The sequence below is a fragment of the Corythoichthys intestinalis genome, chromosome 15, assembly GCF_030265065.1.
Source record: "Corythoichthys intestinalis isolate RoL2023-P3 chromosome 15, ASM3026506v1, whole genome shotgun sequence".
NCBI lineage: Eukaryota > Metazoa > Chordata > Actinopteri > Syngnathiformes > Syngnathidae > Corythoichthys > Corythoichthys intestinalis.
In genome coordinates, this window is record NC_080409.1 from 50,113,492 (window position 1) to 50,228,841 (window position 115,350).

At 40.7% G+C, this 115,350-nt stretch overlaps 5 protein-coding genes across 12 annotated transcripts; 2 read left to right on the forward strand and 3 right to left on the reverse strand.

Moving 5' to 3' along the window:
• Window positions 1-11,637: 11,637 nt before the first annotated feature.
• Window positions 11,638-46,438, reverse strand: pkdccb (protein kinase domain containing, cytoplasmic b). Its single transcript, XM_057859311.1, has 7 exons — window positions 45,842-46,438; window positions 40,662-40,775; window positions 32,526-32,797; window positions 30,066-30,145; window positions 28,729-28,836; window positions 20,670-20,846; window positions 11,638-17,276 (listed from the first exon to the last, which is right to left on the reverse strand). The coding sequence occupies exons 1-7, from the start codon at window positions 46,379-46,381 to the stop codon at window positions 17,185-17,187; spliced, it is 1,383 nt and encodes a 460-aa protein (XP_057715294.1). The 5' UTR covers window positions 46,382-46,438; the 3' UTR covers window positions 11,638-17,184.
• On the forward strand, window positions 46,212-86,835 carry disp2 (dispatched RND transporter family member 2). 5 transcript variants are annotated; one of them, XM_057859303.1, is made up of 11 exons: window positions 46,212-46,576; window positions 57,351-57,453; window positions 66,388-66,532; window positions 72,225-72,467; window positions 72,541-72,593; window positions 72,699-72,822; window positions 77,911-78,026; window positions 78,213-78,307; window positions 81,297-81,394; window positions 81,573-81,731; window positions 82,527-86,835. In XM_057859303.1, the coding sequence occupies exons 2-11, from the start codon at window positions 57,362-57,364 to the stop codon at window positions 85,740-85,742; spliced, it is 4,341 nt and encodes a 1,446-aa protein (XP_057715286.1). In that variant the 5' UTR covers window positions 46,212-46,576; window positions 57,351-57,361; the 3' UTR covers window positions 85,743-86,835. The 5 variants fall into 5 exon arrangements, 4 of the variants coding, with proteins under 4 accessions (XP_057715286.1, XP_057715288.1, XP_057715289.1 ...); XR_009067137.1 differs by lacking the exon at window positions 46,212-46,576 and having other exon boundaries at window positions 57,213-57,453; window positions 82,527-86,572; window positions 86,652-86,835; XM_057859305.1 differs by lacking the exon at window positions 46,212-46,576 and having other exon boundaries at window positions 57,213-57,453; window positions 72,225-72,472; window positions 72,541-72,570.
• Window positions 82,376-101,715, reverse strand: rpusd2 (RNA pseudouridine synthase domain containing 2). Of its 4 annotated transcripts, none has more exons than XR_009067138.1 (4): window positions 99,297-100,047; window positions 97,235-97,531; window positions 93,503-97,156; window positions 82,376-82,400 (listed from the first exon to the last, which is right to left on the reverse strand). XR_009067138.1 is itself a non-coding variant. In XM_057859310.1 (4 exons), exons 2-4 carry the CDS (start codon window positions 99,741-99,743, stop codon window positions 96,401-96,403), a joined length of 1,500 nt encoding a protein of 499 aa, XP_057715293.1. In that variant the 5' UTR covers window positions 99,744-99,773; window positions 101,325-101,715; the 3' UTR covers window positions 90,040-96,400. The 4 variants fall into 4 exon arrangements, 3 of the variants coding, with proteins under 3 accessions (XP_057715293.1, XP_057715292.1, XP_057715291.1); XM_057859310.1 differs by lacking the exon at window positions 82,376-82,400 and adding an exon at window positions 101,325-101,715 and having other exon boundaries at window positions 90,040-97,156; window positions 99,297-99,773; XM_057859309.1 differs by lacking the exon at window positions 82,376-82,400 and adding an exon at window positions 101,322-101,715 and having other exon boundaries at window positions 90,040-97,156; window positions 99,297-99,773.
• A 1,047-nt stretch (window positions 101,716-102,762) lies between these two features.
• pcmtl (l-isoaspartyl protein carboxyl methyltransferase, like) lies at window positions 102,763-111,744 on the reverse strand. The gene is made up of 9 exons (XM_057860422.1): window positions 111,693-111,744; window positions 111,369-111,536; window positions 111,106-111,210; window positions 110,991-111,022; window positions 108,054-108,158; window positions 107,837-107,957; window positions 107,359-107,444; window positions 105,431-105,600; window positions 102,763-103,167 (listed from the first exon to the last, which is right to left on the reverse strand). The coding sequence occupies exons 2-9, from the start codon at window positions 111,484-111,486 to the stop codon at window positions 103,155-103,157; spliced, it is 750 nt and encodes a 249-aa protein (XP_057716405.1). The 5' UTR covers window positions 111,487-111,536; window positions 111,693-111,744; the 3' UTR covers window positions 102,763-103,154.
• A 75-nt stretch (window positions 111,745-111,819) lies between these two features.
• Window positions 111,820-114,819, forward strand: ccdc32 (coiled-coil domain containing 32). Its single transcript, XM_057860423.1, has 4 exons — window positions 111,820-111,976; window positions 112,089-112,343; window positions 114,208-114,361; window positions 114,428-114,819. The coding sequence occupies exons 2-4, from the start codon at window positions 112,100-112,102 to the stop codon at window positions 114,594-114,596; spliced, it is 567 nt and encodes a 188-aa protein (XP_057716406.1). The 5' UTR covers window positions 111,820-111,976; window positions 112,089-112,099; the 3' UTR covers window positions 114,597-114,819.
• The last annotated feature ends 531 nt before the right edge of the window (window positions 114,820-115,350 follow it).

The following is a 115,350-nucleotide window of genomic DNA, read 5'->3' on the forward strand; positions in this document are numbered from 1 at the left end:
AAAACAGGGATGATACGGACGATGTCATGTCTATTCCAATGATTTCCTATGTGGAAATTGGTTCAAAACTTCCACTTCCTTGCCGTTGTCACAGGATCTCACATTGTGCCTTTTCACCTTTCAGGGAGCTCTGCGGCTTTCGCGGCAGGCATAAACCTTTGGACCGGGGTTAACTTGAGGGCTTTTAAACATGATCCAACCACCACTCGGCCCCCCTCCTCTCTCCTCCGTTAACACAGACCGAGCTCTCGTCACACAGCGCTCGCTGACTCCTCTGGGTCCTGCGAAAGCCATTACGGTTTTAAAAGAGATTATATCGGCTCCGGGCAGACTGACAAATAGTTAGTTAGGTATATAGACGATGACCCGCATGTGCGCTAAGAGGCATCCGTGCCGGGAGGGTCAGAGGGCGGCCATCGCTGGAACACGGGAGCTAAATGTTTAGCTTCTCTTCAGAGGCTCTCAGGTGTGACCGGCCTACCGCAAAACAGGCGAGGAATTGTTTCGGAAGACCCGACCGGAGCGAATATCTGCTCTATCTCTCCGCTCACACGGTCGCGAGGTCCTCCGACACAAGCCAGATCTGCTTTTCTTGCAGGGCTGCACATTTTTAACCTGAGTCGGGGTCAAAGTGTTTGCCAAAGTCCTGCCTGATGCATCATTTCTCCCCGGGGCTGAGCTAAAGAACAACATTATGCAGTTGAATGCTAAAATTGCATTGCGATGAGGTTTACAGACTGAATGTCAGAGTCACGTTTTTTTCCCTTGACTAATACCTTCGTCATTTAGATAATTGGAAAAGCTGTCATAATTGTTGAAGTGTTGAAGTACATCCATCCATTTTCTTTATTTTCGGAGCGTCTCGTAGGCGTTGGAAATGGAGGGTCTCATACTGTAAATCTAGTAGTCGTTGTCGGGGAGGGTTGCTTCAGCGTGGGAAAGCAGGATGTTATTTCGGAACTTATGTTACGGCCGTGAAGCAGCAGTTTTGCGGATACTACTTCCAAAGTTGGAAAATTTCCTTGGGCAGACTTCATGCCCCCTGAAAATAAGGTGGAAAGCAGTGTTGTTTTTGGCAGCTCTTTTAATTGTCATCTTAGTCATTTGGACGAAAATACTTATTAGTAGAGATGTCCCAATCGATCGGGATGGATCGGGTCCGATCACGTCATTTTCAAAGTATCGGAATCGGCAAAAAAATATCATTCATTCATTCATTCACAGCCATGCTTTTTTTTTAACATACCTGTATATATATATATATATATATATATATATATTTTTTTTTTTTTTATTAAATCGTTTTCTAATCGTATTTAACGTTACAGACATAATATGTTACACTCATCCAGAGTCTTTAGTTTAGGTTTAAGGTAGGGTTATCAAATTTATCCCGATAACGGCGGTAATTAATTTTTTTTTAAAAAATGTGTCAAGTTAAAATATTTAACGCAATTAATGCATACGCTGCACGACCCACTCACGTATTGTCGCGCTTAATCTGTAATGGCGCCGTTTTACCTATATAGAGAGCTAAAAGGCAGCGTAAAATGAGTAGAGTGAATTTTTGAACCCTTTGGAGCCTTTTTTTAATTGGCTAAAGCCTTACAATCCCTCTCCTTACGATTGGAAATATCATGGGAAGCAATGTGGGGAAGCAAGGTAGCAATTGATCTTTTTCTTAACACCTTATGTTATTTCCCAACGCAGAGAAGATATATCAATTGGTAGCACTACGCACAGTCATGGTTCCACTTCCCATCATGCATTTGGGCATGGCTGCAGTATCATTTGCTGAAAGCTCAACAAATACACGAGATGGCAATATTTAGTCACAATATACAAAGTCACAAGTCTTTCTATCCATGGATCCCTCTCACAGAAAGAATGATAATAATGTAAATGCCATCTTGAGGATTTATTGTCATAATAAACAAATACAGTACTTATGTATGTTGAATGTATATATCCGTCTGAGTTTTATTCATTTTTTTTAATGCATTGCCAAAATGTATATGATCGGGAAAAATTATCGGGAATGATTGGAATTGAATCAGGAACAAAAAAAAGCAATCGGATAGGGAAATATCGGGATCGGCAGGTACTCAAACTAAAATGATCGGGATCGGATCGGGAGCAAAAAAACATGATCGGAACAACCCTACTTATTAGTCTTAGTCACATTCAGTCCCCAGACCTTGTTTTGTTGGCAAAAGGGGGCTGCACAAAGTATTAACACCAGGGGTGCTAATAATTGTGACACACATTATTTGATGTTAAATCATTTTTTTCTTTGTGTGGGATTTTTTCCCCACTGAATGAATGCACTTGTAGTGAAGGTTGGGTTTTTCTCTTTTTTTTCCCATTAAGGTCCCATATTATTTGAATTAAAAAAAAATTATTAGAAGCTAAAAAACACAACTTTTTCAGGGGTGCCAATAACTATGGAGGGCACTGTAACTAGTGGTTAACATGCATTGTGAAAGGGGCTAATGTCAAACCTGCATAAGACGTCCTAATGTCCCCTCTCTACGCTCACAAACGTACACAAACGATGCACTCGCACACATGCAACTCTTCCCTAAAATTACTGATGGCTTGTTTTCACGAACACATATTATTTCCAGATGGAGGTCATGAATAAAAGTCGACGGAAACATGTCGGGTGAAACTGGAAACCTAAAAAAAACAGAAACGGGGTCCTCGGGCTGACTTTGTCCTCCTCCCCCTTCTCTTTCCCTGAACCTTAAAAAAAGAGCTTGTTGTCAATTACACGGTTAAAAAAACACAGAGGAACACTGTGCCACACGCAAACACCAGCGTGTTTTGACCGCCTCGCAAAAATGAAAACTTCCCCAGCACAAAAGCCACCTTCATATCAACACAGAGTAAAGCTTGAAGCCGTTGAAGGGTAAACCAACCGTGCACATTTCCAACTAAATAAACACTGGCAGAAGAAAAAGTAGGAATGTAAAACAAGGGCCCAAACTAGAACATGAATACACAGGATTATAAGTGTAGTTATTTAAGGAAAGAAAGGATCCTAATGTAAAAATCTTACCAAACCAAATGCGAGGGAAAAAAAAGTGAAAAGCTGCAACTGTGATGACGTATGAGAACAATATGAGAGTAAGGATAGTGCAGCATGCACAGTAAGACAGAACACCCATTAGGTCGATTCTCAAATGAAAGCCAAAACAAACCAGACGCCAGACTTTTTCTTCTCTTTGCTGATGTGGAGGAAGATGAACCGCAGCTGCACACTTCCATAAATCACCTCTTATTACTGGAAGAAATATCATAATGTGCTTTTTTTTTTTCTCTGAAGAAATACTTCAGATTTTTCCATTTGAACTGACAAAATCTGGGCTGCCATTAAGTTGGGCGAAGAACCATTTGGAACTGGGAATGGTAGTGAATGATCACACAATGAATTAATTTATCCTGATCATTCTTAAAAACATTTTACAGTAACAATTTATAATAACTATCCGATAATATATTTTTGGCACGGTGTCGGGGGATTGGGATGTGTGCGTTTGACTTGTTTCATGGTCCAAGACCACAAGACCACTGCTGACAAAGCGCAATACATGTCGGGTCTATGTTTGTTATAGTTCAGTGCTCATTGTTCAGGGGAACACATCGTCAATGATATTGACTAATTGATTGTAATTGACTCAAAATTCACATGGGCACTTTATCTGAAGTTAAAACTGTTCTTATCTTTGTCAAGAGTCAAGAATCTGCATTGGACAAAGTGATGATGCTGGAACTTTGGTTTGGTGCCGTTCCAGTGAGATTTACAAAGATGACTGCCTGAAGAAAACATCAAAATTTCCTCATTCCTTGATAATATGGGGCTGCATGTCAGGCAAAGGCACTGGGGAGATGGCTGTGGTTAAATCTTCAATAAATGCACAAGTTTACATTGAAATTTTAGACAGCTTTCTTATCCCTTCAAATGAAAATGTTTGTCATTTTCCAAGATGACAATGAGCTAAAACTGTTAAAGCATTCTTTGGAGAAAGACTCATCCAGTCAATGTCATGGCCTGCAAATAGCCCACATCCCAACCCTATTGATAACCTGTGGTGGAACTTGCACGACGGCAAGGCTCGGACCTGCAAGGACGATCTGGCAACTGCAGTCAAAGAGAGTTAGCACCCAATTGAAGAGGAATATTCATCAAGTCTAGGGCTGTCCCAAACGACTAATTTTCTCCCGATTAGTCAGCCGACTATTTTTACGATTAGTCGACTAATCTAATAATTAAAAAAAAAAAATTTTTTTTTTTACTAATTTAACAATGAAATTTTTGTTGACGCTTAACACTTAAATTATTTATTAAAGTACAAATAAACATGCAAATAACAATAATAAATCACAAATAAAAAATGAGTTCAAATGCTGAAAGAATTAACAAGTACAAAACAATGGAATGTAAACAGATTCAGAACATTGACTTCGCCGTTCCAACATGATTCAAAACAATTCATAAAAAAAACACCTAGCATTAATATTATAGTATAGTACTTTACTGTTTATAATAGTATTATAATAACTATAATAATTATTCACTGCCAATCAGGTTTTTCACAAAGGGTGTCATTTTAAAGGTATTCTTCGTGTAGAATCTGAATTCTTAAGTATGTGGGATTAACTCCAGAAATCGTTATTTATATGACGAACATGACATGCTTTTATTTTGAAATGGTCACCGGAAGTACGTTCGCTAAACAGCTAACTTCAGCTTTTCACACCCCCAAAAAAGCACTTTTTGTCATTACATGTAGTGTCAGTAATAGACTTTTTTTTTTCCTTTTTTTTCGTTTGCAAATGCCGTTAACCAGCGATTTTTCATGTTTGAAGTGTCACCTTTTAACCGCAAGTTGTCTTTCACGAGACGATTGCCAATGTAAGGCTAAAGTAGGTTGCCTTTTTTCCCCCCGTTCACCTCAGTGTAGCAGTGCTAACGTTACAGTGTTTAATATAGATGTGTTTTCTAATTTAAATGTCTTTACTTTAATTCTACAACGTGTTGATAAGAGAAAGGAACTGGAGTCTCATATGCCATCAGCACGCACGCACGCACGCGCGCAGCGAAAATATGCAGCCGTGAAAATTACCGCCCTCATTTTTTATTTACCGTGTGATAAATGGACTCATTGCATATCGCGACAGGCTTAGCAACTTCAATAAAACATGTCGTTAGTTAGTTAGATGGACTTACAAACTGGGTGACGGCGCTTTAGGTGTTTATTCACGGCCGACGTGCAGCCAAGCTTGGTTGGCATTGAAGAGACAGGACACAAGAGTGTACCCTCCTTTGTTTCTTTGAAATAAGTCAATGTTTTGGACACTCTGGTGCGCTTTTTTGGCTTTGTGCCGCTTTCCCCGCTTGAATACAGAGTGTCCGACATTTTGAACTTTCCACGCATATATTTTTTTAACCCTTCATTAACCGTCGACGGGATGTGCTCGCTCGATGACGTCGACTATGTCGACTAGTTGGGACAGCTCTAATCAAGTCCATGCCTCAGAGACTGCAAGCTGTCATAAAAGCCAGAGGTGGTGGTGATGTGTTGTGATTGTTAATTCTTTGTTTCTCATGATTCCACATTTTTTCCTCAGAATGGAGTGATTCCATATTTATTTCCCTGCACTTGCTCTCTAAAAGTAACATTTACTCAACACCACAATGTTTTTTATTCATTTCTTGAGTGTTTCTGAATGCTAACGAGTTGCACTTTTGAACCAATTCATTATTTTTTTTCAAGGTTTTTAATTGGAGGTTGCTCTACATGATAAAATGTCTGAGTGAATGCTCGTTTGAGACTGGTGATTCCATACTTTTTGCTGGGGGTTGTATTATTAGGGCATTCATTTTGGCAGGATATTCATACTGTAGTGACTGTTATTATGTGTTACGGCCGCAATGGTTCATGGTTAGTTGTGGCAACCATGAATGAGACTGGTGGTTGCCGTTGTTATTTACTTGTGTTTTCTGCTCAATAAAAGCACTGTCTCTTGGGGTCGTGCAGTGTATGGGACACATGAGCAGCAAGCAAACATAAAAACTCGTTCTTCTCCACGTCGCTGGCCAAAATACCATACACAGTGATGCAAAAGCGATTGCAAATGAACCCATTTATGGTGTCCTTTAACTATTAATACATTCCAGCTGTATCTCAAAGGAAAGTATTTTTTCGGACTATAAGCCACTTTTTTCTTGTCGTTTGTACCCTGCGGCTTTTATAAGGAAGCGGCTTGTTTTTTTGGGGGGGACAAATGAGTTTGATATTTTCTTGTTAAAAATTATAAATTGGATTAAACATATATTGAAAGAATGGCTTTCCAAATTTTGTAATGACATAGCTCTCAACCTTACCTGAAGTAATAATTACCACAGAACAATTTTGATCGCTATTTACATCTGTAGCGCTGCAATGCATGCTAGGAGGCATGTTGGACAACAACGGTGTTGACAGCAGGTGGCCGCAAAGGTTGACTGTCTTCCCCAAGAGAGCAGTGATAGCCAAATGAGGCTTCTTGAAGCAATAAAGATTACAGCCAATTGGTTCGAAGCTTCAAGAAGCTTCATTTGGAGCAAGAAGTTTTCGAAGCAATGAAGCTTTGCAGCCAATTGGTTCAAAGCAATGAAGCTTTGCAGCCAATTGGTTCAAATCTTCAAGAAGCTTCATTTGGCCACCACTGCTCTCTTGGGGGAGACAGTCAACCTCTGCTGCCTCCTGTTCTCAACACTGTTGTCGTCCAACATGCTTCCTGGAAGGCATTGCAGCACTAAAGATGTATATAACAACCAAGATTCATGTTCTGAGGCTTCTTGAAGCAATGAAGCTTTGCAGCCAATTGGTTCAAAGCTTCAAGAAGCTTCATTTGGCCACCACTGCTCTCTTGGGGGAGACAGTCAACCTTTGCGGCCACCTGTTGTCAACACCATTGCTGTCCAACATGCCTCCTAGCATGCATTGCTTATGACAGTTGTATGAAGCCGCTGTCAAATAAAGTGTTCCCAGTTAATATCTTTCGGTGTAAATATCCCAAAATAACAGTGAGGACAGTTGTGGCTTATAGTCCAGTGTGGCTAATCTATGAACAAATGCCGTTTTTGTGCCAAGTTTGGTGGGTGGTGGCTTATTGTCGGGTGCGTCATACAGTGCGAAAATTACAGTAGAGCTGAAACGAATACTCGAGCAACTCGAGTAACTCGAGTTTAAATACTGATCCGAGTAATTTTATTCACCTCGAGGAATCGTTTAATTTTGCCAGCTCTAAGCATCACGTTTTGCCCGGACGACTTTTAATGCGGAACAACCCGCTGACGTCACGTGCGTAGAGGCAGAAGCAAGAAAATAATTTTAAAAAACTTACTGCAGCCGACAGCCGCTACAAACTACGCCGACGTTGCTAAAAACTACGCCCACATGATGCTAGTGTGGTTGCAGCTAATGCCCGAGGCGTTTCATACATATAGCATGCATTTAGAACTAGATGCGAAATGACAGACTCGGCCGCATCTGGGCAGCGTTAGTAAACAGCCGCCATCTTTAAGCAGTAGACTTCTCAGCGCTAATAAATATAACGTTACTGACACTCGCTCACGTAACGTTAGCCCTTCGGAGGGCTAGGTTTCTATTGATTATGACCACTGTCGATGCGTGACTAACATGTCGTACATACAGGATTTATTTAATCTGTAAAAACACAGCGCTGTAGAGTGATGAGGGTGTAAAATTAAAACATAATAAAGCAAATTGTCAGTTTTAGCTCAGTAGTCATTGCTGAATAAAACACCAAGTAGCACTGGTCCCTAATGTGCTCCAATACAGCAGGTATCATACATTTATTTTGAACGCTGCCAAAACTCAAAATCCTATCAGTACTTACAGTTTAGACTAACTTAAAACTTAACTAGAACTTAAAAATAGCTTGACACCAGAGATTGCGCTAGACATTTTCGTTGTCTGTCATTTTGACTGACAGGGTCATAAAAATCCAGTCATAATCTATTTTTACTGGTCACGTAAATTTTTAAAATGATAATGACATATTCAATAGTATTTAGTTTTCATTCATTTTTAAATAATATTGTAACGCTTGTTTGGCGGCGAAAAATTAGACACGGAAGTCGTGGTATTTTTCTCCCTCTTTTTACTCTGCTTACCGCCAACAACACCAACAAAACAACAACTCCACCCCCAAAGAAAAAGAGGCAACTATATAGACCCCAATCACCAACGTCACACAATGATCTTAATTGTGGTTGTCAGCCCAAAATCTCCTAAATATATAGTAAATGCATCTTACCAGATATAAAATGACTACTACATAGTCTGTGGTGATCGTTTGGTGCCCAGATTTCTTGTCGAATTACATCAGTCCATCTCGCTGTCCTCTTCGGGTCTCTCAGAATACAGTAGAACTTCAAGTCTCTCCGTCTGTCTTCTCTGTTACTGCAACCAACCGCCACACACGCCTTCACCATTTTGATTATTAATGTTAACGAGCAAAAAAACACGCCGTAATAGGAGGCATGTACGTAGCGGTAATGTGTAAACATGACGAGCTGACTGACAATATGGCGGCTCCAGTCATGGGGGCGGAGTTGTGACGTCATGTGAGTGGGGTCAATACACAGGCGGCAATCTAGTCCACCAATTGGATGACGCGCTGGCACACCGGGTGCACCAATAAGAACCTCGCGTTGATGTGTCAATCACAGTGCCGCCGCCAGACCCCGGTGACGCTACAATATTCTGACAGAATAGCCAACGACGTCATGCATTAAGAGAGACAATAGCTAATTCATATGCTCACTCGCCACCCTGTGGTCTGGGGTGTGAATTGCAACTTGTCAAAATGACGGACGGACTTCAGTTTTTTCCGTCACCGTTTTAAAAAACCGGTCAACGACGGAAAATATTCGGTTAACGCGACCCCTGCTTGACACAAATGGAAATTGAATTGAAACACGTGGGAAAAACACATAGCTTTCAGGTGATGTGTGTTATCAAGCGTAATTACATTTTTAGGTAAGAAATATGTTTTTTTTAAATAAGATCTAGAAGTTTTTTGAGTGAAAGCAGTGAATTATTTTTGTAGTCACATCTGAGATGCAATTGTTGGCTGTTTTCAACAATGTACATCGAAAACAATGACATTGATTGACTGAAAATGGTTCAATATTGGATTAAATGTCTTTTTTTCTCATGTATAATTGCTCTTTACCTAAAAAAAATGTTTTATCCGATTACTCTATTAATCGATAGAATTTTCAGTCGATTACTTGATTACTAAAATATTTGATAGCTGCAGCCTTAAATTACAGTATGTGGATTTATTTCTAAAATAATGTGAAATTTGGCCAGTGTGGTTTGTAATCCGGTGCGCTTTATAGACCAGAAATTATATAAACCCAAGCAATGCGGGGCAATACTGCTATTTTTCTTTAAAATACATAATGTAATTGAAAATTGGCAATTGATCTGTAAGATGAGCTAATCGAGCCTTTGTTAGTTTTCCTAAGCTTGAGAACGATAAACCGATACGACCGGATATCCGGTTTTACAGGTGACAGATACAGTTGTATCGATAGTAAAGTTACCATTCGACAGTAATTAGCCATTAAATATTCAATGAACCGATAGTAGAGATAGAATTCGGCTATCGCGAGCACAAGAGTCGGCTTCTAATGCCGAGTTCAATGCAATGCGTAATGTGATAATAATTTAGCTTTTACTTCACATGCTGCGCTTGTGTCATTTACCACACAGCGCACTTAGATCGAGACCGCACGCATGATATAATATGGACAAGCACTACTCACAGTCGTGGTTGTCTTAACTTCCCATGCATTTCGGCAGAACAGCTACTAGTCGCCGTCATTACCCGATCGTCACGGGCGTGTCATAACAACACGAGAGCTAACAAAACCACTGCAACGCACGCTACGTAGCATTTTCTTCACAGCCCAAAACGAAACTAGTAGTGGCAACGAAGCAACATGCTAAAACAATGGACAGATTGGCACCGTCGCCAGCGACGTGCAGCGATTGATTTTCAACGCACCCAAGAAAAACAAAAATCGGACTTTGAAGTGAGGAAGGCAGTCAGATCTGTTCACATGCGACAGAGCTAGTGTGAAGCGGTACAGAGATCGTGAGTTTTTAACCCTGAGAAATAACCCACTACAATGCTGGAAAGGGCGGCATATTGTTTCCACGAAAGGCAGTCTACTTAAACATGAACATGTGGATTAATTGATCTTCCTCAAGAAAAATCTGCCCTTCAAAAAGATATGGACAGTGATGAGGAATAAAAAATGACGAAGCACAGGCATAAGTGAATGAATTTGCTGTGTATTAGGTTAAAGTAATGATTATTGACCTGTCTGTCTAAAATGCCATGTATTTATTGCCCCAATTATACCAGTCGTAAAGCACAATTTATAATTTATTTATGATAACACTAGCAGGTTTCATTCCTTTTTTTTTCTAGCGCTCCTGCATATAATTAATATTTTTTGTTTGTAAGATGTTTACGTTGAAAGTTTGCACTTTAAAAACTTACCTCTTGTGTTAAAAACACCAGGAAATACAGTTATTGAATTACTGCACTTTATTGTTGTCTGTCACTGGAGTTTTATTTTATTATCAACCCCATCCAACAAAATGACGGTCATATAGTAAGCCTTTTTTTTCCATAAAAAAATAAAACATAACATTGGTATGAAATTTTGTTGTTTTAATTTTGCTATATTAGAAATGTGGTCTTTTTATATGATTAAAATACTATACACACACACACAACAAATATTTACCATCGTATCGTTTTCACTCTATCGAACCGTATCGTTCTTACACTGTATCGAATCGCATTTGAATCGGTCGGCCTTAAAAATGTATCGTTTTTTAATCGAATCTTAACCTGCGTATCTAGATACATATCGAATCGGCTTCATGCCAGATATTCCCAACCCTAAATTTTACCCTGCTTTTCACACGTCATTTGTTCTAGCAAGGAGGGAAAACGACTCCACCCCCACTTCTGTTAATCTTCTGCTACCACTCAGTCAGTCCTTCCAGTTTGTCAAGCCGAGTTGGTCCATTAAAGAAAAAAAAATCTTAAAACAGCTTATCTTAATGATAATCTCACTAATCAACTGGCTTTGTCCAGACAACAAGGGGCCAACGTGAGGCTAAGAGAACCTTTGGGGCGTTCTTCCGACGCCACCATAAAAATGTCATTTATAAATCGCATTGGTTCTTTTTGACCTCAATGGCAAACTATGTTTTAAATTCCTTTTTTTTTTAATAGTGTGTTTCAATTTGCTGTGACGAGACCTTCCAAATCTGGCCTTATCTCAACCTCGGAACCATTCTTGTGCAAAGATTGTCCCACGTTATTGCCTTTGCCACCATGAGAAAGAGACAGTAGGTGTGCTCATTTACATTAGTATTAATTAAGGCCCATAATGAGCTCAGCATGATGCAGCATTTCAATGCATTCCTGAAGCTTTGTGCAAACTCTGCGGAGCTCCAAAGCTTGGCTTTTAAGCTGTTACTTATTGCTAAACCTCATACAATAAAGATGCAAATGAACACTGGAGCAATTGAAGTAGAAATTTATGAAATAAGACTCTGCAGTTACATTCGGTGCAGTATTACAAAAACAAAACATAAAAGTGACTCATTTTCCATTGAAAATAATGGTTTCACCCACAAGGTGCACTTATAACACTTAAAGCACAATCGTGTTACAACAATTACATTTGAACTCGTTGCTGTTGATGAACTAAGTCGTTCACAAAACTGAAATGTTTTGAGAACATTTTTGCTGTAGAATCTTGATTGGCTGTCCACAACAACTGTTTCTATCCCCGCAAAAACGTCAAAATGGAAGATTCTAAAAACTGAGAAATGCAAAATGGAGTTCGAACAGGCGAAAAATATCACGGTAATGGTGACATAATAGGCCATAAAAGGTACTTTTCGAGACCTCTGTGAAGTTAGCCTACCATCAGATTTTTTTTATATAAAAATGTTTGTGCTGCTATTGTTTCTGAGATATTTAATTCTTTGATAGGTTAATCTGAGGTCAACCAGCCCTTAAGTTTTTATCTAAACCAGCTAAAAATGGTGTCATTGTTTATCCTGGTTTGTGTTGCAATGGTTCTGTAGATATTCTGCTTTAAATCTGTAGTGATGACGTCACGCAGCGCCCCCTTTTTGCGGTGGAAGGGAACCGCAATGGTGGTGTTAGTTTGTGCTAGTTTGTGCTGTAAAAAGCCACACTAAGCAACACGGCTGCTAACAGTCATATGCTATTGTTTAGCCACAACTGAATTCATTACCTTATTACTATTCATCCTTCACACAGCCGCTGGAATCAGAAATGTTGTTTAATCCATCCGCAGGCGACCAGGAGATTGATTTTTGATTGATTGCTGATTTTACAACACTGTGCGGGTGTGCGCTGATACTCATGGGAAACGCAGTCTGCCTTAAAAGAAACCACGAATAGAAGGACATGTAGTTCTTAAAAGATAAATGTTAGTATGAGTTATAATTAGAGATGTCTCGATCGATCGGGTCCGATCAAGTCATTTTCAAAGTATCGGAATCGGCCAAAAAATATCGGCCATGCATTTTTTCTAATATACATATATTTGTAATTAAATCGTTTTCTAATTGTATTTAACGTTACAGACATAATGTATTACACTCTTCCAGAGTCTTTAGTTTAAGCTTAAGGTAGGGTTATCAAATTTATCGCGTTAACGGCGAGAATTAATATTTTTTACATTTATCACGTTACAATATTTAACGCAATTAACGCATGCGCTGCACGACCCACTCACGCATTGTCGCGTTCAATCTATAATGGTGCCGTTTTACCCATACAGTATATAGAGCTAAAAGGCAGCGTAAAATGAGTAGAATGAATTTTAGCAGCCTTTGGAGCCTTTTTTTTAAAATGGCTAAAGCCTTACAATCCCTCTCCCAACGATTAGAATAATTGTGGGAAACAATGTGGGGAATAAAGGTAGTAGGTGATCTTTTTCTTAACAACCTATGTTATTTCCCAACGCAGAGAAGATATATCAATTGGTACCACGGCGCACAGCCATGGTTGCACTTCCCATCATGCATTTGGGTAGAAGTTGAATGGCTACAGTATCATCTATTGAAAGCTCCACAAATACACTAGATGGCAATATTTAGTCACAATATACAAAGTCACATTTATCCTTTAAGGATTACAAGTCTTTCTATCTGTGGATCCCTCTCACAGAAAGAATGTTAATAATGTAAATGCCATCTTGAGGATTTATTGTCATAATAAACAAATGCAGTACTTATGTACCGTATGTTGAATGTATATATTCGTCTGAGTTTTATTCATTTTTTTCTTAGTGCATTGCCAAAATGTATATGATCGGGAAAAATTATCGGGAATGATTGGAATTGAATCGGGAGCAAAAAAAAGCAATCGGATCGGGAAATATTGGGATAGGCAGATACTCAAACTAAAACGATCGGGATCGGATCGGGAGCAAAAAAACATGATCAGAACAACTCTAGTTTTAATAATTAATTAAAACCTGTCTTAATGTTTTCGTTTTAATAATATGTGTAAAATTTAAACCAAAATAACTAGTAGCTCGCCATTGTTGTTTACGTCGCAGGGCGGTGATGTCACATGGCCACGCTGAACCTACTTCCACAGTGTCACTCTTTAACTATGTAAGGTAGTGATTTAAATACGCCACAAGGTGTCAATGGCGAGTTTTAAATTAATTAGAAATCAAGCCAATGAGTGTGTTTTGTCCCTGGACTGACGTCGTAATTTTCTTTTTATTCCCCAGTACGGGTCCATTGTGCCTTATGTTCAATTGTATGTTGTGACGGTAAGACACCTAATAATGGCTCCCAGCATCATAGTTTATATAAATTGACTAAATATTGCCATCCAGTGTATTTGTTGAGCTAAACGAGTTGCTAAAATGTTCAAATAGAGTTTGACCAAAGTCTGAGTAAGTTTAATGTGTATTTTGCATATCTATTTTGATTGTGACTTTGTGAATGTCAGTTCTCTTTGCATTGTTGTTTAACTGTGTGAGAATATGGGCTAATAAATACAGATTAAAGCACTTTTTGTGAACATTATTTTTTGAAAAATATGAACATTAATTTTTGTTGTATTTTCACGATACGATACTTATGTTTGTTGTAAAGGAGTTGCTCAAGATTATGCCAATAAACGTCGCGGTCTAAGCTACGAATCTGAACTCTTTCTCTGCCTCTTAGATCTCAATGTGCAAAATAAGTCATCATTATAATCTGTTGGCCAGAAAATTATACGAATAGTCAGCAATCAAACTAAGTTTAATACATTTTTGGTTTTCCGTGTCGCTTATTCACCGAGAAGCAAGCTTCGGGAGCAACATCTGATAAATCTGAGAACACCGGCTGGATGACGATCCATCTGGTCAACGCTTTTACGTGACAAAAATAAGGTAAGAAGTCAGTAGACGCCATCAACGTTTTCGTGTGCTGTGATGTATGGGATATCTGCAAAATTTAACAAAACTGCTGTGTTTCACTTTAAACTGAAGTCAGTACACATCTCGCCTAATGCAATCATGTCCATAAATGGAGTTGGTTTTCACAGAAAATCGCTGACAGTTTTGCCGCAGATAATCATGGACTTTTAACTGCCAACCAGTAAGGCTCATGACCTATTTTGCACGATGAGTTACTCACCAAACAGACACACCTCCTTTTAAGTACAGCATATAAGCAACGCCGAGCTCTCTGTTCGCCGTGCATTCCTCTACACAGCTTTTGTTCTGTCATTGAATGCACCCAGAAATTTCTGAAATTAAAACTCCGCATTAATGATCTCTTGCCTCCAGTCTTTGTTCTGCAATCCAGTCTAGCCGTCTCACCTGAATTGAAAACGAACACGCGCCTCCAACAATACCCTAATCACATGTAAAGCACACGACAGCTCTGGATGCTAACTATCTCCATAATAATATTGGAATAAGTTGGATCACACAATAGTTTATCGTGAAGATCGGCAAACAGTTTTTCACGTCAAACACTCTCCTGCTCTCGTCACTCGAGCAGGAGAGTCCTGTCAATAGCGAACTTGACATATGAACGCTACTCGTCTCATCCCGTCTTTCCTGTTCATTTTGCCTCTGCTGTCCTTCTCATTAATATTCCAATCGGGTTCAAATTCGAAGGGCAGAACCGATGACATGTTTCTGTAGTTAAAGAGTAAGGTTGGGCATCATTTAAAATTGAACGATTCTGGTTCCGATTACGATTCCACGTTTCAATTCTGGTTCTGAACGATTCTCGATTGCAATTCTTTTAAGAGACAGTCAAAAAACAAAAAAAACAAAAAAACAAAAAAAAAGTAAGAAAAAAATTGCATGGTTTATATTAGTGCTGCAACGATTAATCGGTTAACTCAAGTATTCGGGAAAAAAAATATTCGAATTAAATTTTGCCGCTCCGAATATTCATTTAATTAAAGTGGTGTTGTAATGGTTTATTTTGAAAGTGTTTGCATTTAGTTTTATTGATTAGGGTGGACACACTGCTCTCTGGTCTGCATCATTTCACATGTCTGAATCCAACTGCTCCCTGTCAAGACCAACCTAAGCTAAGTTTTTGTTTGAGCTAATGTTTTTTAATGTATTCATAATTTAGTTTATAGGTATATTTAGCCGTTTTTTTTGTTGGAGTATGTGTCTAAACCAATGGTTAGGAGCATTGTAAAAAAAAAAAAAAAAACATTAGCATTTTATAGCATTTAAGCTGGCAGACTTTTGCTATTTAAGTTAGCCAATTGTTCTTTTGTTGGACTTACATTGTCATCGATGTATTTTTTTCATACTGTTTGAGGCTCAGCTCAGGTAATTTAATTTTTCATGTTCCTTATCCGATTACTCGATTATTCGAACTAACTAGTTCATCGATTAATCGACTACTAAAATAATCGATAGCTGCAGCCCTAGTTTATATTAAAGTCTTCTCGATGATTTTTTTTAAATTATATGAACTTCTCACAGGGCTAATTTTAACTTTTATATAAATATCAGTCTTTGAACTTGAGCATTTTTTTTCCGCTCAGCGGTCAGGGGATCGAAACATGGAATCGAAATTTAAAAATTTGAACGATTCCGGGAGCATCTGAGTTATAGAACGGGTTCCCATCAATGCTCGGTAACCAACCCTATTAAAGAGTGACACTTTGGAAGCACGGCAGCGTACCCATGTGAGTCATCGCCTTGCGACGTCAACCACAATGGCGACCTACTAGTTAAAATAATTTTACAAATTTTATTAAAACGAAAACATTAAGAAGGGTTTTAATGTCAAATTAGTGTAACTCATACTAACATTTATCTTTTAAGAACTACATGTCTTTCTATCCGTGGTACCATTTAAGACTAAACACTACCGCTTTTGTCCACCGGCGTCTCTAAAATTGATTAAAACTGAAAAGTTACATAGTGTTGCTTTAAAAAATTTAAATATATGTAAAAAAAATAATAAAAATACTAGGTAGTTGTTGCGTCATGCTAATTCCTAGCTAAGGGAGAAAAATCCGATCAGAGCTATAAAAACGTTCCTAATCTGCATTGCAGGCTAGCAGTTAGCAAAGCTATGCCCGAGACTGGATTTTTTCCCTCCCCCTCCAAGTTAAAAGCGGCGTTGTAAAGGTCCCGTTTAGATCACAGTGCGGCTAAGCTCCAGAGCCATGAGAAAACAGTTGGCACCTCTGCGCATCAGCCTGAGCGTGTACTTAAGTAAGAGCTTGTTTTCTTTCCTGCTCCTCGGGGCTTTTTGCGCAGAGCTGCCGCGGCCGCACTTCTTACCTACCGGCCCGCCGCGGGGGAGCTGGCTTCACAACAAGCAGCAAATAAAGTCAAGGTAGCAAAATAAAGACGAAAAAAAAGCACAAGGCTCTCCTTCCTTAATTGTTCCTTAAGGGAAATCCCTTGAAGTAGCAGTTAGCGAGCGCGAGGCCTTCTCTCCCGCTAAGCTAGGAACCCGTCTAATTTAAGCGCAACGTGTTGCTTTTTGGCTTCACATCATCGGGAGTAAATGAGCTCGCTCTAATATTTCAAAGTCTTATCCTTTACACGGCTGCGCTTTTCTTCACGTACACCTCAGAGGTTTGGTCGGGCACCAAAAGACTGAAGTTGCTCCGGAAAGTGGCCAGAGGGCGACCTGCAGGCAGGGAAAACATTTATTCTTTACGTTTGTCAATAAGACAAATGAAGGGTGAGGCATAGACTTAAAAAATCTATTGACCTGACACTACGTCATTCTTTGCGTCACGCCTTATCAGAGGGGGCAGAGCTTCATTTAGTCATAGCCGAAGACGGCACACGCTCATGTCGGATTTAAGCTTGGATTTACGTACGATTGGATTTAACTACGAAAGCTGTACCGCATACAAACAGGAGGAATTGTCTCAAGAGCGATTTGTTCGAGGATTCAAGATAAATATTTTTCGTACCATGGATGTGTGAGTGAAGCATTTATTCGCAGGAATTGTCTTCTTTGTTTACACATGGAGGCGGCTAATTTTCGTAACTGACTAGCCTCATAGTTGGCAATATTTACGCAAAATAAATGCTACCTGCAAACTTTCTTTGCTTTTAACCAAGAATCGAGACAGTATTACATCCATATCTATGAAGAAGTTGGGGATTTAAGCATTTATTAACAATAATTTTTGCCAAAAAAGCTCCTTTTACGCCAGGCGGCCGCTAGCCTCATTCACTCACATAGTAGCATGGTATGTAGTCAATATACATAAAATAAACGCTAAGTGTACGGTTTCTTTGCTTGAAACCAAGAATCGAGACTGTTTTACGTCCATATCTATGAAGACTTTTTTTTTCACAAGAATTTTCGCCAGAAAAGCTGTTTACGCCAGGCGGCCGCTAGCCTCATTCGCTAACATAGTAGCATGGTACGTCATCAACGGTTTCTTTGCTTTTAACCAAGAATCGAGACTGTTTTACGTCCATATCTATTAAGAATTCGGGGATTTAAGCATTTATTCACAAGAATTTTCGCCAGAAAAGCTCCTTTTACGCCAGGTGGCCGCTAGCCTCATTCACTAACATAGTAGCATGGTACCTAATCAATATACGTAAAAAAAAAAAAAAAAAAAAAAAAAAACGCTAACTGTAGGGTTTATTTGCTTTTAACCAAGAATCGAGACTGTTTTACGTCCATATCTATGAAGAATTTGGGGATTTAAGCATTTATTCACAACAATTTTCGCCAGAAAAGCTCCTTTTACGCCAGGCAACCGCTAGCCTCATTCGCTAACATAGTAGCATGGTACCTAATCAATATACATTAAAAAAAAAAAACGCTAACTGTACAGTTTCTTTGCTTTTAAACAAGAATTGAGACTGTTTTATGTTAATATCTATGAAGAATTCGGAGATTTAAGCATTTATTCACAAGAATTTTCACCAGAAAAGCTCCTTTGATGCCAGGCGGCTGCTGGCCTCACTTGCTAACATAGTAGCATGGTACTTCGTCAATATACGTAAAATAAACGCTAACTGTAGGGTTTCTTTGCTTTTAACCAAGAATCGAGACTGTTTTACGTCCATATCTATGAAGAATTTGGGGATTTAAGCATTTATTCACAAGAATTTTCGCCAGAAAAGCTCCTTATACGCCAGGCGGCCGCTGACCTCGTTCACTAACATAGTAGCATGGTACCTAATCAATATATGTAAAAAAAAAAAAACGCTAACTGTTTTAACAAGAATTGAGACTGTTTTATGTTAATATCTATGAAGAATTCGGGGATTTAAGCATTTATTCACAAGAATTTTTGCCAGAAAAGCTCCTTTGATGCCAGGCGGCCGCTGGCCTCACTTGCTAAGATAGTAGCATGGTACTTCGTCAATATACGTAAAATAAACGCTAACTGTAGGGTTTATTTGCTTTTAACCAAGAATCGAGACTGTTTTACGTCCGTATCTATTAAGAATTCTGGGATTTAAGCATTTATTCACAAGAATGTTCGCCAGAGAAGCTCCGTTTACGCCAGGCGGCCGCTAGTCTCATTCGATGACATAGTAGCGTGGTACTTCGTCAATATACGTAAAAGAAACACTAACTGTACGGTTTCTTTGCTTTTAACCAAGATTTGAGACTGTTTTACACCCATATCTATTAAGAATTCGGGGATTTAAGCATTTATTCACAACAATTTTCGCCAGAAAAACTCCTTTTTACGCCAGACGGCTGCTAGCCTCATTCGCTAACATAGTAGCATGGTACCTAATCAATATACGTTAAAAAAAAAAAAAAAAAACGCTAACTGTAGGGTTTATTTGCTTTTAACCAAGAATCGAGACTGTTTTACGTTCATATCTACGAAGAATTTGGGGATTTAAGCATTTATTCACAGGAATTTTCGCCAGAAAAGCTCTTTTTACACCAGGCGGCTGCTAGCCTCATTCACTAACATAGTAGCTTGGTACCTAAGCAATATACGTAAAAAAAAAAACTCTAGCTGTACAGTTTCTTTGCTTTTAAACAAGAATTGAGACTGTTTTATGTTAATATCTATGAAGAATTCAGGGATTTAAGCATTTATTCACAAGAATTTTCTCCAGAAAAGCTCCTTTGATGCCAGGCGGCCGCTGGCCTCACTTGCTAACATAGTAGCATGGTACTCCGTCAATATACGTAAAATAAACGCTAACTGTAGGGTTTATTTGCTTTTAACCAAGAATCGAGACTGTTTTACGTCCATCTCTATTCAGAATTCGGGGATTTAAGCATTTATTCACAAGAACGTTCGCCAGAGAAGTTCCTTTAAAGCCAGGCGTCCGCTAGTCTCATTCGATGACATATTAGCATGGTACTTCATCAATATACGTAAAAGAAACGCTAACTGTACGGTTTCTTTGCTTTTAATCAAGATTCGAGACTGTTTTACGTCCATATCTATTAAGAATTCGGGGATTTAAGCATTTATTCACAAGAATTTTCGCCAGAAAAACTCTTTTTATGCCAGGTGGCTGCTAGCCTCATTCGCTAACAGTATATAGTGTATAATGATAATATAGGGACATTCTATTCTATAATAAGTTGTGATTGTACATAGAATTTATTAATTATCTATTTACATATTATTTATGATTGATTCTGCATGTTTTCCTCCAATATTAAGTTTCTGTTAAATTGAGTGATGTATTAGCTGTTGAAAACTTGCAGTAAATAAAAAAATAAGTTGCTATTTTGGTCAAAAACTTATATGACATATTAAATATTGCTATTGATCCTGAAAATATAGTTGATTATCTCTGGATTTGGGGATTTTTGAGCATCTAGTGTAAAATCTGAGACATCTATAGTCATTTTAAGTTGTGTTATACTTATATAGAAAATAATTAATCGGGATTTTATAAGGGAATGACTTATGGCTAAGGTATGTGCCTGTTTTGGTTTTAGGTTGGTAGCAGCTTTGGTTTTGTAAATATTTGAAGTTTTTGAAAATAGGCCCCCTACGAATCGGCCCCGTTTCCCGTGTCATGTCAATAGATTATGAAGTCTATGGGTGAGGTAAAGTTGACTGACCTGTCCATGTTTTCTGTCCGGTTAAAGTGAAGCTGGTGCACTGCGAGTGCGAGTTGCATATGTGCGCCGCCTCTTTGGCGCTGTGAACCGACAGCACGCAGCCTTGCTGGCTGTAGGAAGGCCAGCAGCGGTAGTCCTGGTTCCCCGATGTCGTCATGCCTCGCGTCACGTTGTAGTCTAAAAACATCGAGACGACACCTTGTCATGTAGGTAACGAACAGATGAACAAACAGCACCTACGATGAATGCATTACTCACACATTCCCCAAACTATTGGAATTTCTGTCCACCAATTAATTTACCATGAAATGCTCACAAATCAACAGGAAGTGACCCCAAAATGCCCCCAAATCAACAGGACGTGACCAATTATAAGCTCCTCGGTGGCAAGGCCCCTGGGGTCAATGAGATCCGTCCGGAGTTCCTAAAGGCTCTGGATGTTGTGGGGCTGTTGGGGCTGACACGCCTTTACAACATCGCATTAACATCGGGGACAGTGCCTCTGGATTGGCAGACCGGGGTGGTGGTCCCCCTTTTTATGAAGGGGGCCCGGAGGGTGTGTTGCAATTATAGAGGGATGACACACCTCAGCCTCCCGGTAAAGTCTATTCAGGGGTGCTGGAGGGGAGGGTCCGTCGGGAAGTCGAATTTCTGATTCAGGAGGAGCAGTGTGGTTTTCGTCCCCACCGTGGAACAGTGGACCAGCTCTACACCCTCGGCAGGGTACCTGAGGGTGCATGGGAGTTCGCCCAAGCGGTCTACATGTGTTTTGTGGATTTGGAGGAGGCGTTCGACCGTGTTCCTCCGGGAGCGCTGTGGGGAGTGCTCTGAGAGTACGGGGTACCGAACCCCTTGGTAAGGGCTGTTCAGTCCCTTTACAACTGGGGTCAGAGTTTGGTCAGCATTGCCGGCAGTAAGTCGAATTCGTTCCCAGTGAGGGATGAACTCCGCCAAGGCTGCCCTTTGTCACAGATTCTGTTCATAATTTTATGGAAATAATTTCTCGGCGCAGCCGAAGCGTTGAGGGGGTCCGGTTTGGTGACCAAAGCATTGCCTCTCTGCTTTTTGCAGATGATGTGGTGCTGTTGGCTTCATCAAGCCGTGACCTCCAACTCTCACTGGAGCGGTTCGGAGTCGAGTGTGAAGCGGTCGGGATGAAGATCAGCACCTCCAAATCAGAGACCACGGTCCTTAGTCGGAAAAGGGTGGAGTGCCCTCTCCGGGTCGGGGATGAGATCATGCCCCAAGTGGAGGAGTTTAGGTACCTTGGGGTCTTGTTCACGAGTGAGGGTAAGAGAGAGCGGGAAATCGACAGGCGGACCGGTGAAGTGTCTGTATTAATGCGGACTAAGCACCGGTCTGTAGTGGTAAAGATGGAGCTTCACCACTTTTGGCTCAGCTCTCGATTTACCAGTCGATCTACGTTCCTACCCTCACCTATGGTCACAAGCTGTGGATCATGACCGAAAGAACAACATCCCGGATATAAGCGGCTGAAATGAGTTTCCTCCGCAGGGTGTCTGGGCTGTCGAGCCGCTACTCCTCCGCTTTTAGAGGAGCCAGCTGAGGTGGCTCAGGCATCTGGTTTGGATGCCTCCTAGACCGCTCCCTGGAGAGGTGTTCCGGGCATGTCCCACAGGCAAGAGGCCCCCCGGGGACAATCCAGGACACACTGGAGAGACAATGTCTCTCCCCTGGCCTGGGAACGCCTTGGGATCCCACCAGAAAAGCTGGTTGAAGCTGGGAAGAGGGGAGTCTGGGATTCCCGTTAAAGCTGCTGCCCCCACGACCCGACCCCAGAGGAATCGGATGGATGGATGGATGGATGGATGGATGGATGGATGGATGGATGGATGGATGGATGGATGGATGGATGGATGGATGGATGGATGGATGGATGGATGGATGGATGGGAGACCCGGTATACCAACCATCACAGCAATGCTACAAATCACAATTTCTCCAGTTTACATAAGAAATAAATAATTCTAGTCCTTTAGTCCTTGTCCCCTCACGCCGTCATCACGTCACGTTGTAGTCTAAAAACATCGACACGACACCTTGTTACGTAGGTAACAAACAGCTGGACAAACAGCAGCTCCCTCCCGATTAAATGCTGAGCGAACTGGAGTATATAAAAATCATAGGAGAAAATTCAACCACGAAAGGGAACCGCATTGAACCCCAAGTCACACAGGCATGGGATCGCTCTCACTTTCGTGACTTTTTGGACTGTCAAATTGTCGCCACTTCCAGGAGAGCGAGACTCCTACCAGCCATGACTGGTAGGTCTCCTTTTTTTTTTCGTACAAAAAATCCCTGCACGTGACCTGTGCGTCCTGTCATATCCCTGCTATGTTGTACGATACATGTGTGTCTAATTGTAACTTGCTTTGTAATTTCTGAAAAAGAGAGAGAAGCTGGCGGTGCAGAATGTCTGCAGTGGCCTGATGCTCTCTCATTGAACGGAATTTCGTTGTCATCTGTTGTCATCTTGTAAGAGCTGGTGTCAATGACAAATCTCTGGAATCTGAAATCAGCTACAGCATGCAAAACACAACTGCTACAGTAGAACCCGATTCTGTGTATCAAATGCAACTGCTTAGCACAGCACAACAACATTTAGCCATGGCTAATCTTCTGTTATCTTACCATTGTTGATTTTGAATAGCGTACGCCCTGTACTTCCGCTTCCCAGAATGCCATGCGTGTACAGTCACAGCCTGGAGTTTCACAGCTGCACATAAAGTAGCAAAAGCGTACCCTGCTGCGGTTGCATTCACAAGCGAAGTAGGGTACGCTTAAAGCGGATGGAGACCCACAATTTTTGAGCGGACCAGAGTTCGTTTGATTGGCCCGAACTAGAATTCGGATGCGCGTTCACATTAGAAAACGAAGCGGACCATCTAAGAAAAAGAACTCTGGTCCGTCTAAACTGGACCAAACAGTGGTAGTGTGAAAGCGCCCAAAGACTAATAAGTATTTTTGTCCAAAACACAAAAATTAAAAGGCTGCCAAAAACAACACTGGACAGATTCCTTTGAATTATAGTATGATTGTACTATACTTAAATCATTGCCTTTGTAGCTCCAGCTGTTTTTGACTAGAGAGCAACTGAATTAAAAATACTCATTTCAATAGAAGTGGCTCCAGATTTGAAACAGATTGTTTGAATGCGGTTAACTTCTGACCGCCAGCAATAAAAAAAAAAAAACAACAACAATCCAAACAAATACTTGAATTCTGTCCTCTTCAGAGGGCCTTTCTTCAATCCCTTTACTCAACATGTCGTTAGCCTTCCACAACATTAGTAATTGCGCCATGCCTCTCCGGAACATCTTGAGCTCTCCTCTCCCAGTGCGCCGCGCCACATTGAACGCATCGCCTTTCTCCGACCTAAACATTTGCCTTACATTAATCATTCTAATTCTTCCAGTCAGGCAGCCCGTCTTAAATCATCTGCTCCACATTAGCCATGAGAAACACACATACACACGCATGCGTGCACAAAGCGAAGTCTGGGAGTTCACAGAGAGGAGACGCTCTGTTGCAAACTGTTAACCTTCTGAATAGTAAGTTGTGTGTGTGCGCAAAAGACACAAGGATCAGACTTCTGGGGATGAAGGGAGAAGAAGAACAAGGAGCGTTCAGAAAATCGAGGCCTGTCGTGGAGGGAAAAGGTGGCCGACCTCAGCTGTTCGTACAGATGAAAGCTCCCTTTGTGCTTCGCACGGACGGCTGGAAACGGTCTAACGTAGAGAAGCCGTCTTACAACGCTTCACTTGAAATCTCGTATTAGCCTCGGCGGTGAATCTCATCCGCGGGGAATGTCCTTTACATCTGCGAGCCATTTCAAAATAAGACTTATTACCTGTTGACACTCAAGTCTGTTGAACACATTCGTTATTACACTGACATCATCCGGGCCAGATTTGCATCATTGCCAGGAAAGTGTGTATATTAATCGATAGCACAGCTTGAAGCAAAATGGAGTGTAATATTTGTCTAGAATAAGCAGCTGTGCTGTTGATTTAGTACAACTGAATACAGACGATTCTCTGTCAAAATGAGCAGTGTTGGGCACGTTACTTTAAAAAAGTACTTACCGTATTTTTCGGACTATAAGTCGCAGTTTGTTTTTTTTTTAACCATAGTTTGGCTGGGGGTGAGACTTATACTCTGGAGCGACTAATGTGTGAAATTATTAACACATTATTATATCATTTCACATGCTATTTTGGTGTTTTGGAGCGACACTGATGGTTTGGTAAACTTGTTAGAATGTTCTTTATGCTGTAGTTGTCTGAATAACTCCTCTTTTTTTTTTCACATTGAGAGTCTGACATACTCCCTTTGTGATCATTCAACATACCTCATTTATTATGACAAAACAGCAAACAGGAAGGGGTTATGGGGGAACAGAAGAAAAGAAACACAACAGAAGAAACACAAACAACAACAAGAAATACATTGAACAGTGACGCCACCAGGGGGTGGCCACGGCCGCCCCTATAAATTGGTTGGCCACCCCACTGGCCACCCCGCTTGCCAGTATATCGTTAGATTGTTGTAGCATCAGTTATGCATTCCATCCCAAATGAATGCATTTATTTTGTTTTGTTAAATGTAGGGCTGTCAAATTTATCGCGTTAACGGGCGGTAATTAATTTTTTAAATTAATCACGTGAAAATATTTATCGCCACTAACGCATTTGCGGTACGACTCATTCACGCATTGCCGCAAACAGCCTACAATGGCACCGTTTTATTTATGGTAATACAGAGGTAGGAGGCAGAGTGGAGTAGATACAAGCGTTCATTGGGGCCGTGCTTTTAATTGGCAAAAGCTTTGTCATCTCTCCCACAGCAACTATAAATATTGTGGGAAGCGACGTGGGGAAGAATGACAGGAGTTGATCTTTTTCTTAACACCCTGTAGTGTACCCAACGCAGAGAAGATATAGCATTTGCAGCCACCACACACAGTCATGGTTGCACCACTTCCCATCATGCATTTGGGCAGAACAGTTAAGTCGCTACAGTATCATTTACTGAAAGCTCAACAAATACACTAGATGGCAATATTTAGTCACAATATACAAACTCTCATTTATCCTTTTAAGAATTACAAGTGTTTCTATCCGTGGATCCCTTTCAGAGAAAGAATGTTAATAATGTTAATGACATCTTGTGGATTTATTGTTATAATAAAGAAATACAGTACTTATGTACAGTATGTTGAATGTGTATATCCGTCTTGTCTTTCCATTCCAACAATAATTTACAGAAAAATATGGCATATTTTAGAGATGGTTTGAATTGCGATTAATTAATTTTTAAGCTGTGATTAACTCGATTAAAAAAATTTAATCGTTTGACAGCCCTAGTTAAATGTACACCTTATGCCTAAAATATACATAACGCAATAAAACAGAATTGTTGTGGAACTCAAAATGTTGACTGGACAGTTATGGACTACGCACATTAACTCATTAGTAACATCAAATATTACACAATACACCAAAGTATATCAGTAGCCGTGCCCTTAAGTCTTTCTGATAGTTTTCCCCTGACGTTTTTACTGCAATAATATAATGAAAACCTGAAATTATGGCTTTTAGTTTTGGCCACCCCAAGATTTTAAGTGGCCCCATCTGGCCACCCCTATGAAAAATTTCTGGAGGCGCCACTGACATTGAACAACTTACTACACTAACTACTAATATGTTGGCGCTATCGTCAGCTAAATGTATTTCCGGTTGACACCATGTGGGGGGCCTGTTGACCAGGGAAAGAAGGTGGGGGAGTCTATTAGCTAAGTGATAGAAAGGGGTAGAGTGTACACAAATCATCTCTGTGATTTAGAACCCAGTAATCGTGTGAATCCCTAGTGAGTGTAAGCCCGTTGGCGACCGACCCTATGCCGCCCCGTCACCAATCCCGGCACCGGGACCACCCGCCCGAGCGTGCCCAATAACATCCAGCCGCACGCGGGCCCCGCAGGGCACGCAGCAGCCACGCAGACGAGCGGAGACTCCACGCGGGCGCCGACACAGGGCCACGGCCCCCACCCAGCCAGCCCGGGGAGGGAGGGCGGACCTTGTGGGGGTCGGGGCAGCGCTAGCCTGGTACTCCAGACTCACCGCTGTTCCACCTATTGAGTCTGGCCACCATTAAGCGGATAAAATTTCCGGGGCGGAGCAAGTCACAGCAAACAGACAGCGGAGTGGACCAATCAGCGACCGGCGGACGTGACGTTAGAAACGCAACGAGGGACTTGCGCGCGGAAGTAAACATACGAGGAGAGCAGAGTTTATTCAAGATGGCTAGCGCAAGACAGACTGTTGTAATTGACTTGTGTCGATGTGTTTTTGGTAGGGCTGTCAAACGATTAAAATTTTTAATCGAGTTAATTACAGCTTAAAAATTAATTAATCATAATTAATCGCAATTAATCGCAATTCAAACTATCTATAAAATATGCCATATTTTTCTGTAAATTATTTTTGGAATGGAAAGACAATACAAGATGGATATATACATTCAACATACGGTACATAAGGACTATTTGTTTATTATAACAATAAATCAACAAGATGGCATTAACATTATTAACATTCTGTTAAAGCGATCCATGGATAGAAAGACTTGTAGTTCTTAAAAGAAAAATTTTAGTACAACTTATAGAAATTTTATATTAAAACCCCTCTTAATGTTTTTGTTTGAATGAAATTTGTAAAATTTTCAATCAAAAAATAAACTAGTAGCCCGCCATTGTTGATGTCAATAATTACTTACACAATGCTCATGGGTGGCTGAAGCCTATAAAATCAGTCGCACCGAAGCGCCAGCAGAGGGCGGCTAAACTCCATAAAACACAATTAACAAGTGGTGTTTCACTGTACCGTCATTTAAATCTGTCTGAGCGGGTAATCTGCGTTAATTGCGTCAAATATTTTAACGTGATTAATCTAAAAAATTAATTAACGCCCGTTAACGCGATAATTTTAACAGCCCTAGTTTTTGGTAATTTCAAACTGATTTTACCGTGGATTGGAACATATTCTCGTCTCTCCTGTTCGCCCTATGTGTTTTTGTGGTCTATTCATTGAGAGTTTGATTATTGTGTAAATAAATTTGTGTCCACTTGTAAACTTGTGTGGCTTGTTTTATGTTACGCCCTCGCGAGTTAAGTGAATATGGTCAACTGGGTGTCATGTGACCACTTGCAACCTTCTCACCTTACTCATGGAAACAACCAACTCACTATACTTTCTCACCGCTCGGCCTATTATTTCAAAAAAATAATGAAAAAAACTCAACTGAGCCCGCATTATAAGTTGCTCCAGACACCCCTGGTGCAAAAACTCCCACACAAAAATGTGAAATAATATACACATTTTTGAGGCCCTCTTATCGCGCTCGCAATCAGCCGAGCGGAGGCTTGACTTGTAGCACCTCCCTGCGAAGCTAAAACATTCCCCGCTGGTGTTAGCTTCGGCGCCCGTGGCCTCTTTCCCCTCAATCTGCGATTAAATTCACAAAGAACTGCTATATAAACAGTCCGGCATCTGGGTGGGGGGGAAATCTCACCACAGGAACGCGGCCAGTCATTCTGTTATTAATATTTCATAGACTACAAGAAGGGATAGCTTACAATGGACTTCAATGTTTATAGTGAGTGTATACGACACAAAAAAGACGACTTTATATGGCGAAATGTAGACTCCGGTGCTTGTTATTTATTTAAAAAGTGGCCAAACTTTCCGTGTATCCCGGCAGACTTTCTGAGCCGGAGACACGCAGGATTAATTCCACTCTGTTGGTTTTGTCCTCTCATTCCAGCCGCCTAATAACCTGTCAAAACAACCCGAGCGAGCGAGAGACCACCGGACCCCCTCCCCCTTTACACACACACCTCTCTCAGCCTCCGAAACAAAATGAAAACAGAGGTGCAGCCTATGCCGCCTTTTCAAATAAGGCCCGGCATTGTGTCGGCCGAAGGAGGGGGGGGGGGGGGGGCGGAGGGGTCAGTGTAGCGTATTAGAAGCAGGCTTACCTCGTAGTGCGGATGTAGGCAGCTTGTCCAGGTGCAGGCCAGACTGGTAGAGTTGCAGGATTTGCTCGAAAGCATCTAGCGTCTCGTTGATGTCGGCTTTTAGCTCGCCTGAAAACAGACAATGCGTTAAATATGTGCAAGTAGGAAGAAAATTGGGAGATATTTGCTATTTCGACACAGGGAGAGTGTTAATTAATGCATTCACTTAAAGCAGTGCTTCTCAATTATTTTCTGTTACGCCCCCCCCAAGGAAGACGTAAATGTTTCGCGCCCCCCCAAACTCTGCCACCACTGTAAATAGTATCATTTGTCTATAATATTACTATTATAAGTACGCCTCTGCCTCACATTGTATCCTTTTTTTTCTATTAGAGAAAATAACAGATCAACCTATAAAGTATAACTTTATTAACATTGTTTTGTTTGTAACAGAAAAGACTTAATGCGCATCAATTGCCTGAAAAAAAAAAAAAAAAAAAAGTCACATCCAAACTGTAAAAATACACTCAAGGTACATTTTTGACCATTTGATACTGAAAAATAAAATCAGTAAATAATAACAAATTCAAATTGATTAGAAGCATTACCTCATGAGGCCATTATGCCAAAAAATTTGACCGAAAAAAACAAAACTGAATAGAAGAAGAAGAAGAAAAAAAAAGTGTCTTTGGACAGAAGGACAGTTTTTATTTTCGCTGCTCCCAGTATCACCTCCAGTTTGCAATGATGTGGGGTTATTTTGCACTGAGCATGCTAACACTGCTCACTGGTTTACTGATATCACACTGACAAAGCGGGACGATTGTTGGCAATATTCATTTTTAGACACAGTAAACAGTAGTCTTTCCTCGTCTACCACTGTATTAAAAGTCAAAGCCAAACCCGAACGGCCTGAAAAAAGCGCATTCTCGCGGGCCAAGGGAGAACCGTAGGTGAGGGTGGTCGTCGTGACGATCCCAAGCCGAAAATGGCACTTCTCGGGCAGACACGTGAGAACCGGAGAAGACAGTGGGTCGCTGCGTGAGTCCAGCCCGAAAACGGCTTTCGAAAATGGCGCACAGCTCTCCAGCTCTTCATAAGTCTCTTCCGTGAATCCGTGTGCTCTTGCTTACTTCAAAAATACTGCGCGCACTTTGAAAATTCACATTATACGTGACACAATTAAAAGGAAATTCTGTGGTTTTACCATTTATGAAACACGATTATTTCCGCTGGGATGCACATGATTAAGGTGTTGTCTGTCTCTTTAAATTAGGGGCACGTTATGACAAGACCGCAAAAACACAATGAATTCACTCCCTGTGTGATCTCGTGCACGGCGGCGCTCTTTCGCTCACCTGTGGCGTTCATGATGCGCTCCACCAGGTGTGTGAGGCCGGGCGGGGCCTGGTGAGGGAGCAGGTAGGTGAAAAAGTACCTGGGAGCCATGAGAGGAAAAAGAAGAAAAGAGCACATCCATCACGGAACATGACTTGAAACCGTAAAGCTGTCAAAGATCTGAAGGGATGATCAAACGCGACAGGACTCGCTTTATGAATCACGCCTGTAAACCGCAAATCTGCAGCTCCTGTAGGCCTTGAGTAGCAATGCTGTGTCAACACAATAAGTGTCATTTTCAGGTAGCTGCACTTTGCGTGTTTATTTTTCTGACAAGTTAATAACTTTACTCCATACATTGGTGGAACAGAGATTAGTATTTAAACCCTACTTAGTGAAAAAATAGGCTATTTCAAAAAAGGGAGCGGTAAAGGCAATGAAACTGATTGATTGAGACATTTTTATAGTTTTTTTGGTGAATCTCAATTCTTATTATCGAGTAAAGGTCACTCCAGAAAATGGAGGACATTTTGTGACCAAACAATTAAATAATCCAGATTCAGAATATTAGAACATACTTTTCCTTGTAAATTTACTTGTCCTGAGATCAACAAAATAAAAAATTGGGAAAAAAAACAGCAACAAATTAGGGCTGCAGCTGTCAATTATTTTAGTAGTCCATTAATCGATGAACTACCGTAATTTTCGGACTATAAGCCGCTACTTTTTTCTTTCATTTTGAATCCTGCGGCTTATAGTCCAGTGCGGCTTATTTGTTGATTTATTTTGGGTTTATAGGTAACACTACATTTGATAGTGACATCATAATACTGTCATAAGACTAGAGCTGAAACGAGTACTCGAGCAACTCGAGTAACTCGAGTTTAAAAACTGATTCGAGTAATTTTATTCACCTCGAGTAATTGTTTATTTTGACAGTTCTAAGCATCACGTTTTGCTCGGACTACTTTCAATGCGGGACAACGCGCTGTCACGTGTGGAAAGAAAGAAGGGAAAAAAAAAATTACTGCAGCCGACAGCCCCACAAAACGACGCCGACGTTGCTAAATACTAACCCGCACGATGCTACATTGGTAACAGGTACCGTCTGATGCGTCTCATAGAGATCACATGTATGTTGAACTAGATGCGAAATGACAGACTCGGCCGCGTCTGGGCAGCGTTAGTAAACAGCCGCCATCTTAAAGCAGTAGAGCGCTAAGCGCTAATAAAGAGCACTAAACGCTAATAAATAAGATTAATGTTACTGTCGCTACTAGCTCACGTAACGTTAGGCCTGCGGAGGGCTAGGTTTCTATTAATTATGACCACTGTCGATGCCTGGCTAACGTGTCTTACATACAGGCTTTAACATAACATAGCATTGTGGAGTGATGAGGGTGTAAAATAAAAACTTAATCATGCTAACTATCAATTTTAGCTCAGTAGTCATTGCTGGATAAAACACCAAGTAGCACTGGTCCCTAATGTGCTCCAATACAGCCTGTATCATACATTTATTTTGAACACAAAATCCTATCAGGACTTACAGTTTAGACTAACTTAAAACTTAACCAGAACTTAAAAATGGCTTGACACAAAGAGAAATTCAATTGAAACACGTGGGAAAAATCCTAACTTTTAAGTGATGTGTGTTATCAAGCGTAACGGCATTTTTAGGTAATATATATATATATATATATATATATTTTTTTTTAATAAGATCTAAAAGTTTTTGGAGTGAAAGCAGTGAATTAGTCTTTTTTTTTTTAAATTCTAGTTACATCTGAGATGCAATTGTTGGCTGTTTTCAACAATATACATAAGAAATAAAGACATTGATTGACTAAAAATGGTTCAAGATTAGATGAAATGTCTTGTTTTCTCATGTATATTTATAATTGCTCTTCACCTAAAAATATATTTGTTTTATCCGATTACTCGATTAATCGATAGAATTTTCAGTCGATTACTCGATTACTAAAATATTCGATAGCTGCAGCCCTAATTAGCATAATCGCTAATTAGCCTAGCGCTCCGTCCTAAGTAGTAACATCTCATTAACAAAGAACATTTACTCAGCTCTGATGGAGGCACACTGGATCTAACAAGACAAAAGACAATCTAACTCTCGAAACTTCGTAATATTGATTCAGCAACCCAACCTGAGTGTAGCAGTGAACTCTCTCTTTCTCTAACCCAGCCAAAGTTGATCAAATTCGTTGTCAACTAATTTATTCATCGATTTTAATCGATTAGTGGTTGTAGCCTTAATTGATGAGTATGTTTGTCCTCTTTGTCAGCACTTACAGTTAACTAAACTGCTAGCTTCTATACCTGAGCTAAAGCTAACATTACCACAGATTTGCTACCCTGAAAGCATTAATCTATAAACTGATAGTTGATTACCGGTACCAATTATTGAAGATTCTGGAATGACCAACTCGTCCTTGGCACTGAACATTTGAATTTACACTTACCTGTAAGCATTGTAAATGTTCATCTTCTCATTGAGTCCCTCACAAACTCCGCGGGCCGAGCAGGCCAGGGTGAAATTTCGGTGCGGAAACTGCAGGGAACAGTCAGCATCGCGGCCGCAGGGCGTATCGGCCGCGCTGGCGTCGTCCAGGTCAGTGAGCTTGAGCTCGCCCGACACCATGACGAATTGGCGGGGCTGAAAGTCCAGCAGAGCCACTGATCCGAGCGGAGAGCGCGACAGGAAATGGAGGAGGCGAACCAGGTCCAGACACACCTGGAGGGATGCGAGACAAAAGCCTTCTTATTATCTGCTTCATTGTTTACTTAGCTGCGGTGAGATAATCCTGTTAAGATTGTCTAATGAGATTGTAATGACAGGATTAATCAACGAGTTGTTTATTGACATTAAATTGCAATTTACTGTATTTATTTTCTATCCCCCACAAATACCATCAGTCTTTTTTTTAATTTCTATTTTATTATTAGGAAACTAGTTACTTTGAAGGGGCCTACAGGAATTTGAAAACAAAGTGAGAACCTTTAAAAGACTAAGTGACTATAATCATTGGTGATGTAGTACTGCTCCATAATCTGAGCCAAAGGAAGCATATACAGTGGGGAAAATAAGAATTTAGTCAACCACCAATTGTGCAATTTCTCCTGAAATCAAATTCTTTGATTTTTAAAGAATTTATTTCCAAATTAGAGTGGAAAATAAGTATTTGGTCACCTACAAACAAGCAAGATTTCTGGCTGTCTAAGAGGTCTAACTTCTTCTAACGAGGTCTAACGAGGCGCCACTCGTTACCTGTATTAATGGCACCTGTTTTAACTCATTATCGGTATAAAAGACACCTGTCCACAACTCAGTCACACTCCAAACTCCACGATGGCCAAGACCAAAGAGCTGTCGAAGGACACCAGAGACAAAATTGTAGACCTGCACCAGGCTGGGAAGACTGAATCTGCAATGGGTAAAATGCTTGGTGGAAAGAAATCAACTGTGGGAGCAATTATTAGAAAATGGAAGACATACAAGACCACTGATAATCTCCCTCGATCTTGGGCTCCATGCAAGATCTCACCCCGTGGCGTCAAAATGATAAGAACGGTGAGCAAAAATCCCACAATCACACAGGGGGACCTAGTGAATGACCTACAGAGAGCTGGGACCACAGTAACAAAGGTTACTATCAGTAACACAATGCGCCGCCAGGGACTCAAATCCTGCACTGCCAGACGTGTCCCCCTGCTGAACAAAGTACACGTCCAGGCCCGTCTGCGGTTCGCTAGAGAGCTTTTGGATGAAGAGGACTGGGAGAATGTGGTATGGTCAGATGAAACCAAAATAGAACTTTTTGGTAGAAACACAGGTTCTCGTGTTTGGAGGAGAAAGAATACTTAATTGCATCTGAAGAACACCATACCCACTGTGAAGCATCAGGGTGGAAACAACATGCTTTGGGGCTGGGCGACTGATCTGTGTAAAGGAAGAATGAAATGGGCCATGTATCGAGAGATTTTGAGTGAAAATCGCCTTGCATCAGCAAGGGCATTGAAGATGAGACGTGGCTGGGTCTTTCAGCATGACATTGATCCATAACACACAGCCAGAGCAACAAAGGAGTGGTTTCGTAAGAAGCATTTCAAGGTCCTGGAGTGGCCAAGCCAGTCCCCAGATCTCAACCCCACAGAAATTCTGTGGAGGGAGTTGAAAGTCCGTGTTGCCCAACGACAGCCCCAAAACATCACTGCTCTAGAGGAGATCTGCATGGAGGAATGGGCCAAAATACCAGTAACAGTGTGTGAAAAGCTTGTGAAGAGTTACAGAAAACGTTTGGCCTCTGTTATTGCCAACAAAGGGTACACAACAAAGTATTGAGATGAACGTTTGGTATTGACCAAATACTTATTTTCCATCATGATTTGCAAATAATTTCTTTAAAAATCAAACAATGTGATTTTCTTTTTTTTTTTCACCACATTCTGTCTCTCATGGTTGAGGTTTACCCATGTTGACAATTATAGGCCTCTCTAATATTTTCAAGTTGGGAAAACTTGCACAATTAGTGGTTGACTAAATACTTATTTGCCCCACTGTACAGGTAGTCCCCAGGTTACAAAGTACTCGACTTACACGATTTCACTTTACGACGCCAAAATCTCGTCCTCCATTTTGTCTCCAGTCGTTTTTGTTTTTTTTTTAGTCGCAAAAACAATACCTTATTGTACCTCACAGTATCTTATTTTTCACTTTATTAATTTGACGTGTTCTGTCCTCATTAAACGTGAAATTGTTCAGCTTTACAGACAGCAAACAATTGTGCTTTTTGACATTTTTTACTACCTTCACTTTTGAAAATTTGAAAAGCTGTAACACATTCACACAAATGTTCGAAACGACGCGCATTTTAACAAAAAAAATTGGTGTTCATTTACGTCCATTTAGTCTGATCATAATGTTAAAGGCCAAATGTGAAGTCATTTCATAAAATGCCAAATAGAGTCACAATTAATGTAATTAAATATTGTCCAACAAATAAAGCATGAAAAAAATAATTTATATGTTGTATATTTGACAAAATAATCGCGTTTCCGAAGTTCGAGCCTGAAAGGGGACGAACCCGGAAGTGATACGTCACACCGAGAACAACAATGGCAGCGCTCCATATGGCCGCCATACAAAGCCCTTCAAACAATAATTCAAACTGCGATATAAGCGATAGATCAAGCACAAGTGAGGAGATCCAAGTTTTTGAAGAGTTGGAGGAAGAGGACGAGGTTGGAATTTTATGTTGGACCGTACATGTATTAGCCAGATGCTAATCGGGATAAAAACAATGTGCCCATACTACCTGACATGGAATGGAGACAAGACCCATCGAGATTACAAGATTGGTAAGATATAGGCTGTTAATATTTTTGTGATTTGAAGCATGTCAGGTAAATAAACCACCTACTATTGCCTGGGATAAAAGAAAAGTTTTGTCGACTCCCCGATCATGTTGTGGAATGAACCAGAGGTGTGCAAAATTTCCGATTCTTAGATTATTTGCGATTCGGCCGTGGAAGATTCGAGAACGATTCAGAAACATCCAAATTCCGATTATTGAAATATGCCAAGTAAAGTGGAAGTACAACACACTCAGCGCGACGCGCGGTCTTCGGGAAGCAATGAGGAACGGTGCGAGAGTAGCTAAACATCAGGCTTCTCATTACCCGGCCCCTCGGGTAATGCCAATGCTCAACTCACGGCTCTAGCTCAACTCATGCCACGAGATAAAAGAAACACAACAACATACCTGACTGCTGCCGAAAAGCTGCTACAAAGTATATCCACATAATGTTACGGTAGATATCATTTATATAGGACTAGATGCATATATAGATTCGGTAGCGTTAGCAGCACATCTACAAAAAGCTAGATGCGTGCGTTAGTAAACGGCCACCATCTTCAAGCAGTACACTTCCCTGCAAGGCTGTTGTAGCGAACCTTCCAAGCAAACCTAATTAACTTTTTATCTAAAATACCTAAATTGGTAAAATATTGACTTGAATCTATCTTTAAAATAGTTTTAAAAATTTCACATGTCGAAAGTAGACAAAAGGGAAATTATGAAATAACGGGAGCAATTTTAACAACTTTAACGGTTGATTCACAACATTAAATTAATTGAATGTAGTTTAAAGCTGCTGATACAGAATGGGGACTGGAGTTTTTTATTAACTGTTATTTTTGTATATTTGTTTACCGTTATATGTTAACTTGATACTGAAATAGTAGTTTGGTTTAGCCTGAGAGTATTTCTGAACAATTATGGAACTAATGTACAAAACATAAAAAATTTAAAAAAAATAAAATAAAATAATAAAATTTAAAAAAAGGAGGGGGGGTGCATCAATAATCGTTTTATAATCGAATCGGAGCCTCTGAATCGTAATCGTAATCGAATCGTTAGGTGCCCAAAGATTCCCAGCTCTAGAATGAACAGTAGAAGCTAGCGACGTTAGCTTTTATTTATCTGACATGTTTCGGCGAACACTTCCGCCTTCGGACTCTGACGAAGGTGGAAGTGTTCGCCGAAACATGTCAGGACAGGTCTCTGTTGTAGAGAACCTTCCTAGCAAACCTAAGTAACTTTTTATCCAAAATACTCCTAAATCGGCAAAATCTTGACTTGAATCTATCTTTAAATGATGAAAAGTTTTAAAACTTACACATGTCAAAAGTAGACAGAAGGGAAGTAATGCAATAATGGGAGCAATTTTAACAACTTTTAAAGGTTGATTCAGGGTAAAGGGTATATTAGGGTAAAGAATTGGGCTCGGGTCAATAGCCCAAAAAACCTTTTAAACTTCACGTAATGTGACTTTTTTTTTTTTTTTCTGAGGAAAAAAAAAAAAAAAACAGGAAAATTATCACCAGTTAATTTGCAAAGTAACTAATTACTCTAACATTCAGGTAACCGAGTTACTAAGGCAATTACTATTTGGGAGAAGTAATTTGTAACTCGAATTAATTACTTTTTTAAAGTAAGATTAACAACACTGGTCAGATGCGCCTTATAGTGCGAAAATAACGGTAATAGTAATCGTAGCAGTGGGATGCGTTTTAAATAAAATCAATTTGATCATATATAAGAATCTCAAAATAACACATTTTAGAGCTATACTGTAATCGCAATACCGTGATACTGTGAAACTGAGGTGTATTTACTAAAGGTGATCATACCGAAACACATGTCATCAAGTTTCACCATCTTTAGTACACTTCATCAGCTGCGCAGTGACACTCCGTGAAAAAAGCGTGTGCGCATGCATGTACGGTAACAGTACAAGTACACTGCAGCAAGTGTCGGGTACTGTAAAGCTTCGACTTTGACGTCACCCAGCACAGTAAAAACAGCAGTGGGTGAAACCAGACACGCCTGGATTACTGTAGGCCTCACACATGTAGCTGACAGTGAGCGGGGAGGTTTTTGTAGCCTCCTTAGTAGGGAAAAAAATTGACTAGTATAGTATACACGTTTTTTTTCCTCCTCTAATCATTCTTCCTGTGTAAGCAACTTTTTAGGCTACATTCAAACCACAACGACACTGTAAAATCTGACAGTATTTCCCTATACAACAATGGTGTCCTGTCATGTTTTTGCCAATCTAGTACTACATAAAGAGACAGCTTTTCTTTTAAATACATTAACAGTATTTGGGTTCAATAAATTAAAAATGCCACATAGATGAGTGGGTAAAACAGGGTACATTGATTTTATAGAGACTAAACAGCACAGTGTTCCAGGATTGTTTTTTGGTTGTTGTTGTTGGCGACTCTTGCACTAACACACTTAAGAAACTTCTTAAAAGAATTTCATAACGTGACAACTACTTGGTAATGTTCCGAAACAATTTTTTAATATGAATAATCGAGGCTGCCTCCAAAATGTTTGGAATGCAACGGAAACGCTCCGTAACTAAACATAACCAGCTTGCTGTTTAGTTCATTTAGATGTTTCACTTCAATTTACTTCCTTTACACGAATGACTACTTTACTGTTTGAGGAATAGATTAAAAAATAAAAAAAATAAAATAAAAAAAAAAGGAATGAATGAATTTGTGAATGAGCCACTCCTTTTCCTGTGTTTGGGTATGTGAATGCATTTCTCATTCTTGGTCCTCTCCAAACCACTAATGAAATTTCTCAAGGGGGTGCCGGGTTGTTTCCTGACATGATTCGAGTAGCCACTTTCTTCCACTTAACAGACATATTCGTCGAAACAATGAAAAAAATGTGTTTTTGTCATCAATGACGATAGTGAAGATATTTCGTCAACGAACAAGTTATTCATGATGATGACGTGATGATGACTAGCTAAAAAACATGGCTTGGGAGACTAGAACGCAACGATATGGATGCCAGTTTTCATCTGACGAGACAAAAAATGTAAAATTATTTCTGTCATATGTTCATAACACGTGACATTTTCATATTGTCTTCCTGGGAGGAGGGCGTAACAGAAAATAATTGAGAAGCACTGCACTAAATGTAACCCGTAGCGTTAGCATTAGGCTAATGCTAATGGCGAGTGACCTCTTAAACTCTCGGACAACATTGTTTATATACAGTTTGTGGCGTATCAGGTGGGTATAATTCAGTGTTGTTTTTAGAACTGAAACGAATACTCGAGCAACTCGAGTTTAAAAACTGATCCGAATAATTCTATTCGTCTCGAGGGATCGTTTAATTTTGTCAGCTCTAAGCATCACGTTTTGCCTGGACTACTTTTAATGCGGGACAATGCCCAGTCGTCACGTGCGTAGAGGATCAGCAATGATCCCAGGCGACAGCCGCTACAAACTATGCCAACTATACTTTCACTCGCTAACGTTATCCCTGCGGAGGGCTAGGTTTCTATTCATTATGACCGCTGTTGATGCGTGGCTAACTCTTACATACAGGCTTTATTTAATCTGTGAAAACAGCGCTGTAGAGTGATTAGGGTGTAAAATAAAAACATAATAATTAGGGTTGTTCCGATCATGTTTTTTTGCTCCCGAGCCGATCCCAAACGTTTTAGTTTGAGTATCTGCCGATCCCGATTTTCCCGATCCGATTGCTTTTTTTTGCTCCCGATTCAATTCCAATCATTCCCCATAATTTTTCCAGATCATATACATTTTGGCAATGCATTAAGAAAAAAATGAATAAAACTCGGACGAATATATACATTCAACATACATAAGTACTGTATTTGTTTATTATGACAATAAATCCTCAATCCTCATTTACATTATTAACATTCTTTCTGTGAGAGGGATCCACGTATAGAAAGACTTGTGACTTTGTATATTGTGACTAAATATTGCCATCTAGTGTATTTGTTGAGCTTTCAGTAAATGATACTGTAGCCATGCCCCAATGCATGATGGGAAGTGGAACCATGACTGTGCGTAGTGCTACCAATTGATATATCTTCTCTGCGTTGGGAATTAAAATAAGGTGTTAAAAAAAAGATCAATTGCTACCTTGCTTCCCCCACATTGCTTTCCATGATATTCCTAATCGTAGGGAGAGGGATTGTAAGGCTTTAGCCAATTAAAAAAAGGCTACAAAGGCTACCAAAATCCACTCTACTCATTTTACGCTGCCTTTTATCTCTCTATATAGGTAAAACGTCGCCATTACAGATTGAGCGGACAATGCATGAGTGGGTCGTGCAACGCATGCATTAATTGCGTTAAATATTTTAACGTGTTACATTTTTAACAAAACTTATTACCGCCGTTATCGGGATAAATTTGATAACCCTACCTTAAGCCTAAACTAAAGACTCTAGTTGAGTGTAACATATTATATCTGTAACGTTTAATACAATTAGAAAACGATTTAATTAAAACATATACATACAGTTTATTAAAAAAACGTATGGCCGATATTTTTTTTGCCGATTCCGATACTTGACGTGATTGGACCCGATCGATCGGCATCCCGATCGATGGGGACATCTCTAATAATTACCTTGAATCCTCAAACAAATCACCTTTGAGACAATCATTCCTTTGTATGCGGTACAGCTTTCCTATTTTTTTAAACTAAATCTGGCGTTGGGTCCCTGCATGTGTTTAAGAATAACTCCTTTTAATGTGGGCAGGCCCCCTACTTGAAGGTGTGGCACAGTGTATGACGGATGTTACCCGTCGATATAATTATGAAGTCTATTGGTGGCTTTTACTCCAGTATGACTTAAACATGTTTTTCTTCCTGTTTGAGCATTTTTGGCTTGTGTGACTTATGGCCCCCCAAAAAATTACAAGCAGTATTTCAGCACGCACTTCCACACTCGGATCCCTGCTGTGTAAATTCGGCCTCTGTCGACTCCCACTGCAAGCATACCTGCGATGGGGGTAGAGCTAAACATTTGAGCGTGCCGAGATGACATTCCTAGCCTGCGTTGTATTAACTCCCGGTCTCATCTCCATTCCGAGCCGGGCCTGATCAAATACAGCGAGGGGACAGATGTCGGCGCTCCTAAAGTTTCAGCCTTCATCTGGAGGGCTGCGCACGCGTTCTTGCAAATACAGGCGCTGGGCCAACTGCAGTGCGGTTAAGCAACAAAGTAGGGGAAGAGCATCAAGAGCTTACCCTGAAGCGGTCCTCCCAGGGGCTCTGGAGCAGACGGAGCATCTGGAGAGGGGTCCCTTGCTCCAAGATGACGGTCACCCGGCCTCCCGCGTCTCCGACACAGTGACCGCGCAACTGGTGAAACCACATTAAAACATCAAGGACTAATATCATGCAGCACTTGGTCAGATTTGGGGGGATTTGAGCAAACTAAAGGCGGCTTTAAGTGCGGCGGGAGTCGCGGGAACGCGTGTATCAGGACTGAGCACAGAGGCGCATTGTCTGCTGCGGAAAAACTTCACCCTAAAGGCCAGGCGAGGGTCAAGGGATTTAATTGAATGAGACGGAACCATCCTGCACAGGCAGCTGGGATATTGGGCCTGCTCAACCAATGTGAGACAAAAAGATGTGCTTGGAAACAATGGTGGAGTGTGTCTGTTGAATTTTTGAAAATTAGACAACCCCTAGCAAAAAGTATGGTATCATCAGTCTCGGATGAGCACTCAATCAGACATTCTATCATGGAGAACAAACTCAGATTTAAAAGCTTGAAAAAAATAATCGATTAGTTCAAAAGCGCAACTCTTTAGCATTCGGAAACACTAAAAGAAATTAGGGTTGTTCCGGTCATGTTTTTTTGCTCCCGATCCGATCCCGATCGTTTTAGTTTGAGTATCTGCCGATCCCGATATTTCCCGATCCGATTGCTTTTTTTTGCTCCCGATTCAATTCCAATCATTCCCGATAATTTTTCCTGATCATATACATTTTGGCAATGCATTAAGAAAAAAAATGAATAAAACTCGGACGAATATATACTTTCAACATACAGTACATAAGTACTGTATTTGTTTATTATGACAATAAATCCTCAAGATGGCATTTACATTGTTAACATTCTTTCTGTGAGAGGGATCCACGGATAGAAAGACTTGTGACTTTGTGTATTGTGACTAAATATTGCCATCTAGTGTATTTGTTGAGCTTTCAGTAAATGATACTGCAGCATGCCCCAATGCATGATGGGAAGTGGAACCATGATGGGAAGTAAAACCATGACTGTGCGTTGTGCTACCAATGGATATATCTTCTCTGCTTTGGGAAATAAGGTGTTGAACAAAGATCTATTGCCAGCTTGCTTCCCCACGTATGATATTGCTAATCATAGGGAGAAGAATTGCTAGGTTTTAGCCAATTGAACATCAGTTTCAAAAGCTCCCAAAATTCATTTGCGCTGCCTTTAATCTCTCTATTTTGATAAAATGGCGTCATCACAGATTGAACGCAACAATGAGTGAGAGGGTCGTGCAGCGTATACAGTAAGAGCTTTAAATTTTTAACGTCACACATGTTTTCATAAATTAATTGCCGCCATTAACTGGATATTTTTTGATAACCCTACATTAAGCCTAAACTAAAGACTCTGGATGAGTGTAACATATTATGTCTGTAACGTTTTATACAATTAGAAAACGATTTAATTAAAACATATGTTAAAAAAAGGCATGGCCGATATTTTTCTGCCGATTCCGATACTTTGAAAATGACGTGATCGGACCCGATCGATCGGGACACCTCTAAATTTTACATAAATATTTCAAGCTGAAGTTGGGCTATTTTTTTCATTATTTCATGGGTCTATTTTATATAATAATTACTAGAACTGGGAATCTTTGGGCACCTAACGATTCGATTACGATTCAGAGGCTCCGATTTGATTATAAAACAATTATTCATGCATCCCTCCTTTTTTTGTACATTATATACAATGTTTTGTACATTAGTTCCAAAATTGTTCAAAAATCCTCTCAGGCTAAACCAAACTACTATTTCAGTATCAAGTTAACATATAACAGTACAAAAAATATACAAAAATAACAGTAAATAAAAAACTCCAGTCTCCATTCTGCATCAGCAGCTTTAAACTACATTCAATTAACTTAATGTTGTGAATCAACTGTTACAGTTGTTAAAATTGCTCCCGTTATTCCATTATTTCCCTTCTGTCTACTTTTGTATAAGTTTAAAAACTATTTCATCATTTAAAGATAGATTCAAGACAAGATTCTGCCGATTTAGGAGTATTTTAGATAAAAACTTAATTAGGTTCGCTACAACAGAGCCTTCTAGAGAGGTCTACTGCTTAAGATGGCGGCTGTTTACTTACGCCGGAAAGTTTGTCATTTCGCATCTCTGTTCAATAATACATGTTCTAACACCGACGTCATCTGTCATTTTGCATCTAGTTCTACATATATATGATATCTACTGTAGCCGTATGTTTGTAGCGACTAGCAACTGGGCGTTGTTTGTAGCGGCTGTCAACCGCAGTCAGGTATGATTGTTTTTTTTTTTATCTAGCGGCATGAGTTGAACATGATATTTACTCTCGGTCCGTTCCTCATTGCGTCCCAAAGACCGCGCTGACTGTGTTTTACTTCCGCTTTACTTGCTATAATTCAATAATCGGAATTTGGATATTTGTGAATCGTTCTCGAATCTTCCACGGCCAAATCGCGAATAATCTAAGAATCGGAAACTTCTCTAATAATTACCTTGAATCCTCGACCAAATGCCTCTTGAGACACTCCTGCCTGCTGGTAGGCAGTAAAACCTTCGTCCTATTTCCACCTAAATCCGGCGTTAGAACGCAGCGTGTGTTTGAGTTTATCACAGTGAATAGTGAAAGCTATTTCAACTCTCTATGGGCCGGCCCCCTATGGTTAGGCGTGGCGCAAAATCTGTGGGAGTTGTCTTGTCAACTGATGGTGGAATTTATGTATAACTCCTACTAATGTTTATCTTTTAAGAACTACAAGTCTTACTGTCCGTGGTTCCCTTTAAGTTCATACTATGTGATAGAGCAGGGCGGTAAACCGAAAAAAAAACGGCACCGAAATTCTTCAAAATGACCGACATTATTTTGACCATGGCGGTAAATTCGGTAATTTAATAAAACAAGAAAATATAGTCTTTTCATCCCGCTTTGACTCTGTGTTATTCGGCAATGTTCATTCCCCTTTAAGAAAGCAGAAAGTGTGCTTACATATGGAGTCACGTGGTTATCAGGAAGCCAAACACACAAGAGCCCTGTGGCTAACGCTAGCGACTAACGCTACAAGCAAACATGATGGAGTGTGGCTTAAGGGAGGTTCGCCAAGCTTTCACCTGACATTAAATAGACTCTTGGCGGCATCCAGACAGGCTTTCACCCGCTGTCCTCCCTTGTTCTCACGATTTCCAAAGAGGATGCTTTCAATGCTTTCTACTAGTAGCCAAGCCACAGGCTAACGCTAGTGGCTAACGCTAGCGGCTAACGCTACAAATAAACGTGATTGAGTCGGATAGCGGCTCTAACCTTGGCAAAACAGCTGAACTTAATGAGTGGATTGGGCACGGACTGCATCTAGCAATTAGTATGTCACGTTATTGTGTATCTCTGTCTATGTGTGATTTCTGATGGCTGTTGGATAGTAAAGCATTAAGCGTAAAGTACAATCCAACAGTGAAAATTTTAATATGACTGTTTAATGACCCCAGCTTTTTTTCTGTATGTGCTTAATTCTGAGGCATTAGATCAATGCAGCTTTAATGTGTGTGTGTCTGTGTGGGGGTTCATGTGTGCTTCATGTATTAAAAAATGCACTGGGGAAAAAAAAAACTGAAACCTTGAAGTAAACACTTGTGTTAAGTAAATATGTCACAGCAGCCATTTACAATAAGTTGTCTTTTTGAAGTGGAGGCTGTAAGTCATTAGTATTACAATGACATGTTTGCACAGGCATATTGATTTTGACAATGTACATTGTTCAAGCCATACAAGCTGATATAAATGTTCATACTTGAATTCTTATTGTTTACATTAAATTTTTGTATACTTAATGTTTAGACTGCATGTACGATTGTTAAACATATTAAATTGAAAGCTGGTAAATAAATCAACAAGAAACGGTTAATCTGTATTTCATGCATTGATTCAGATTTTCAAATTATATAACAGTCCGCTTGGGCGAATTTATCGTCATTTATCGTTATCGAGATAAATCTGCTCAATTTACCGTGACACGTGCTTAAGGTCATATCGCCCAGCCCTACTATGTGATCATTTTGTATTTTCAAAATACAAAACACTTTGAAAGTATTTGCCTACAAGCGGCGCTACACAACTTGATTATGGAGTGGGTGGTCTATAAATATTTGTGCCACTATAAAATGTTTTATGCTTTGAGGCCTTTGAAAGTGAAGGCTACCAATTCCCTGACTCAAGTTACCGAAAACACTTTTAAATCATTGCTGTTGTCCACATTTGTCTCTTCTTGTTTTGACATTCAGTACCATTCTCCTCAAGCTTTTTGTGAAAAGGTATGAAATTTTTTGTGACCTAGTAAAAATTTGTATTTATATAGTATCGTATGTTTTTGAAGAACAGGGTTAAATTGCGTGTTGATTCCAAGGCCTCCGCTAGCCATTAAAGTTGAAAAAGAGAACATTAATTTTTATTATTTCTAACTTAAATGTGTTGTCATAAAAGTTTTTTGAGCTTTATCATTTTAAAGCATTACTATGCTGCAATTTCGAAATCCAGTCTTCCTTTCTCAAATAAATCTATTTCTTGTCTTTAAGGAACTTTTGAGTAACTTTTGCATAACTTTGAGGTTATTTCATGCTGGATTTTCATTCAAGTTGCCAAAACTGTGATACATTCCTTGCTGTTTTCTTCGCATCAGCCATTTTGCATTCTCAAGCTGTCCGGTGAATCACTTAATGAAAACTGCAATATACATTGCAAATTTAAAACATCTTAATCAGATTATTTTTCTTAAATCGAGTCAAATAATTTTGTTTTGTGTGTTTTCAGTAGTTAACAGATGAATTTGTCAGATTATTCCACACACTTTAAATGTTACTATGTGTTCTTCTAAAGCCCATACATCCAAAAAGTTGGTAATTTTTCACCTAAATCAAGATAAAATGCTTTCAAATAATGTTTTGAACAATATTTATTCTTGAATTAAGAACATTTCTCACAAACAAGCTTTTTAAAGATTAAATATACTAATTTATTGCTTAAAATTTGTCTGCAAAGCTGATTTTCAGCTAGTTATTTTTCTTCGTGAGTAAAATTTACTTAAAATACTGGCAGATAATTTCACTTATTTCTAGTAAATTAACACTGAAAACAACTTGTACTTGTATGGTACCTTGATGACGTTAGGATGCCGCAGCCTGTGCAGGAGGACAACTTCCTTGCCGATTTTGGATGAAACCAGTTGACGGCATCCGTGGGGGTCCTTAAATCCCTCCACGCACTTGCCCATGTCGATGCCGTTCTCGTTGACCATCTTGAGGGCCACCGGCTCTCCTCCGGCCAGCGTCACCTTTACCACCAGCTTGGTGTACCCGGAGCCGAGCACCTCCAGCGGCTGCATATCCCGCAGAGCCCCGCAACCCAGCGGAGCCCCCGCGCCGGGGCCACGCGTGAGTTCGTCCCGCAGAAAGGACTCCCAAGTGGAGTACGGTTCCTCGTCTCGTCCAGGGGAGAGCAGAGGAATAATTTCTTGGCGTCTTTGCGCCAGTTGGTGGCTCAACGCCGCGCGGAGCGAGGTCAACTCTTCGTCCGGGTCTTCTTGGACGCTCCCGAGGTGGTGCACGCTGCCGAGAAGCAAGCACACCAGCACGGACAGGACCGCCACGGACAGCACGGTAGCCGCGCGTAACGACTTGCCCACGGTGGCGGGCATGTTCCACGACCGGTACGAGCGGGAGCACTTCTGATGACTACTGACTCGGGTGTTAAGGGTGTTCACGTAGCTCCTTTCACCTCCTCCTCCGCGTGGAAACTCCCACTGGAGGTGTGTCCTGTCCTCGCGTAACTTTACACCCGGCCGGCTACCCAGCAGGAGCTCTCGCCAGCAATCAATCACTGTCATCCAGAGGTGGGTAGTAGCCCGTTACATTTACTTGATTAACTTTTGGAGAAAATATACTTCTAAAAGTAGTTTTATCTGCAGTGCTGGCAAAGTGTTGGCACCCTGCAATTCTGTCAGATAATGCTCAATTTCTCCCAGAAAATGATTGCAATTACAAAAGCTTTGGTAGTAATACAGTGGGGTAAAAAAGTATTTAGTCAACCACTAATTGTGCAAGTTCTCCCGATTGAAAATATTAGAGTGGCCTGTGATTGTCAACATGGATAAACCTCAACCATGAGAGACAGAATGTGAAAAAAACCCAGAAAATCACATTGTTAGATTTTTAAATAATTTATTTGCAAATCATGGTGGAAAATAAGTATTTGGTCAATACCAAAAGTTCATCTCAATACTTTGGTATGTACCCTTTGTTGGTAATGACGGAGCCCAAACGTTTTCTGTAACTTTTCACAAGCTTTTCACACACTGTTGCTGGTATTTTGGCCCGTTCCTCCATGCAGATCTCCTCTAGAGCAGTGATGTTTTGGGGCTGTCGTTGGGCAACACGGACTTAGATCTCCCTCCTCACCCCGTGGCGTCAAAATGATAACAAGAACGGTGAGCAAAAATCCCAGAACCACACGGGGGGACCTAGTGAATGACCTACAGAGAGCTGGGACCGCAGTAGCAAAGGCTACTATCAGTAACACAATGCACCGCCAGAGACTTAAATCCTGCACTGCCAGACATGTCCCCCTGCTGAAGAAAGTACACGTCCAGGCCCGTCTGCGGTATACTACAGAACATTTGGTTGATCCAGGAGAGGACTGGGAGAATGTGTTATGGTCAGATGAAACCAAAAAAGAACTTTTTGGTAGAAACACAGGTTCTCTTGTTTGGAGGAAAATGAATACTGAATTGCACCATACCCACTGTGAAGCATGGGGGTGGAAACATCATGCTTTGGGGCTGTTTTTCTGCATAGGGACCAGAATGAATGGGGCCATGTAGGTCCTGGAGTGGCCTAGCCAGTCTCCAGATCTCAACCCCATAGAAAATCTGTGGAGGGAGTTGAAAGTCCGTGTCTCTCATGGTTGAGGTTTACCCATGTTGACAATTACAGGCCTCTCTAATATTTTCAAGTGGGAGAACTTGCACAATTAGTGGTTGACTAAATACTTATTTGCCCCACTGTATCTTCATGTATTTAAAAACACAAAATAGATTGAAAAAACATCATTTTACACAAAGTATTTACAAGTATTGAAGTGTGTTTTGGGTCGTTGTCCTGCTGGAAGACCCATAACCTCTGAGGCAGAACCAGCTTTCTCACACTGGGCCACACATTATATTGCAAAATTTCTAGGTAGTCTTCAGACTTCAAATGCCATGCAAATGGTCAAGCAGTCCAGTGCCAGAGGTAGCAAAGCAACCCCAAAACATCAGGGAACCTCCGCCATGTTTGACTGTGGGGACCGTGTTCTTTTCTTTAAAGGCCTCGTTTTTCCCCCCCCTGGAAACTCTATTTAGTTGCCTTTTCCCCAAAAAGCTCTACTTTTATCTCATCTGACCAGAGAACATTCTTAACAAACATTTTTTTGGCTTTCTCAGGTAAGTTTTGGCAAACTCCAGCCTGGCTTTTTTATGTCTCTGGTCAGAAGTGGGGTCTTCCTGGGTATCCTATCATAGAGTCTGTTTTCATTCAGACGCCAAGTAACGGATCGTACAGGTTGACACTGTTGTACCCTCGGACTGCGGGACAGCTTGAACTTGTTTGGATGTTAATCGAGGTTCTTTATCCACCATCCACACAATCTTTCATTGAAATCTCTCATCACTTTTGTTTTCCGTCCACATCTAGGGAGGTTAGCCACGGCGCCATGGGCTTTACACTTATTGATGACGTTGATCACACTGTAGACACAGGAACATTCAAGTCTTTGTAGATGGACTTTGCAGCCTTGAGATTGCCGATGCTTCCTCACAATTGTGCTTCTTAAGTCCTCAGACAGTTCTTTGGTCTTCTTTTTTTCTCCATGCTCAATGTGGTACACACAAGGAGACAGGACAGAGGTTGAGTCAACTTTAATCCATTTTAACTGGCTGCTAGTGTGATTTAGTTATTGCCACCGCCTGTTATGTGCCGCAGGTAAGTAACAGGTGCTGTTAATTACACAAATTAGAGAAGCATCACATGATTTTTCAAATGGGTTCCAATACTTTTGTCCGGCCCATTTCTGGAATTTTATATAGAATGATAATAATCTAATTTTTATCCTTTCTCTTTTGTGTTTTTTCATTGCAAGCAAGATAAATGAAGATATTACTACCAAAGCATTTGTAATTGCAATCATTTTCTGGGAGAAATTGAGCATTATCTTACAGAATTGCAGGGGTGCCAATACTTTTGGCCAACACTGTAGCTATACTTTTTACTTTAACTTGAGTAGATTTGTGAAGAAGAAACACTCCTCTTACACTCCGCTACTTTAGGCTACACTAGTCGTTATAGTTTCCCTTTTTATTCGACATACAGTAATCCCTCGTTTTTCACGGTTAATGGGGACCAGAACCATACGTGGAGATTAATGGGTGGGCGGGGGCTTTAAGTGTGGCCGAAAATGTCAATGCATGTACTGTAGTTGACTTTCCTATGGACAAGTTTCCTGAGCGTTTCTTGGAAAATTTCTGCTCCGAACTTCCGGTTTAGGAAGAACAACATGAATTGCCGTTGAAGTAAGCAGTGTGTTGACAAAGTTTAAACTGCAAAATCAAGCCAGAGGAATCAAGGGAATCTCCAAAAATGGATTCAGCACGACGTAGATGAGACGTAGATGAGATTGTATGATTGTTCTTATCACTTCGTTGATCATTCGTGGATAAAATTATAACAACCTGTCAGTCTGTTTTGACGTGAGGTATAGATTGATACGCCGGCCACTTGAGTGACCAAAATGAGGCGAAATTACAAATTATATTAAATTTGTCAAATGCAAAAGAGCTCACACGGATTTTGTTGTTATAAGGAAATACTACAGGATATATAATACACAGTGGGTTTTAAACCCAAGATAAATCCAGCCGCCGAACCAGAGTCTGTTCAGCCTCACACACCTGCTCGCCACAGACTAACAACTAACATGCTCAATGTGGTACACACAAGGACACGGGACAGAGGTTGAGTCATTTTTAATCCATTTTAACTGGCTGCAAGTGTGATTTAGTTATTGCCACTGCCTGTTATGTGCCACAGGTAAGTAACAGGTACTGTTGATTTCACAAATTAGAGAAGCATCACATAATTTTTCAAAGAGCGCTAATACTTTTTTATCCCCGATTCTCTTTTGTCTTTTTTCATTGCAAGCAAAATAAATTAAGACATTACTACCAAAGCATTTGTAATTGGAATCATTTTCTGGGAGAAATTGAGCATGATCTGACGCAATTGCAGGGGTGCTAATACTTTTGACCAGCACTGTAAGTGAATACAGTTTTATTGGAAGTTTAGAAGATCTATTTGCACCCCCCAAATTTATTTTATATAACCAATTCTAGGGGAGAAGCATGTAAACTAATGTATCAGAAAATTACAGTAAAACACCGTAGACTTGATAATATACATGTCCCTTGGCCATCCTGATTTATATAAATTTTTTTCCTATTCAAAAGTTGAGGACCGATTTTTGTGTCTGTTTTCCAGTCTGATCAGTAGACGGCGACAAATCCCCCTTATTCAGACGAAACACTGAACATGTTTACAAGTGAGTATTTTCAAGAGATATAATACACGAGCTGTAAAAACAAACAAAAAAACTAGGTCATTGTAGTATGATGTTATAGCTTACTGTATACATATATATCGCTTTATGACATTGAACAAGGCTAAGGTATTCCAAAATGTTTAATTGTTTAATGCCCTATGTTCTGTAATCTCGCTACTCACTACAAAATGGCCACAATGGTGTCCTTTCACATCCTAATAGCTAATAATCTCATTTATTAACGGACACTTTGCTTCCATTTGCTCATGTTTGTTTAAGAGACCTTAGGAAATTTGTCACATGCAAATGAACACGGCTGTCACCTCACGACCAGCAACAGCAGCGTCTGTGCGTGTATGACTAAATAACTTAATCAGTGTCTGAGGTTAACAAGACATTGGCCAGCTCAGCTTCATCACAGGATGCTCAGGGGCAAAGAAAGCCACAAACTTCATTACACCGAGGGCAAGATCTCCTTCAAGAAATGGTGTGTACACTATGTGTAATCAGGGTTGGCCCAGGCCATTTGGGGGCCCTAAGCAAAATAATGCCAAGGGGCCCATATTTTTGGCCCACCATTTCAAATGCATATTATGCCAATATTTCGTTTTACTACAATCAGCAGAAGCCGTACATTTGCCATTGCCGACAGGTGACAACTTGCTCGGCTTTACTTGATTTGCTCCGGGCCTTCGCCCTGCGGCTAATAGCAATTACCAGCACGAAATATTGACAAGCTCAGCTGACAACACCTTCGAGTCGGAGTGTTTTGCACAACAACAACAACAACATCATCAACAACATGCTCTATTAGCTTGATACTGTTGTTTTTCTTCTCATATTTTCTTCTTCTTTCATTTCTCTGCTCCAGAAAGATAAATTCTCTTCGACATATTCGTGCATCTATTTTCCAAGCAAGTTTGAGCACCAATAATTGCAAAGCAGGTTCAACGTCACTCCCCAGGTTGCCAGATTGTAATGACAAGAAAATGGATGTTTGCATAGATAAACGGCAATGCGCGCCAAATTATTCACAATGCTCTATTAACAACGTAAAAAAGGAGGTTGCCAGATTGGGGGCCCCCTAGTGGTCAGGGGCCCTATGCAGCTGCATAGTCTGTGTATAGGCTGGGCCGGCCTTGTGTGTAATATATATTTTTTCCATACCAACATAAAAAAATAAAAATAAAAAAAAACAACTAAGGAAAACTCATTTTATAGTCATTTTTACTCACTCACTGTGACTTGTTGTATTGCAGTGTTTTTGAGAGGCCTTTTAATTTTTGTCTTGGTCTTTTGGACGAAATACTTATTAATCATAGTAATATTTGAGTAATTTCAATGCATATTTCTCTTTTTTAAAACCTTTCTATCTATGACACTGTTACAGTTTCGCTAGCTAGTTGCTAGCTTCAATGCCACACTTACCTCTTCAGTAATTAGCTAACTATTGACCCCTACTGATATGGAAGAGTATTGCGTGATGACCGATCATTGAACAGCATAGACCAGGGGTCCCCAAACTTTTTCCTGTGAGGGCCACATAACTTTTCCCTTCTCTGATGAGGGGCCGCGTCAGTTTGTAACAGAAAAAGTGTGACGATTGCAGGAGTGCCTTAATGTAAAAATTTATTGTTTTTCAGAAAGCCACAATCAAATAACCTTTTCTGGATTCTTCACGGAACAAAACTAAATAAAATAAAATAATAATAATATAATATAATATAATAACAACACTATTAATTAAATAGATAATAATCAAATTACCCTATCTGGGTTCTTCACAGAAAAAAAAAAGGAAATAAATAACACTATTGAGAAAAAAAAAAAAAATGTTCAGGGGGCCGGAGTAAATGTGGCCGGCCCGCGGTCCGTAGTTTGGGGACCCCTGGCATAGACACTCAGCAACGACACATTTGCAAAATCATTTTCAAAAAACATCTTTAACATCATTTACAGTGGTATGAAAAAGTATCCGAACCTTTTGGAATTTCTCACATTTCTGCATAAAATCACCATCATATGTGATCTTGTCAAAATCACACAGATGAAAATACAGTGTCTGCTTTAAGTAACACCACCCACACATGTATAGATTTTCATATTTTAATGAGGATAGTATGCAAACAATGACAGGAGAGGGAATAATAAGTAAACCCTCTGCCTAAGGAGACTTAAAGAGCAATTGAAACCAATTTTTACCAAACATTTTAAGTCAGGTGTGTGTCCAATCACTGATGAGTGGTTTAAAGCTGCCATGCCCACTATAAAACACACACCTGGTAAGAAATGTCTTGATGAGAAGCACCGACTGATGTGCATCATGGCTCGCTCAAAAGAGCTGTCTGAAAACCTGCGATCAAGGATTGTTGATTTATATAAAACTGGGAAAGGATACAAAACCACCACTAAAAGTGGTTGTTCGTCAATCGAAAGTCAAAGAAGTTGTCTACAAATGGAGAGCGCTTGGCACTGTTGCTTCTCTCCATCAAAGATGACACCAAGAGTTAAGTGCAGAATACTCAGAGAGGTAAAAAAGAACCCTAGAGTATCTGCTAAAGACTTACAGAAATCACAGGCACAGTCCAATAGCTCTGTGCACACATCAACTGTATGTGAAACTATGGCTGAGAATGGTGTTCATGGGAGGATTCCACGGAGGAAGCCACTGCTGTCTAAAAAAAAAAAATTGTTGCACGTTTAATGATCGCAAAAAGGCACTTGGACACTCCATAGAAGTTTTGGCAAAAATATTTTGTGGACTAATGAAACCAAAGTTGAATTGTTTGGAAGTAACACACAAAGTCATATGCGGAGGAAAAATGGAAAAGCACACCAACATCAACACCTCATCCTGACCCCTAAGCATGGTGGAGGGAGCATCATGATTTGGGGCTGTTTTGCTGCCAAAGGACCTGGACAACTTGCAAGCATTAATGGAAGCATGAATTAAAAAATTTATCTGGATGTTTTGCAGGAAACCTGAGGCCGTCTGTCCGACAGTTGAAGCTAAGAAGAGGATGGATGCGGCAACAAGACAATGATCCAAAACACAGAAGTAAATCAACTTCAGAATGGTTCCAGAAGAACAAAATACATGTTCTGGAGTGGCCAAGTCAAAGTACAGACTTGAACCCCGTTGAGATGCTGTGGCATGACCTAAAGACAGCGATTCATGCCAGACATCCAAGGAATCTGACTCAACTACAGCAGTTATGTAGAGAAGAATAGGCCAAGATTAGTCTCAATCGATGTGCAATGTGCTGATCTGCAGCTACAGGAAGCGTCTGGTTGAAGTTATTGCTGCCAAAGGGAGGGCCACAAAATATGAAATGTGATGGTTTACTTACTTATTTTCCCCCCTTCAGTCATTGTTTGCATACTATCCTCATTAAAATATGAAAACCTATGAATGTTTGGGTGGTTCTAGTTAAAAAAGACACTGTTTTTTTTTATCTGTGTGATTTTGACAAAGATCAGATCACATTTGATGGTGATTTTATGCAAAAATGTGAGAAATTCCAAAAGGTTCAGATACTTTTTAATACCACTGTAACAACTTTAGAGGTATACGAATATACTGTAATAATTGGCTGGACGGGGCAGAAGTGCATGCTTATACAGTATCTGCTTTGAAATTTCCTTGTGGCACATTGATAATAAATATAGAACAAAGTGGTACATTTACCCAAGATGACTGCACTCCTTCAAATCAGTCTCATTCTTATGTCAGTTCTTCTTCTTGATTCATTGATGCGCTAATAGATAGAAATTAGGTCACATTAGCGAGATGAAAAAAAAACTCTCCACCCTGCTGTGGTTCTGATTTAAAACCTCTAAACTGACTTTGATCTCTCCTTTTACTGCTCCATGTCTTTTCAAGTGGCCCCAGTGAGACCGCCAGGGTCCGGTGCCAGGATTCCTATTAGGAAGCAGAGCCAGAGCATCATTCATCTTGCCAGCCGCCTCATTAATGGACACTTGTGTGTCACATTCATGCTTTTCAAACGAAAATGACACCATGCAGTTGCAATTTCCATTACAGTAGTAAAAAATACATTAATATAATTGATAATAACTGGCTTGGTCACGTTTCATCATCCTATTTTAGCTTCCCCTTCCAAAAAAAAAGCTTTTTTCACATTTTAATAATAATATCAGCTGGATAAATGATATGTCCAACCCTAATAAAGTCAATATAAATAAATATTGAGTTTAAACATTTGTAAACCATTTTTTTCGGACCAAAGCACACTGAATTATAACATGCATCATCAATGAATGAGTATTTTCATAGATACTGTAAGACGCATGATGAATGATTATAAACCATATATAGCTTTGTTGTACGTCCTTTTTTCCCATTCTTATAACATAACTACTATATTGTTTTGTTGCACTCCAGCCAGTGTTGTTTTCATCAATGATGACGATGACGAAAATATTTCGTCAACGAACTTTTTTCATGACAATAATGAGTTAAAAAATGCCAGTTTTTGTCTGCTTGTCTTGTGTCTCATATACAGGACGACCCCAGTAGACAACGCATTTAGTGAACAGATAACACCAAAACATAACAACGGCCACTCTCAGTCATGGTTGCCACAGCCACCAATGAACCATTGCGGGCGTAACACGTGATAAATAACATACGGTGCAAATTTATAGGAAAAGAAATTAATTAATTTAAAACAATTCTTAGTCTACCTTAAAAATCCTAAATAAAGTTATGTCAATCCCGGAGTGTGGTCTCATGGGAATTGTAGGCATTTGATTTAGTAGGTGAAATGCATGCAAATGGACACTATGATTTTTAAAATTATTTTTTAAAAGACTTTTCTCAACTATTTGTTTACACTGTAGATATATTGGATCTTCATACAACTCTCTCACTCTCTCTGTACATATACAGTGTATATATATTTATATATATGTATACATACAGTGGGGCAAATAAGTATTTAGTCAACCACTAATTGTGCAAGTTCTCCCACTTGAAAATATTAGAGAGGCCTGTAATTGTCAACATGGGTAAACCTCAACCATGAGAGACAGAATGTAGAAGAAAAAAAAATGAAAATAACATTGTTTGATTTTTAAAGAATTTATTTGCAAATCAGGGTGAAAAATAAGTATTTGGTCTATACTACAAGTTCATCGCAGTACTTTGTTATGTACCCTTTGTTGGCAATAACAGAGGCCAAAGGTTTTCTGTAACTCTTCACAAGCTTTTCACACACTGTTGCAGGTACTTTGGCCCATTCCTCCATGCAGATCTCCTCTAGAGCAGTGATGTTTTGGGGCTGTCGTTGGGCAACGCAGACTTTCAACTCCCTCCACAGATTTTCTATGGGTTTGAGACCTGGAGACTGGCTAGGCCACTCCAGGACCTTGAAAGGCTTCTTACGAAGCCACTCCTTTGTTGCCCTGGCTGTGTGCAGCATAATGTAGGGCCCTGTGGAGAGATCCGAAAATGGCACCCTTCAAATCGCAGAGACCTGAAGCAGTTGGCAAAAGAAGAATGGTCTAAAATTCCAGCAGAGCATTGTAAGAAACTCACTGATGGATACCGGAAGCGGTTGTTCGCAGTTATTTGGTCTAAAGGTTGTGCAACACTCGAACCCCCGCAACACACCACACCATCCCCATCCGTCAACTTCACTGGCTTCCTGTCAAACAATGAATCAACTACAAGATTCTCATCATCACCTTCAAAATACTCCATGCCCTGGCCCCTCCCTACCTTTGCAATCTTCTCCGTCTAAACAATCCAACCCGTTCACTTCGCTCTACCACTATTCTTCCCCTCTCCGTCCCCCGTGTCCGCCTCTCCACCTTTGGTTCCAGAGCTTTTAGTCATTGCCCCCCCCAGCTCTGGAACTCCCTACCCCCTGATTCTCACAGCATATCTACCCTATCACTTTTCAAATCTAGATTGAAAACACACCTGTTCACTCTTTCTTACCCGCCATAACCCCTAGCTCTATTTTTACTTCTTTTTATTGTGCTTTTAATTTTTTATCCTTGTAATACCTTTTATCGTACTGTGATTCCATGTCTCTTGTGAAGCGTCTTTGTGTGTTTTGAAAAGCGCTCTAGAAATAAAATGTATTATAATTATTATTTTTATTACCAATTATTGAGCTGAGGGTGCCAATGCTTTTGTCAACAAATGAAGATATTACTACCAAAGCATTTATAATTGCAATAAATTTCTGGGAGAAATTCTGCATGCACAGAGTATTAATTGCACTTTGGGAAAAAAAACATTTCTTTTATGTATTTATTTTTCCCCCAATGTTAAATCTGAATAAATACATTGAACACCAAAAAAAAAAAAAAAAAAAAAAAAAAAAAAAAAATTGGCGGGTGGGGGGGTCGCTACTTCGCGGTTTTTTACTAATCGCGGCCGGTTCTGGTGCCCATTAACAGCGAGAAACGAGGGATCGCTGTATAACTGTTGGATACCATTCGAAAAACCTAACACTCTACTAAGCTTTTTATCATCGATATGCCAATCACATGAAATAAAAGTTGTATTTTTTTCTGGAATGACCCAAATACTGTACAATTCTGGTCGCATTAGACTCCTGTTTAGTAGGTATATCATTGAAATGAGTACATTCTCCTGTAGAATCTATTTATGAATCCTAATCAAAACGATGCATTATCATTCTTCACCAGAGTTTACGCTTCTGGTGTGCAAGTACTCCTAATATTATGCGCATTTCGAAATGATATACTTTCATGACGTGGCGTCAATGCAAATTGGGTTAATAGCATCACCGCTTGCGGATCCTTAACACGGAAGCAGCGGTTCGCTTCCGAACCAATTGGGAACCAGGCGGCGTCCTTAGCATCAGGACAGACCCGCCAATCGGAGCTCAGTTCGGGGCAGATTAAGCCGCAGAGCCCCGGTGGTGCTCCGTAGTAACCCCAGTAACAAGGCTCGCAAACGGAGGAAGACCTGTTTGTTGTCCGTTCAAACCTTCATCACATTGATCCGCTTTTTTGTTTGTTTTAATCGGCAAATGTAGACGAGCAGGACATGGACGCGCGCTCGAACACAGGGGACAGCACGGATGCGATAGTGATGGATGATTCTCAAGAAGAAAGGGACACCCAGGAGGCTTATCATAGGTGGGTTGATTGAATAATTGATTTTTTTTTCTTGAGTAAACGACCTTGCTGTGATGTGAACATTTGTACGTATGCTGATTGCTTCCATTATTTCACCTCACTGGACATTTAATTAAACACACCTACACATTCTAATCAGATCCAAAAGAAATTTAAATTTACACTTTTCATTTGCTTGAAGTGCACACCAGCAAGGGTATTTAATTGAAATGTGTCCATTTTTTCCTGTACTGCTACACAATGCAGTCTAATGAATTCAAAAGGGTCCAATACAACAGTTCACCAATTATGCAAGTGGACAATCCATTTATGCAGCTCCCAAATTATTTGCTTTGATAAGATCTGATATACCAGCAACAGCCAGCACTAAGCTTGTAGTTTTAGTGGGTATTCTCGCGTGCTTCAACGTGGAATCGGGTTCACTTAATGTCAGGGTGCAGTAAGAATTTACATTCATAGCACAGTGTGAAGCAGTATGACACCTCCTTAGATTATTTTTATACTCATCGGCTGAAATATTGATGAGTTGCTTCGATCGCCAGATCTTTACACAACAGCAATAATAAATCATTATTTTTGCACACTTAAGCACTGTAATTCATCATCTACACATCTGTAATTAATAATCGCAGTCTTTTTTTTTCTTTATGTGAATAGTTTCTGCATCTATAGCTTGAGGCATTTAATGTGCATACCCATCTGCAATACAGGTAGTCCCCGGTTTATGAACAAGTTCCGTTCTTGGCGATGTAACCCTGATTTCCACGTAAGTCAGAATTAACCCTTTAAATACCTCTAAATAAAAATAAAAAAAGAAAAACTATACAAAAACATGTATTGTATGCAGAGCTGTCAACAGACTTGCAGGGGCCAAGGAACAAGAGACCATTATAGGCTCCCCCCCACACCACCTCACCAGCTTGTCACGACAACATACGCAGTACTTTTAACGTTGACATTTACACAATGACAGTGTAAATTTTCAAATTGTTTAATTTGAGCTGGACAGTTAAATTTAACAGATCTTAATGTGATGTGACACAATATAAACAAACAATTTCCATCTATTGTCCCATGTAGGCTACAATACAATACAACTGAGAGTGCTACGCCTGCCTGCTAAGCAACAAAACGGTATAACTAAACATCCTGTGCCTGCCCCCTCCACATTCCTGGGGTTATCAAGCCCTCAGACAGTGAGGATTTTTTTCCTGTACTGCTACACAGTATTCCAATGCAGTCTAATGAATTCAAAAGGGTCCAATACAATAGTTCACCAATTATGCAAGTGGACAATCCATTTATGCAGCTCCCAAATTATTTGCTTTGATAAGATCTAATATACCAGCAACAGCCAGCACTAAGCTTGCAGTTTTTGTGGGTATTCTTGCATGCTTCAATGTGGAATTGAGTTCACCTAATGTCCGGGTGCAGTAAGAATTTACTTTCATAGCACAGTGTGTAGCAGTACGACACCTCCTTAGATTATTTTTGTACTCATCGGCTAAAATATTGATGAGATGCTTGCTTCGATCGCCAGATCTTTGCACAACAGCAATAATAATTCATTATTTTTGCACACTTAAGCACTGCAACTCATCATCTCCAAGTCTGTAATTTAAAATTGCTGTCCTTTTTATTTTATTTTTTTTTTGCTTTATGTGAATGGTTTCTGCACCTAAAGCTTAAAGTCCATACAACAGGATAAATGCCAGGCAAACCAAACTGTCACAAACAAAAGACTGGTTTTCAAAAAAAAAAAAAAAAAACTTACTTGGAACACGAGGGCTTGGATATACTAGAATAATGCTGTCCAGAACGAGGACATGAACATTGACATTGACATAGACAATGACGCAACAAGGAGTGAAAAGAAAATGGGAGCTTATGTACACACACGCAGACAAGGGGTAACGAGACAACGAGGAACAGCTGGGCAAAACTTGAGGATGCAGATTGGAGGAAACACTAGGAGCAGGTACAACAGGTGAAATCAATGGGCAATCACAGGGACAAGTCACACTCGGAGGAAACCAACACAAAACCTAACAGATAAAAAAAAAAGTCTTCAATAGCATTATTATGTGAATTAGAATCAAATTTTTAGACGATTCGACTATATATAACAATTTGGCAAAGCGCAGACAATGAGAAATTAGTCTTTTAATCTGCCGTTTAGCCACGCCTACCATTATATGGCTCTAGCGTCCCCAACACATTGATGACGTCGGCAGGGTCATGGTTTCATCTGATTTAGACTTCAGCCCATTGAGGGGGAGTTATTCACAACCAGGAAAATGCGACGAAGAGAGCCGCAAAATGTCATTGTTTAAGTATTTTTCCCCAATTGCTAAATAAATGATATGGTCATGGCAAATAACAGTCTTGTGCTAAATGGAATGTGAAATATTGAAAATGCATTTATTCAGTACAATGTGGCAAAATTACTTCATAATGGTCAAAACTGTCCACTTCTTGCACTTCCCAAACTATATTTTATGCCACCGGAGTTTTTTGTCATTTCCCTACCCCGGCTTGGAGAGCGTAAACAAACCAGGAGGCATGACAGCTAGCCGACATGCTAACCCGAACCGAGTGCCTTTTCAGTCTTATTCTCGGCTTTCGAAGTGAAAAATCACACAAAACTACCCGGGTCATGTCACACGGCAGCAGGGTTGTCGATTGTCCTCGCCGATCGGCAACCCACCCAGCGGCGAGCAAGTTACAGCTCGTCGGACTCGTTTCCCTGCTGCGGGCAAGAGAGCTTGTTTGCCGGGGAAGCAGCTACAGAATGACCGCCGGAAAAACCGGCCGACTTCGGAGGAGCTTGTAGCTGCCACAATGTCAACACAAATATGGCGTAAAATAATGCTTTACTACACGGCGAAGGACGTAAACAGTGCGAGAGCGACGTGCAGTTGTTGTGTAGCTAACATGGCAGGATGTGTCTGAGGAGAGCTTTTCTACATGTCCGTCCATGATCAAATATTAGTAAATGTTAGTAGTCCTTTGTTTAAAGAAAGTTTGTAGTGTTTACTTTGTAATCGCTGTATTTGCGGCCATTTTTAACACAAAGTTGCAATTTTCTCATTTTCGCATAATACAAAACACGATGTTTACTCATTTCCACGTAAGTCCAATGGTCCCACAGTTGTCACACACTTGTTTTGGCTGATCTCGGGGTGAACAGGAACTTTCTGAAACCCAAAAATGCTCACACGCCTCTCCCTGGTGCAGCTACAAAAGCCTGCAACTGTTTAGCTTGCGTAATGCGAAAAATAAATGAATTAATCAGAAAAATTAGCTGAATCCGCAGTCCATCTGCATGCTATAAAGCAATGCTGTATTGGGAGATGCTGACCCGGGTGACGTTTGAAGTCGGTATGCATCTCGCCTAATGCAATCGTCCATAAATGGAGTTGTTTTTCACAGAAAACTGCTGACAGTTAATTTTGCCTCAGATAATCATGGACTTTTAACTGCCAATCAGCAAGGCTCATGTCCTATTTTGTAAGATGAGTAGGGCTGCAGCTATCGAATATTTTAGTAAACAAGTAATCGACTGAAAATTCTATCGATTAATCGAGTAATCGGATAAAACCTTTTTTTTTTTTTTTTTTTAGGTAAAGAGCAATTATAAATATACTTGAGAAAAAAAGACATTTAATCCAAAATTGAACCATTTTCAGTCAATCAATGTCTTTATTTTCGAAGTACATTGTTGAAAACAGCCAACAATTGCATCTAAGATGTGACTAGAAAACAAAATTCACTGCTTTCACTCAAAAAACTTCTAGATCTTATTAAAAAAAAACATATTTCTTACCTAAAAATGTAATTACGCTTGATAACACACATTACTTGAAAGCTACGTTTTCCCCACGTGTTTCAATTTAATTTCCATTTGTGTCAGGCTATTTTTAAGTTCTAGTTAAGTTTTTGTCTAAACTGTAAGTACTGATAGGATTTTGAGTTTTTGCAGTGTTCAAAATAAATGTATGATACCTGCTGTATTGGAGCACATTAGGGACCAGTGCTACTTGGTGACTACTGAGCTAAAACTGACAGTTAGCTTTACTATGTTTTAATTTTACACCCTCACCACTCTACAGCACAGTTTTTTTTACAGATTAAATAAAGCCTGTATGTAAGACACGTTAGCCACGCATCGACAGGGGTCATAATCAATAGAAAACTAGCCCTCCGAAGGGCTAACGTTACGTGAGCGAGTGACAGTAACATTATATTTATTAGCGATGAGAGTCTACTTAAAGATGGCGGCTGTTTACTAATGCTGCCCATACGCGGCCGAGTCTGTCATTTCGCATGCGATATCTATGAGACACATCGGACACTACCTGCTACCACACTAGCATCCTGCGGGCGTAGTTTTTAGCAACGTCGGCGTACTTTGTAGCGGCTGTCGGCTGCGGTATGTTTTTTTTTTTAATTGCTTCTTCCTCTACGCACGTGAGGTCAGCGCATCATCCCGCATTAAAAGTAGTCCGGGCAAAACGTGATGCTTAGAGCTGGCAAAATTAAATGATTCCTCGAGGTGAATAAAATTACTCGGATCAGTTTTTAAACTCGAGTTACTCGAGTTGCTCGAGTATTCGTTTCAGCTCCAAAGATGAGTTAATCACCAAACAGACAAACCTCCTTATCTGTACAGCATATAAGCAACACCAAGCTCTCTGTTCAGTGTGCATTTCTCTACACAGCTTTTGTTCTGTCATCGAATGCACCCAGAAATTTCTGAAATTAAAACTGCGTAGTAAAATCTCTTGTCTCCAGTCTTTTATTTAGCAATCCAGTCTAGCCGTCTCACCTGAATTGAAAACAAACACGCGGAGGACCTGAAAGACTGCCTCCAACACGTCGCATTCGCATTCCTCCTAAACCAGAGACTGAAGCCGGAAGTAACTCATTTTCATGGCGTGGGAGTCATAAATTGAATATATAAAACAACCGCTTCAACACACATCCGAGCGGCCCATTTTATCCAGGAGCATAAAACACTGCATGAAATATGAAATAAACTTGCTTTTTGGTGTCATACGCATTTTAAGCCTAACGTCAAAAATTCTGAACTTCACCTTTAAGAGTAAAACGCTTCAAGAATTGAAATCTTCATTTGCCCTTTGATGTCACACAAATAACGAAGACCATTGCTCCTGTACTGGCCTCCATCACTGTACCTGATTAGAGGACACACATTAAAGAGGGTGAGGTCACTTGCCTTTGTTGATTTACTGTGTTGCCATAGTGACCACACCGGAAGTGCGGTCGTATCTTGCCCTCTGTGGAAAAACAACCATGTTACACAACCGTCACATTACCTCGATACTTCAAATTGACATGATCTATTACCCCATGTTAATGCTGTCCCTTCCCAAAAAGGAAAAAAATGTTGCAAAATTAGGAAGAAAAAGCTAAACAGATGCTCTTAATAATCTTTTTTTCAACATTGTTTTGCTCTACAGTGTGTGAGCAGTACAAAAACAAATATCACTACTTGTCTTTAAGTAGAGTAATTTGCTTACAAGGATCGATGACACAGATATAACCGAAGCAACTACTGATGCTGCTCATAAAAGCTGCTCCTTGGATACGCAAAAATGTGGACTGTGCTATAACAAGGGGTGTCAAACTCATTTTGGTTCACAAGCCACATTTAAGGCAATTACATCTCATCTCATCACTACTTTACAGTTGTATGAAAAAGTATCTGAACTTTTTGGAATTTCTCACATATCTGCATAAAATCACCATCAAATGTGAGCTGATCTTTGTCAAAATCACACAGATGAAAAAACAGTGTCCGCTTTAACTAAAACAACTCAAATATTTATAAGTTTTCATATTTTAATGAGGATAGTATGCAAACAATGACAGAAGGGGAAAAATAAGTAAGTGAACCATCACACTTAATATTTTTTGGCCCCCCCTTTGGCAGCAATAACTTCAACCAGACACTTCCTGTAGCTGCCGAGCAGTTTGGCACATTGATCAGGACTAATCTTGGCCCATTCTTCTCTACAAAACTGCTGTAGTTCAGTCAGATTCCTGGGATGTCAGAATCGCTGTCTTGCCACAGCATCTCAATGGGGTTGAAGTCTGGACTCCAGAACGTGTATTTTATTCTTCTGAAACCATTCTGTAGTTGATTTACTTCTGTGTTTTGGATCATTGTCTTGTTGCAACATCCATCCCCTTTTTAGCTTCAACTGTCTGACAGACAGCCCCAGGTTTTCCTGCAAAACTTTTGAATTCATTCTTCCATTAATGATTGCAAGTTGTCCAGGTCCCGAGGCAGCAAAACAGCCCCAAATCATGATGCTCCCTCCACCGTGCTTCACGGTGGGGATGAGGTGTTGATATTGGTGAGCTGTTCCATTTTTCCTCCACACACAACGTTATGTGTTACTCCCAAACAATTCAACTTTGGTTTCATCAGTCCACAAAATATTTTGCCAAAACTTCTGTGGAGTGTTCAAGTGCCTTTTTGCGAACATTAACGAGCAACAAAGGGTTTTTTTTTTAGACAGCAGGGGCTTCCTCTGTGGAGTCCTCCCACGAACACCATTCTTGGCCATAGTTTTACATATAGTTGATGTTTGCACAGACTGTTCCAGTGATTTCTGTAAGTCTTTAGCAGACAGTCTAGGGTTCCTTTTTACCTCTCTGAGTATTCTGCACTGAACTCTTTGCGTCATCTTTGGTGGACAACCACTCCTTGGGAGAGAAGCAACAGTGCTAAACTCTCTCTCCATTTGTAGACAACTTCTCTAACTGTCGATTGATGAACATTCAGACTTTTAGTGGTGGTTTTGTATCCTTTCCCAGTTTTATATAAATCAACAATCCTTGATCGCAGGTCTTCAGACAGCTCTTTTGACCGAGCCATGATGCACATCAAACAATGCTTCTCATCAAGACATTTCTTACCAGGTGTGTGTTTGATAGTGGGCAGGGCAGCTTTAAACCACTCATCAGCGATTGGGCACACACCTGACTTAAAAATTTTGGTCAAAATTAGTTTCAATTACTCTTTAAGTCTCCTTAGGCAGAGTATTCACTTACTTATTTTCCCCCTTCTGTCATCGTTTGCATGTAATTCTCATTAAAATATGAAAACCTATAATAATGTGTGGGTGGTTTTAGTTAAAGCAGACACTGTATTTTCATTTGTGTGCTTTTGACGAAGATCAGATCACATTTGATGGTGATTTTATGCAGAAATGTGAGAAATTCCAAAAGGCTCAGATACTTTCATACCACTGTATTTTTGGCCATATAAATTAACTCAATGGCACTCACAGATGAGCATTCACAGTCAGTCCTTCCAGTATAAGTAAATCAGATGTCTATTGTTGTCAATGGCAGGGAAAGAGTTGATATGGCATCACTTCCTTGTAATTTTAATACACTGATGGGTCACTTTCTATAAATTTAGCATTATTTCCTTTTGGTTTTTCGGGCATTTCTGGGCTGCTTCCTGTTGATTTAGGGGAATTTCCAGGTTAACTCCTGTTAATTTTGTCACTTCCTATTGGTTTTGGAGCATTTTTGGGTCACTTCCTTGTTAACTCATTGGCTGCCATTTAGTGCTAGACATCCAATCCAATTTTACTAGGAGGGGGCAAATGAACGAATGTAACTCCGAAAGTGAGTCAAGTGCAGTAGTATTTGATCACACAAATCCCAAATCGATGGTTTTACGGCACCAATGTCAAAATAAAAACATGTGATTTTGTATTTCCGGTGACAGCTACAACAACGTGCCTGTCAGGCAGAATAACTCTTCGGGCCGGATTAGACCCCCTGGCAGGCTGGTTCCAGCCCGCGGGTCATAAATTTGACACGCTGTGTGCTGTATCATTACCGTCATTTCTGGACTATAAGGCGCACCTGACTATAAGCCGCCAGCCACCAAATTTGACATGAAAACGGCATTTGTTCATAGATAAGCCGCACTGCACTATAAGCCGCAGTTGTCCTCATTGTATTATGGGATATTTACACCAAAATATATTAACTGGTAACACTTCATTTGACAATGGCATCATAAGACTGTCATGAAACCAAATGAACCACCATTAAGCTATGAACCAATTTAGTGCAAAGCTTTATTGTTTTAAAAATCTTCATTTAGCCATCACTGCTCCCTTGGGGGAGACAGTCCACCTCTGCTGCCACCTGCTGTCAACACTGTTGTCGTCCAACATTCCTCCTAGCATGCATTGCGGCACGACTGATGTAAAAACAATCAAAATTCACGTTCTGTCCTAATTATTTCTTCATTTACTGTTCCAGTTGTTTCATTAATTGCTAGTTATGGTATTTGGTAACATTTTCTTGGATGGTGGTGTCATAATACTGTCATAATTATTACATGACACTGTCATAGGCATTATTGAATGCTTATAATAGATGTCGGTTAGTGTCATCCAGCAAATTATCTCACTTTTGAATGGACGTAAAAGATCTGAGCTGGACATAAATGGAGTTAGTGACATAATATGCAACATGACACATTTTGACGTCTGTCATAATAATTCAGTAATGCCCACGATAGTGTCGTGTCATGTCATAATTATGACGTTCTTATGACAGTCTTATGATACCACTGTCAAACAAAGTGTTACGTATTAACCCAAATAAATCATCAAATAAGCCCCACTGGACTATAAACCGCAGGATTCCAAATGACGGAAAAAAGTAGCGGCTTATAGTCCGAAAATTAGGGTACATGTGACACTCCATAAATCAGACTTCCTCACATTTAGCCTCCGATATTACTGCTTTCTTTATTAACTGCTAGTTTACCATTTTTGGTTTAGCACCATGAACACCAGTCAAACCAGGAATAAAAAAGCTAACAATTCAGCATTTTTCACATTTGTTATTCTTCTTGTAACTCGTCCCCCGCAGTGGGATCCCGGTGCTGTCGCTGTGCCCCCCAGACAGCGTGTACCCGGAACCGAGCAATCTGAATGCCATCCGAGCTGAGCGGGAGTTGTGCGACAGCTGCAGCAGCCTCGACGGACCTTCTTCATCTGGCCAGCTTTATCATCAAGTATGTGTTAAAAAGGCTTGTTGAGCGATTTATAACTGTACTACTTTATTTTCTGGACTATAAGTCACACTTTTTTTTTTTCAACATAGTTTGGCTTTGTGAGTCTGTGACTTATATTATTGGCACACATGCAATTCTGTCACATAATGGTCAATTTTTCTCAGAAAATGCTTGGAATTACAAATGCTTTGATAGCAATATCTTAATTTATTTCGCTTGCAATTAGAGATGTCCCGATCGATCGGGTCCGATCACTTCATTTTCAAAGTATCGGAATCGGCAATAAAATATCGTCCATGCCTTTTTTAAATATATATATATATATATATTTTTTTTTTTAAATTAAATCGTTTTCTAATTGTATTTAATGTTACAGACATAATATGTTACACTCATCCACAATCTTTAGTTTAAGCTTAAGGTAGGGTTATCAAATTTATCCCGATAACGGCAGTAATTAAATTTTTTTTTTAATGTATCGCGTTAAAACATTTAACGCAATTAATGCATGCGTTGCACGACCCACTCACGCATTATTGCGCTGAAACTGTAATGGCGCCATTTTACCTATATAGAGAGATAAATGGCAACGTAAAATGAGTAGAGTGAATTTTGGCAGCCTTTGGAGGCTTATTTTAATTTGTTAAAGCCTTACAATCCCTCTCCCAATGATTAGAAATATAGGAAGCAATGTGGGGAAGCAAGGTAGCAATTGATCTTTTTCATATTATTATCTTATTATTTTCCCAACGCAGAGAAGATATATCAATTGGTAGCACTACACACAGTCATGGTTCCACTTCCCATCATGCATTGGGGCATGGCTACAGTATCATTTACTGAAAGCTCAACAAATACACTAGATGGCAATATTTAGTCACAATATACAAAGTCACAGAGTCTTTCTATCCGTGGATCCCTCTCACAGAAAGAATGTTAATAATGTAAATGCCATCTTGAGGATTTATTGTCATAATAAACAAATACAGTACTTATGTACTGTATGTTGAATGTATATATTCGTCCGAGTTTTATTCATTTTTTACTTAATGCATTGCCAAAATGTATATGATCGGGAAAAATGATCAGGAATGATTGGAATTGAATCGGGAGCAAAACGGGAGCAAAAAAAAAAAAAAAAGCAATCGGATCGGGAAATATCGGGATTGGCAGATACTCAAACTAAAACGATCGGGATCGGATCGGGAGCAAAAAAAACATGATCGGAACAACCCTACTTGCAATGAAAAAACACAAAAGAGAATGGGAAAAAAATACAATCATCATTTTACACAAAATTCCAAAAATGGGCCGGATAAAGTATTGGCAACCTTTGAAATATCATGTGATGCTTCTCTAATTTGTGTAATTAACAGCACTTGTTACTTACCTGTGGAACATAAACAGTGGTGGCAATAACTAAATCACACTTGCAGCCAGTTAAAATGAATTAACGTTGACTCAACCTCTGTCCTGTGTCCTTGTGAGTACCACATTGAGTGTGGAAAAAAGACCAAAGAACTGTCTGAGGACCTGAGAAGCAAAATTGTGAGGAAGCATGGGCAATCTCAAGGCTACAAGTCCATCTCCAAAGACCGGAATGTTCCTGTGTCTACCGTGCGCAGTGTCATTAATAAGTGTAAAGCCCATGGCAGTGTGGCTAACCTCCTTAGATGTGGACGGAAAACAAAATTGACGAGAGATTTCAACGAAAGATGTACAGATAGTGGATAAAGAACCTCGACTAACATCCAAACAAGTTCAAGCTATACCACAGTCCGAGGGTACAACAGTGTCAACCCGTATGTTCCGTCGGCGTCTGAATGAAAAGGGACTCTACGGTAGGATACCCAGGAAGACCCACTTCTGACCAAGAGAAATAAATAAATAAATAAATAATTTTTAAAAAACAAGGCTGGAGTTTGCCAAAACTTACTTGAGAAAGCTAAAAACGTTTTGGAAGAATGTTCTCTGGTCAGATGAGACAAAAGTAGAGCTTTTTGAGAAAAGGCATCAACATAGAGTTTACAGGAAAAAAACGAGGCCTCCAAAGAAAAGAACACGGTCCCCACAGTCAAACATGGCGGAGGTTTCCTGATGTTTTGGGGTTGCTTTGCTACCTCTGGCACTGGACTGCTTGACCGTGTGCATGGCATTATGAAGTCTGAAACTACCAACAAATTTTGTCGGGCTTACTGCAGAGCATTGTACTCATTGATGGATACTGGAAGCGGTTGTTCGCAGTTATTTTGGGTGTTCAGCTTAGCCCATCACTCCTCCCGCAGCCCAGCAAAGGAGCCATCGTCACCCCCCCCCCCCCCAGGATCCAGGGTGGTTTCCCGGTCCACCTGCACACCCATCAACCGGCCTTCAGGGAAAGCGCTTAGTTTTCGCCACTTTTATGGCCAAGATTACCGCACGTGCATGCAGCGCGCACTCCCCCCCCCCCACACACACACACACCTTTGCGTTCATTATACTGCGCGAGTATGTATGTGTGTAACGTGACTCTGAAGGGCTCCATGTTGCTTGTTGCCTGGGGCCCCCGGGGACCCGTGCTACGCCTCTGACCACGCGTCAAAGCATTCCACTCCGGAAAACAACATTAACCACATTAGTTCTTTTGGAGGTAGTCTTTCAGTTCCTCTGCGTGTTCGTTTTCAATTCAGGTGAGATGGCTAGACTGGATTGTTAAATAAAGACTGGAGGCAAGAGATCAATACTGCACAGTTTTAATTAAAAAAAAATTCTGGGTTCATTTAGTTAAGAGGACAAGCCGTGTAGTGAAATGCACACTAAAGGGGGCTCGGCCTTCTTTATATACAAAAAAGGAGGTGTGTCTGGAACGCTTGGTGATTAACTCTTCTTGCAGATCTTGCAAAAAGGTCATGAGCCTTGCTGCGTTGGCGGTTAAAAGTGCATGATTATCTGAGGCAAAACTAACTATCAGCAGTTTCTGTGAAAAACAACTATTTATGGTCAGGCTTGCAAGCATATCAAAGATTGCATTAGGCGACATACATATTGACTTCAGTTCTGTGGGGGAATTACAGTGGGGCAAATAAGTATTTAGTCAACCACCAATTGTGCAAGTTCTCCTACTTGAAAAGATTAGAGAGGCCTGTTGTTAGAGGCAGAAATTTAAGCACTACTTGTTTTGGTGTGCAAAGGGTTAATGAGTGTGTGTGCGTGGGGTGGGTGTGTCACTGTCACTCTGTCACCTGATTAATACCACCTGTGACTACCTGGGAAAGCTTGATTGAGGTAGAAAGAGAGGAGGCAGGGTGCCAATTTTCTGTTGACCGCTAACGCCAGCATTTCATTAAGTATTCCATCCGATCGTATTAGATTCGCCTTATACGCTCATATTTGATAGTTTATGTTTGGTTCACTTTAAGTTCGACACGATCACGGTGACGGTGCACACTTTTGTAATACAGCGTATATAGTAGACGAAACGTGTCACCACTTGAGCTTTAGCGGACGGGAAAGTGACAAAAATTAAAAGTAGTAATGTGATCAAAGTTTATTATACACGCGATCATATTAAGAAATTAGACAAATGAAAGCCATCGGATGACCGACCCAGCCTCACCCGAGTCGTCGTGGATGCAGCGCGTCAGACAGAGCCCCGCTCTTCCCTCTATGTGAGTAATTGGACACTCACACAATATCTGTAATTGTCAACTTGGGTAAACCTAAACCATGAGAGACAGAATGTGGGGAAAAAAACAGAAAATCACATTGTTTGATTTTTAAAGAATTTATTTGCAAATCATTGTGAAAAATAAGTATTTGGTAAATACCAAAAGTTCATCTCAATACTTTGTTATGTACCCTTTGTTGGCAATAACGGAGGCCAAACGTTTTCTGTGACTCTTCATTCTTCGCTTGGTGCAAAGAAATCAACTGTGGGAGAAATTATTAGAAAATGGAAGACGTACAAGACCACTGATAATCTCCCTCGATCTGGAGCTCCATGCAAGATCTCACCCCGTGGCGTCAAAATGATAACAAGAACGGTGAGCAAAAAAGCCCAGAACCACACAGGGGGACCTAGTGAATGACCTACAGAGAGCTGGGACCACAGTAACAAAGGCTACTATCAGGAACACAATGCGCCGCCAGGGACTCAAATCCTGCACTACCAGACGTGTCCCCCTGCTGGAGCCAGTACACGTCCAGGCCCGTCTGCAGTTCACTAGAGAGCATTTGGATGATCCAGAAGAGGACTGGGAGAATGTGTTATGGTCAGATCAAACCAAAATCGAACTTTTTGGTAGAAACACAGGTTTTCATGTTTGGAGGAGAAAGAATACTGAATTGCATCCGAAGAACACCATACAAACTGTGAAGCATGGGGGTGGAAACATCATGCTTTGGGGCTGTTTTTCTGCTCAGGGACCAGGACGGCTGATCTGTGTAAAGGAAAGAATGAATGGGGCCATGTATCGAGAGATTTTGAGTGAAAATCTCCTTCCATCAGCAAGGGCATTGAAGATGAAACGTAGCTGGGTCTTCCTTGCCTGGCACGGCCAGACTGTTCTCCCTGTGTTTTTAAAACACTGAGAGAATAGTCTGGGACCCAGCCCATTAACGGGCTCTCGAGCAGGTACAAATTCAATCGACAAATCAGTTTCGTTTATTTGCGTGACGTGTTCTTAACGAGCAACGTCACTCTTCCGCGTCGGAAGTCGTCTCCACAACAACACAGATGGTGAACAGGAGAGCCGAGAATATGTTCCAATCCACGGTAAAATCAGTTTTAAATGATCAAAAACACATCGACACAAGTCACTGACAAGTCTGTCTCGCGCTAGCCATGTTGAATAAACTCCGCTCTCCTGGTATGTTTACTTCCGCGCGTAAGTCCCTCGTCCCGCCCGTCGCTGATTGGTCCACTCCGCTGTCTGTTTGTTGTGGTTTGCTCTGCCCTGGAAATTTTGTCCGCTTAATGGTGGCCAGACACAATAGCTGGAACAGCGGTGAGTCTGGAGTACCAGGCTAGGGTCTTTCAGCATGGCAATGATCCCAAACACCCAGCATGGGCAACAAACAAGTGGCTTCGTAAGAAGAGTTTCAAGGTCTTGGAGTGGCCTAGCCAGTCTCCAGATCTCAACCCCATAGAAAATCTGTGGAGGGAGTTGAAAGTCCGTGTTGCCCAACGACAGCCCCAAAACATCACTGCTCTAGAGGAGATCTGCATGGAGGAATGGGCCAAAATACCAGCAACAGTGTGTGAAAAGCTTGTGAAGAGTTACAGAAAACGTTTGGCCTCCGTTATTGCCAACAAGGGGTACATAACAAAGTATTGAAATGAACTTTTGGTAGTGACCAAATATTTTCCATCATGATTTGCAAATAAATTCTTTAAAAATCAAATAATGTGATTTTCTGGGTTTCTTTCCACATTCTGTCTCTCATGGTTGAGGATTGACAATGTGTTGACAATTACAGGCCTCTCTAATATTTTCAAGTGGGAGAACTTGCACAATTAGTGGTTGACTAAATACTTATTTGCCCCACTGTATGTATATAGGATGTAGTGATCACTACAACTTTCAAGTTTAAGTGTCTATTCAATTTCTATGGTGTGAAGAGAGAACAATGAACTGTACTTGGGTGAAATACTTAAGGCAATCACACTCATGTAGTGATTAAAATTCATTCATCTCTCCACTCTTGAATTTAGGTTCCCACAGGTCAAACTCAGCTCCATAAATGCCCCCACTGCAGCCCCTACAATGCTCTCAAGTCAAACATGTGCTGCGAGTCAAACAGCACCAGCGGCCCTGACGCCGAGCCGGGTGCCGTGGGCCACAGCTGTAGTTTGACTCACGAGACACCTCGCCAGCACGGTCTGTCGAGGTGTCGCTGGCTGCACGGCTCCTGTGAAGGTGGCGCGCAAAAAGCCACGCAGCGGCACGTGGTGACAGTTGGGTGTGTTTTCTGACTTATTTGTGACATTTGTAAGGAGGGATGACTATAATATTGGCTCTCATTAACAGGGACGGAGGCCTCGACTGCTTTGTGAGAAAGTAAGAACACTTTTTTTAAAGAGGTATTACACGTGCCACTTACTGGGCAAGTTGTCATTCAGAATTGCACAAGTGTCTCACGTCAATAAAATATCAATCGAAGCTTTCTTTCTACTTCTGTTTGACAGTTTTTCCCAGATGCTTGTAGACTACCCTTTAGAGGTTCTACTGGGATGTGCTCTGCTGCTCCTTGCATGTTCGCTGGCTGGCCTCTTCATTGGACCGCTGCCGGATTTCTCAGAGCCTCTGCTGGTGAGTCTGTTTGAGAATTCAGTCTCAAGATTGTTTTTGTCGTACAAAAAGACGAGCGGCGAATGCATCATTTTAAACTTTTGGCTTTGTGACCCAAACGCTTGCGTCAAGTTCAAAGAGAGTCTCGAGAACATCCAAATGCTGGAATCATGGTTTCACATGAAGAATGCATAGAAATACAGGGAGTCCTCAAGTTATGAACAAGTTCCGTCCCTACGTTGCAACGTAACACGAATTTCCATATACCGTATTTTTCAGACTATGAGTCGCACTTAGAGGAAGCAGAGTCTGGGGACTCCGAGGTGGGCTCTCGGATCTCTGGGGTTGAAGTCACTGAGGTGGTTGGACAGCTCCTCGGTGGCAAGGCCCCGGGGGTCGATGAAATCCGCCCGGAATTCCTGAAGGCTCTGGATGTTGTGGGGCTGTCGTGGCTGACACGCCTTTACAATATTGTGTGGAAATCGGGGACAGTGCCTCTGGAATGGCTGACTGGAGGGTGTGTTCCAATTATAGAAGGATCACACTCCTCAGCCTCCCGGGTAGTCTATTCAGGGGTGATGGAGAGGAGGGTCCATCGGGAAGTCGAATCTCGGATTCAGGAGGAGCAGTGTGGTTTTCGTCCTGGCCGTGGAACAGTGGACCAGCTCTACACCCTCGGCAGGGTACCCGAGAGTGTATAGGAGTTTGCCCAACCAGTCTACAGTACATGTGTTTTGTGGATCTGGAGAAGGCCTTCGACCGTGTTCCTCGGGGAGTCCTGTGGGGGGGTGCTCCGGGAGTTTGGGGTACCGAGCCCCTTGGTAAGGGCTGTTCGGTCCCTGGACAACCGGTGTCAGAGTTTGGTCCGCATTGCCAGTAAGTCGAATTCGTTACCAGTGAGTTTTGGACTCTGCCAAGGCTGCCCTTTGTCACCGATTCTATTCATAATTTTTATGGACGGAATTTCTAGACACAGCCAAAGCGTAGAGGGTGTCCGGTTTGGTGACCTCAGCATTGCATCTCTGCTTTTTGCAGATGATATGGTGCTGTTGGCTTCATCAAGCCATGACTTCCTACACTCACTGGAGTGGTTCGCAGTCGAGTGTGAAGCGGTTGGGGTGAAGATTAGCACCTCCAAATCCTCAGTCGGAAAAGGGTGGAGTGCCCCAAGCGGAGGAGTTCAAGAATCTTGGATCTTGTTCACGAGTGAGGGTAGGAGGGAGCGGGAGATCGATAGGTGGATCGGTGGAGCGTCTGCAGTGATGTGGCCTCTGAACCGTCCGTGGTGGTAAAGAAGGAGCTGAGCCGAAAGAAAACCCTAACCCTTGATTTACGTTCCTAACCTCACCTATGGTCACGAGCTGCGAAAGAGCAAGACCTCGGATACAAGCGGCCGAAATGAGTTTCCTCCGCAGGGTGTCTGGGCTCCCCCTTAGAGATAGGGTGAGAAGCTCGGTCATCCGGGAGAGACTCTGCGTCGAGCCGCTACTCCTCCGTCGAGAGTAGCCAGCTTAGGTGGCTGGAAAGACTGTCTCTCGGCTGGCCTGGGAATGCCTTAGGATCCTACCGGAGGAGCTGGTTGAAGTGGCTGGGGAGAGGAAGTCTGGGCTTCCCTTTTAAAGCTGCTGCCCATGCGACCCGACCCCGGAGCAAGCGGAAGATGATGGATGGATGGATACATTTGCCTAATTTGCCTAACAAAAGTCCGCTAGCTTAAATGCTACGAATGCTAACGTATGCATAATCCTCATAGCAAATCGCTCGCATGTAACTCCACAAACTGTAGCTGTGAACTTAATTACAAATGCATACACAAGTATATATTAGCTGAAACAACTTACAGCCTTATGTGGGCCAAACCAGAGCGCAGCTATCCCTTATCCCGTCAGATGTCCGAGTGTGCTTCTCAGTCACATAAGGCGACAGTCCAGCCAGACCCAACGCTGTCACCAGAGGGCAGTGTATCCTGCCTTATTAAACAAAATACAATAGTTTTGGACTTTTTGGATAGTTATTTCGGAGTACTTAAAGGGTTTATTTTGATTCACGCGGAAATTCGGTTTACGTCGCCAGCATAGGAACGGAACCAAGGGCGGTCGCAGGGCGCCGCGACTTATTTTGTCTACAGAAACGTACAAATACTGATACAATTGTGCACACACACGCTCACACCCCCCCCCTTCCAGTCCGCCACCGCCTTTTTCTTTCTATCACTGACCCCTCCCCCCCTTTATCCAGCCATGACTGGTAGTTTTCCTTTTTTTCGTACAAAAAATCCCTGCACGTGACCTGTGCGTCATGTCTTACCCATGCTTTGTTGTATGGGGCAAATACTAATTATTTAGTCAACCACTAATTGTGCAAGTTCTCCCACTTGAAAATGTTAGAGAGGCCTGTAATTGTCAACATGGGTAAACCTCAACCATGAGACAGAATGTGGAAAAAAAAAAACAGAAAATCACATTGTTTGATTTTTAAAGAATTTATTTGCAAATCATGGTGCAAAATATGTAATTAGTCGATACCAAAAGTTCATCTCAATACTTTTTTATGTACCCTATGTTGGCAGTAACGGAGGCCAAACGTTTTCTTTAACTCCTCACAAGCTTTTCACACTCTTGCTGGTATTTTGGCCCATTCCTCCATGCAGATCTCTTCTAGAGCAGTGATGATTTGGGGCTGTTGTTGGACAACACTGACTGGGCAACTCCCTTCACAGATTTTCTATGGGGTTGAGGTCTGGAGACTGTCTCGGCAACTCCAGGACCTTGAAATGCTTCTTACGAAGCCACTCCTTTGTTGCCCTGGCTGTGTGTTTGGGATCATTGTCATGCTGAAAGACCCAGCCACATTTTCAATGCCCTTGCTGTACATGGCCCCATTCATTCTTTCTTTTACACAGATCAGTCGTCCTGGTCCCTTTGCAGAAAAACAGCCCCAAAGCATGATGTTTCCACCTCCATGCTTCACAGTGGGTATGGTGTTCTTCGGATGCAATTCAGTATTCTTTCTCCTCCAAACAAGAGAACCTGTGTTTCTCCCAAAAGATTCTATTTTGGTTTCATCTGACCATAACACATTCTCCCAGTCCTCTTCTGGATCATCCAAATGCTGTCTAGCGAACCGCACACGGACCTGGACGTGTACTTTCTTCAGCAAGGGAACACGTCGGGCAGTGCAGGATTTGAGTCCCTGGCAGTGCATTGTGTTACTGATAGTAGTCTTTGTTACGGTGGTCCCAGCTCTCTGAAGGTCATTCACTAGGTCCCCCCGCGTGGTTCTGGGATTTTTGCTCACAGTTCTTATCATTTTGACGACAAGGGGTGAGATCTTGCATGGAGCCCCAGATCGAGGGAGATTATCAGTGGTCTTGTATGTCTTCCATTTTCTAATAATTGCTCCAAAAGTTGATTTCTGTACACCAAGCATTTTACCTATTGCAGATTTAGTCTTCCGAGCCTGTTGCAGGTCTACAATTTTGTCTCTGGTGTCCTTCGACAGCTCTTTGGTCTTGGCCATAGTGGAGTTTGGAGTGTGACTGACCGATATTGTGGACAGGTGTCTTTTATACCGATGAGTTAAAACAGGTGCCATTAATGCAGGTAATGAGTGGTGCCTCGTTAGACCTTGTTAGAAGAAGTTAGACCTCTTTGACAGCCAGAAATCTTGCTTGTTTGTAGGTGACCAAATACTTATTTTCCACTGTGATTTTGAAATAAATTCTTTAAAAATCAAACATTGTGATTTTCTGTTTTTTTCTTCCACATTCTGTCTCTCATGGTTGAGGTTTACCCATGTTGACAATTACAGGCCTCTCTAATCTTTTCAAGTAAGAGAACTTGCACAATTGGTGGTTGATTAAATACTTATTTGCCCCACTGCATGTGTGTCTACTTGTAACTTGGTCTGTAATTTCTGAAGAAGAGAGAGAAGTGGCGCCGTGGAACAAAGTAAGCAGCGGCCCGATGCTCACTCAACGAACGGAATTTCGTTGCATCTGTTGTCATCTTGTGAGATCTGGTGTCAATGACAAATAAATCTCTGAATCTGAAATTGAAAACACAAAAATCCAAGCATTTTCAAGGATTTGAAGGACCCGTACAAACCCTGTGGGGACTAATGGCTGACGAGGCACGGGTGTCGTGAAGTCAAAACGTCTTAGGTCGAGGACATTGTGACTCGAGGACTTCCTGTAGCTCAATTAACGATGGCCGTCAATGGCAGCCAATGTGTTACTGTGTCCTAGAGTTGAACTGCCACAAGCATGTCTGGAAAATGAAACGCCTCTTTGTGCCCATCTCTTTGAAATTGAAATATGATCCTTCCTAACCACCTCGGGGTGATTGTTCATTACTTTTTCCTTAATGACTTTAGTCTCGTCTGAATTGTCTCCATCATCTTTCATAATGCTGCACTAAATTAGATCAAATTATAGTCTGTTAGTATCTTGATGAGTATAATTAATGAAGCACGGTATTCTCGCAGGACACTAATTATTGGCAAAATGAAATGTCCGGCGCTAAGAGTCAATTAAGGACAATCCATATACAGTGGGGCAAATAAGTATTTAGTCAACCACTAATTGTGTAAGTTCTCCCACTTGAAAATATTAGAGAGGCCTGTAATTGTCAACATGGGTAAACCTCAACCATGAGAGACAATGTGGGAAAAAAAACAGAAAATCACATTGTTTGAAGAATTTATTTGCAAATCATGGTGGAAAATAAGTATTTGGTCTATACCAAAAGTTCATCTCAATAATTTGTTATGTACCCTTTGTTGACAATAATGGAGGCCAAACGTTTTCTGTAACTCTTCACAAGCTTTTCACACACTGTTGCTGGTATTTTGGCCCATTCCTCCATGCAGATCGTACGAACCCTGTGGGGGACTAATGGCTGACGAAGACAACCCCCCCCCCCCCACACACACACACACACATTCTGTCTCTCATGGTTGAGGTTTACCCATGTTGACAATTACAGGCCTAATTTTCAAGTGGGAGAACTTGCACAATTAGTGGTTGACTAAATACCTATTTGCCCCACTATATAATTTAAGCTTCATCTTTTTGATTGGATTTTTGCTCTTGCGCATGTGTTTCTCCAGGGCTTCGAGCCACGAGGGACAAACATCGGAGTTCGCCAGTCCAGTTTGTCAAAACTGCAAGAAAACACTGGCCCGGGAAAACCATTGTCGCTTTTGCCACAGCAGCTCAGTAAAAGGTCAGGAGAGTTTGGCGGAAGCTACGCTTTCAAGACTGCAATCTCTGCCCCACACAAACATTTCCAACATGATTAAAACGAAACAAGCCACTAGCATTGTTGATTGCATAACCTCATTTCAAAGCAATTGTTTTTAGATTGTAAACTAGAAAACAAAAGGACAGATGGTCTTTTTCTGATTTTCAGCAGTGGAAGGGGACTACACAACAACTCTGGACTTCGATTTAAGAGGATGCTAGCCAGAGGCTTGACCTCGGAGTCATTCCTCTGTGACGCTCCCGGTGAGTTCCTCTTGATCAGAACATTTCTAAAAGGAAGGCCATTTGAACAACTATGTGGAAAAGTAACATTCTATAATTTTTTTTCTTAAAGATTTAAACAGAGTGATTAGGCAGCATCTCAACTGGTTGAACTTGCAATCAAGATATGAAATTAATTTGTTCCGTAATGGCTTTCATACAGTGGTATGAAAAAGTATCTGAACCTTTTGGAACATCTCACATTTCTGCATAAAATCACCATCAAATGTGATCTGATCTTTGTCAAAATCACACAGATGGAAAAACTGTCTGCTTTAACTAAAACCACCCGAACATTTATAGGTTTTCATATTTTAATGAGGTTAGTATGCAAATCATGACAGACGGGGGGAAAATAAGTGAACCATCACATTTAATATTTTGTGGCCCACCCTTTGGCAGCAATAACTTCAACCAGACGCTTCCTGTAGCTGCAGATCAGTCTAGCACATCAATCGGGACTAATCTTGGCCCATTTTTCTCTACAAAACTGCTGTAGTTCAGTCAGATTCCTGGGACGTCTTGCATGAATCGCTGTCTTTAGGTCATGCCACAGCATCACAATGGGGTTCAAGTCTGGACTTTGACTTGGCTACTTCAGAACATGTATATTGTTCTTCTGAAACCATTGTGAAGTTGATTTCCTTCTGTGTTTTGGATCATTGTCTTGTTGCAGCATCCATCCTCTTTTAGCTTCAACTGTCTGACAGACAGCCTTAGGTTTTCCTGCAAAACATCCTGATAAACTTTTGAATTCATTCCTTTAATGACTGCAGGTTGTCCAGGTCCTGAGGCAGAAAAACATCCCCAAATCATGCTACCTCCATCATGCTTCACTGTGGGGATGAGGTGTTGATGTTGGTGAACTGTTCCGTTGTTCCTCCACACATGACATTGGGTGTTATTCCTGAACAATTCAACTTTGGTTTCATCAGTCCACAAAATATTTTGCAACAACTTCTGTGGAGTGTCCAAGTGCCTTTTTGCAAACATTAAATGAACGACAATGTTTTTTTTTTTTTTTTAGTAAACAGTGGCTTCCTCGGTGGAGTCCTCCAATGAACACCATTCTCGGCCATAGTTTTATATATAGTTGATGTGTGTGTAGCCGGTGTGTCAGGGCCGCGCGTTCCGCTCCCACCTCTGACCAGGCCGGGACGCGAACACGTGCGCCACGACGCTTCCACTCGGCAGGCAAGGAAGGTGACTACTGTGCCAATAAAGCTCGAGCCGACGGCACAGCCGCCAGCGTCCTTACATGTAGGAATCGGCAGGGAGGTTTCCACGCTCCACAACGGACCTGCGTGTACCCATTACACTCATCCCCCGAAACCTTCGCTGCCGATCCGGGTCACGGCACCAATGTAACCGGTGTGTCAGCGCCACCCGCGTTCCGCTCCCACCTCTGACCAGGCCGGGACGCGAATCCGCGCGCCACGACGCGCTCCACGTCAACAGTGCAGGGACGCTAACCACTGCGCCAATAAAGCTCGAGCCAGTGACGCAGCTGCTAGCGTCCTTACATGAAGGAATCGGCAGGGAGGTTTCCACGCTCTACAACGGACCTGCGTGTACCCGTTACATGTGCACAGAGATAGTGGACTGTGCCAGTGAACTCTTGGCGTCATTTTTGGTGGACGGCCACTCTTTGGGAGAGAAGCAACAGTGCCAACCTCTCTCCATTTGTAGACAACTTCTTTGACAGTCGATTGATGAACACGTGGACTTTTAGAGATGGTTTAGTAACCTTTCCCAGCTTTATACAAATCAACAATCAATGATCGCAGATCTTCGGACAGCTCTTTTGACAGAACCATGATGCACATCAGACAATGCTTCTCAGCAAGACAGTTCTTACCAGGTGTGTTTCTATAGTGGACAGGGCAGCTTTAAACACCTCATCAGTGATTGGGCACACACCTCACTTAAATTGTTTGGTAAAAATTGGTTTCAATTGCTCTTTAAGTCTCCTTAAGCAGAGTGTTCACTTATTTTCCCCCCTTCTGTCATTGTTTGCATGCTATGCTCATTAAAATATGAAAACCTATAAATGTTTGGGTGCTTTTAGTTAAAGCAGACACTGTATTTTCATCTGTGTGATTTTGACAAAGATCAGATCACATTTGGCAGTGATTTTATAAAGGATCAGACACTTTTTCATACCACAGTATGGGACAGAAATGAAATAAATTTAAACCATCTAGTGTGCACCAGAAAAAAATCTGGTAAACATTAGCATTATAGAGTATGTTAGCTAGCGGACATTTTCTATGTGAGCTAGCAAATTGTTCTTTTGTGAGATTATTTATTTATTGTTTGATATCATTTAAAGCCAAACTCAGGTGCGCCAGTGGTTTTGGCAGGCTAAAAATGATAACAAGCCTCAAATGATATTTAAAAAAAAAAAAAAAAAAAAAAAAAAAAAAGTATCTATGTCCAACAAAACAAAAATTGGCTAACTTGCATCACAAAAGTCCAGTGGCTTAAATGCTAAGATGGTTTGAATTTATTTTATTTCTGTTGCTTTAGGGCTTCCGAATTCATGATTTTTTTCTAAGATCAAGTAAAACACCACATTAAATTTTCGGTCATGTCCTTTCTTTGTCTTTATTCATAATACTTTGTAGCCCCCTTGTGGTGCTGAAGTGTAACTAGTTTGTTAGGCTCGTTCAACAGATGTTATCACATGACTACCTGAGCTCCTTGCAAACACGGAGTGCAATAGTCATGCTTGCCTCTCCTCTAGAATTGCAATTATATCATATTGGCAACACTGAGCTCATGTGGTTTCACGATTGTTTCATTTCAAAGGTTAAAAAGGTTTCAAGTACTTTACTGAATTATAATAGGTTTGGAGCCAATGGTTTGTTACACAATCCCTGATTTACAGAAATAATACAAATGCATAAGGAAAAGAATGATTCACATGTAGCCATATTTTATCGCAAGTCCATCTGTCTCTGCCTCGCAGGCCAGCGTTTGGCGCAGCTGGTGTTCCGCTCAGAAAGCTCAGCCAGTCTGTGGAGCCTGAAAGCCATCCACGCCATGTGCGAGATGGAACAATCCAGGGTATGATCTGATCTATACTTGCGTCTCTATTTCACATTTTGTCTTTACACATCAAATTTCTCCTCAATCATAATCCAATTTTGACAAGCCATGTTGAAATACTCAGAAACATTGGCTCAAATGAATTAGATAATTATTTGTGTACGGTTTTGAAAAACATCTCCCTTGTTTGTCTCAGATACGCTCCCAGGCTCTGTTCCAGGACGTGTGCCAGCAGCATGTGAGAGGCGAGGCCAAGTCGGCATCCAGAAGCGGCTGCTGTCCCAGCTGGTCTCTGGGAAATTACTTGGCCGCCCTCACTAATGCCTCCAGTTGCGCCGGCCTAACCTCACAACAGGTAGCGGACATATACCTGCCAACAAACGGGATCCAAAAGGTCCTTTTGCAGCTAATCTTTAAGGCTGCAGATATCGAATATTTTAGTAATCGAGTGTTCTATTGAAAATTCCATTGATTAATCAAGTAATTGGATAAAACTTTTTTTTTTTCGGTAAAGAGCGATTTTAAATATATTGTACATGAGAAAACAAGACATGTCACCTAATATTGAACCATTTTTAAATTATCAATGTCTTTTAGAGGTACATTGTTGAAAACAGCCAAGAATTACATCACAGATATGACTAGAACCCCCCCCCCCCAACAAATTCGATGCTTTCACTCAAAAAACTTATCAAAAATAATCTTATTTCTTTAAAAATGTCATTCCGCTTTTTGCTGCCTAAACTCGCGAAGTAAAATTCCACGATGTGCTGCTTTTGGATGCGATTTCCATTCAAATGGAAACAAGGGGAGTGAAGTGAGTGGTCAAGGTGGAATTATTATTTTTAGTGAATAAATGTGCACAAGTGGAAGCTTCTCCCCCCTTTTTGGTCCCTGTATGCACATACCCTACCTACCACGTGTTACAACTGGCGCCTGAACATTTTTCCTGGATCCTCAGTCAAGTAAGGGATCCGTCTATTTTCTGGATCCGACGGTCCCACCGCGTCTGCAATATTAAAACCTGCAAAGACAATCCTTGGTTAAGTGTGATTCATTTCTCATCGAGCTATCGAGTTGACACTTGTCTTGGAGTTCAAAATTGAATTTCCCTGACTCTAACATTTAATGTATTTTTTTTTCACTTTAGGTCTCGGAGGCACTTAACCTTCTCCGAAAGTGTGCACCTTACTACCATGATGGACATTTAGTGGAGAGCTGTTTCCAGAGACCCAAATACGGCAGCTGCACAATTGTCCCGTCACGATGCAAACAGTCCCGCATCGTGTTCCAAATCTTACACTTCCTGGTTGATAAAGATTTCCTTAGCCCGCAGACGGCCGAGTACCAGATCCCGACTCTCAAGTACAGTCTTCTGTTTCTACCGGTGGATAAGGGAGAACGCATGATGGAGATCTACATGAGGAGTCTGAAGGGAAGAGATCTGACGTATAATAATACGACAATCACTGGAATGGACCTCGGGATCAAGCAGATGCTATTCAAGTATTATCTAGCAAGAGACTCAGTGTTCCCCGTCCTTGCAATCATTTCTCTTCTTATCACAATGGCTCTCTATCTTCATTCTCTTTTCATGGTGGCATTATCTGTGTTAGCAATCAGCGGGTCCCTCCTCACTTCCTATTTCCTTTATAAAGTAGCATTTCGCCTTACTTTCTTCCCGCTGGTTAACCTCTCAGCAGCGCTTATTCTAGTAGGAACTTGCTCCAATCAAGTTTTTATCTTTGCAGACTACTGGAATATGCAGCTGTCCCAGAAGCCCACAGCATCCCTGGAGAAAAGAGTACACAGGGTTTTGCAGGAAATGGGTTATTTGATTTTAGCTTCAGGGTTGACCTCGAGCGCGGCGTTTTGCTCCGGTTATCTGAGCAGCATCACGGCTATCAGATGTTTCGCCGTTTATCTCGGAACTGCCTCGTTTATCGGTTCCCTCTTGGCGCTCGTGTGGCTGCCCTGCGCTTTCATCTTGCGTGAGCGTTACACGGAAGCGTCCGCTGCGCCGCGGGGATGGAAGCCCTGCTGTGCTAAAAACTCCAGCGGCTTCTGGGAGGAGAGCTCACGCAAGAGGTGCCTTTTTACATTCGGTCAGAAGCTGAGAGAACTCAAACGAGGTCTTGCCAACACGTCAAATTTAGTGTTCCTCAAAATCCTGCCTTGTGCGGTGGTGAAGTTCCGGTACATCTGGGTGTGCTGGTTCGCGGTGCTGGCCGCAGGCGGCACGTACATGTCCTGCTTCGATCCCGGGATGAAGCTGCCTGCTCTAGAGAGTGGCATCACTCAGCTTTTCCGCTCCAGTCACCCGTTTGAGAGATACGATGCCGAATATCGTCACATGTTCATGTTTGAGAGAGAGCTGAACGGAGAAGACAGGCCGGTGACGCTGACACTCGTTTGGGGCGTCAAACCGACGGATAACGGAAATCACTTCAACCCAAAAAGCAACGGCTCGTTGGTTCTCGATCCTGACTTTACGATGAGTCAACCCAGTGCTCAAGTCTGGTTGAGGGACTTGTGCGGACATGTGCAAAACCAAAGTTTTTACTCTTCTCCGCCTGAAGACAAAGATACAACATTAGATATCTGTATTATTCGGCGGCTATTACAGTGGATCTCTCTCAGAAGGTGCTCTGAGAGCAATGACGAACTCGGTATTTGTTGCAATAACGTCACTTTTCCCTTCCATCCTCGTGTTTTCGAGAACTGCCTGAGCACGATGTTGGCAGAGAGGTCCTCCGAGGGACATTCGCCACACGGCGGGGGCGTGTACTTCCAACCAGATGGCCGGATCGCTGCTCTCGTGCTGGCGTTCAAAACCACGTATCGCTACAGCTTCAACTTCAGCCAAACAAATGTTTTCTACAGAGAAACCCTGGCGTGGTTCAACAAAGAAATATCAGGAGCTCCGCCAGGTTTGCGAAACGGCTGGTTCATCAGTCAGCTGTCTCTTTACGACTTACAACAATCTTTGAGCTCAGAGATGTTGATAATCGCCGGGTCTTCCGTGTCGCTTACGTTTGTTTCGCTGCTTTTAACCACATGGAATATTCCGTTAAGTATGTACGGAACTGTGGCGGTAGGAGGTAGCCTATTCGTCACTGTCGGACTTCTCGTTCTGCTGGAGTGGCAGCTGAGTGGCATCGAGGCTCTCTTCATCTCATCTGCAGCCGGGTTATCTGTTGATTTTGTAGCCAACTATTGTATTTCTTACTGTTTAGCACCTCACTCTGACAAAATAGGGAAAGTAGCGCATTCCACCAAGAGGATGGGATGCCCTGTAGCAATAGTTTCTGGTGCATTTTTCTGCACCGGGATCATCATGCTGCCTTCGACGGTCTTGCTGTTCAGGAAATTGGGCATTTTCTTATTTTTGGTCAAATGCGTAGCGTGCGGGTTTGCCACCTTCTTTTTCCAGTCACTGTGCTGCTTTTTTGGTCCTCGGAAAAACTGCGGGAGGTTTCCCCTTCCGTGTTTGTCAGACCCGTCGGACGGCGTGCTGTCATCTTGCTCAGGAGGAGAACCGGGCTTGTCCTCTACTAACGGGGCAGGAGCGAAGAAGTCTTATGACAAAAATGCAGGTGGTTACCTTTACCCAAACCAACAAAAACAGAAGGGAACAGGAGGTTCGGTCAGGGGGACGGAGCAGTACGAGCTGCAGCCTTTGGCCTGTCGACTGAGTGACAGTTTTGAAAACAGCACCTGTACTAGTAAGCTGTCCAATAGGCCGTCTGTGCTGTCTGATGAGATCGAGTACTGCGGGAGGGACACGTTCTCGGACGGTGAAAGTGGAGAGATGTGCAGTCGCCAAGCGCCTCACGCGCTACAGACCTCGTCTCCGTACAAAGAGAACCCGACGCGATCTGACATGGTCATTGGCAAGAGGCTGTGTAAAACCTGCCAGGATCGTTCAAATACCCTGCAGCAGTGGACCGATAAAACATTTTCAACATCCTCCAGTATGGATGAAATTATAACAAACACAGATGAGGCCACAGGCCAGCCATGTTTGTGCACAGAGGCGCAAACCAAAGAGGAACGACTTCTTCGGCCATCCTCGCAGTCTGTGAGCTCCTGCGAGTTTCTAGATGACTCTAACGAAACGTGTTTGAGCGACATTGAACCCGGGCCTTCCAGTGGGCAGCAAAGCGACACTGACACTCAGTTGCAGCCCGGGCACCTGAACGGTAAAAGAGACACTCTGCGTCTCTCGCTCAGAGAGACTGTTTATGATGTGTGCGGTAAAGGTCATAGCAGCCAGACTGAGGAAATGGTCATTTTACCAAACAGTAAGCCAGATCTACCAGATGTTTGGATCAAGAGAGCTGGACAAGGAGATGATATTCTTTAATTGACAGTCTACTAACAAATACATGAATCTTAACTCCTTTGCTGCCGTTGACAGTGATATCTGTCAAATCCATTTGAACTGGGAGGGCTGGCAGTGAACGATCATATTTCGGTTCACTGACGGCCATCGATGTCCTGAGATCCGCGTATTGTGACTTTTTACAAGTGACGGTACTTGATCACACTACAGTTGATCATACATTTAATTTACTAGTACATTGACGGCAATAGACGTCAAGTCCATTCCAGGATGTCTTTTGCCATCTTGGCTCTGTTTTTAGGAAACATGGTGTTTTATTTCATTTGTATGCCGATGACTGTCAGATCTATTTTCCAATGGCGCAAAATCACACTTTCTCTCAACTTACTGAATGCCTCAACGATATAAAGTCGTGGCTCTCATGTAATTTTTTAAGTTTGAATGACAGCAAGTCTGAAGTCATGGTGTTCAAACCAAGTAGCCAGGCCTCCCTGAACGTTGACCTCGGTTCTCTGTCTCCGTTTCTTAAGAATTATGTCAAAAATCTAGGGGTCCAATTTGATTCTGATTTTAAATTTGAGAAGCAGATTTCTTGTGTTGTACGGGACTGTTTTTATCAGCTTTGCCAGATTGCTAAGGTGAAATCTATTGTTTCGCGCTCTGATATGGAAAAATTGATTCATGCTTTTGTCATAACTCGGCTGGATTACGGTAATTCTTTGTATGCAGGTGTCGGTCAGGCGGCACTGGCCCGTCTGCAACTTGTACAAAACTCTGCTGCTCGACTCCTAACCAGAACCCGCAGGCGCGAACATATCACCCCGATTTTAGCATCTCTTCACTGGCTCTCGGTACATTACCGAATACATTTTAAGATATTATTATTTGTTTTTAAATGTTTGCATAATCTTGCGCCGCCATATCTGTCAGAACTGCTTCAGCCTTACAGTCCAACCAGAACCCTCAGATCAGCTGACCACCTGCTTCTAGTAGTCCCAAGATCAAGGCTGAAGCTTAGGGGTGACCGGGCATTTGCGGTGATGGCGCCCAGGCTGTGGAACCAATTACCACTTACTATTAGACAGGCCCCCTCACTTACGGATTTTAAATCACGCCTTAAAACATTTTATTTTTCTTCAGCTTTTAATGTGCAATGACAGTTTATGACCTCGTCTTTTATTTATTTTATTTTGTGTTTGTTTTATCTTTCAAAGTTGACTTATTTTGCTGTGTTATGCTATGTAAAGCACTTTGGTCTCCTTGGCGGATTTTTAAATGTGCTACACAAATAAAGTTGATTGACTGATTGATTGATCGGTGGAACTGAACCATGATCGTTCACTGCAAGCACTTTCAGTTCAACTGGATTGGATGTCTATCACTACCAATGGAAGTTCATAAAAGATTCAATCAGATGTCTGATCGACTTCAATGTCGTCAAGTACTGCCACAATATGCAGAGAACAACATAGCTAAGTTACCAACTATATAAAGTGACAAAGAGTAAGACAATAAAACTCATAGTCTTACATTAAAGGGATCAACAGATTGAAAGACATGTATTTCCTAAAAGATAAATGTTAGTACGAGAAATACTAATTTGATATTAAAACCCCCCCTTAATGTTTTTGTTTTAATAAAGTTTGTAAAATTATTTTAACTAGTAGGTCGCCAATGTTGTTGACGTCGCACGTTGGTGACGTCACATGAACACGCAGCCGGACTTCCACAGTGTCACTCTTTAACTACATAAACATGTCGTCGGTTTTGCCCATCACAAAAGCTAAATGAACACAAAAGACGTGATGAGAGGAGTAGCATACACGTGTCAAGTTCACTAGTGACAGCTAGCACTCTCCTGCTTTAGTGACGGAGGAGGAGAGTGTTTGATGTCAAAAAATGTTTGCAGATCTTCACGGTAAACTATTGTGTGATCCAACTTATTCCAATATTATTATGGAAATAGTTAGCATCCAGAGCTGTTGTGTGCTTTACATATAGTTAGGGTATACAGTGAAACACAGCAGTTTGATAATATTTTTGCCTCTACTGAGATGTCTAACTCATTCACTCCCAGCCATTATCACCGGTGCCACCCCCTTCGTTCCCGGCCGTTTTACTGGATTTTGACCGATTTTGCAAGGCCCACAGAAAATTCGGTTCTATTGCTATATAAACACGGAACCCCACCAAAAGAAAGTTTAGACTCTCTTCTTTCAGCAGGAAAAAAAAGTTCATATCTTTTTCCATTCTTTGGAAATCAGTATTAGAAAAAAGCTTGGTTTGAGCAATTTTCTAATCTCTGATGAAAGAACAGAAATTGAGCTTTTTGTGAAGCATACATTTCAAACATAACTTTGACTTTAACATAGCTTTTTTTTTGCCTTAGTTACAGCCCAAACATTTGAATATTTTCCTTTTACAAAATAACAAGACAAATAGAGCTTTTGATAGCAAAGTAACAATTTATTTACACATAACAGAGATGACGCTGTTGTGGCCGCGACAGCCGAGTAAACATTTCCCTCATCGCCGCCTGTCTCATAAAGATGGATTTTTTTGAGTCTCTGCGGGGACTTCTCGGCGAGCAGCACGGACTCAAAGGCATCGTCCGTTGCACTGGTGGTCCCGGGTGTTCTGCTCAGTCGTCCAGCGCCTGGCATCCCGGGCATCCTCTAGGTTGTTCTGCTCGGTCGTCCGCCTCCTGGACGTCCATTCGGTCATCTTCTGCCGGCGACCCGGCCATTCGTTGCCGTTAAATCGGGTCTTACCAAATGCGCTACTGCTCTCCAGTGGCCAGTTTTATCGCTTTAAAATGAATTTTCAGCTTTGTGCTTTGGAGCTAAATTGAATCAGAACCCAGAGATGTCTCTTGTTAAAAAAAAAAAAAAAAAAAAAAACGTAAAAGATGTATACATCTTTGGGACACTGAAACAATTAAAAATAGAACGTATCTATATGTTTTTGGCAGCAAATAAGTACAAATACAGTACACTGCACAACAGTCCTTTTCAGATCTCAATGTGCAAAATAAGGCGTCATTATAATCTGTTGGGCAGAAAATAATATACGAATAGCCAGCAACCAAACTAAGTTTAAAACTTTTATTCGTTTTCCGTGTCGCTTATTCACTGGGAAGCAAGCTTAGGCAGCAACATGTAATAAACTGAGAACACAGGCAGGATGATCATCGACGTGGAGAGCGCTTTTACGTGACGAAAATAAGGTAAGCCGTCATTAGGCGTCTCAGTAGAGGCAAACTATAAACGTTTTCGAGAGTGCTAGCTGTCACTAGCGAACTTAACACATGTATGCTACTCCTCTCATCCAGTCTTTTGTGTTAATTTATCTTTTGCTGCTCGTTTTGTGAAATATCGACAGGGCTGTCCTTCTCATTAATATTCCGCTCGGGTTCAAATTAGAAGGGCAGAACTGACGACATGTTTATGTAGTTAAAGAGTGACACTGTGGAAGTCCAGCAGCGTGTCCGTGTGACGTCACCGCCCTGCGACGTCAACAACAATGGCGACTTACTCGTTAATTGTTTTGGTTTAAAATTTTACAAATTTTATTAAAACGAAAACATTAAGAGGGGTTTTATTATCAAATTATTAGAATTTGTACTAACATCTATCACTTAACAATTACATGTCTTTGTACCCGTGGATCCCTTTAAGGTTAAAACATCAGATTACTTTGCCAAAATTGTCAACACAAAAGATTAAGAGCGATTCAAGCTAGCAAATAACGGTGATGGTCCTAAAGCATTAGAGTTCTGTTTGAGCAATATTTTCCCCTATTGGCCGATTAAGCTATTCGTTAAGTGTCCCTCAGTTATAGTGTCAAGATTTGTAAGCAAACTCAATTAAGTTTATCCTGTGCCATTAACTGAAAGTTTAAAGTATGTGTGGGTTTCAGTGCATCATAATCCAGTAAGTGTGTTTCAGGTTTTGACCTGCTGTTTAGAAAAATGAGGCATTTCATAGTATCAATTTTGTATTTCAGTACAAACCAGACAGGAACAAGTTGTGCCAAATGTTTTGACTTGTATGCAAAAAATAAAATCCTGTTGTGTGCGTGTTTCTGTGAAAAACGTAAATGGAACTGTTCATATAACTGTGGTGTCGAAGTATGAAACACGAAAGTGGCAAGTTTTAAAACGGTTGTTTCATAAGAACTGAAAAGCACTTTTTCAATGACTTGTAGAAATGAATCCTTTATTGCAGGCTTTTGAAGCGAAGAAAAATCCAAGACCATTTTCTTTACGTGACTCAAAGCTGTTAAATCTTCAAATAAGTTCTTATTAAACATTATTTTAATGCACACTGACTGAGTTTTTCTTTTGTTGACCAGCGCGAATTTGCCTCATATAATTAAACAAAAGATCAATTTTTTATCATAAACCCACTTTAAAGGTTTTATTGTGATCAGAAGTGGGTAGTAATGCGTTACATGTACTCCGTTACATTTACTCAAGTCACTTTTTGAGAAAAGTACTTTTAAGAGTAGTTTTACTAAGCTACACTTTTTACTTTTACTTTAGATTTCTGAAGAAAAAAACGCTACTCTTACTCCACTACTTTGGGCTACATAAGAGTCGTTACATTTTTCCTCGGAGGTATGATCCTTTAACTTTCAAAATAGTAATTATGAAGGAAATCTCCACGATTCAAACTAAGAACTATTTTCTCCACCAGAGGGCACTCATGCTGTTTGGGCGAATAATGGTTCATTTATGTATTTTTTTTTCTCCCTCATCGCAATAGCATACCGCATGAATGCTATTTTTAGACTGTGACGTCGCCATCGTAAAACGGAAGTGGGACATTATTAACACACCCTCGCATACAATCCATGTTATTTCTGCTCGTTTTCTCCGGTAATCTTTAAAAAAAAAAAAAAAAAAACATGCCGATCAAACACTGCTGCTATGGAACTTGTACAAATGACTCGACATTACGACATATGAAGGTTATTTTCTTCATACGCGTCCAAAAGACCAGTTTAATGCCAGCAAGGTGAAGCCATTCACATCTCATATGCAGTGTTCTGTCCCTTAAACTTAAGTTGACTATCTTTAAGATTTGCAGGCATGAAAATCTCTCACCTTTCGGCAAAATTCGCCGTTTTGAAGTCAAAAAGGGTGACCTACGTGAATTGTGTTGATCTGAGGAGAATTTTTTTAAGGGGAGGGGTCGGGAGATTTTTTTTAATGTCGGACGCTTGGTATGCAAGTGGGGAAAGCGGTACAAAGCCAAAAAAGTGCACCAGAGTGGCCAAAACATTGACTTATTTCAACGAAACAAAGGAGGGTTCACTGTTTTCCTGTCTCTTCAATGCCAAGCTTGGCTGCACGTTGGCCGTGAATGAACACCTAAAGCGCCATCACCCAGTTTGTAAGTCCATCTAACTAATAACGACATGTTTAATTGAAGTTGCTAAGCCTTTGGTGATATGCAATGAGTCAATTTATCGCACAGTAAATAAAAATGAAGGCGGTAATTTTCACGGCTGCGTTTTATCGTCGCGTGCATACATTTGTGCGTGCGTGGACACGTGCGTTTTGATGGCATATGAGACTCAAGTTCCTTTCACAGAAGTTTATTGGTTATCAACACGCCGTAGAATTAAAGTTCAAAGATACAAAATAAGGAAACACATGTAGTATATTAAACACTGTAAACGTTAGCATTGCTACATTGAGGCTAATGGGGGAAAAAAGACAACCTCCTTTAGCCTGCTATAAAACATTGGCAGTCTTATCCAAAACGCAAACTTGCGGTTAAAAGGTGACACTTCAAACGTGAAAATCGCAGGCTAACAGCATTTGCAAATGAAAAAAACGATTACTGACTTTTGCGGAGTGTAAAGCGGTGAGCCATTTAGCGAACATACGTCCGGTAAACATTTCAAAATAAAAGCACTTCATGTTCGTCATATAAATACGATTTCTGGAGTTAATCCCACATACTTTACTTCAGACTTCAGATTCTACACTAAGAATAGCTTTAAAAGGACACCCTTTATGAAAAATCTGATTGGCAATGAGTACTATAATACTATTATATATAGTAGTATACTATAATATTAATGCTAGATATTTTTATAAGAATTGTTTTCAATACTGTTGGAAAGGCGAAGTCAGTGTTCTGAATCTGTTTAGGTTCCATCATTTTGCACTAGTTAATCCTATTGGCATTTGACCTCATTGTTTATTCGTGATTTGTTATTTACGTGTTATTGGTACTTTGATGAAGAATTTAAGTGTTACAATATGTTTTTGTGAATTAATAAGCGTCATCAAAAATTTTATTGCTAAATTAGCGAGAAAAAAAAAAGGGCAAAAATAGTCGGCTGACTAACCGGTAGAAAATTAGTCATTTGGGACAGCCCTAGTTGTACAGTGTACCGGTGTTCTGCCAAAATCTCCTACATCGGCGAAACGTCCTACATTAGTCAAATTTGACACCTTAAGTACTACTGTGCGCTCTAAACTTGTTGTGTTTAGATGCATACAGGAATAACGTACTAAAAAAATGCCTGCAGAAAGTATTTAAATATCAAAAGGACGGTTTAAATACGCTACGTGACTAATGTGGTCAACTGCTTCAAAGCTAACACAAAAAAACACAACGGTTAAAAATATGAGATGGTAGTACATGCAAAAAGTATCTTTGAGGCAGTGAAAAGGTTCTAAATAACTAAATCAAAACCAAAATAGTGAGTACTCGCCGCTTCTAACCGATGTGCGCATGCGTGTGGATGCATGCGCAAGCGCGCTTAGCATTGTGTAGGACGTTTCCCCGCGTAGTAAGGAATGACCGAACACCGGAACATATTTCCTCCACACCTTCTCACCTTTTTAACCCCGGACCCATTTTCATGCCTGGATTTGATTTCTTTCTGGGATTTTAAATTGTTCATCCGTCCACCGGATGTCGCTATAGACCCTACTCACCTACGTCACAAAATGACGTGTCGCTGTATCCGGCCGCCATATTGTCCGTATTTTTTAGACCTATTCTCATTGTTTTCAATTAGTCGTGCAAGTTATAGAGCAATTCATGGAAGCCCCGGTGTTATCTGACGCCGTAAACTCATTGGATGCGTTGCATAAAAGGCGTTATGTGGAAAAGCTTCAGTTTATCCATTCGCCAGATCCATATTTGATGCCTAAATCGATGTTTTTCGACCCGCTGTCTTCGCCGTCTTTGCCTGACCCTGATATTTACAACTATCTTGTCCACACAAAATCAGCCTATTCTCACGAAAGTTTGAAAAACTTTAAGAGTTTGGAGGCTTACAAATGCTACGTTGCTGGTTGGGTGAAACAGGTCCTCGTACACGAAAATTCGGCAGGAATCTTGTGCTCGGGAAGGTGAGTTACGAAATTTTCAATTCAAAATCTTTTGTTCTTGCTAACATCCACTGTCAAGTCTAATGTATTTCATGTCATTTGTCAATGGAGCTAGGGCTTTTAATGTTTATATGGTTTAGCGATAGCACTCTCACTACATGCATATATAATATGTAATAAATATGAAGTGCGATAGCACTACTCCAGATTGTCCCTAGTTGAATTTATTTTTTGGCTTTTGACCTCAATAGTGAAATTGTAAATTAATTGTATGACAACTGTCTTATTATCCCCTTATAATTATATATTTTCAGGTAGTTCATTCACAACGTCTGAGTGTATGTTGTCGGCGATTAGCCTAGCAATGATCTTAATTGTGGTTGTCAGCCCTAAACCCTCTAAATATATATTAAATGCATCTTACCAGATATAAAATGACTACTACATAATCCGTGGTAGTCGTTTGGAGCCCAGTTTTCTCGTCGAATTGCAGCAGTCAATCTCGCTCTCCTCTCCGGGTCTCTCGGAATACGGTAAAACCTCAAGTCTCTCCGTCTATCTTCTCTGTTTTTGCAACCGACCGCCACACACGACTTCACCATTTTGATTATTAATGTTGACGAGCAGAAAAACACGCCATAATAGGAGGAATTTACGAAGCGCTAATGCATTAACATGACGAGTATACGGACAACATGGCGCGGGGGCGTGGCTGTGACGTCACGTGAGTAGGGTCTATTGTAACTCTGGACTGTAAAGTTTTTCTTTGGTTTCACTATGTGCGCTTGGCTTCCCCTAGTGGTGAGTTGCTGTAAGCAGCAGGCGAAAAGAACAAGTTAGAAAAGAGGCCTTGAGGTGTTCAGTCGTTACACACCTCCCTTCTGCACCACACATCGTTGGGAACCCTTGACAAAACAAAATCTAAGTTTGCACGTTTTATCAATGGGTCTGATGTCATTTCAGTTTATCTATTCTGTTATTTTTATGTCATTTATGTGGCACGAAGCAACACGTTTTGTGCTAAGCTAAATTAGCCACTTCATTTTATTTGCTCATAATTTAGCCAGTTTTTCTGTTGTTTTACTGTAACACGTTGTTGTTGAATGGAACCATTTGTGTATAACATTGGTGTTTTTTGTATGTTTGCAGTTTTACAAAACAATGAAAGTAAAGTTCAATAAAAGAAAACAAATGAAACGGTAGAAAAAGACCAAGTCTGCTGTCTCTGTTTGGAACTCCATTTCTTAGGTGTTTAGCTCGCTGTCAAGGTTGAGTAGCCATACGCTCAACTGAGGGCAGAAGATGCGGTAAACGTTTTGTTGCGGGCCATGGTCCTACAGAGGACGAAGAGGTAAGCCATTTTGATATTTTTACTTATTTTTTAGCGTGGCGCTTTGCCATTCTGCTTCTGTCCTATGACCTGAAAAAAATTAAAATGGTATCTGACAGCCACTGTTACGTTTTCTGTTGTAAAAAAAAAACTTTAGTCAGGGGGAAGTGTAAATAAATTATAGTATTAAGATTTGTTGTTAATGAAAAAATTAAGAGTTCGTTGGCTGTCACTGAGTAGCATTTGCGATCGCTACACAAAAATAGTAATGTAAATTGCCCCCAAAAATGGTTAGAGACGTAGGAAAACCAGAGGATATAATATATAAGATAGACAGGGCATATGGTGGTAAAGGATAGATTTTTGAAACAGGAGAATCTCATTGTCAGTGGCGTAGGGCAATGCTCACAAGAAAAAGGTGTCGATAAAAAAGCTAACTCTGGATCAGGTCGACTCTTTTCCCGCCCTCGACACTCAAACCATCTCTTTAACTGAACATTTGTATGTTCTTCCACATCTTTACCAGTGAATTAGGCACCAGGGACATCATTTTCAGTCAGAGTTGGTAGGTTTAGCTCAGTAAGCATCTCGTTTGTGCACCATTTCCATTCATTTATTATTTGGGACAAACGGGAGGTTGACCCGCCAACAACAATTTCTCACGTCATGAATATTAATGGGCAAAAGTGACGTGTTGCTTGCAGTACGCCATTCAATTATTATTTTTTCCCTTGTATTTCTTTGGCTTAATGTGATTATGTAATGGGTTATTGCATATTGCTATTACAACAACAGTTCATATAACTGTGCTTAGGAAAAAAAATACCACTGTTCAAAAAAAAAAAAAAAAAAAAAAAAAAAAAAAATTAACACAAATATAAGCAGTTACTCAAAATGTTACAGTGTATCACAAAAGCGAGTACAGCCCTCGCATTTCTGCAGATATTTAAGTATATCTTTTCATGGGACAACATGACACTTTGACACGATAAAAAGTAGTCTATGTGCAGCTTATATAATACAGTTCATTTATTTTCCCCTCAAAATATAGCCATTAATATCTAAACCCCTGGCAACAAGAGTGAGTACACCCCTTTGAAAAAATATCCATCCCTAAATGTCCAAATTGAGTACTGCTTGTCATTTTCCCTCCAAAATGTCATGTGACTCGTTACAGGAGTGCTGTCAGCATTGCTGCAGAGATTAAAGAGGTGGGTGGGGGTTGTTTCAGCTTGTTAGTGCTCAGACCATACGGCGCACTCTACATCAAATTGGTGTGCATGGCTGTCACCCCAGGAGGAAGCCTCTTCTGAAGATGGTACACAAGAAAGCCCGCAAACAGTTTGCTGAAGACATGTCAACAAAGCACATGGATTACTGGACCTATGTCCTATGGTCTGATGAGACGGGCTTGCTTTCTTGTGTACTAGTTAATGCTATCAGCATTTGACCTCATTGTCTATTTATGATTTATTATTGTTATTTATATGTTTATTTGTACTTTAATAAAGAATTTAAGTGTTCAAAATGTTTTAGTGAATTAATAAGCGTCAACAAAAATGTCATTGCTAAATTACTAAAAAAAAAAAAAAAAAAAAAAAAAGTTATTAGTCGATTCACCGTAAAAATAGTCGGCTGACTAATCGGGAGAAAATTTGTCATTTGTGACAGCCCTACTTCATTTTACCTTTTAAATCAATGTTTCGTCCTTGTAGATTCTTTGTGATCCATATAAACTCAATGGCGTTTCACAGAGGGATACACTCCTATTGACAAACCCAGAAAAGGGTATGACATTATGTGAATAAGGCCTATATGCAGCTAAACATGTTCTTGAACATGAAGTTCAATGGGAAAACTCTTATTTTCAATGTTCATTATTGCTATTGATGCACCTACCATAAAAAAAATCCAAAACAAATGAATATTTTATCTTTTCCCCAATTTTTCCCCTTCAAAATCCTCTTAATATGTAAAGCAATATCAGCGGAGTCAGTCCACTTCTAACCAGTCATCTTTGGCCCACTCGGGTAACTGTGTTGAATATTCAAAGTCTGGACCCTTGTATCGTAAGGCATGCAGGTACATGATAAGTTCCTTTTCAGTGGGGTCAGCCCGTATAAGTTTGCACTCACTACACAAGGGGTCTTTTGGAAACTGCTTTTGATTTCTCTGCGATTTATCATCTGGTAGAGGGTCTTGAGATTCTTCAGGTAAGGTATTGTCACTGCTAACGTTAACGGTAAGCGATGTTAGGTCACCACATTGAGACTGGCGAGTCCCTCCAATTTTGCTGGCTTCACACGATCCATCTGGATGATCTTTTAGTCCATCTTGAGATAAAACCGTCCCGTTGTCAGAAACCTCCAGCAAATGGAGGCTCTCCTGATTCCGATGTTCCTCCACCAGAGCCTTGAGTAGCTCCTCGTCACTCTTTCCTACCAAACCCCCCTTCCCTCTGTGAGGACCCCAGGCGTCAGCTCCGTAGATGGGATCGTTGAGGATGGGGAAGCCCAGGTACTGGAGGTGCACCCTAATCTGATGCGTACGGCCCGTCAGTGGCAAACAGCGCACCACGCTGGTCTTGCCGTTAAAGCTAAGTCTCTGGAACACGGTCCGACACTCCTTCCCCTTGGGGTCGACGCGGCACAACCCGATTTTAAAGGACACGACCAGGATGGGCTCCTCGCAGATCAACTCACCTTCCGGAAACTCACCTTCTACTCGGCACACGTACTCCTTTTCAAGCTGTTGGGACAAATTTCAAGATCTAAATAGTCTGTCGTCCACAAAGGAAAAGAAACAAACCATAAAGAAAGAACCTACCTTCCTGTCTCTCACCAGCTGGTCCAGTTTCTTGGAAATCTCCAGAGTTCTGGCAAAGAGCAGCACTCCCGAAGTGAGTCTGTCCAATCTGTGGACCGTGTGCAGCTTAGAGATGCCCAGTTCTTTCCCCAGGATGAAAATCACTGTGTTGTGTCGGAAACGGCCGCAAGGGTGGACCGGGATGGAGGCGGGCTTGTCCACCACTACGACTTCGCCGTCGTCCACCAGGACCTCCAGAGGCTTGCCGACGACAGGGGGCTCGTGACGGTGGACGGTATTCTTCATGTGGTCGTTGTTCTGTGTTGGTAAGATGATGAAGAATCAGGTAACAGAGTACGTGTTTTTGTAGTTAGTCAAAGAGGGAAATTGACTTTGAAAACAGTGATTGACCGCTATTGCTCATTCGATCGCTTCAAGCCCCTCACAGTTAAAATGGATTGGACGTCTTTTGCTGTCAATGTCAGGCAAAGAGTTAAATAATGTGAAGTCACCAGAGATTAAAAAAAAAAAAAAATCCAAGAGCGAAATACACACGAGCCACACTTTTTTTCCCCCAATGTATAGATTTTTTTTAAATACATTTTGTTTAAGTTTAATTTTTTTAAAATTTCGAATCATTTCTACATTTTCATTTCGAATAACTTATGTTCTATTACTCATGGATTTTTTTGAATTTGTGTATTTTAGGGGTGCAGCTGTCAAATATTTTCTAGTCGATTAATTGATGGACAAGTTAGTTCGAATAATCGAGTAATCGGATAAGGAACATGAAAAATTAAAATACCCGAGCCTAAAACAGTCTAAAAATATTTTTTAAATGAGAATACATGTACAACAAAAGAACAATTGGCTAACTTACACAGAAAAAGTCCGCTAGCTTAAATGCTATAAAATGCAAAAGTTTTTTTTTTTCTTCTTCCCAATGCTCTTAACAAATGGTTCAGACACATATTCCCACAAAAAATGGACAAATACCTTAAAACTAAATCATGAATGCATTAAAAAACATTAGCTCAAACAAAAACTTGGCTAATGTTGGTCTTAACAGGGAGCAGCTGGTTTCAGCCATGAGAAATGAGTTGATATCATATTCATTGTTGCCACCCAAATCAATAAAACTACATGCAAACACTTTCAAAATAAACCAATACAACACCACTTCAACTAAACGAATACTCGAAGCAACAAAATTTAATTCGATTATTTTTTTCTAATGGAATACTAGAGTTAATCGATTAATCGTTGCAGCACTAGTGTATTTCCCCCCCCATTTTTTTTTTTTAACTCATCACTATTTAAAGCAACACTTGGTAACTTTTCAATTTTGGTCGATTTTAGCGCCGCCAGTGAACAAAAACGGTAGTGTTTTGCCTTAAAGAAGACTGCTTTTCCCATGAGGACCAGCGCACACCCGCACAGTGTCGTAAAATCATCAAACAAAAATCAATTTCCCGGTCGCCTGCAGATGGATTAACCCTTTAACACCGAACGTGTTGGCAGCGACGCGTTTACGCATATCGTCTTTGAAGCTTCATCACGCTGCCCCCCCCCTTAAAATCCGCTTATGAGTCTAAGCCTATAATTGGATGTCAAATAGGGGCCACAAAATATTAGCCCATGGGATCGCAACTTGGAGACCAATCTCCTGTATGAATGAGATAAAAACACTTAAGGGGAAAAAAATCATAATACTGTACATGTATGAAAAAGGTTAGATCCATTTGAACTCATTGACTGCCATTGACGGCAGTAGACGTCCAATCCAACACAAGGGAGGATTGCTGCCAACCTCTCCCAGTCAAAATGGTTCAGACGTCCGGCACCGGCAATGGCACTGAAAATGAGCATCCACAGCCAGTCTAAATGAATTGGTCGTCTGTCGTTGTCAATGACAGGCAAAGACTGGCAGTGAATTGCTCAACTCAAAGTGAGAAATCCACTTACATTGTATTAAGTACCCTGGAAACTGATGTACAAAACACATGTTTTGTCTCCATCGTTTCACAATTCTTAATTTTTTTCTTAAAACATTCAATTTTTTCGTGGACAAAATGGCACTGACCTTGAGTATTATAGACAAGTCATCCACTGGGCTCTCGTTCAAGCGGATGCGACCCTCTTTGACAGCCTTCTGGTAATACTCAATGGACTCCGATCTGAACTCACTCTCGAACACTTCCATAAGGCTCTTTCCGATCCAGCGACCTTTGCAGTAGGTCTTGAAGTCAAAATAATACGGATGCACTTTACGCAGGCCGTCCTCGAAGTAGTACGAGGTTTCGTCGAAGTGTTCCTGGCTGAAACTAACACCGGGGTTTCGCTTCTGCGGAGGAGGCACGTATCTCTCCCCGGCACGGAGCTTCTTTCTTCGGGGTCTTCTCTGGTTCTTACTGAAACCGCTCGCCTCATCGCTTTTCCGTTTGCCGGTTACTTTGGCTTCTTCCTCCGTGGTTCTTCCTGCCGACACCGGGTTTTCATCTTCTACCGGTGTGGCAGCTGCCTGCTCCATCGACGACACGCCACGAATTGGGACGTATTTCTGTGTAAACACGGAGGAAAGAGAACTCACTTCGGCGTTCAATCGTTGTTTCCTCTGTGCGCAGTCACCGGGTAACAAACTGTCACATTTATAATGGTTGCTACGACGAGGAAGAGCGCTTTTACAGAAATTAAATAATACACAACTGTATAGACCGTAAATAGCTTTGCGCACTAGATGCCTCGTAGCTCTAATGTTGAATAAAAATGAAATTTGTGGCGTTAATTTTACAAACCGAACGACCGTCAAGCACGCGTGCATTACTTGGGATCCCGAGAGGTCCTTCAAGAAGAGCAGGCGCACTTTTGTGACGTCATTGTTTAAATCTGAACGATTTTTTTTTGTTTTTAAATTATTATTTCAGAAGCACAAACAAACAATATGCCAAAAATGTCTGTACTTTTTAAAACACATTTGAACAGGTGAATATTGTAAAAACACAGAGTATAAAACTAATAAGTAGGGTGCAAACAAACAAAATAAATCGTACAGAAAATAATATATATATATATATATATATATATATATATATATATATATATATATATATATATATATATATATATATATACCTAAATGAAATACTGCTAGCCCCCCCCCCCCCCCCCCCAGTCATATTTTGAAAATTGATTGGAAAGTTTCCTCGCATTGTTGACCAAACGAAAAAAAATGTAGTTTGGTCGCAACAGTGTTCAGTAAGAGTTAAAAGTAAATTTAACCCTTTATAAGGCAAGAGACTATTTTTGGTCATTAAAAACTAAAATATTAGCAAATATTATTTATTAATCATTATTTTATTTTATTTTTTACATTTTTTGAATTAAGCTTTAAATACATTTATAAATTATTACAATGTTAATGAAAGCTACAATTTATTCAAATTAATAAAAACAGAAAGGCAATGTTAGGTAACACTCTTATTTTTTTCCCTATAGTCAGGGGTGCACATAATTTTTTTGCCCAGGTTCTCAGAGGACCTGGAGATGTGACTTGGTCCTCATTGAGCTTGAGAGCCGACCCGCCTGATGCGATAAATTTATGACAAGCTTTACTAAGAGCCAATTAACTTTAATTAATTATATTAACAATTAATGCTTGATTAACATCAACTGGCACAACAAAATTGCCATTACTTTGAAGGTAAATGTAAAGAAATAAAAAGCACCAATTCAAAATAAAGGGCATTATGCGGCTCCCACATTAACTCCAAGCCTTTTTAAAAGTGGGATGTCCTCCTCATAAGACCTCATTGAACGTGCATGTTTAGCTTTGTAAAATGCGAGCAAAAACACGTTTGTCAGTGTATGTCGCTGTCGCCTTTATTCCGCCACTTGTCCATAGGGCCAGTGGGGTCCTCCTGTTTGACATCGATAGTTTGCTTAATTGCCACATGCTCTGTTTTTTTCGTGCTTTTCAAAGTTTGGATGGCTGAAATTCTTTGACCCTACATAAAATGCGCTGCTCTTATCGGCGACATTGGGATTCTCACGGCACATTTTGTACCGTATTTCCGTGCGAGCATCATTTGCTTCTAGCAATGGTACCTACTACCTCCTGTAGCCACTTTTCAGCATAAGTCCTTTTTTTCGGTAGCTCCGGTGACGTCTCTGTCGTCTGTCTTTTGACGGGGGTGGGGGAACACGGAAGTAATTACTCAGTGTGGCCTGCCTCTTCGACATTTTGAGAAGTTATTTTCTCGTGTCCGCCGCAAATACAGTGGTCAGCCATCGGTACGCAAAAGCGTATGGAAGCCCTTGAGAGCCAGCGCGTTTGTCTACGTCCAGTACGCATGCGCGCATTCGGACCACTTATGTGCACCCCTGCCTATAGTACTACACTTATTGCAAGCTAATAATGGCAATAGACGTCCAATTCATTTAAAGTGGAATGACTGGCCATGAATGCTCATCTTTCAGTGCCACTGACATCGCTAGAAGTCCAGACTTCAGCCATTTTGAATGGGCTTCCCAGTCAAAATGGATTGGACGTCTAGTGCTGTCAATTGCAGCCAATGAGTTAAATTTATGACCTGTAAGGGTTAGAAAAAAAATGGTAAAAAAAAGTCATAATTTGTGCATGGAAGTGTTAATACATTTTGGTTTTCAATATTTTTTTTTTTTACAAGTATCACCTCAAAATAAACAAAAACCTCCTAAATATAAAATAAATAATGAATGCATAAACATAGTAGCTCAAACAAAATTATACCTTATGTTGGTCTTAACAGGAAGCAGCTGGATTCAGCTAAGTTAGACAAGTTATGGCATATACACTGTTGCCACCAGAGGGCAGTGTATCCACCCAAATCAATAAAACTATAACAGTTTCAAAACAAACCATTACATCGTCACTCTAATCAAACAAATCCTTGAAGCAGCAAAATTTGATTCGAAGCTTTTTTCTAATCAAATTACTCGAGTTAATTGATTAATCATTGCAGCACGAGTGTGTTTACGAATTTAATTCTAAATGTGTTCTTTGTATTGTTTTCAATGAACATTAGTATTTTTAAGTTGGTGTTAATTTCACACATTACCCGTTGTATTGCTATTACTCCGACGCGGACACAAAAATGTCAATGTATATACTATGTCACCAATACCACTGTATAATATTGCTGTATTTATAGTTTCAAAAGTACATTCAAGCATATCTTAAAAATTCATCAGCACCAGGGGCGGAGCTTAGGGGGGTGCAGTCGCACCCAGACCTGAAGGGGGCCCTGTTTGTGGCCGTAAAGGGGCTGTGGTTGGGCGAGGGGAGGCCCCTATGATGCGCGGAGCTGTAATATCGTGCTAAAATATCTCAAATTTTTAATTACCACCCCCCGCACACACACACAACAAATAATTTTCAACTAGCAAACTCCCCCCATCAGACTGTCCACTCAAGCGGCCCGTTTTTACTCACTGCATCAAGGCCCTGTTCACATTTGTTCCACCACTGATCAGCAGATCTTTAAATCCCAAACAGAAATCAAACTCTCAGCCATAGTGTAGCAATATTTAATCAATTGAATATACACATTTTCTCCCAACTTGTGAGATTAAAATATTCAGTTACAACAATGGTGAAATTGTACTAATGAAAAACAAAAGTCGCAAATTTCCCTTTTCATGAGCAGTAGTGAACTGGTTAAAAAAATCTTTCTCTCCCACTTATACCAATTCAACCCCAAAACATGGCACAAGTGCACACTTCATTTGTTATCCTGCTGTAGGAAGATAATGAGGTCTACAAAATGGAGCCTGATGCTCTTTGGGCATGTTGTTAGTTAAAAGTTCAGCAAGAAAAAGTCAGCATGAAGCTCTGTGGAAGCCAGCAAAGAACCTTAAGATGTTGGAGACATGCAGAGCCATCTCCACGCCAGGCCCATCGAAATCAGAGCTCGCCTCTGAGAAGACAAACAAAACAACACAATGAATTGACTCCTTAGCTAGAAAGTTTTGGAATTATTCACACAGATCACTGAACATTAGGAGTGGGAAGTAGGGAACCTCTGGGTACTTCACGATACCCAACGATGATCTTGCGATATGGCAAAACAACAATGATCGGTACATGGGTCAGGAAATCATTCATGGATATTCTACAAAACAACTAATAAACATTAAAAACAAGGTATTTTAATTCTTCTGGTGTGAATTGGAATGAGTTTATCACAAGTAGACGTGCGATCCATTTGAAGTGGGGTCATTCGCTGCCATCCCTCCCACTTTAAACGGATTGGGCGTCTATGGTTGCAGTTGCAGCCAATAACAGGCAGAGTTCATTTTGGGGCATTTTATGTCATTTCCTGTTGATTTTCGGTCTCTTAAACTTTTGGGGCATTTACAGGCCACTTTCTGGTGATTTTGGAGCATTTACAGATGCCTTCTTGTTGATTTTGGGTTACTGACAAGGAGGTGACTCAAGAATGTCCCTAAATGAGTGACTCAAAATCAACAGAAAGTAGCCTGTAAATGCCCTAAAATGAACAGGAAGTGACGTGTAAATCCCCACAAAAGACTGGCTGTGAATGCCACTGACGGTGCTAGACGTCCAATCCAGTCAAAATGAATTGGATACCAAACACTGTCAATGGCAGCCAGTAGGCTAATGTAGACACTGTTCTAATGGACGATTTTGGTACCAACCTGTTAATTCCTTTATATATATATGGCTGAAAACACGGACAAGACTGAAAAAGCAGTTTCTGCTCTTGCACTCCTCTTTAAGCCAAAACAACTGTTGTGCTGGATAGAACAATTTGTCTATATGCTGCCATAGTAGATTCATGGCGCATTAGGCCCCCAAACTATTTTTAATTTGTCCGTTTTACCCTGGAAACCCCCTTTCACAGACGTCGCGCAACCGCTTTTGTTTCAACCCAGCCATAAAAGGAAGGTAATTAATTATATTTTTTATTTAAAATGTTTGTCATTTTTAGCTTAGAATCATTAATTGATGTCTAATTTTTCATAAAAAAAAGACTTTAAAAAATTATTCACTTGCATATTTTAAACTTTTAAACAAATTACATCACAAAGAAAAATTTGGTGTCTGTAAATAAGTCACGCATATCTACCTAATAACTATGGCTTAATTTTATTTTATTTTTTTGTTACTGTCGCATTTTCCCCGACATGTTAGATGATCCAAACAATGAAAAATTGGGGGGGGGGGGGGGGGGGGGGGACGTTTAAAAGGGTAAATATATGAAAAAGTACATCTGGACCACTCCTTGATGTCTGCGATTTCTGCATCGCGACCCTTGTTATATGACCATGTTTCACCAATAAAATCCCCCAAAAATCCAGCTCTGGCCATTCCCAGCTGTGTCTTGACACTCGGTGATACATGCTACATGGAGTTTTTGGATCGAAAAGAGGCAAGTATATATCTATTAAAATCGTGGAGTCTTTAATTCTGCTCTCGCGTGCTCTCACATCCAGTTAGCGTTTTTCTGTTAAATTTTCTTTTTTTTAAATGCCCTCCTGTTCAAAAATGTTCCTCCCCCAGAAAATTGAGATTTTAAGCTTTCCAATTATGTATCACACATGCATATCGGACAATTTTGAAATTTGGCCAAATTGGGGGTCTCAGAGCGGGACTTCAATCACCTGAGTGTTTTATGCCATATATATATATATTAATAATTTTCAAGCACTTCAAATGTAATAATTATGGCAAGCTTTAAACATGTTACTGTCCCACCAAATCATTTCTAAACAAGAATAAAGTAGAAAAATGCTTGTCTTTATTAAATGCTTCATTGGGTCCACTCAAATCCGCTCTAGCTGCTCACTTACACACAATGAGTTGCCACAGCAACTGTTTAACAAGTTAAACGATGATTGGCGCATGCGGCGCTTTGAAGTTTCAACTTCCAAGCGTTTCTGGGGAGACCAAACCTTAACATCTGTCGGTCATGTTTATCTTTTTTAAGCAACTCCAGTGCACTGCCTGACCAAGAAAAGCAGCAGGAGCGAGAGACTGTGATCGGATCGGGTAAGCACTATTAAATACTGAATTTATTTTTTTTAATTGGAATAAAAAAGTCCACTATAGACTGAGGGCGCGAAGTTTGAAGCGTGAAGTAGCGAAGGATCACTGTATTGCCACACACCTAATGATAATCATGAACCCTGTGAAACAAGGATGTGTTGGAGAAATACCCTGGCCACTGTCGTCTCTTGTCTGTCAGGGGGACATAAACCACTCCCATCAGAGCTCTTTTGAGGAAGGTGCCGTCACTCTGTCGGTCGTATTGCTCCAGCACCTGACTACCACCGTCGGGGCCGACTGGAAGCACAAGACGTCCGCCTGGCTTCAGCTGCTCTAGGAGCTTTAATAATAATAATAATGATTATAATACATTGTATTTGTAGAGTGGCGATTTTACAGATGCTCAAAAACGCTTTACAGTTCAAATAAAGAAACCAGCAAATGAATTCAGCAGAATAAAACTACAGCTAAAAATAGAATATAGGTAGTCCCCGAGTTACGAACGAGTTCCGTTTCTATGCTGGCGACGTAAACTGAATAAGTAAATCGGAATTAACCCTTCAAGTCCCCCAAAAGTATTGTATTTTGTTTAATGATGGAGGATACACTGCCCTCTGGTGGCAGCGTTGGGTCTGGCTGGACTGTCGCCCATACGTGGATTTACGTGTGAGCGATTTGCTATGAGAATTGTGAATATGTTAGCATTCATAGCATTTAAGCTAGCGGACTTTTGTCAGGCAAATTTAATCTACTAAATTTACATTTGATCAGACTAGATGGACGTTTAAACACCAATTGTTTTGTGGCAAGTGTTTTATTGTTAAAATGCTTGTCGTTTTGAATATTTGTGCACATATGTGTGTTACAGCTTTACAAATTGTCAAAACTGAAGGAACTAAAATGCTTCAAAAAGCACAATTGCCTTGTTTGATGTCAGTAAAGCTGAACAACTTGACGTTAATTGATGTCAGAACACGTCATGTTAATAAAGTAAACTAAAATAATTAGATACTGTGAGGTACAATAAGGTACTGTTTATGCTAGTGCTGCAACGATTAATCGATTAACTCGAGTATTCGATAAGAAAAAAATATTCGAATTAAATTTTATTGCTTCTAGTATTCGTTTAATTAAAGTGGCGTTGTAATAGTTTATTTTGAGTGTTTGCATTTAGTTTTATTGATTATGGTGGATACACATGCCCTCTGGTCGGCCTCATTTCACATTGCCGAATCCAATTGCTCCCTGTTGAGACCAACGTAAGCTAAGATTTTGTTTGAGCTAATGTTTTTTAATGAATTCATAATTTAGTTTATAGGTATATTTAGCCATTATTTTCGTGGGAATATGTGTCTGAACCATTTGTGAAGAGGATTGTAAAAAAAAAAGTTAGCATTTTATAACATTTAAGCTAGCGGAATTTTGCTATGTAAGTTAGCCAATTGTTCTTTTGTTGTACTTATATGCTCTTTTTTTAATACCATTTGAGGCTCAGCTCAGGTATTTTAATTTTTCATGTTCCTTATCCGATTACTCGATTATTCGAACTAACTAGTTCATCGATTAATCGACTACTAAAATAATCGATAGTTGCAGCCCTAGTTTATGCAAATATATAAAAAAATAAAAATTAAAAAAAAAAAGACTCTGGGGTCGTAAAGTCCAGTACGTCGTAACCTGGGTACTACCTGTTATAATTTAAAAAACAGTTAAAAAATGCTCTGTCCCCTCAGGTTTGGTGTATTAATTGTGAGGGCATTTAATTTCACTGAGAAAGTTGTGAAGTGTAGATTGGGTGGTGTCCGAGATGTTTTTTCATTATAGAAATGTAGATTTGGATGTCGTCTGTGTAACAGTGAAATTGTTTGTTGTTTACAGATGATCTGACCAAAGGGAAGGATCTAAAGGAAAAAGAGAAGTGAGACAAGTACTCATCCTTGGGGGACACCTTGTGGTAGGGGAACAGAAGGGGATGTGCAGTTACAATTTTTCCAGAAAGTGTCAGTTCAAATCTGACAAAGTGTAAAGCTCTAAATTCTGTTGACACTTTGAGTTAAAGAGTTCTTATCATGAACATGTTGTTAAAATTCGTACGTACAGCTTTAGGAACTGTTGCTGCAGCTGCACCGACATGAATGGCATCATAAGGGGCTCCCTCAGGGTACCCCAGCCTTCCATCACCCACTGTGGAAACATACGACTTCTTTTAAACTATTGGCTTTCCTTCTCCAGATTTTTAAAAAACATTTAATGATGCAAATGAACTGCTAGCTAACTCTGAACCTGCAGATGCTGCGCTGCTTTCTTATGTTGTAGCATGCATTTGTGTGAAGGATGCTTTGCCTCACCAGTACCAATCTGTGTACCCCAAACCGGGGTAGTCAAACTGTTCACGAGCCACATTTATGGCAATTAGATTTCATGTGGGCCGGACTAGTTAATTTTTGGCCAAATAAGTTAACTCACTGGCTGCCATTAACAGCACTCGATGTTTTTTATGGCTTCATATGAAAAGTAACTAGGGGTGAATCACTTCACATGTTAAAAATGAATTGTGTGTACATTGTTTATCTTACCCACGAGTCTGACTCGTCCAGATGTAATAAGTTCCGGGTCGTCATTTTGGACATTCCTTATTGAACTTTGAACTAGTTCATCAATGTGGTCAACTCCCACAACTCTCCCGCCTGTTCCCGTCTGCCCAGAGAAGAGAGGAATGCAGCTGCTGAGGGACCCAAATGAGTGACGCGCGCACACTATGTAGCAACAATCTGACCTGCTTTTGACATTTACCATTCTTGCAAAGCAGGCTGTGAGATAACCACTTCCTGAGCCCACGTCCAGGGCAGTTGCCCCTTCTGATAATTTGTCACTCAACAGTTCCAAAGCGTGGGCATGCTGTCAGGATTAAAAGGACAATGTTAGAAATGATTTTATTTCAAGTGTGTCAGGGAAGTTCAAGTTTAAACCCCAAGACAATTAGCGATCAATAGCTCAAAAAAGAGAAAGAATCACACCCAGCCAAGGATTGCCTGCTTCGAAGACTTTATATAAAAACAAGATATATATCAAGGGTACAATGGCATGATCCAGCCAGGAGCTGTGAACACGCAGGAGTACAATGAGACAAAGTGAGCCAAGTTCCTTTATACTATTAAAAGGGCATTACCTAAGCATGCTTACTAGGAGTGGGAACCTCTTGGTACCTCACGATACGATTTGCGATACAAAGCTCACGATAACGATGATCTGACGATATGGCGATACAACGATTATCGATACATTGGTCAGGAAATCATTTTAGGGTATTCTACAAAAAAACTAACAGAAAAACAAGCTTCTAGTGTGAATTGGAATTAGGTTTAAAGTTGCACCGATACCGATACCAGTATCGGCAGGGGGCGCCGATCCGGCCCGAATTGGTGGTATCGGTATCGACGAGTACCAACATTTAGGGCGCCGATACCATCTACTGGCGTCACTTGAGCGCAAATGAACTGTCTTCCCCACGTGAGCTAACTTCCCAAATCCCGATGCATGACATCTGTGTTTTTGTCTCGAATTTACCAAACGAAAATATCACCTTCGTCTTCAATATTCAGGATGTTCACTACAATGCATATCCGCGATGTTACGCTGCTTTTCTAACATGACATTCACAAACGATTAGCATGCGTAAGCTAACGCCCGCTGTTCGATCGCCGATGGGATCAGAAAGGTTAAGACCGTGAGAGACTAAGCAAACTCATGGTTTCATGATGAACAATGAGTGGCAAATTAAGAGCACCGTACTTCAAACTCATGAAAGTCGATTCTCATATGCTGGTGCTGTGCAGTAATGAGCAGAAGTGACTTCTGGGGGCAGAAAACACTCAAGCGGCGCAGCGCGTACACTAGATATCATCAGATAGCAACTTAGATGTTCTATGTTAGATCCCATGCTAACTCTCGTGCGCACACACTAGATATCATCAAATAGCAACCTAGATGTGATACATTAGATCCCATGCCATTAGCTGCGTGAGCCCAGAGCGACGCCATATTGTCCATTGATGAATTAGAAACCGCCATGACCGAATGGAAGTTAAGCAGGCCAAATCAATCCATACCAGTGAATATAGATAATGCTGCAAATACTGTTACTTCAGCACATGTTACAGATGGACTCGGACCACAAATAGGATGTTTTTCTTATATGGTAAATATAGCTGCTAAGAGAGCTGCAGCAATCAACAGTGTGCCCCACTTTACAAACAGTAAAGATTGTTCTCAGCACTTATATACAAAATTTCTTCAGATCAGTAGGAAGTGGGCACATAAATATTATGCACTAAAATGCTTGTTTATATGATGGCACTGTTATTTTTGCTTGTTACCAAAAATAATAATAATAATAATAATGACAGTTGTATTTTCTGTTTCAGAGCATGAAATGTATTGAATTGTATCAAAAATCGTACCGAACCGTGACTTAACTGTATCGTTGCATCCCTTATACATATATATATATATATATATATATATTTTTTTTTTTTTGCAAACAGTGGTATCGGAATGGTATCGGTATCGGCCGATACTGCACAGCCAGGTATCTGTATCAGCATCGGACCCAAAAAATGGTATCGGTGCAACACTAATTAGGTTATCACTAGTAGACGTCCAATCTATTTGAACTGGTTCCCAGTTCAAATAGATTGAACGTCTATGGCTGTCAGTGGCAGTCAATGCCGGGCAATTAGGTAATTTTTGGCCATTTAAAGTCTCACTGGAACGGCACCAAACAAAAGTTCCAGCATCATCACCTGGTCCAATGCAGATTCTTGACTCTTGACACCTTGTCCAATGCAGATTCTTGACAAGGTGATGCTGCTGGAACTTTTATTTGGTGCCGTTCCAGCGAGATTTACAAAGATGATTGCCTGAAGAAGACATCAAAATTCCCTCAGTAAACATTGACACCTTTTTAAAACGATATCTCGGTTCTTGGAAGGAGCATATCGATAACCTTTTGGGAAACAAAGTATCACGATATATCACAATTTCGATATTTTGTCACACCCCTAATGCTTACTGTGAAACAGAAGTGAAACTTATTACAGCCTAACCTGGGGATTTTCCACAGAAAAACAATGAGTTATGACCTTGGAAACTAGATGTAGCTGGTACAAGAGGGAGTAAAATCAGATAAGGCAGTCCACATAACCCCTTTGTATTATGTTCAAAGAAATACATGTCCAGCTCAAGAACATAAATGAATACAGTCTAACAAATGAACATAGTTTCACAGCAGTTATGTGTTTTATAAGCATGAATAAAATATTCTTTCACAATGTGAAGCCCTTATGTTCAATGTTTCAATGTTCATACAGTACATGTCATTGTTATAGGTTGCCATTTGTCTCCACAGTATAAATTAAGCAATATTTTCACTAAATTTGGACAAATATTTACTGTGTAGGGATGACGGGGCTGGCACTGTACGGCACCGATCCGACCCTCCCTGAAAACTTGAGTGTGTAGGTGTCCAAAGTGAAAGATATTTACCTGGGATGTCCCGATCGCATATTTTTGCACCCAAGTCCGAGTCACCTGATTTTGATAATCTGCCCATAGTCCTGATCGTTTTGCGCAAATTTATTTAGCACAAAATGTCCCCTCTGTTAGTGTCCACTCTGTTACATCCAAATGGCACCCTATTTTTTTTTTTAAAAATGACCCACATGAACTTACCATGTGTGGTGCACTGATGGTGGCCCTGAAGCCTGTTGAGGAAAAACATATGATTACTTTCACCGAACACAATCTACAGAAAATTACTTTCAACGAAAACCCAATAAAAGGACACCTATGGTCTGAGGTGAGTCTGCATATGGATAATCTTTAGTGTAGATTCCTCTGTCTGTGGCCAGCATGGCACTGAACACTCTGTCGCTGCGAATCACGCCATGATCTGAAAGCATCAATAGATTATGATTTGTAGTTTTTATGAGTTGGTTTTATGGTTTACTCATGAGCTTCTGCAAGTGAAATCAACAACATGAGTGTAGTTATACGAAAGGGGACAGTCCAGTCGTTTGATGGCAGTCACATTGTAGAGATTGCATTTACCCCTCAGTCTGGTTATGAGCTCCTGGTGCGTTTTGCCACTGGACATCCACGCCATTGTCCGGGACAGCAGCACGCCCATTGGGACCGCTACGAATGCCAGACGCAACGCAGCTAGCATCTCCTACACCAGATCTCCTTGCACTCACATAATGTACCTGGCAAGGTAGTCTTTTGATAATGTCAACCAAGAAATATATTTAGTTTCAACTTTATGGCAAAAGTGTTGCTTATCAGTCACCCGAGAAAATAAATACATTTAACATGAATTTTAGGCATGAATTGCACGCAAATTAAACTTGAAAGATTTTACATGTGTTTGTTTACCTGAGCAGCCGCGACGTCAACCGTGTACTCACTTCCGGCCAGCTAGCCAATCACCTGCCTACTTGTTATCCGGAAACCACAGTGGTCCAATCGCACCACAAACTCATTTGACTGATGGTTCTTGCGTCCAATCATTGGTCACAAAATACGGAAGCGCTTTTATTTTGCTTTATTATTGAAGCTAGTGAATCATGGAGATAGTAAGCCCCTAAATCTCATCTTTATTAACCAATAAATATATAAAAGCAGGGGAAATAGGTGATTTAGTACACAGACCGTTTAAGGTAAGACCTATGTTTGTTTTACAACTCGAGTAGCTTGAATTTTTCCTCATTTTAATGTAGCTGTTTATAAATCATAAATCGAGCTGATTGTGATGTACGTTGACATGACCAGACTGCAACAGAATGATTGACGACTTCGAGAAACAAGAAGTCCGAAGCAGCGTGGATCTTTGGTCCCAAATTTGTGGTCCCAGCCGGCCGGAGATGCAGGCCGAGCCCTGTCGGGAAAACGGCACCGATTTCCAGGACTCTTTCCAGCCAGTGGAAGGGCAGTGCAATGGCCAGTCGAACGGGACGAATACCGGTGGTTATTCCAGTGCTCAGTGGGAACCAATGGAGGATTCCGAGACCTACATTGCCAGTTTAGGTTTGACTGTTTACTTTTTCCAGTGTTAGGAAAACTGATAAATCACAATAGAATTTTTTGAACAAAGTTCATTGTTCAAAAAATGAAATGCTTCTTATGCTGTAATTATTTTTCTGTAGAGGGAGGTCTCAAAAACTTGCTTGCTTTTTTCTTCTTCTTGGGGCAGACACTAACTAAAATTGCTACACCTCCATTATTCGTGGAGAGATTCAAATAAAATGTGGAATGTGTATTCTCAGCATGAATACGCAACGATCCTCGGAGCTGTATTTTTAATATTGTTTGTAGGGCTGCAGCTATCGATTGTTTTAGTAGTCGATTAATCGATGAACTAGTTAGTTCGAATAATCACGCAATCGGATAAGGAAAATGAAAAATTAAAATAAAATTTAAAAAAATTAAAAATCTGAATGTAAGTACAACAAAAGTATTGGCTAACTTACATAGCAAAAGTCTGCTAGCTTAAATGCTATAATAAAATACTTTTTTTTTTGACAACGCTCTTAACAAATGGTTCAAACACATATTCCCACAAAAAGCGTCTAAATATACCTATAAACTAAATTACAAATGCATTAAAAACCATTAGCTCAAACTATAACTTAGCTTTTGTTGGTCTTAACAGGGAGGAGCTGGATTCAGCCATGTGAAATGAGTTACGTCATATTTTTTGTTGCCACTGGAGGGCAGTTTATCCACGCAAATCAATAAAACTAAACGCAAACACTTTCAAAATAAACCATTACAATGCCACTTTAATTAAACGAATACTCAATCCAGCAAAATTATTTTTTTTTCTAATCAAATTACTGGAGTTAATTTACTAATCGTTGCAGCACTAATTGTTTGTGTCAGGGCTGAGGAATTACAGAATTTAAATTGGGACTTCTCCGTTATTCGTGGACAGATTACAATGAAATTTGGTAGGTATGTTCAAGGGATGGATACGTGTCAATCTTCTAAGCCTGTTTTTTGTTTTGTTTTGTTTTTTAATTGTGTCTCGACTGGTTAATTAATTTATTGCGGACTTATTGTTGCCTGTACGTTCAGTAGAAGTAGAAGGCATGTGCACTCTTCAGTTCTGTCGATGAAAACTCGAGGTAAATTTCGTCCAGTTTTAGTGACTGTTTACTAAAAAATGTTTTCATACGTAAAATTTAAAAATTTGAATCCAAAAATAAAGAAATAAATATAGGCTTCCAACTATTTCGAATTAATATTGATGGACAAGCACGTCTTAGTGTCTATCTACAAGGACAACGTGAACTTATTGTGATTATACACACTCAGCAGGAAAACTGTACATTATTTTTAGTTAATTAATACCCCTGGGCCCCACGACCTGTATGTTAAAAAAAAAAAAAAAACTGTCCGAGAGTTCACGATGACACTCGCTGTTAGCATTAGCCTAATGCTAGCGCGAATGCTACGCTAACGCTATGTGTAGCTACATCTAGTGTGTGATGATCACTCAGCACAGACCTTTAAAGGCTAAAGCAACATTGCATATTCTCTCTGGCCAAGATAACAAAACAAATCTTACTGTGTGTGCAAGCCTGCATGGAGACGACACACCGGTGAGTCGGGGGGGTGGGGGGGCCCAGCACGTCACAAGTGGCACAACCAGACACTGCTATGATGGTAGCAGGCTAACTACACATAAAATGTCGCACATTATGAACATGTGACAGAAATGTTTGTGCATTTTCGTCTCGTCTCGTAAGATGAAAAAGGGGCATTCGTCTCATTATGTTTTAGTCTCCCAAAGCACGTTTTTAGCTCGTCATCGTCATAAAAAAAGTGTTTATTGACGAAACATTTTTGTTGTCGTTGTCGAGAATCACCGTTTTTTCTTTTTCCTCAGAGAATCGCCTGAAGAGGCTCAAGGGTCAGTCCAGTGACGTCACCTCCAGGGACATACTGCGCTCCTTGTCTCAAGCCAAGAAGGAGTGCTGGGATAGATTCCTGCATGACACTCAGGCCTCCGAGCTCTTCCAAAGCAGCGACATGGATGAGAGGTATGAAGTGGTAGGAACGACTTACTTCGGTCTATAATCAGTTGACTTGTATGTCACTCTTCGCAGTGCCGTTGAACACTTTAAGAGGTGGCTGGTTCCGGAGAAGGTGGCAATTAGCGCCGAGGAGCTGGAATATCTGCTGAGGCCGTCTCAGACTAAAGACCCCACCCAAGCGGAGCAGCAGGCGGGACACGAGGATGCTGAGGAAGAGACTGCTCAGAACCCTGAGAAATGAATCACTCAAAAAAAAAAAACAAACAGTTAAATACGTCATCTGTTGACTCATTCTTTTTTGTCGATGCTGTTTGCATTGTTACATATGCTAATGAAGGACCACTTGCAGTATAAAAATGTCAATAGATTCTCAGTTCTGTGTAAAAATGAGTTTTATCATTTGAGGGTATATCAACATACTGTTCATGTTAACCCATGTTTTCAATAAAGATGTGTTTGATCAAAAATGGGATTTGTTACAGAAATTGAGACATTTTGGTAAAACCATTGAAAGTGTCAGCATCCCAAGCTAATTGTTTAAATTATAAAGCTGCAATATGAGAATACATGATCCCTTATTTTTTGCGGTTAATTGAAATCCGCGAAGTAGAGGCGGAGCTTATTTACATTCATTTTCCATGCCGCTTCTCCTCACGAGGGTCGCGGAGGTGCTGGAGCCTATCCCAGCTAACTATGGGCAGTAGGCAGGGGACACCCTGAACTGGTTGCCAGCCAATCGCAGGGCACAAGGAGACATACAACCATTCACGCACACACTCATACCTACGGACAATTTAGTGTGTTCAATCAGCCTACCAAGCATGTTTTTTTGTGATGTGGGAGGAAACCCACGCAGGCACGGGGAGAACATGCAAACTCCACACAGGAACCCTTGATCTCAGAACTGTGAGGCAGACGTGCTAACCACTCAGCCACCGTGCCGCCGCTTATTTACATTAAAAAAAAAAAAAAAAAAAGTGTGTTCAATGTAGTTA

Coding starts and splice junctions, on each gene's coding strand:
- pkdccb (XM_057859311.1), bottom strand. CDS start 46,381: ATGCCCGCCACCGTGGGCAAGTCGTTACGCGCGGCTACCGTGCTGTCC. Junction 20,847..28,728: donor GCCTACATCCGCACTACGAG/GTAAGCCTGCTT, acceptor CGATGTTTTTAG/ACTACAACGTGACGCGAGGC. Junction 17,277..20,669: donor CGGACAGAAAACATGGACAG/GTCAGTCAACTT, acceptor CCCTGCCTGCAG/GTCGCCCTCTGGCCACTTTC.
- disp2 (XM_057859303.1), top strand. CDS start 57,362: ATGGACGCGCGCTCGAACACAGGGGACAGCACGGATGCGATAGTGATG. Junction 78,308..81,296: donor ATTCCTCTGTGACGCTCCCG/GTGAGTTCCTCT, acceptor TCTGCCTCGCAG/GCCAGCGTTTGGCGCAGCTG. Junction 81,732..82,526: donor CCGGCCTAACCTCACAACAG/GTAGCGGACATA, acceptor TTTTCACTTTAG/GTCTCGGAGGCACTTAACCT.
- rpusd2 (XM_057859308.1), bottom strand. CDS start 100,034: ATGCACGCGTGCTTGACGGTCGTTCGGTTTGTAAAATTAACGCCACAA. Junction 97,532..99,296: donor ACTTGTCTATAATACTCAAG/GTCAGTGCCATT, acceptor TTACCAACACAG/AACAACGACCACATGAAGAA. Junction 97,157..97,234: donor AGCTGGTGAGAGACAGGAAG/GTAGGTTCTTTC, acceptor TTGTCCCAACAG/CTTGAAAAGGAGTACGTGTG.
- pcmtl (XM_057860422.1), bottom strand. CDS start 111,486: ATGCTAGCTGCGTTGCGTCTGGCATTCGTAGCGGTCCCAATGGGCGTG. Junction 108,159..110,990: donor CCATCAGTGCACCACACATG/GTAAGTTCATGT, acceptor TAATCCTGACAG/CATGCCCACGCTTTGGAACT. Junction 107,958..108,053: donor CAGCCTGCTTTGCAAGAATG/GTAAATGTCAAA, acceptor TTCTCTGGGCAG/ACGGGAACAGGCGGGAGAGT.
- ccdc32 (XM_057860423.1), top strand. CDS start 112,100: ATGATTGACGACTTCGAGAAACAAGAAGTCCGAAGCAGCGTGGATCTT. Junction 112,344..114,207: donor GACCTACATTGCCAGTTTAG/GTTTGACTGTTT, acceptor CTTTTTCCTCAG/AGAATCGCCTGAAGAGGCTC. Junction 114,362..114,427: donor AGCAGCGACATGGATGAGAG/GTATGAAGTGGT, acceptor CACTCTTCGCAG/TGCCGTTGAACACTTTAAGA.